The sequence below is a fragment of the Tursiops truncatus genome, chromosome 1 (genome assembly GCF_011762595.2).
Source record: "Tursiops truncatus isolate mTurTru1 chromosome 1, mTurTru1.mat.Y, whole genome shotgun sequence".
NCBI lineage: Eukaryota > Metazoa > Chordata > Mammalia > Artiodactyla > Delphinidae > Tursiops > Tursiops truncatus.
The window spans coordinates 67,882,503-68,010,871 of NC_047034.1; the positions used below are offsets into that span (position 1 = coordinate 67,882,503).

Consider the following 128,369-nt stretch of genomic DNA (forward strand, 5'->3'; position numbering starts at 1 on the left):
TAAATATTTAAAAACACACAGACACACACCCACACAAACCAAAAGGTAGGACGATTTGTCAATATCGTAACAAAAGTACATATACATTTAAAATTTGACCTGGCCATCATGTTACCAAACCAAACTCAGGTCCACTCACCTGCCATGCAGCAAAGTCAATCTACTGATATCAGGTTGTGGTGGAGCAAAGTACAGCATTTATTGCAGGGCACCAAGCAAGGAGAATGGGCAGCCTGTGGTCAAAAGACCCGAACTCCCGATGTCTTTCAGGAAAGGGTTTTTAAAGGCAACATTCGGGGTGAGGATTGCAGCTCATGGAATTTCTTCTGACTGGTTGGTGGTGAGGTAACAGGGTGATGTTTCAGGAATCTTTTTTTTTTTTCCCACTCTATGTGGCTTGCAGGATCCTAGTTCCCCGACCAGGGAATCGAACCTGTGTCCCCTGCAGTGGAAGCGCAGAGTCCTAACTCCTGGCCTGCCAGGGAATTCCTGATGTTTCAGGAATCTTAATCACCAACCTTCTGGTTCCAACCAGTCTGGGGTCTATGTGCTTGTCGTCAGCATGTAGTCACCATCCTATACCTGGGGGCGCGGGGGGAGGGGGAGTGTCCTAGTTTCTACAGAACAACTCAAAGATATGCATCAGATTGTTATCTACTCCCTTGAGGAGGAAATAGAACACTGTTCTGTGGCTGAAATATTGTTAAGCAATCATTACTTTTCTTGCTTGACTGCTTTTCCTTTTTTCTGCATCCCCTCACTTCCCTAATAAGTAACTGTTTGAGTCTGCTCTTTGGAACTCAGAGAAAGCCTAAGGGACAAAATCCTTTTTCTACAAACAAGAAACAGGGGACAAGGAGGACTTTTTGTACCTGGGAATTCCCTGCAGGGTCCTGCTCATTTTTCAATCTCCTCCTTTTCTTTGATACTTCTCAATCCTGAGGGGAACAGGGATGGGACAAGAAAGTGAATAAAGTTTTGGATTGAGAGGTTAATCATAAACTGAGCAGGAGAATTCAGTTTTAGGGGAACTTGGTTTCAATCCTATTCAAATTCAATCTAGGAATTTACCCTGAAGATATACCTCTAACAGTATGAAAATAAATATAGGGACTTCCTGGGTGGCGCAGTGGTTAAGAATCTGCCTGCCAATGCAGGGGACACGGGTTCGAGCCCTGGTCCGGGAAGATCCCACATGCTTTGGAGCAACTAAGCCCGTGCACTACCACTACTGAGCCTGTGCTCTAGAGCCCGTGAACCACAACTACTGAAGCCCGCACGCCTAAAGCCCGTGCTCCGCAACAAGAGAAGCCACTGCAATGAGAAGCCCGAGCACCGCAATGAAGAGTAGCCCCCGCTCACTGTAACTAGAGGAAGCTCGTGCAGCAACAAAGAACCAACACAGGCAAAAATAAATTAATTAATTAAATTAAAACAAAAACCAAAGAGCATTTGTGGGATAGAGATTTATATAGTAGTCAGGAAGGGCCTTCTGGAATAAATCAACTAAGTTAGAAATAAGTTGGGCAATAAAACTTTGGGGTAGTCTTCAATCATTTGTGTTTTCATTATTTTTTTTTTGCGGTACTCAGGCCTCTCACTGTTGTGGCCTCTCCCGTTGCGGAGCACAGGCTCCAGACGCGCAGGCTCAGTAGTTGTGGCTCACGGACCCAATTGCTCCGCAGCATGTGGGATCCTCCCAGACCAGGGCTCAAAACCGTCGATGTCCCCTGCATCGGCAGGCAGACTCTCAACCACTGCGCCACCAGGGAAGCCCCTGTTGGAAGACTTTTAATCACAGTTTAAATTTCATTACTTGTGATTGGTCTGTTCATATTTTCTATTTCTTCCTGGTTCTGTCTGGGAAGGTTATACCCTTTCTAAGAATTTGTCCATTTCTTCCAGGTTGTCCATTTTATTGGCATATAGTTGCTTGTAGTAGTCTCTTAGGATGCTTTGTATTTCTGCGGTGTCTGTTGTAACTTCTCCTTTTTCATTTCTAATTTTATTAATTTGAGTCCTCTACCTCTTTATCTTGATGAGTCTGGCTAATGGTTTATCAATTTTGTTTATCTTCTCAAAGAACCAGCTTTTAGTTTATTGACCTTTGCTATTATTTTCTGTGTTTCTATTTCATTTATTTGTGCTCTGATCTTTATGATTTCTTTCCTTCTGCTAACTTTGGGTTTTGTTTGTTCTTCTTTCTCTAGTTCCTTTAGGTGTAAGGTTAGATTGTTTATTTGAGATGTTTCTTTTTTCTTGAGGTAGGCTTGTATATCTATAAACTTCCCTCTTAGAACTGCTTTTGCTGCATCCCATAGGTTTTGGATCATCGTGTTTTCATTGTCATTTTTCTCTAGGTATTTTTTGATTTCCTCTTTGATTTCTTCAGTGTTCTCTTGGTTATTTAGTAATGTATTGTTTAGTCTCCATGTGTTTGTGTTTTTCACGTTTTTTTTTTTCCCTGTAATTCATTTCTAATCTCATAGCATTGTGGTCAGAAAAGATACTTGATATGATTTCAATTGTCTTAAATTTACTGAGGTTTGATTTGTGACCCAAGATGTGATCTATCCTGGAGAATGTTCTGTGTGCACCTGAGAAGAAATTGTAACCTGCTCTTTTTGTATGGAATGGCCTATAAATATCAATTAAATCTATATGGTCTATTGTGTCATTTAAAGCTTCTGTTTCCTTATTTATTTTCATTTTAGATGGTCTGTCCATTGGTGTAATTGAGGTGTTAAAGTCCTCCACTATTACTGTGTTACTGTCGATTTCCTCTTTTATAGCTGTTAGCAATTGCCTTATGTATTGAGGTGCTCCTATGTTGGGTGTATATGTATTTATAATTGTTACATCTTCTTCTTGGATTGATCCCTTGATCATTATGTAGTGTCCTTCCTTGTCTCTTGTAACATTCTTTATTTTAAAGTCTATTTTATCTGCTATGAGTATTGATACTCCAGCTTTCTTTTGATTTCCATTTGTATGGAATATCTTTTTCCATCCCCTCACTTTCAGTCTGAATGTGTCCCTAGTTCTGAAGTGGGTCTCTTGTAGACAGCATAAATATGGGTCTTGTTTTTGTATCCATTCAGCAAGCCTGTGTCTTTTGGTTGGAGCATTTAATCCATTCATGTTTAAGGTAATTATCGTTATGTATGTTCCTATGACCATTTTCTTAATTGTTTTGGGCTTGTTTCTGTAGGTCCTTTTCTTCTCCTGTGTTTCCCACTTAGAGAAGTTCCTTTAGCATTTGTTGTAGAGCTGGTTGGGTGGTGCTGAATTCTCTTAGCTTTTGCTTGTCTGTAAAGCTTTTGATTTCTCCATCGAATCTGAATGAGATCCTTTCTGGGTAGAGTAATCTTGGTTGGAGGTTCTTCCCTTTCATCTCTTTAAGTTTATCATGCCATTCCCTTCTGGCTTGTAGAGTTTCTGCTGAGAAATCAGCTCTTAACCTTCTGGGAGTTCCCTTGTATATTATTTGTCATTTTTCCCTTGCTGCTTTTAATAATTTTTCTTTGTCTTTAATTTTTGCCCAGTTGATTACTATGTGTCTTGGTGTGTTTCTCCTTGGATTTATCCTGTATGGGACTCGCTGCACTTCCTGGACTTGGGTGGCTATTTCCTTTCCCATGTTAGGGAAGTTTTTGACTATAATCTCTTCAAATATTTTCTCGGGTCCTTTCTCTCTCTCTTCTCCTTCTGTGACCCCTATAATGTGAATGTTTTTGTGTTTAATGTTGTCCCAGAGGTCTCTTAGACTGTCTTCATTTCTTTTCATTCTTTTTTCTTTATTCTGTTCTGCAGCAGTGAATTCCACCATCTGTCTTCCAGGTCACTTATACGTTCTTCTGCCTCAGTTATTCTGCTATTGATTCCTTCTAGAGTAGTTTTCATTTCAGTTATTGTACTGTTCATCTCTGTTTGTTGTTCTTTAATTCTTCTAGGTCTTTGTTAAACATTTCTTGCATCTTCTTGATCTTTGCCTCCATTCTTTTTCCAAGGTCCTCGATCATCTTTACTATCATTATTCTGAATTCTTTTTCTGGAAGGTTGCCTACCTCCACTTCATTTAGTTATTTTTCTGGGGTTTTATTTTGTTCCTTCATCTGGTACATGACCCTCTGCCTTTTCATCTTGTCTCTCTTTCTGTTTTGTTCCACAGGCTGCAGGATTGTAGTTCTTTTTGCTTCTGCTGTCTGCCCTCTCACAGATTCATTTATTAAAGCATGGATTTAATAATTTTTTGAACACCTACTACCTGGTAGGCACTGAGGATAGAATAGTGAGTAAAAACAGATGTGGTCTCAGCTACCTGAGAGAGTTCTCTTCATGACTATATAGAGACGTCAAAGGGATCTCTCCAATGACACTGCCTGAAATATCACCCTTGAGAGAGAACAATGGTTTGAGAATCAGATTTATAGACAATGAGCCATTAAAGAAAAGGAGTTGTAAATAAAATAAATGGAGAGACAAAGTTTCATGATAGAATAAGCATTTAAAAATGACCATTGTTTCTAAATTATTTTCTAGGTTTTGTACAACTAAGATCAGAATTCCAAAGTTACCATTGTTCAACTTCATTAATAATCAAAGAAATGTAGATGAGAAGTTTGCTTTTAAAAAAAATTAAAAATTGATAAAAACATGATAAATCATAGCTTCTAATGGTGGACTCAGCTCATGACTCCAATCCCATTTTTTCTCCTTGTTTTTTTAATGTCAGTAGCAAAATATTCAAATTCTCAGCCTCCTTACTATCTAGAAATTGCCATGTAACAAATGCTAGTGAACAGAAGTCTAATTGCTCTTTGTGCATTATTTTTTCTTCTTTCTCCCTGGAATACAGATATGATGATTGGAGAGACAGTAACCATTCTGTGTTCATGAGGCTGAAAAATATATATATACAAAGGATGGTGAAGCAGGAACATCAAAGAAGTCAAGTACCCTCTTGAGACTGTTGTGTCTCATATCAGTCCTCCATTGTCTACCCCTGGAAATTTTGTTTTGTGATAAATAACCCCCTGAACTATTTAAGCTGCTATAAGTTTTTCTATTATTTGTAGCCAAATATAATCCTTGACTAGGGGTTCAAGAAACGGACTCTTTTTTTTTTTTTTTTTTGCATTACGCGGGCCTCTCACTGCTGTGGCCTCTCCCGTTGCAGAGCGCAGGCTCAGTGGCCATGGCTCACGGGCCCAGCCGCTCCGCGGCATGTGGGATCTTCCTGGACTGGGACACGAACCTGCGTCCCCTGCATTGGCAGGCGGACTCTCAACCACTGCGCCACCAGGGAAGCCCAGAAACGGACTCTTTTAGGACAGATTAGTGGTTGCCAGAGGGGAGGGGGCTTGGGGGAGCAAAGTAGGTGAAGAAGATTGAGTACAAATTTCCAGTTATAAAAAAAGCAAGGGCTTCCCTGGTGGCGCAGTGGTTGAGAGTCCACCTGCCGATGCAGGGGACATGGGTTTGTGCCCCGGTCCGGGAAGATCCCACATGCTGCAGAGCGGCTGTGCCCGTGAGCCATGACCACTGAGCCTGCGCGTCCGGAGCCTGTGCTCCGCAACGGGAGAGGCCACAACATTGAGAGGCCCGTGTACCGCAAAAAAAAGAAGCAAGTCATGGGGTTGTAATGTATCGCATGGGTTATATAGTCAATAATATTGTATTAACTTTGTAAGGTAACAGATGGTAATTAGACTTATTGTGGTGACCATTTTGCAATGTACATAAATGCTGAATCAATATGTTGTACCCCTAAAAGTAATATAATATTGTATGTCAATTACACCTCAATAAAAGAAAAAGAAAGAAATGGACCCTTTAAATCTCTACTGGTAGAAATAAAAATTGACACAAAGTTATCAGACAGACAATATAGATAACTTCAAAAATGTTTATAGATGTATTTAGTCTAAATCTTGGCTCCCTAAACTCACCTGGTCCTTGGAAAGTTATCCATATATCTGAGTCTCAGTTTCTTTAACTGAATACAGATCATACACATAATAATAAAATACAGATAATAATGGTAAAGTCCTCACATATTGTTTTTTAAAAATTAAATGGAATAACATTACACCCCTTATAAGAGTGCCCAGCTTATGCTAACTGCTTGATACATACTAGCTATTATTATATTTTATTCTTGAGAGTTTTGAAAAGTCTACTTCAATTCAATTTCACTCACTCATTAAAAAGACATTTTTGGGCCTTTCTGCTGCTGAAGAATCACTGTGCCATGCATTGTGGTAAACTCTGAAACAGATTTAAAGAAAACAAAGACATGTTCATTGAGTTGTAGAGTGCAGTGGGAAAGAGGGCAAAGTCAGGGGAACGGCAGGGAGAGACATCCATGTAAGCAAATAATTCAAACACTAAGAGTACACTTGTTTTTACATAGTTTAAGAGACTAATGCATTAAAAACATTATTAGTTTATGTTTTTGGACCACAATGTTAGATGTAATTTTGTGACAACAACAACTGAGGGGTGGAGAGCTATAAAGGAAGAGAGTTTTTATATGATATTGAAGTTAAGCTGGTATACATTCAAATATGATGTTATAGCTTCAGTATGTTACATGTAATCTCCATGTCAAGCACAAATAAAATAGCCATAGGATATACACAAAAGGAAATGAGAAAAGAATTTAAACGTTTCACTACAAAAAATTTTATAAACTAAACTCAAAAGAAGACAGTAATGCAGGAGAAGAGAAATGAAAATCTATAAGGCATATGGAAAACAAAGCAAAACGACAGAAGTAAGTCCCTCCTTATCAGTGATTACTTGAAATGTAAATGGATTAAATTCTCCAATCAAAAGATAGAGATTGGCAGAATGGATTAAAAAATCATGATCCAAGTTTATACTGTCTCCAGGAAACTCACTTTAGATCTGAAGATGCAAATGTGTTGAAAGTAAATAAAAGTGAAAGGAGGGAAAAAGATATTCCATGCAAATATTAACAAAAAGAGGGCAGGGTCGGTACGCTAATATCAGACAAAATAGACTTTAAATTTAAAAAAGTTTCAAGAGACAAAGGACATTATATATTAATAAAGTTTCAATACAGCAAGAAGACATAGCAATTATAAACATTTATGCAACTAATAATAGACCATTAAAATATATAAAGCAAAGATGGACATGATTGAAAGGAGAGATAGTTCTACAATAGCCTTGCAGCCCCAAAGGGAAAGGGGTGAGAGACTTAATCATCAGACCAGAACAGCCCCTGAGTTCTCCTTCCAAGGGGTGGAGGAACTTTTCCTTACTGTCTCCCTCCCTCGATGAGCTTCTTGGAATGAGGACTTCCCTGCTAAGTTGTGATCTTGTACTTGTTTTGTAAACTCCCTGGGGATTGCTGTTGAGTCCTTTAGGAGGAAAGTCCAGTGATGCCACTGCCCACATATTTTGCTCAGTGGAGACAAGGACTTCGGTTTTCTCAGGGCCAGCCTAGGCTCAGCACAGAATCATAGACTTAGAATTTATCATGAAGTTCATTTACTTCCATGGGAAACAATATAAAGTTACAAAATTAAAAAAAATTGCCAACTGAAGATTAAGGAGCAAAAATAGAACATCTGTTATCAGTATTAAGTTGATAATTGCATGTGGTTATATATGAGGATATTGCTATTAGGCAAATACACACTTATCTAGGGGAAAGGGTCTTCATGTATGTAACTTACCTCAACTTGTTCAGAAAAAAGTGTGTTTGTGTATGCATAAAGAGAGGGCATACATGATAAAGCAAATGGGGTAAAATACTAACAATAGGTGAATCTAGGTAAAAGCTATATATGAGTTTTTGTGTTATTTTTATTTTTGCAATGTTCTGTAAATTTTCGATTATTTCTAAACAAAAAGTAAATAAAAGATGACATGACGGTGTGAAACATGTCACAATCTGGGTTGGGACAAAGTCCAGTAGTAGGACAGGGGAAAAATCCATCAGCTTTGCCTGTGGGTGGGTGTGTCAGGGAAGGCTTCACGGAGAAGTTTCAGGAGAGACTTGAAGGATGCCGTCTTGACAGAGGTGTGTGAGGCACTGGAGCATCTGACTGAGGTGGGAGCAGGACAGGTTGCAGGGAAGAACTGTAAGGTCCCATCCATCCTGAAAGTCTGTTACAGAATGTAACACTATATGTGCTCTGACCCAGCAGGGTTCCCCCTCCTCAGACGATAGTGTCACCAGTGTGACCAAGGGCACTGCTCCCTGCCCCTCCAGCCAGTCACACATTCCTTCTCAGTGCCAGGGTTCAAGGCCCCGGGACCTTCAAGGGAAGGACTCCCGAGGGCGGGACCTGCAGCCTGAAGTGAGCAGGGCTTGGCAGGGCCCTCGTGGTTTGCTCTCCCTATAAAGGTTCAGCACTTCACCCACCTCAGGACTCTCTGCAGAGGCAGTAGCTCTGAATCTCCACTTGGCTGGGAACTCTCAGCTCCTGGCATCTGTGAGGAAGGAAGGAGGGAGCTCTCCGTGCTGTGAGGAAGGTTTTTCTGAGTCTGAGACAAGATCCGAGTGTGTGGGGAGCCATGATGCCAGCTCAGGTCTGGTCTTGGTCTCAGAGATGGGAAGTTTCAGAGAAAGGGGCCCATGGCCTCTTAAGGATTTGTAGCATTGGATAGAGGTGGGGGCTATTCCAGTAGGTTCCAGAATGTTCATAAGCCCATCACTTTCCATTTGAGGTTTCCTTACTCAGAAAGTTCAAAGAGCAAGGATGGAAGGAAAAGATGGACAAGCCAATGACCTTGTGCCTCTCCTTTCCCCTTAGGGGCCGGGGGCCAGATTCTATCTCCTGCTGTTCCTCTCTTTGGCCAGCAGAGGGCCGAGTGCAGGTCAGTCACTCAGGAGCCGCAGTTTCTTCAGCTCACCTGAGGTGTGCAGTGGAGCAGAAGGAGTAGAGCTGGGCTGGATGCTGAGGTCCTGGGCCAGAGGGGAGTTATGTAGATGCAGAGAAGCCACACTTTGCAGCCGACTTGAGATGCGGCCTGGGTGCTGACTGCTGGCCTCTCTGGTCCGAAGCTAAGGCATGTCTTGGGGCCGCACTCTGTGCCTCTGTGTGGCTTAGGAGGCTCAGGGAGCCGTGATAAAGACTGTGCTCCCTTCTAGCTACTCCTACTGTTATGGCCTTGGCCCAGGGATTCCCAGAGGGAGCTGGGTGGTCAGAGCTGTGTCCAGGGAATATCCTTCTTTAGTCCCCATCCTCACAATCCCAGGTGTAATGATAGTTTTCACTTTTAATTAATTGAGCAGAAGAATGCAAGTGTTAAGCCTGTACTAGACTGTGGGTCAGCTAGTCATAGCAGAGAGGATCCTGACCTCTGGGGCCTCATAGCGCAGTGCTGAACTGGTGAAGTGGGCAGGGGCTGGGATCTGATGACCAGGAAGGCTGCTGTCAGCTGTACCAGACTATTAATGAGAATTATCTTCACATCCTCTAGCAGCGACCCGTTCTCCTGAGACATTTTGGGAGAGCAAAACCTGCGCTTCTTTCCTCTTTCCTGCCTAGAAGCATCAAGGAAAGTTGAAAGAAAAGAGAAAAGAGAAAGAGAAAGTTGTGGTGAAGCAAGTGGTGAGTTATAAACCAACCCAGCGTCCTCTCATCTGAGTCACTTTTAAGCTAAATGGACCCCAGTCATGGACAGCAAGAGGAGTGTGTCCATCACTCTTGTCTGCTCTGACTCCAGCTACAGCCAAGGAGATTTCCAGTGAGAATTTTGAGGCTTTTCGGTCCCACCCAGGCACAGCAGACATGATCTTCTGAACACAGGGAGAATGTAGTGCTCCTGGTGACTCTTAAGGTGGTGGCCAGAGCAGTGATGAGTCTAAGATTTTCCCCTTGTTGTAAGCTGAAGAGTTAGCCTGCCAGAGTTTCATAGATGCTGGCAGAAAATATGAAACTCCTGACAGTGAGACAAAGAAATGTATTATTCACATTCATAGCAGTAGCCAGAGTACCAGCATTTTCTTGTGCTGCTTCCCTGAGTCCCATCCCCACAGGGTGATGTGAAGAGGGCCAGGAAAACAGTTGCAGATTTAGTCTGTTTGCCAAGCAGCTCGTAAATTGGGCTCGTCAAGCAACTACAAACCTTTTCAGAGAGTATAGTTTATTCTCTTTGGGGCTGAGTATGAGGAGGAACTCTGCGCTTAGAGAATCTGAATCTTATATAAAGGGCTGAGACCATGCCTGCCCTTTACTCTTAGTTCCAGAGGCTACATCCTGATGCAGACTTGAGATGTGGTTGGGTGCTGATTTCTGGCCTCTCCAGGCCAAGAGGAAGCACAATCCATTGAGAGTTAATATCTCTGTCTTCTAAGGATGTTAGTGCTACAAAGTCTTTGAATATGTAGCATGGAACAAAGGCTGTCAGTGTCCCTGTTCATAGATGACCCATAGAGAATTTCTTGCCACTTTGCAAGTTGTTCTCACCTGTGAACATTAACCTAGTTTTTACTCTTTTAAGAGCCATACAGGGTATTGGTTAAAAAGCCTGGGTTTATATCCTGTAAATTGGAGAGGATAGTAATTTTAACTTCATAGTGTTCTAATGATGATTAAATGACACATGTCAAGTTCCTAGAAAAGAGTTTGGCACATTGTACGTGTTCAACAAATGCTAACAATTGTTCATTGTTGTTATTTACACTTTCCCCAAGAGTGCAGGGAAGGATTGATGACTGGGCTTTGGAAGCAGATACTCACGCTGACCAACTGGTGAGTAGTAAGATGCGGTTTTCTCAGCATCACCAAAGTCATAGACCAGAGGAATAGCTGGGCCATTGTCAGTCTGACAGCTCCCTGATCCGTACTTCACTGGGTATTTCTGCAGGGACCCAAGATACAGGTTGTGTGAGGACAGTAGAGAAGCTGCCACATTGGGAATTGGGGGATTTAGAGCCTTCAGGTGTCAATATGCAGAAATCAGTCTAAATAATAGTGACTCCTTCCCACTCCCCCCACCCCATAGCTAGGTTCCTAACTAGCTTCAAGCCCCTTGTCCTTCTCCCTCTCTACCCCCTCTCTCCTCCTCCATAGGCCTCATCCTGTGCTCAGCTCAGCTTCCTGAGAGAGGTAGCACATGAGTTCACCTGACCCACAGGTGGAAGAAACAGCCAAGCACAAGCACCTGCTAGTGACACGGAACCCAGAGCAGACTTACTCTTCACCCCAGACACTTGGCTCTCTGTTCACCAAAAGAAGTGTGAACAGCCTGCAGCCCCATACACCTGGTAGAGTCCAAACGGATTGTGTCCCAGATTCGGGAAGAAGCTAGTGTTGGTGCGGTACCTCAGCAGGGAGCTGTTCCTCCAGTGCTGCAGGGGGCGCTTGTTGGGCACATGCCACATGCCCAGGTCCTGGGCCTGGATGTCATAGTAACCAGGGTTCTGCAGAGCAACACACACACTGATCCTGAACAGCCCAGGAGGTCCCACTAACCAAAGACCCACACATGCAGTTCTCAGTTGAGCTGAAAGCTCTGGGATCCAGGGGGGCAGGTGGCAGCAACGCTCAGACACCTGCCATCGCCAGCAGATGATAAGGCCCCACCGCCCAAAAAGACCTGGTGGGAGAAAGTCGTGATTCAAGACATGGACTTTTTTCCTTCTTCTTCTCCAGCCCTACCTCCTCATCCCCATCTCCCACCCTCCCTTCCACACACTCTGCTCCAGCCACACTCAGCTCTCCACCCTTTCCCAGCTGGGTGGTCAGTGCCACCAACCTTGTATCACTGGTGGACGCCTCTACAGACCCAAACGTGTTGGCCCAGTTGCCATCCCCCTCTGGGCAGTCTGCCGTGCTGCCCTGCTGACTCGACCAGCGATCACCTACCGTGCATTTCCCAGGAATGTGGTTCTCGTGCACACTGGCCACTAGGGTCCAGCCGCCATCCCCAGAGGTCATGTCACAGAAGGTCTGGTAGATGACGCCATTCTCAGTGTAGAGGAAATACAGGCCATCTGCGGACGGAACCAGCCTAGAGAGCCCGTGTCTGTGAGTACAGGGTCCATTTCAGGCTCCAAAACCAGAAACACCCTGGGAAGTCAGGGAAACACCAGGGAAGCCCGATGAGAACTTTTAATATCTACTCTCTTAGTAACTTTTCAATGTACAATACAGTATTGTTAACTATAGTCACCAGTCTGTACTTTATATCCACAGGACTAATTTTATAACTGAAAGTTTGTACCTTTTGACCACTGGACATAATTTCCTGTATTGAAGTGCAATTTATCTGTATCCTCATGTATGATTAGTACTTTTATGTTGTGTTTAAAAAGTATTTCCAGGGCTTCCCTGGTGGCGCAGTTGTTGAGAATCCGCCTGCTGATGCAGGGGACACGGGTTCGTGCCCAGGTCCGGGAAGATCCCACATGCCGCGGAGCAGCTGGGCCCGTGAGCCATGGCCGCTGAGCCTGTGCGTCCGGAGCCTGTGCTCCGCAATGGGAGAGGCCACAATAGTGAGAGGCCCGCCCCGTGTACCGCAAAAAAAAAAAAAAAAAAAAAAAAAAATATGGGCATAGGACTTGAGTAGACATTTTTCTAAAGAAGATATAGAACCAGCCAACAAGCACATGAAAAGATGTCCCACACCACTAATCACTAGGGAAATGCTAATCAAAACTATGAGATACCACTTTACACCCTTAGGATGGCCTTTATAAAAAAAAATAATAAACAGAAAATAACAAATGAGGAAGACCCAGGAATTTGCATTTCTATAAAGCTCCTAGGTGATTCTGATGCTGCTGGTCCAGGAACCACACTTTGAGAACTACTGTCCTAGAATTTCTTCTCCCTAGTTAGGGTCCTATATCAGATTGTTAGAGCTGCTGTAGCAAAACACCATAAACTGGGTGGCTTAAACAACAGATATTTATTGTTTCATAGTTCCGGAGGCTGAAAGTCTGAGATCAAGGTGTCAGAAGGGCTGGTTCCTCCTGAAGGGTGTGAGGGAGAATCTGTCCCATGCCTCTCCCCTAGCTTTCGGTTGTTTGCCGCCAATCTTTGACGTTCCCTGACTTGTAGATGTATCACCAGAATTCTGCCTTCAACTTCACGTGATGTGTCTGTCTCTGTGTCCAAATATTACTTTTTCATAAGGACACCAGTCATATTGGATCAGGGCTTACCCTAATGACATATCTTAATGTGATTTTCTCCAAAGACCCTATTTCAAATTAAGGTTCTATGCTGAGGTACTGGGGATTGGTACATCAACATCTTTTGGGGGGACACAATTCAATCCATAACAGGTCCCTTATATATTTTGGTCTCCATATGGCTGAACAATTCACTCAGCAGCACATTAAGCCTTATCATAGGCAATTCTATCCTTTCCCTTTCTGCAATCCTGTCCTGGCCTCAGCTGCTTTTTAATTGTAGGATGCCTTTGTCTTCCTTTATATGTTAGGCTTGCAACAGAGTTGGGCTTCTGGTTCCACTCTCTTGGCATTTTAGGGGAGGAATACTCCCTTCTTTGTACATTATTTCTGCTCCTTTAGCACTAAGAACAAACCACAAACCATCACAGTGGGACCATGAGACAAAACTGTATGTACAGAAACCAATAACTCTCCCCTTTATTTAAATAACAAGTTAGAAGACATAATGGAAGAAAAGATCTCGTTTATCAATACAATAACAATAAAAAATTTGGGGATAAATTTAACTAGTAATGTGTGAGATCTAGATGATGAAACTATAAACACCAAGATATTTTGAGGAGGAAAATGGTTCAGTCCTGGAATAAGTAGGGTGAAGGTGCCAACAAAGCAAACTGACAGATGTTACACGGAGCCAACCTGTCATGATCTCCACAGTTAAAGTAGCCAAGTCTTCTGAAACTGTTTCCTTTGATAACCCACTCAAGTGCATATAACAATGATAATGCCATGTGGGATTTTTAGGAATTCTTTATATGCTCTAGATACAGCCTTTTATTCATTATGTGTGTTACAAATTCTTTTCCCATTCTGGGCCTTGCCTTTTCACTTTATGGGTTTTTGATAAACAGAGGTTCTTAATTGTAATGAATTGCAATTTACTGTTCCTGTTCCTTTCGTGTCTTATTTAATAAATTTTTCCTTATTCCCAGGTCACGAAGATACTTGTGGGGTATATTCACAGGTATCTTTACCTGTGTGATATTCTAAAAGCACTGTTGTTTTATGTTTCACATAAAAATCTACAGTTGAGCTGTAATTGACTTTTTTCTTTATTGAGAGGTAGGAGTTGCTTAATTTTCTTTTCCATTTTGATTTCAAACTGTCCCAGCACCCCTGTGATTGATTTACTGTTATTTTCCCCACTTCTTTGCACTTTCCCGATGGGTGGTTTGGTGCCCACTTGCTTTCTCCACTTATTTTCTCTCCACATCTTCATGTCCTTAGAGTGTCCTATCCATGGAAATCCAGGCTGGAAGTAAGGGAATTTCACAAAACTGGGTTCTCCTTTGGGCTGGCAGGAAGACCATTTAAAATGGGTAAGAAAAAGAGACTCCCGCAAAGGCCCAGAAATCATCTCTCCAGTTTTGGAGTCTGCAGTGTGCTGAAGGTTCTCTGCAGCTCAGAGACATCCACTCTGATGCAAGGTAGACCCTGCTTGTAGATGTATCACCAGAATTCTGCCTTCAACTTCACGTGATGTGTCTGTCTCTGTGTCCAAATATTACTTTTTCATAAGGACATAGGACTAATATTTTCTATTTTGAGAACATCTTAGCACAGCTCTGTTACCTCCACTCCATTGAACCACTAACTTGAAGGAATTATTGTTCCTAAGAAAGTAACTCGTGGACACTGACCCATCTCCTGGCAATGAAGAAAACAACAGAAAAGAGATTCTGGTCATTGCCATTGAAAAAATATAACCAAGGTGCAGAAAGTGTCCTAGTGATCACTTTTATTTCCCTTTCTCTTTTCTAGGCGTGAAATCCCAAAGGGAAAGGGATGGGAGACTTAATGATCAACCAAGAACAGCCCGTGAATTTTCCTTCCAAGGGGTGGAGGAGCGTTCTCTTACTCTCTCCCTTCTTCCACCAGCTGCTTGGAATGCAGATTTTCCTGCTAAATTGGGATGCTGTGGTTGTCTTGCAGACCCTCTGGGGATTGCTGCTGTGTCCTTTAGGTGGAAAACCCGTGTTGCTTCTGCCCACATACTTTGCCCAATGGAGACGAGGATTTTGGTTTTCTCAGGCTAAGCAGAGAATCACAGACTTAGAACTTGTCATAAAGTTCATTTACTTCAATAGGAAAAATATAATGTTTACAAAATTTAAAAATTTGCTAATTAAAGATTAAAAAGCAAACATTTAACATTATTATTATTATTATTTACTATAAATATATAATATGTTAAATATTTAGAGCACATATTTGTAGAGCACATTTTACTAATATAAAAGTCAAAAACAGGGTTTCCCTGGTGGCGCAGTGGTTGAGAGTCCGCCTGCCGATGCAGGGGACACGGGTTCGTGCCCCAGTCCGGGAAGATCCCACATGCCGCGGAGTGGCTGGGCCCGAGAGCCATGGCCACTGAGCCTGCGCGTCTGGAGCCTGTGCTCCGCAACGGGAGAGGCCACAACAGTGAGAGGCCCGCGTACCGCAAAAACAAAAACAAAAGTCAAAAACATCAATAAAAAAGGAAAAATTTCAGGCTTTGACACTTCAGGAAGCTTTGAAGACAATAGTCTCCCAGATATTTAAAAACAAAACCAAACCAAACCTCGAGAGTAGCTTCTGTGAGAAAGATATAAAGTAATCTTTGGTCCAGAAATGGGTGGACTTCAGCACTTTACTTGAAGGATTTACTTGGAGCCCTACATGCATCTCCAACAGAACCCACACTAAGCCTGCAAAGCTCTTGTTTCTCAGGAACAATAAGTGAAGCAAATACAGTATGAGTTCTATGACAATTCAGGCAGCGCATAAAAAAACCCAAACGTGATGTCCCTTCCTGCAAGATATCAAGGTCTCCGCTTCATCTCAAACAGCTGATGCCAGGGGCAGAATCTGGTTTACCTAGATGCAAGAGGCCACTGATACAAGACAAAGTGTGTTTTCTAAATGACTTCACAGTAAGAAAAAAAAAAAATCCAGGATTTTCAAGGTGGGGAAAAGTTATAAGAGACTCCCTCCACATTGACTAAATATCTGAGGTAAGAGCAATCAGAACTAATCGCTATCCCTTCTCCCAACGTCAGGGAGCTGTAGAAAAGGCTGCCTTGTTGCTCAACAGAGAAGGAAAGAGAAAAAAAAAATACATATATATATATGAGAAGATGAGTCTCAACATAGATTTACACCCCATTCACTGGATCAAAACAAATTATAAAACCATCATACTTATTTCCACAATATGCTCAAAAGTATGTACAGGCAACCAGAAACTATAAGTCTACATAGAAAGTCTGAAGAAAAATAAATGAATTGCTAGAAAAGTAAGATATAGTTTTAAAAATTCAATTAACATCTATTATTAATATCATTTTACATGAAAGATATTTTAAGAACAACAAAATAGAAGGGACATAATCACAGAGTAAATATAGTTCTTTACCTTGAATACATCTAATTGCATGGAAGATCCACATTTTTGTTCTTATATTTTTTATGATGTGTGCCAACTCCTGGAAGCTGTCATGACCTGCCACCATCTTTAGAGGGCAACTTGTGAATCTCTGATTTAGTAAAAACTCCTCTCATGATCAAAACTTTTGACATCATTCATACCCCAGATCAATGAGTTCTCTGAGAAAATATATTTCCCTCCCTTTCTCAGTGACAGAATCAACCACTTCTTCCTATGTATTTTCATCATTCTGAGACAAGCTTTTATTATGTAACTGATAACATTGCATTCAAATAGTTATTTGCCTCTTTTAGCAATTATTAAGAGAGATGGTGATTTCCCATGTTTGCTAAGCTAATATTTTCTATTTTGAGAACATCAAGGAAATGAATTACTCCAAGGGTTGGATGAATTAAAGCAAGAAATGAGTTCTCAGATGTCTAGCGTTACAAAGTTTTAAAAAAACAACAACAAAAAATTGCAGGAATAGACTATAACCAGGCCTAGAACCGGTGTCTGCCACCAGGATGTTGTGACTACAAAACAAGCTTTCAGTACTCCTGTACACTGTGATATCCTGTAAGATTGAAATGTTAGTGTACTTACTGGGGTAAAACCAGGATGGGTTTTTAAGCAAGGAATGGATATGGTGACATTTTTTAAGAGGAATGTAGTTTTATTCAATTTGAAATTTTAATGCAAAGTGTTCCTCAAGATATATATTAAGATACACATTCAGATTTCATATTTTTGAAAAACACTAAAATATTTTATTATACCCCAAATACTGGGATTTTGGAACTTAAGAGTTCTGTATTTCAGAATGTCAGCATATGCCAAACCTGTACTGTAATCACAAACTCCCCACCAGGCCCAGGTTTTCAGGCTGCTTGAGGTCTTACCCAGCAGTTACACACTTTTCTGGTAGGTCACTGAATACACATTTGTCCTCATATTCTCAATAGTCCTTTGTTAGAAACAGTATTCAGCAGAGAATAAACCCATATGTTGATGATCAAAGAATGAACATCTGGAAGATTACTAAATCCAAACGTAATTAAAAATGTATTGTTGGGCTCCCCTGGTGGCGCAGTGGTTGAGAGTCCACCTGCCAATGCAGGGGACATGGGTTCGTGCCCCGGTCCGGGAAGATCCCACATGCCGCGGAGCAGCTGGGCCCGTGAGCCATGGCTGCTGAGCCTGTGCGTCCGGAGCCTGTGCTCCGCAACGGGAGAGGCCACAACAGTGAGAGGCCCGCATACCGCAAAAAAAAAAAAAAAAAAAAAAAAAAAAAAAAAAAAAATGTATTGTTTTACTCCCCCAAATTTTACTAAGCAAATTTTAGAAGTTTTATATATCATGTACAAACAATATTGCTCAGCTCCCTCAGCTGCTAGGTTGGGTCTGTGTCACTAGTTACTATATTGCACATGAGATACCACATAGCAAATACATGCTCTTGACTGAGGTGGATGGAGACAAAAATTTTGGGAGTAGTATTTTTGTGTGTGTGTGTGTGTATATATATATATATATATAGTGCCTGCATATGTGTCTGTGTGTCTGTGTGTGTCCTGATTGAAGATGATTTATCAAGGAAATTTTTCCATACTCTTTGCCTGTTGAAGACCCAGAATCAGTTATTCCTTTTGCTCCTGCTTGCAAAACAGACCACCTTTTCTCCCTGAGGTCCTGTCCTTTGTAATATAGAACCAAGGCAGCTGACATGCAGTGCTCACATTGTTTCCCAGAGGTCTTCCCTTAAAGCTCCAGTGCAGTAGGTACATCACATACCTCCTGAGATACCACAGGCAACACATGTAACATTTTCCCTACAACAGAACACAGAACTCCATCCTTTAACCTCCAAGATTAGTTTCTTCATCAGCTATAAGCATGCCACCAAGCCAGGGCTACATATTTGAGTTATTTCCTGAGGCTGGGAAAAGGGCAATGTTGACTTGTGCCCTGCCTGGTAAAGGCTTCAGCCTGAAAATAACCTTTTCTGCTTACATTCCTTGGCTAGAACAAGTCCCATGGCCCTTTTTAACTTCACAGATAAGAGGTGCAGTCTTCCATGTGCCTCTAAAAAGAAGTGAATTGAATCAGAGTGAACAACACTAATGATTACCTGAAAGTTTTCCTGATGAAGTGACATTAGTGGTCATTTACTTATGGCTGTAAGAAACAGCAGAGATGCATGGGAGACAGTTCGGTCCTCTTTCTGTATCTCCTTCCCTCTCTCTCCTTCCTTTCCTCCACCCCTCCCTCCCCCTTTCCTTTTTTTTCATAATGACTTAGACACTTATAAACCACTACCCAACCCCAAAACTGGAATGTTATTAATAACCTATACTTACCCATGTGCTCCTCTACATTACCATTGTCTGAATTTGTGTTTATCATTCTGTTGTGTAGACTTACTTGGGCCAAGATTGTGGCCTGAGCTCTACTTCCTTTCATAGGCACAACAAAATTAAAACAGAGTAACTATTGATGAGAAAGATTGGAATCTAACAGAAAAGATCTTCTACAACTAAAGATATAGAGAAGGAATCTCAAGGAGTTAGGTAGGAGGGGTGGAGTCTTGATATATCAAGACCCATACCCTTGGGTGGATGACCCATAAATAGGAACATAATTACAATTGCAGAAGCTCTTCCTGAGGAGTGAGTGCTCTGAGCCCCACATCAGGCTTTCCAGACTGGGGGCCCTGCACTGGGACGATGAGCTCCCAGAACGTTTGACTTTGAAGGTCGGCAGGGCTTACTTTTGGGAGAGCCAGAGGGCCATGGGAAACAGAAACTCCACTCTTAAAGGGGGCACACAGGATCTCACACACTCCAGGACCCAGGGCAGAAACAGTAATCTGAAAGGAGCTTATAGCTCATAGCCACCTGCCTATCTTGGGAAGCCTCATGGAGAGGTAGGAGGTAACTGGAGCTCACCCTGGTGACATAGACATTGGTAGCAGCCATTTTTGGGAACTTGTCCTACTACCTGGGCACTAGTGCTGGCAAGCACCATTTTGTAATCCTCTGTCTAGCTTATTAGCACTGGAACCTGCCCCACCCACCAATACTGTGATGCCTCAGGCCACACAACTAATTGGTGGGGACACAGTCTCACCCACAAGTAGGCAGGCTGCCGTAAGGCTCCCTGAACTGACACCTTCCTTATGACATGGCCTGTCCACCAGAGGGTCCAGGACCCTGCCCCCCACACCAGGGCATAGGCAGTAACCCTAGGACCCCCAGAGCCCTGCAGCCAGAAATTCCAGGATCTGGCTCTGCCTGCCAGTGGGCTGTAGGCCAAATGACCAGTAAGACAGAAATACAGCCCCACCCATTAAAAAAAAAAAAAAAAAGGAACAACAGAAACATATGTTACAATGAAGGAGCAAGGTAAAAACCTACAAGACCAAATAAGTGAAGATGAAATAGGCAGCCTACCTGAAAAAGAATTCAGAGTAATGATAGTAAAGATGATCCAAAATCTCAGAAACAGAACGGAGAAAATACAAGAAACGTTTAACAAGGATCTAGAAGAACTAAAGAGCAAACAAACAGTGATGAACAGCACAATAACTGAAATTAAAAATACTCTAGAAGGAATCAATAGCAGAATAACTGAGGCAGAAGAAAGGATAAGTGACCTGGAAGATAAAATGATGGAAATAACTGCTGTGGAGTGGAATAAAGAAAAAAGAATGAAAGAATTGAGGTCTCAAAGACCTCTGGGACAACATTAAGTGCACCAACATTCGTATTATAGGGGTCCAGGAGAAGAACAGAAATTGAAATTGTCTGAGAAAATATTGGAAGAGATTAGAGTTGAAAACTTCCCTAACATGGGAAAGGAAATAGTCAATCAAGTCCAGGAAACACAGAGAGTCCCATACAGTATAAACCCAAAGAGAAACACACAGAGACACATATTAATCAAACTTTCAAATATTAAATACAAAGGAAAAAATATTAAAAGCAGCAAGGGAAAGCAACAAATAACACACAAGGGAATCCCCATAAGTTAACAACTGATCTTTCAGCAGAAACTCTGTGAGCCAGAAAGGAGGGGCAGGACATATTTAAAGTGATGAAAGGGAAAAACCTACAACCAAGATTACTCTACCCAGAAAATATCTCATTCAGATTGGATGGAGAAGTCAAAAGATTTGCAGACAAGTGAAAGCTACGAGAATTCAGCACCAACAAACCACGTTTACAACAAATGCTGAAGGAACTTCCCTAAGTGGGAAACACAAGAGAAGAAAAAGACCCACAAAAACAAACCCAAAACAATTGAGAAAATGGTAATAGGAACATACATATCAATTATCACCTTGAATGTAAAACGATTAAATGCTCCAACCGAAAGACACAGACTGGCTGAATGGATACAAAAACAAGACTCTTATATATACTGTCTACAAGAGACCCACTTCTGACTTAGGGACACATACAGACAGAAAGTGAGAGGAGAGAAAAAGATATTCCATGCAAATGGAAATCACAAGAAACCTGGAGCAGCAATACTCATATCAGATAAAATAAACTTTAAAATAAAGACTGTTACAAGAGATAAGGAAGGACACTACATAATGATCAAGAGATCAATCCAAGAAGAAAGCATAACAATTATAAATATTTATGCACCCAACATAGGAGCACCTCAATACATAAGGCAAGTGCTAACAGCCATAAAAGGAGAAATCAACAGTAACACAATAATAGTGGGGGACTTTAACACCCCAATTACACAAATAGATCATCCAGAGAGAAAATAAATAAGGCAACACAGGCTTTAAATGACACAATAGACCAGATAGGCTTAATTGGTATTTTTAGGACATTCCACCCAAAAGCAGAAGAATACACTTTCTTCTCAAGTGCTCACAGAATGTTCTCTAGAATAGATCACATCTTGGGTCACAAATCAAGCCTTGGAAAATTTAAGAAAACTGAAATCATATCAAGCATCTTTTCTGACCAAAAAGCTATGAAATTAGAAACCAATTAGAGGAAAAAAACAGTAAAAAACACAAATACATGGAGGATAAACAGTGCACTGCTAAATGACTAAGAGATCACTGAAGAAATCAAAGAAGAAATAAAAAAATACCTAGAAACAAATGACAATGAAAACACGATGATCCAAAACCTATGGGACACAGCAAAAGCAGTTCTAAGAGGGAAGTTCATAGCAATTCAAGCTCACCTCAAGAAACAAGAAAAAATCTCCAAAAAACAATCTAACTTTACACCTGAAGCAACTAGAAAATGAAGAACAAAGAAAACCCAAAGTTAGTAGAAGGAAAGAAATCATAAAGATCAGAGCAGAGATAAATGAAATAGAAACAAAGAAAACAATACCAAAGATCAATAAAACTAAAAGTTTGTTCTTTGAGAAGATAAACAAAATCAATAAACCTTTAGCCAGACTCATCAAGAAAAAAAGGGAGAGGACTAAACTCAATAAAATTAGAAATGAAAAAGGAGAGATTACAATTCACCCTGCAGAAATACAAAAGATCATAAGAGACTACTATAAGCAACTTTATGCCAATAAATTGGACAACCTGGAAGAAATGGACAAATTCTTGGAAAAGTACAACTTTCCAAGATTGAACCAGGAAGAATTAGAAAATATAAACAGACCAAGAACAAGTAATGAAGTTGAAACTGTAATTAAAAACCTTTCAACAAACAAATGTCCAGTTCCAGATGGTTTCACAGGTGAATTCTATCAAACATTTAGAGAAGAGTTAACATCTATCCTTCTCAAACTCTTCCAAAGAACTGTGGAGGGAGGAACACTCCCAAACTCATTCTACGAGGCTACCATCACCCTGATAGAAAAACCAGACAAAGATATCACAAAAAAAGAAAATTATAGACCAATATCCCTGATGAACATAGACGCAAAAATCCTCAACAAAATACTAGCAAACAGAATCCAACAACGCATTAAAAGGATCATATGCTATGATCAAGTGGGATTTATCCCAGGGATGCAAGGATTTTTCAGTATACACAAATCAATCAATGTGATACACCATATTAACAAATTGAAGAATAAAAACCCTATGAGCATCTCAATAGATACAGAAAAAGCTTTTGACAAAATTCAACAACCATTTATGATAAAACTCGCCAGAAAGTGGGCATAGAGGGAACCGACCTCAACATAATAACAGCTATATATGACAAACCCACAGCAAACATCATTCTCAATGGTGAAAAACTGAAAACATTTCCTCTAAGATCACAACAAGACAAGGAGGTCCACTCTCACCACTATTATTCAGCATAGTATTGGAAGTCCTAGCCACAGCAATCAGAGTATAAAAAGAAAAAAAGGAATACAAATTGGAAAAGAAGAAGTAAAACTGTCACCGTTTGCCGATGACATAATACTATACATAGAAAATCCTAAAGATGCTAGGATTCTAGAAACAAATGAAACCAGAAAACTACTAGAACTAGTCAGTGAATTTGGTAAGGTTGCAGGATACAAAATTAATGCACAGAAATCTCTTGCATTCCTATACACTAACAACGAAAGATCAGAAAGAGAAATTAAGGAAACAATCCCATTTACCATTCTCAACAAAAAGAATAAAATATCTAGGAATAGGGCTTCCCTGGTGGTGCAGTGGTTGAGAGTCCACCTGCCGATGCAGGGGACACGGGTTCATGCCCCAGTCCGGGAAGATCCCACATGCTGCAGAGCGGCTGGACCTGTGAGCCATGGTTGCTGAGCCTGCGCGTCTGGAGCCTGTGCTCCGCAACGGGAGAGGCCACAACAGTGAGAGGCCCGAGTACCGCAAAACAAAACAAAACAAACAAACAAACAAACAAACAAAAAAATATCTAGGAATAAACCTACCTAAGGAGGCAAAAGACCTGTACTCAGAAAACTATAAAACACTGATGAAGGAAATCAAAGATAATATAAACAGATGGAGATATATACCATGCTCCTGGATTGGAAGAATCAATATTGTGAAAATGACTATACTACCCAAAGCAATCTACAGATTCAATTCACTCCGTATCAAATTACCAATGGCATTTTTCACAGAACTAGAACAAGAAATTTTACAATTTGTATGGAAACAAAAAAGACACCGAATAGCCAAAGCAATCTTAAGAAAGAAAAATGGAGTTGGAGGAATAAGGCTCCCTGACTTCAGACTATACTACAAAGCTACAGTAATCAAGACAATATGGTACTGGCACAAAAACAGAAATATAGATCAATGGAACAGGATAGAAAGCCCAGAGATAAACCCACACACTTATGGTCAACTAATCTATCACAAAGGAGGCAAGGATATACAATGGAGAAAAGACAGTCTCTTCAATAAGTGGTGCTGGGAAAACTGGATGGCTACATGTAAAAGAATGAAATTAGAACATTCCCTAACACCATACACAAAAATAAACTCAAAATGGATTAAAGACCTAAAGGTAAGAAGGGACACTATAAAACTCTTAGAGGAAAACATAGGAAGAACACTCTATGACATAAATCACAGCAAGATCTTTTATTTATTTATTTATTTATTTACTTTTTTGGCTGTGTTTGGTCTTCGTTTCTGTGCGAGGGCTTTCTCTAGTTGTGGCAAGCGGGGGCCACTCTTCTTCATGGTGCGCGGGCCTCTCACTATCACAGCCTCTCCTGTTGCAGAGCACAGGCTCCAGATGCATAGGTTCAGTAGTTGTGGCTCACGGGCCTAGTTGCTCCGCAGCTCGAACCCCGCATTAGCAGGCAGATTCTGAACCACTGCGCCACCAGGGAAGCTCCCAGCAAGATCTTTTTTGACCCGCCTCCTAGAGTAATGGAAATAAAACCAAAAATAAACAAATGGGACCTAATGAAACTTAAAAGCTTTTGCACAGCAAAGGAAACCATAAGATGAAAAGGCAACCCTCAGAATGGGAGAAAATATTTGCAAATGAAGCAACTGTCAAAGGATTAATCTCCAAAATATACAAGCAGCTCATGCAGCTGAATATCACACACACACACACACACAAACCCAGCCCAATCCAAAAATGGGCAGAGGACCTAAATAGACATTTCTTCAAAGAAGACAAACAGATGACCAACAAATACATGAAAAGATCCTCAACATCACTAATCATTAGAGAAATGCAAATGAAAACCACAATGAGGTATCACCTCACACCAGTCAGAATGGCCATCATCAAAAAGTCTACAAACAAGAAATGCTGGAGAGGGTGTGGAGAAGAGGGAACCCTCCTGCACTGTTGGTGAGTATGTAAATTGATACAGCCACTATGGAGAACAGTATGGAGGTTCCTTAAAAAAACTAAAAATAGGGCTTCCCTGGTGGCGCAGTGGTTGAGAGTCCGCCTGCCGATGCAGGGAACACGGGTTCGTGCCCCGGTCCGGGAAGATCTCACATGCCGTGGAGCGACTGGGCCCGTGAGCCATGGCCGCTGAGCCTGCGCGTCCGGAGCCCGTGCTCCGCAGCGGGAGAGGCCACAACAGTGAGAGGCCCGCGTACCGCAAAAAAAAAAAAAACAACTAAAAATAGAACTAGCATATGACCCAGCAATCCCACTACTGGGTATATACCCTGAGAAAACCATAATTCAAAAAGATACATGTACCATAAGGTTCATTGCAGCACTAGTTACAATAGCCAGGACATGGAAGCAACCTAAATGTCCATCAACAGATGAATGGATAAAGAAGATGTGGCACATGTATACAATGGAATATTACTCAGCCATAAAAAGAGACGAAACTGAGTTATTTGTAATCAGGTGGATGGATCTAGAATCTGTCATACAGAGTGAAGCAAGTCAGAAAGAGAAAAACAAATAGCATATGCTAACGCATATAAGTGGAATTAAAAAAGTGGTATTGATGAACCTAGTGGCAGGGCAGGAATAAAGACGCAGACGTAGAGAATGGATTTGACGGCACAGAGGGGGAAGGGGTGGTTGGGATGAAGTGAGAGAGTAGCACTGACGTATATACACTACCAAATATAAAATGGATGGCTAGTGGAAAGATTCTGCATAGCACAAGGAGATCAACTCGATGCTTTGTGACGACCTAGAGGAGTGGGATAGGGAGGGTGGGAGGGAGGCTCAAGAGGGAGGGCATATGGGGATATATATATATATATACATATAGCTGATCACTTTGTTGTACAGCAGAAGCTAACACAACATTGTAAAGCAATTACACTCCAATAAAGAGGTTAAAAAAAAAGAACAACAACAACAAAAATAACAAAGAGCCTAGAAAAGAGAATAAAAAGGAATAGCCAATGGGCTGCAAATGTGCCTGAGAAATCTTTTGGGGATGATGAAAACGTTCTAAAACCAGTTTGTGGTAATGAAACTGCAAAACTCCATAAATTTACTAAAAGTAATTAAATTGTGCACATAAAATGGGGGAATGTAAATTATACCTCAATAAAGCTGGGATGGTATTTTTTTTTTAAACAAAACAAAACAAAAGAACAAAACGAACAGGGCAGGAGGAACCAATGCATTTCGAAAAGATAAAGGGGCTGGTTGTGAAACATAAAATGTTATTTTTCAGACTTGAGGAAGTGAATAGGAATAAAATTTCTGGGGTCCAAGACCCAAAAGTTATCCTTTGATATAGGCTGAGAAGAATTACTAGAATTAAAACACAAGGCAACAAAAGTCTCTGCCGAGGACTTATAAATCTGAAATGATGCTTTAAAAACCTCTGTTGGAATGAGGCTGATGTACTTTTTGACATTTAATGGTGTGTCTAACACTTGTGCTTGTGCTGGATTGCCCTGGCTGGGATGGAGGACAGAAAAGCAGTATCAGATAAGAGAGTGGAGCACGGGGAAGTCAAGGCATGTGATCCCCAAGTCTCCTTCCTCACAAGAAGAAAGCACACAGATGTGCTAAGGAACACCAGCAGAGGCAGTTAGAACAGAGTCTGCCAGAAAGACTAAGAGAACTTCACATGAAAGTTATATAGGGAGGTTGGATGGGGGGAGAAAAAGGGGAACTCTTGGGGGATGGAAAATCCGATCTAGGCTCTTCATTTTTTGTGGTCTAATATGTGGACATGTGTAACCTGTGTAGTAGATGTAACCGCACATGGAATCAGAAAACCTGTCAGCACTGGTATGGATTATACATGACAGACAAACAACAATGTGGAGAAAAGAAAATCCTCCAGAACAGAGTTTGCCATGTCAAGAAAATTTCATTTATGGTTTATTGCGAATGTTCATATCATTAAAAAAACAAGATAATTTGGTTTTAAGTTCCTAACTGCAGTATGAAACTTTGATCACATGTGCTTGTTTTCAGAGATGCCAGTGTACCACAACTCAAAAAATTAAAGGGAACATTGGCTTGCACAAATTACCTTATCATTCAGACCTCAATTTTGATCTTCTAAATTTATAATTCACAAAGTAGGTGCAACTCACAAACTAGGTGGCAGGGCACCTAGAGTCATTATGTTTTCTTTTCCATTTTGCAAAACACTCAAATGTAACAATTTAGGTATAAAACTGGATGCTAAATCAGATTCTGATTTATACTATACACCTGACCCTTGAAAAATGAACAATGGGGGGGTTAGGGGTGCTGATCCCGCCCCTACCAAAGTCTAAAATTTGAGTATAACTTTATAGTTGGCCCTCCATACAGGCGGTTCTGCGTCCGTGGATTCAACCAGCCACAGGTCGTGTAGTACTGCAGAACATATTGAGTGACCAAAAAAAAAAAAAGGTTTACTCTCCCTCAAGTAAGAGAAAATTCTCCCGCCTGATGACCTTCAAACTGAGACATTGGCTCTGCAGATTTGGGATTTGCCAGCCTCCATAATTTCATGAGCCAGTTCTCTATAATAAATCTCTTTATCTCCATCTCCATTTCCATCTCTATCTCTCTATCTATGTCTATATATCTCCTATTGGTTCTGTTTCTCTGGAAAGCCTCACTAATACATTGATCTTATGTTATGTAGTTGAAAACCTGGGAACTTGGAGAACTGGTATTTTAAATCATCGCACATGTAATATAGTTATTGTAAAAAGTTCTGGACAGGAAGTATATGTGGAATAAAAAGTAAAAGTCACTCACTCACCTCTACTCAAAATTCTATTTCTTTATCTAAAGGTTGCCATCATGAATATATATATATATATATATATTTTTTTTTTTTTGACTGTGCTGGGTCTTTGTTGCTGCGCGCGGGCTTTCTTTAGTTGTAGAGAACGGGGGTTACTCTTTGTTGCTGTGCGCGGGCTTCTCATTGCGGTGCCTTCTCTTGTTGTGGAGTACGGGCTCTCTAGGTGTGTGGGCTTCAGTAGTTGTGGCACCCGGGCTCAGTAGTTGTGGCTCATGGGCTTAGTTGCTCTGCGGCATGTGGGATCTTCCCGGACCAGGGCTCGAACCCGTGTCCCCTGCATTGGCAGGCGGATTCCCAACCACTGTGCCACCAGGGAAGTCCCCAACATGAATATTTTTCCCCAGGCATGTTTCTTTGCATTTACAACCATTCAGAGAACATAAATACACACACATTAGTTTGTCTACCTAAAGAGAACTATATTATGCAGATGGTTTTGTGAATGTCTTAAGCTTCTTTTCATGTGAGTATGTAGACATTTATTTTACTCTTAAAAGTCTTCTTAATATACTGTAGTATAGAATGAATACACCATATTTTTTAAACTGTTCCCCACTGATTAACTTTAGGTTATTTAGGATTTTTTACTTAACAATGCTATAAGGAAGAATCTTGCTTATCTTTGGGCATTTGTGAAAGTATTAGTGAGAGTATTTCTGTGGGTAAATTCAAAGAGGGGAATTGCTAGGTGAAAGGGCATATGTATTTAACATGTTAATGATTACTATTAAATTGCCTTCTAGTAAATTATCAAAGTTGAAGGTGGTCTTAGGGACCCCAAATTTAAAATTAGTCTCAGAAGTGGGTGGATTGTTTCAGACATTACATGAAATTTCTAAAAATATTATATGTTCTGGTATAATGTTATAAGTCATAATTCTAGTTATTACTTTAAAATGTATATCTCAGAAATAACTAAATTTCCTTGTCAATTGCATTATTATGAACTTTCATCAAATCCTTAACCATGGTCATTTTTAAGTCTTTTGTCATTTACAGACAGTTCTGGGTGTACTCTGAGGCTTTTGCAAAAATGTTCCTATAAAAGGGTTTCATCTTCACGGAATCCATGGAAAAGACTGACAAGTACAGGTTTCTGGTAACTGACTATACTCCTGAACTGAATGAATAAGCATTTTCAGAACTCTAATGGAAAACTGATGAATTCATAAAAGTGCTGACAAAAGATGAAAAAACAAATTAATTACATGGGACTGAGTGAACTGATGAGGATGATTATAATTTTTGTGACTTTCTGTTTGAATAAAAAAAGAAAATCCCACAAGGACTCAGAGACAAAAAATATACAAATCAATTTTCACTGCAAAGTAAAGGAGCTGTTACAGTGGAGGATTCCTGGACTGAATGCCAATATTATGACATAGTATGAGTGTGTTTCGTAAATGCAATCATTGTTGCTTTTGTTGTGGTCATCCAAAAAAAAAAAAGAAGTGAGTGGATTTGGGGACTCATCAGTGTTGTAACTGGGATATACTAGAATGAACTTGACTCCTTGAAACATGGTGAAAGTGTGATTTGAGAAAAAGAAGGATGAGTGGGTGGGGGTTGATGAAACATTAATTCTTGGATGGTCACTGACCGTTAAATGTCCAAGACTTACAAAGACCTGGGGAATATGCATGGGAAATGGGAATACAGGAGTTTCTGAATTTATGTGGACTTTGTAGCATCTTGGGTCTTCATACTAAAGTGGCTGGATTACACAGAATGGCTCTTTGTACAAGGATCCTGCAGGGCAAGATATAAATTCCATGAAGGCAGGGACCATGGTGACTTAGTTTACTAGTGTATCTCAGAGGGAAGGGAAATGCTTTCTCTAGGGAACTCATTCATTCCTTCAGCACTCAACAGTCTATAACCAACTATTAAGAGCCAGGCACTGGGCCAGGCTCTGGAAACACTAAACTAAGGAGAGAAAAGACTTCATGTAGAAGAGCTCAAGGTCAGGCAGGGCAGTGTGTAGAACAAGTAGCAGTTATCATGGGGTAGAGTATGGTAAGGGCCACAAGACACAAAGTGGTACATCTGCTTCCAGTTCAGTTTCCAGGGGATGGTAGGTCAACCACGTGACTGGTGGGAAGAGGATGGAGCTGGTGCTGGGGTCAGGAGTGGTGAACCAGATTCCTAATTAATGTTGTCCATTAGTTGCTTTGAACAGATGGCCCTTGTCCTCCATCTTTAATGGGAGGAAATTTACTCTTCCTTATTTTATCATGCCTTGAGCACCAGTTCCTAAGGTCAAGGGCATGGCCAGATCAACTCTGAGGAAATTTCCCAGGACTGAGGACTGCCCCTTGGGAGGAGAAAAATGAGAGAAGAGCTGATAACCATTAGATTAGCTGGAAAAATCTGTGTCGGTCTCCGTTTAAGAAAAGAAACAAAACCTTACCGTTGTCCAGAGTTTTTTACACTCATCCTCTCAGGTACAGTTTTTAATTTGATTCTGAAACTACCTTGTAAGGGATGGGAGCCAAGTATTGTTGAGCCCACAGGCTCAGAAAATAATTTGGTCAGGATCACACAGGCTATGTGTTGCTGAAATGGAACTCAGGTCTACATCTTTGACTCCAAATCCAGTGCTCCAACCGGAATATCACTGCTGCCTTTTTTGGCAGGCAAGGCTTTCAGTCTGCCTCCCCTTAGCCCAGCTTCAGACAGGGTGACTGGAAATGGATCAAAAGATTGAAAAGGAGAAGAAAGACTGACCTGAAGTGAACTGAAAGTATTTTCTGCTAAGGGGAAAGCAGAAGAAAGAGAAAGGCATAGAACTCTGGGGTGTGGTCTCAAAGCAATTGCATTCTGAGAAAGATGGGATGCCTCCACCTCTCCCTGGCGGGGTGAAGAGGATCAGATGCTACCTGGCCTTTCTGGAGGGTGGAATCAAAGTGCGTGCTTGGGGGAAGCAAACATGTGTCTACATCCTGTCTGGGTGAGAGAAGCTGAGAGAAGGAATAAAGAACTATTACGGGAAAGTAGAAAAAGAAGAAGGGAGGGAATTTAGAAGTACAGATAGGAAACTAGGGCAAAAGCACATTCTTAAGAAAAAAAAATTAATTTGCATATGCTTAAACTTTGGTATCAACTTGCAGAGATTCCCCAGGCCTGTTAGATTTTTCTAGTGCCCCTTACTTGTCTTCTTCAACATTTCACCCACTTATCTAGGGTTCCACTTCTCAGTCCACATCCTTCCCAAACCCTCTCCCCTCCACCTTCGCAATGTCTGTTGGGATGGGACAGGCTCTGATGATGGCTGTTTGGCCCCCATGTAGGTTCCTCCATATTGCCAGTAGGATGCATAGAATTGGAAAATTTCTTGGGCATCTGTCCTTTAAACAAAGCAGCTGGGCTGGGGCAGAGCTTGGGACAAGATATTGAAGCTGGTTTTGTGAGTCACTGTGAACTCTGAACACCCGCCCACTTGAGGCAGACTTTGCAAGTTTAGCTTGCGGGAACTATCAGACCAGGTCCAGGGACTGGGGCTTCCTCAACGGCCTTGTTAGTGTTCAGCTAATGAGAACAGCCTCAAGTTGAGGAAACTGTGGCTGGAGCGAGGCCGTTCTGCTCTCCGTCAGCCTCCTGCTGATGGGTGGCTGCTGAGCCTGTGCAGGGCAGAGCATCTGGTGGGAGAGGACCCGGCCTGATCCCTCTGTCTTGTGGGGATGTTGGGGCAAGCAATTACCCTCACACTCTTTCTGCTCATCAAGGGGCATCGGGGCCAAGGTAAGGAGGCTTAGCCTGGCAGGGGTGGGGCTGGCATGGACTAGGGGCCGTGGCCTTCAGGGAGATCAGTGTCCAGAGCCTCTGGGTTGTGCTGCTTACATTGGTGACCTGGAACTGTGACTCTGAACAGTTCCCCGCAGCTCTGGACAGGCTGGGTCAGAGAGCAAAGGCTGGCAGTGGGTTGGGAGGTCCTTGAGAAGCACCTCTGGCCAAGCAATCCAGGCCACCTCAGGCAAGGTAAGTCTTTTCCACTGGCTTCAGTTTTCCTTTCTGTCTAGTGGGGAGAAAGTATCCTCCCTGCTGGCTGTAAGAAGGACAAAGGAAATATCCTCTAATTTGGTGCGATTACCAGCAGAGAGGAGAAGTGGCCATGAGCTTGGGTTTCTCCAAGGAAGTAGGGGTACTGGAGCTCAGAGACTGACAGATTATTCTCTGAGGCAGGAGAGCTGAGCCCTGGCAAGGGAGAGGGGAGAGGGGAAGGATGAGGCCAAGGCCAGAACAGAGGCCTTACCAGCATGGCCTGGTCCCTCATCCCTCAGCTCTCCCAGCAGCCCAGAGGCCATGGGAGCCTGAGAATTATTAGGGAAATGTTGTCTGGGGGCAGGGTGAGGGGAAGGGAAGAGAAGGAGACAGTATAAGGAAGCTCCATAGCAAACTGATAACTGTCAGCTGGGCCCTGGGCCAACTAATGTTTGTGTGTGTGGGAAGCAGGTTCCCCTTCTTTTTCCAACCCTAAGTCTAGGATGCTCTGAGACTCGGAGCCTGCATTTTAGATCAGTGACTCTTTGAGGGACATCATGAGTGGGGGGTGCGGTGAGAGGAGGGCACACTTTTGTGCAAAGGGAAGAAACAGAGGCACAAGGAAGTATTTGTGCAAGGCCTGTTAGAAGCCATCCCTGGGTACTCAGTTCAATCACTGAGCCCCTGAGCACTTTGGTATCCTTCAAGAAGACACATTCCAGGCTCCGGCTTTTGTAATGAGTACAGGCGGAGTAGGGCAGGGTGTAATAAGGAACAGGGAGCAGAGAGAGCAGTCTGGAGACTGGGGCTCATGCATGTGGGCTGGAGGGACCCAAAGACGCAGGATCCTAGGTAAGAGAGCTAGGTTGGAACCTGGGCTAAGTAGCCTTGAAAGCTGAGGTAGGACCCACATGCTTTGATGCCTGGCTCTGGGGGTGGGAGGGACAGAACGTTGAGGCTGACTCAGATCATGAGCCCAAGTGGCAGGAAGACGATGCTCCCTCCATCCCCATTCCCAGGGCTGTGGTGCTCTCTTTGGGTGTGGCTATGACAAGACCCATTGGTGGGAGGTAGTGGGGAGCCTGGAGAGTGATTCTTTGAGCAGAGGGAGGGATGGACTTTGGTCTTAGGGAACTTCTCTCTCTTCTTGCTATGCCCTGTGTCTGTGGGTCTGACCTCATGTAAGCCGACTGAAACTGCTTTGTTTATCTAGTTCAATTTTTAAACTTCTTAATTGAAAATGATTTTTAAGTTTCAGGGGATAGCCCAAAGAATTTTTGTATTTCCTTCACCTAGATTCACCAGTTGTTAACATTTTATCACATTTGCCTTATTTCTCTTTCTCTCCAAATATAGGTATGTGTGTATAGCTGTATAATAATAATTACTTTTGTGGAATATTCAAGAGTAAGTTGCAGACATCATGCCCCTTTACTCTTAACTATTTCAGCACACATCTTCTAAGGACAAGGATGTTCCCATATCATATCACATATCAGCACAGTTATCAAATTTAGTAAATTTAACATAGATACAATCAAACATACAGTCCATATTTAAATATTACCAGCTGTCCCCCAAATGTGCTATACGACATCTTTTTTCCCCAACCAGAATCCAATCAGGATCACGTATTGCATTCAGTTGTTATATCTTTTTCGTCATCTTCAATCTACAATTATTCCTTTCTCTGTCTTTTATGAATTTGACATTTGTCGAATACAAGTCAGTTGTTTTCTAGAGGGTTCCACAATCTGAGTTTGTCTAATGTTTTGTCATAAGACTTAGGTCATGCACTTTTGGCAGGAATACCATGAAAGTGATGGCATGTCTTTTTCAGTGCATCCCATCAGGTGGTACAATGACAGTGAAACATTTTTTCTAAGACTTGGTTTACTGAAGAATGTAATATGCATCACATATGTGTAAGAGGCTCATAGCACTCTTGAGCATTGCAGAAGTCTTCCAAAGGCTTCTCACTTCACGTAGAGTAAAAGCCATACATTTTACAATGGCCCACGTGATCTGGCCTCCCTGACCACTGCCCCTTCTTCTCTGGTCTTCTCACTGCATTTCAGCCATGCTGGCCTGCTGGTCCTCACGCATGTTCCACTTGGGGGCTTTGCACTGTTTTCTCCACTTAGAATGCTGCGTTTCCCTCATTTGCCATGAGGCTTCCTTCCTCATTCTGCTCAAATACCACTTCTGCAGTGATATCTTTCCCACTAAAAATGTCAACCCCTTCATCTTGTAACTTCTTCTCTCCCTCTTCGTTTATTTTTCTCTGTAATGCTCGTCTCCATTTTACATACTATATGTTTACTTATTTGTCTTATTTTCTATCTCCTAGGCTCTTCTTTACCTCATTAGAATGTAAGATCCTTGAGGCCAGGGCTTTTGTGTGTTTTGTTCACTGCTGTATCTTCAGCATCTAGAACAGTATCTGGCACAAGTAGACCCTCACTATGTATTTATTGAATGAATGAGTACTTTAAATAATCCATGGAATAAAGTGAGTTTATCTGCCTACCAGAAAGCTTCATTGGGAAAACTGTTTTAGATTTTAAAGGATGTAAATACTAACTACCTCTGTGGCCTTGAGGAAGTTAACTAACTTCTTGTTTCTCAATTTTCATTCATAACATGAAGTTAACAGCGGTGCCTGCTTCCTGGGGGATGTGTGAGGATTAGATGAGATATAGTGTATAAAGTGTTTAGAGAAATGCTGAGTTATAACAAGTCCTCCAAAATGAATGCTCATGTTAGTCGACTCTTTGGAGGCAGGGCATATATTTCACTTAGTTTTGTAGTCAGAGTAAAGAGGAGAGACTATTCAGTAATCTTTTGTTGACTTTAATTAATTGAATAGAAAGTGAGTTAGAGAATCTTCAGATAAGATGATAAAGTTTTCATGTGTGACCCTTTTCTGAGGGTTTCTCATTATCATAACCAGGATCTTAGGGAGACTTCAACATTTTTAACTTAAAGAAACATGTATTCAAGACATTTAATCACATGATTACATCGTAATGTAAAGCAGTCTGTTTTCACAATAGCATCTCCCTCTCTATTCCCATTCCTTCCCTGGATATGTTTTGAGTAGCTCTGTACCGGGTGCTGGACAAGATATTTAGGATTCAGTAGTGATTAAGTACACGGCCCCTTTGTTTATGGAACTTACACCATTTTTATCCATCAGTACATAATTACAGCTGTGATTAGTGCCCAACGAAGTGCCCAACACAGTAAGTGCTCAAAACATGTTAGTTGAGTGAATAAATGAGTTGTTTTCAGGCATCTTAGAGGAAGATTGGGATAATTTTGGGGTCAGATGGTTTGGGGACCAGGGACCTTCAAATCACTGCCCATGAGAGTGGACTTGGGCCCTAAAGTTCATTTTGGGCCCTAAATTCAGATTTTGGCTTTACATTCTGAAGACACTACAAAGGACACACCAGAGGCTATAAATGCCCAGGGGCCACAAGGTCTGGGGTGAGACGTGCTGGACCAAAATAAAGGGGCAGGGGCAGCATCTCACAGATTAGCTCTGAAGGCCGCAGGCTGTTCCCACAGATTGTGTTGAAACTTTCACTTCTCAGGAAGGAGTCTCTGATCGCAACTGCTCTGGCTGGGATCCAGACAAGTTCTAAAAAGGCTGGATTTATTTTTGTCCATTTTTTCCTTATTGTACTCCCCCTCAGACAAAGTGTGAATAGTGAAGTATCTGTCCACAGGAGAGAGATCAGGACTCAGAGAACTCAGGGCTGCAGCACCACTGCAGGGAACCATTTCTATAGAAATCCCTCCAGAGATAGCTGGGCCATTGTCTTCATGATACGTGTGCAGAAAAGTGTGCAAAATGGGGCTTCCCTGGTGGCGCAGTGGTTGAGAATCTGCCTGCTAATGCAGGGGACGCGGGTTCGAGCCCTGGTCTGGGAGGATCCCACATGCCACGGAGCAACTAGGCCCGTGAGCCACAACTACTGAGCCTGCGCGTCTGGAGCCTGTGCTCCGCAACAAGAGAGGCTGTGACAGTGAGAGGCCCGCGCACCGCGATGGAGAGTGCCCCCCGCCCCCCGCCGCCTTGCCGCAACTAGAGAAAGCCCTCGCACAGAAACAAAGACGCAACACAACAAAAATAAATAAATTAATTAATAAACTCCTACCCCCAATATCTACAAAAAAAAAAAAAAAAACATTGGTTGAAAAAAATAAATGCTTTGGTACAGGCATGGCTAATTATTAAAAAAAAAAAGAAAAGTGTGCAAAATTATAAACGTACAACTCAATGAGTTATTGTTAAGTGAAAACACCTGTGTGTTTACCACACGTTCCCTCCTTTCCTTACCTCCACCCTCTTCCACAAATACAACCACTCTTCTGACTTCTAACATCATTGGTTAGCTTTGCCTATATATAAATGGAATCATAAAGTATATACTCTTGTATTGGCTTCTTTTGCTCAACATCTGATGAGATTTATCTGTGCTATCACTTGCAGCTGGTCGTTTTCATGGCTGTATTTCATTGTATGACTGTATAATAGTTTATTAATCTATTCTACCACTGATGAACCTTTGGGTTGTTTCAAGGTTTTTTTTTCCCTATTATAATCACGCTGCTAAGAGTCTTTAGGCCGAGCTGCTCAGCATGCGGGATCTTGGTTCCTAACCAGGGATGGAGCTCGCGCCCCCTGCAGTGGAAGCTCAGAATTTAAACCACTGGACCACCAGGGAAGTCCTCTATGAGGCTTTTAGTGCATGCATGTCTGTTGGGGGTAGAAGCACTGGGTATGTAGATATACCTCTAGTAGTTGCTGCTAAACTGTTTTCCAAAGTGGTTGAACCAAGCAGTGCGTGAGAGTTCCAAGTTTCAGGGCCACCAGCTTGTTCTGAGGACCTGCAAATGGGAAATGAAAGTGCAGGGGTGTGGAGCCTGAAAGGTGAAAGTCAAAGCCAAGAGAACCATGTCTGTTCTGGCTTCCCTGGTGTACTGCACGAAATTCCTACATGAGAGTCATTTCTGGGAGCTGAATTTAATTAATTAATCAACTGAACACTTCATTAAACCCTTACTATGTTCCAAGAACCATGCAAGATTTTGTGGAGGAAACAAAGATGAAACACACATTGGTTCCATCCTTAAGAATCTTTCAGATAGTTAGAGGAAAAGAGACCTGTACAATATCAACTCTAAGGGAAGACAGCAAATGCTAAATGCTAAGTGTCTCCGACAGGCAAGATATATTTAGAGCACAAAGGGTGCAAAGAAGATGGAGAGTCCTTCTAGGTAGGGACACTGGGGAAGTGGCCTTGAAGGACAAATAAGAGTTCAGGAGATAGGGGTAAGGTAGAAGGACAAGCTAAGCAGAGGGAACAGCCTAAACAGAAGTAGGGAAAACAGGTTTGAACGAGGAGACGTGAGAAGCAGATGCACTTGTCATCTTGGAGAAAGACAGTATTACAAATGCATTGGATGATTCAGTTAACTGATACAAAGAGTGGGACATAGCCTAGGTAAGTTGACAGAGGTAAGGGGTTGCATCGTCTGAGAAATGGAGTCAGTATAGCCAGGAGGAAGCCCCCAGGGTGGGGCTAGGTGAAGAAGAAGAGAGGTGATGAATTGGGTTGTGGACCTGAGGGGATTTTATCTACTTTATAATTTTGCCTTGACTAGGGCCGGCCCTGCCCCAGCACTTTTGGGATCTCACTGAGCTTTATCCACCCAGACCCCATCAGGAACCCCTTCTGTTGCCTTCACTCCAAGCCTGGTGGCATAACCCTGAGCTGAGAAAACCTCAACATCCTTTGTTGGCTAGGGGAAGTTACACTTTTCTGAAGGTTTTCTTTTCTCTCCCCTGTCCCCTCTCCGAGGCTCTCAGGCCTCAACCTTCTTCCCATCTCACCCTTCCTCCGACCAGCAGGTCAAGGTCAGAGGAAGCTGAGCTGACGGTGGACACTTTGGGACTCTGGAGGCTGCAGCTTCTGCACCCAGCTCTGGGGCTGAGCGGGACTCACTGCTGGGTCAGATCGTCTCCTTGACCGTCCTCTGTGCTGGCTTCCCTCTTCTTCCTGAGGAGGTGGTGGAGTTAATCACTTGACCTCTGCCCTCCCTCTGCAGAGTTGTTTCACCCCATTCTTTCCTAACCACCGGAAGAGAGGCCCCAAAGCTGCTGAGTGGTAACAACAGAGGTAGCAGCAGCCCTGGGGCCTGCTCTGACCACCGGAATCTGCTGTGGCCTCTCCGCTCTGAGCAATCCGCCACGTGTCGGGGCCTCCTCCACCTCTCACTAAGCATGTGAGAATTTGTGTTGAAGTTATCTTTTCATACTGCCATTTCTTGTCTCTCCATTTGGCATATGTGCCCCTCTGGGACAGGGACAGAGGTCTTTCTGCCTCAGTCACAATACCCACTACATAGTACCTTGCCCACTCATCTTTCTGCTGTATCCTCCCACTCCAGCCTCACCCCACCGCCATCCCTGTCTAGCCCTGCCTCACCCTGAATATCTTCCTTTTCCCCACACTGGGCTGTTGAGGGCTGCAGAAGAAAATTCAACAACAAAGAGCAACTGCAGATTGAGAGCCTTCAATTTCAGCTGGGTCCCCACTGTCCTGGGAATCCTTGTTTCTGATCCACAGCTTTCCCCTTTCTCCAAAGGGCTGATTCCAAACCTTCACCATCTCTTCAGGATCCCGTTCCATCATCATAGCTTTTATCAGCCTACACTCTCCTTCTCCAAGTAAATGGAGGCCCCAATTAGGGATTCTGCCGACCTCACCAACAATCCCTCAACATCAACTGACCTCATCTGTGCCCGTAAATGACCACATTCACCTCTGCTCTGCGTTAGGGAGCTCTCCTCCTTTCCTTGGTCTGTCCTTCCCCGTGTGCTCTGGACATCACGGCTTCATCTGGTAGGTCATCCAGGACCTGCCCAGTTCACGATATCTCTGATCTTTCTTCAACTGCTCCTTTTCTGTTGGCTTTCCACTCCTAGTTCATTATCCTCCCATTTAAAAATCTATGTTGGAATACCATCCAGTTTTTCCCTACTATGTCTTTCTTTCCCGTGTGTCTCTTTTACTACTCATAAGAACACTTCGCTTCTGATACCTCTGGTCTCCAAATGTGTGTGTAGTTCTTTCCCCACACCAAGCAACTCTCTGTGGCCCCAGCTGGGTGTCTTACAATTTGACTCAATTCTGACACCATCTGTCCCGAGACAGTGTTAGATTTCACAGATTAAGGGCTCGTTCCCACAAGATTACCTCCCTCTGCCATTTCAGACACCAGTCTCAAGCCCAGGTTGTAGATCAGAGGTTCCAGTGATCCCCTCTTCTGATTCAATTAATTTGTTGGAGTAGCTCACAGAAGAGTGGGAAACACTTACTTACATTTACCAGTTTATTAATGGATATGATAAGGGATACAGATGAACAGCCAGATGAAGAGATAAATAGGGCAAGGTCTGGAAGAGAGCTTCTGTTCCCTTGGAGTTGGGGTTCACCAAACTGGTAGCTCCCCTAAACTCGTGCTATTGGGATTTTATAGGGGCTTTCTCATGTAGGTGTGATCAGTTATTAACTATTAACTCCATTTCCAGCCTCTATCCCTCCTCCGAAGGGTGGGGAATGGGGCTGAAAATTCCAAGCTTTTAATCATGGCTTGGCCTTTTTTGTGATGAGCCCCTCCCACCCAGGAGTCCATCCAGAGTCATCTTAATAGAATAAAAGTTGCTCCTGGTGCTCTTGTTACTTAGGAATTTACAAAGGTTTTAGGAGCCCCATGTCAGGGATGGGGTCAAAGACTAGATACTAAAGCAAGAGATGCTTTTATCACTGAGAAATTATAAGGATTTCAGGAACTCTGTGCCAGGAACTGGGGGGAGAGAATAATGTATATATTTCCATTATCTCACAAAAACCAAACCAGCAAACCAAAATAACAGCTGGTGTTCTTCCTGCGGTAGCTTCTTTCCTAGCTCCTTTTTAGTTGGAGACAAACCCTTCTTAAGTGCATAAACTAATACAATTTACATGAAAATATAATAGAATAGTATAATTAAAAAATGACTACAATGACAGTATAGCATCAGGAGTGTAGATCACACATTTGATTCCTTAATAATTTAATAGTTTAGTTCATAACTTAATCATTCCTTGTATACTCTATATTCAGTTTTTAATTAATTAATTAATTAATTAATTAAATGGCTGTGTTGGGTCTTCATTGCTGCTCGCCGTCTTTCTCTAGTTGCGGTGAGTGGTGGCTACTCTTCATTGCGGTGCGCGGGCTTCTCATTGTGGTGGCTTCTCTTGTCGCGGAGCATGGGCTCTAGGCGCGTGGGCTTCAGTAGTTGAGGCACGCAGGCTCAGTAGTTGTGGCGCACGGGCTTAGTTGCTCTGCGGCATGTGGGATCTTCCGGGCCAGGGCTCGAACCTGTGTCCTCTGCATTGGCAGGCGGATTCTTAACCACTGCGCCACCAGGGAAGCCCTATATTCAGTTTTGTCATGATGAAGGAGAACCAGAATGAAGGCTCTGTGTTTTGATCTGATGGTGGTTATTCAGGGGTTTACTTTATAATTATTCATTGTACTATGCATTTATATTTTAGGCACCCTTTAATATTTGTGCTACCTCTCAATTTTACAAAAGTTAAAAATAAAATAAAACCATCACAACCCCCTAAAAATTAAACTCATTTTCTATCACTCCACTCTCCAGACCTGCTGGAGAGAGCTTTATGACCATCCTTAGCAGACCCATAAGCCAGAAGTATGGGTGTCTGTAACAATGCTGCTGTTCTGTCTGTGATGCCCTCTTCCATACTCCTTTCTCAATCCTCCTGGCAGGCCTGGGTGCCCCAGGCAGCACCTAGCTCACCTCCTCTGGGAAGTCACTCCTAATGCCCCAGGGAAGAGTAGAGCATGCTTTCCTTAGCTTGTGTCACACCTTGGGCGTACCCCCATGGCACATTTCACATCAAGTCTTAGTTGGCTGTTTTAGGTTTATCTTCCTCTAGACTGTAAGCACAGTAAAACAGAGATTGTGACTTTTCCTTTACGTCTTTGCCCAGTGCCCTTAATAGTCCCCTTCTCAAAATAGGAGTGATATTACAAATATCTACTTACAGATATGATATGAGCAACAGCAATCATGACAGATGCCAACTCTGAGCAACCTGGAAAGCTTTGTTTGGTGTATTGGCTGAACTTCTTCCCTGCCTTTGGGCCAGTAAGATGCACCCGTGCATGCACCAGTAACCTGGGCTGTTCCCTGCTCCCATATTACACTTATATGCTTCTGTTTTGGTCCTGTTCTTTTCTTATGATTTGGCTTTCATTCCTTATTTAAAATCCAGCCCAGCGCTATAGATTTTGGTTTTGTGACAAGCATTTCTGTCACCCATCCTGGAGCCCTTAAACTTGGCATTTCGTGTCGCTCTTGGAGTTGGCTCCTGTGGGATACTCCAGATCCATCTGTAGTCTCAGCCCTTTTGCTGCCTGAGGTGGGGTGGAGTTTTAGATGCCCATTACTTAGCCTAGTGCCTGGTCAATGAAATATGTATCCATTGGTGTGGCTCCCTCTCTACTGAGCCTTACCCTTGACCCTTCATATGACTGACACTGCTATTGCCAGTTACCCAGTCTTGGGAGTTCCATATCTTCCTTTAGCACTTGCTTGTTACGTTTGGGGGGCATTTCTATCTTTCTGTGTACCATTCTATTTGCAACTCTCCCCAACTCTACTTGCCTGGGTTAATCTCTTGAATGTAATTTGGTTGTTTTATCATCTCCCATTTCTATAGTCTGTGAAGGTGATGTCCTGTTTCTAGGAAATTAAGACTTACCATATGCATGTATTTCTTTGCAAATGCTGCCAACCACTAAGACCATCTTGCTTAGTTCTTCTATCTCTAATATTCTGCCTAAGGGCTGCACCTTCTGCTTGATTCCCTGTCCCCAGAGGAGCTGTGAAGTTGCAGTTCCCCCTACCCAGAATGTTTTTTCTGTAGCTCTTCGCCTGGCTGGATCCTTCATATCGATCATTTCTTAGCTCAGATGTCACCTCCTCAGAGAGGTCTTCTCTGGCCATGAATCTACCAGTCACTCTGTTAAATCACCTTTTAAAACTACCTTCATGGCACTTATGCTTCTCTGAAAGGATCTTGTCTCATTTTTCACTTATTTATGGTGCGTACCCCAGCTGGAGTGTAAGCTTCATGGGAGCAGGGACCTTGTATCTCTTGCTCACCCCTCTAGTCCAATGCCCTTGAGCAGTGGTTCTCAAGTGGGGACAATTTTGCCCCCCAGGGGACATTTGGAAATGTCTAAAAACTTTTTTGTTTGTCATGAATGGGGCAGGGGTGCAGGCATCTAGCGGGTAGAGGCCAGGGATGATGTTACACATCTTTACAATGCACAGGACGGCTCCCGCTTCCTCTGCAACAGGGAATTAACAGGCTCCAAATGTCAAGTGTTGAGATTAAGATATCCTCCCTAGAGCAATACCTGACACACAGAGAGTATTCAATAAATAATTGTTGAATATAGGAGTGAATAGTCTTCCCATTGCCTCAAAGGGGCTCACTGATTCTTATAGATGTACCTGGAACCTGGGTTTAGAACATCTTTGTCAATCTGTAAATTTGCCCAACCTATTTTCTAGTCTATTTTACCTGTGAGAATTTCTGACCCACTGATTTCTGGTTGTCATTTGAGTAAGTATCAGGAAGAATTTTCTAATATTTCGCCAAAAGATGAGTGCAGAAATCTCCTGTTTTTCCACTCTTGCTGTGGTAATGTTTCCACAGTGGCAACATCTTACTTTGCTCTTATCAAAGTACATTTTACTTAGTTTAATGATCAGAACAGCTCTCTGAGAGGTGGTAATTACTCCTTTTTTACATTTTGTATTTTTATCAAGATATAACTTACAGTAATGTACAAAAAGTTTAAGTGAATAGCTTGATGAACTTTTATATATGTATGTACATGTAACCACCACCCATCTCGAGATGTAAAACATTTCTAGCACCCCAATAGTGTTCTTTGTGTCCCCTCCTACTTGATAATTTCCTCAGAGTTAACCAATATTCTAACCTTTTACCATAGATTTGTTTTTTTTGGATTTTGAATTTTGTATAAGTAGAATCATTCACTGTATACATTTTGGTGTCTGGCTCCTTTATTAATAACCAAGTCGATAAGATCCATCCACATTTTTGCTTGTAGAAGTAGTCTATTCTTCTTTTTTTTAAAAAAATTAATTTATTTTTGGCTGCGTTGGATCTTCGTTGCTGCGTGCGGGCTTTCTCTAGTTGGGCGAGCGGGGGCTGCTCTTCATTGCCGTGCATGGGCTTCTCATTGTGGTGGCTTCTCTTGTTGCGGAGCACCGACTCTAGGTGTGTGGGCTTCAGTAGTTGTGGCATGTGGGCTCTAGAGCGCAGACTCGATAGTTGTGGCACAGGGGCTTAGTTACTCTGCGTCATGTGGGATCTTCCCAGACCACGGATCAAACCCATGTCCCCTGCATTGGCAGGCGGATTCTTAACCACTGCGCCATCAGGGAAGTCCCAGTTTATTCTTTTTCATTGCTAGGTAACAGTCCATTATATGAATATAACATGATTTATTTATTCATCTAATGATGACTGATATTTGGGTTGTTTCCCATTTTGAATTATTATGAATAAAGCCAATATGAACGTTCTTGTATATATTTTCTTGAGTATGTACAAATTCTCCTGAGTTATAGGGCATATGTAACTTTAGTTTTAAAAGATATTGTCAGTTTTCCAAAGTGGCTGTACCAACTTACACTCCCATTAGCAATGAATCAGAGTCTCAGTTGTGCCTCATCCCTGCCAATACTTGGAATTTTCAGTCTTTTAAATGTTAGCCATTTTGGTGGGGATATAGTTGAGTCTCATTGTTTTCTGATATCCAGCAATGTTGGGGAACTTTTTGCTGCTTGTTGGTTAACTGGGTATCATTTATTTGCCAAGTGCCTGTCCTAGTCTTCTGTCTTTTTTTTTTTTTTTTTTTGGGTTGTCAGTTTATTTCTTACTGATTTTTAGGAATTCTTTATAGACAGGCATACCTCGTTTTATTGAGCCTCACTTTATTGCACTTTGCAGATACTGAGTTTTGACAAATTGAAGGGTTGTGGCAACCCTGTGTCACACAAGTCTATTAGCTCCATTTTTCCAACAGCATTTGCTCACTTTGTGTCTCTTTGTCACATTTTGGTAATTCTCTCAATATTTCAAACTTTTTCATTATTATTATATTTGTTATGATGATCTGTGATCAGTGATCTTTGATGTCACTATTGCAATTGTTTTGGGGTGCCACAAACTGCACCCATATAAGATGGTGAACTTAATCAATTGTTAAAATGACAACAAAGGATTCAGAATATTACATAAACTTAGTTGATGAAGCAGCAGCAGGGCTTGAAAGGATTGACTCCAATTTTGAAAGAAGTTCTACTGTGGTCAAAATGCTGTCAAACATCATTGCCTGTTACAGAGAAATCATTTGTTAAAGGAAGAGTCAATCCATGTGGCAGAGGAGGCTCAAGTAAAGGGCGGAGCCTGACTTTCCTTCTCCAACCCACTACTCCCCATCTGGGCAGAGACTACTTCAATGTGCATGGTGTGAGGGTGTGCTCTAACTTCATTGATTTACATGTAGTTGTCCAACTTTCCCAGCACCACTTGCTGAAGAGACTGTCTTTTTCCCATTTTATATTCTTGCTTCCTTTGTTGATGATTAATTGACTGTAGTTGTGTGGGTTTATTTCTCGGCTCTGTTCTGTTCAATTGATCCGTATGTCTGTTTTTGTGCCAATATCACACTATTTTGACTATTGTAGCTTTGTAGTATTATCTGAAGTGTGGGAGGGTTATGCTTCCTGCTTTGTTCTTTTTCCTTTGTATTGCTTTGGCAATTCTGGGTCTTTTATGATTCCATACAAAATTTAGGATTATTTGTTCTAGTCCTGTGAAAAATATCATAGGTATTTTGATACAGATTGCATTAAATCTGTAGGTTGTTTTGAGTAGTATTGCCATTTTAACAATATTAATTCCTCCAATCCAAGAGTATGGGATATCTTTCCATTTCTTTGAATCATCTTTAATTTCCTTTATTAATGTATTATAGTTCTCAGCATATAAGTCTTTCACCTCTTTGGTCAGGTTTAATCCTAAGTATTTTATTTTTCTTTTGGTGTGATTTTAAAAGGTATGGTTTTGTTACATTCCCTTTCTGATATTTCATTATTAATGTAAAGAAATGTAACTGATTTCTGCATATTAATCCTGTATCCTGCTACCTTGCTGAATTCATCTATCAGTTCTAGTTGTTTTTGTATGGAATCTTTAGGGCTTTCTCTATATAGTATTATGTCATCTGCATATAATGACAATTTTACCTTGTCCCTTCCAATTTGGATAACTTTTATTTCTTTTTCTTGCCTGATTGCTGTGTCTAGGATTTCCAATGCTATGTTGAATAGAAGTGGTGAGAGTGGGCATCCTTGCCCTGTTCCAGATTTTAACAGGAAGGATTTCAGCTTTTCACCATTGAGTATTATATTTGTTGTGGGTTTGTCATAAATGGCTTTAATTATGTTGAGATATGTTCCCTCTATACCCACTTTCGTAAGAGCTTTTTTAAAAATCATGAATGGATGTTGAATTTTGTCAAATGCTTTTCCTGTGTCTGTTGAGATAATCATGTGGTTTGTCTTTCTTTTATGAATGTGGTGTTGTATCACATTGATTGATCTATGTATGTTGAACCATCCTTGTGACCCTGGAATGAAATCAGCTTGACCATGGTGTATGATCCCTTTTATGTAATGTTGGACTCAGTTTGTTAATATTTTGTTAAGGATTTTTGCATCTATGTTCATTAAAGATATTCGCCTGTAATTTTCTTTTTTTGTGGTGTCTTTGTCTGGTTTCAGTGTCAGGATGATGATGGCTTCATAGAAGCCATGAATTTGGGAGTATTCCCTCCTCTTAAATTTGTTTTGAATAGTTTGAGAAGGATAGGTATAAGTTCTTGGTATGTTTGGTAGAATTCCTCAGTGAAGCTGTTCAGTCCTGGATTTTTGTTTGCAGAGAGTTTTGTTTTGTTTCATTTTTAAATTACAGATTCTATTTCACTTCTAGTGATCAGTCTATTTAAATGATCTGTTTCTTCTTGACTCAGTTTTGGCAGGCTGTATGTTTCTACAAACTTGTTCATTTCTTCCAGGTTGTCCAGTTTGTTTGCATATAACTATTAGTATTCTCATAATCTTTTTGTATTTTTGTGGTATCTATGGTTAAAATTTCCCTCTTTCTTTTCTTATTTTGTTTATTTGGGTCCTCTCTCTTTTCTTCTTGGTGACCTTGGCTAGAGGTTTGTTGATTTTGTTTACCTTTCCAAAAAATTAGCTCTTGGACTTATTGATCTTTTCTATTGTTTTTTTTTTAATCTCGATTTTATTTATTTCCTCTCTGATTTTCATTATTTTCTTCCTTATATTGACTTTGGGTTTTGTTTGTTCTTCTATAATTCTTTTAGGTGGTAGTTTAGGTTGTTTGTTTAAGATTTTTCTTGTTTTTTGATACAGGCCTGTATTGCTATGAACTTCTCTCTTAGAACTGCTTCTGTTGCATCTCATAGATTTTGTAAGGTTGTGCTTTCATTTTTGTTTGTCTACAGGTATTTTCTGATTTCTTCTTTGATTTCACTTTTGATCCAATGGTTTTTTAAGAGCATGTTGTTTAGTCTCCATATGTTTGTTCTTTTCCCGTTTTTCTTTCTGTGGTTGATTTCTAGTTTCATATTGTTGTGGTCAGAAAAGGTCTCAGTTGAGTTCATTTTTCAGTTATTTTACATTTTATTCCTACAATTTTCATTTGGTTCTCAAAAAATTCATTTTTTCAGGTAACTATTGCTGCATAATGAAGCACCTCCAAACTTAGTAGTTTAAAACAACAACCACTTATTTAGTCAATGATTCTGCTAGTTGGCAATTTGGGCGGGGCTTAGCTGGGTCATTATTTTCATTTCAGCTTGCACCATTTTTGCATATAGGGTCAGCTGCCAGATTGACTGGGGACGGCTGATCTAAGAAGGCCTCAGCTTGCTGCATGTGATCTCTCATCCTCCAGGAGGCTATCTGAGTCTTGTTTATATGTCAGCTAGACAACATGCCAAGAGAATATGTAGAGGCACATTCCAAGAGGCATGTGCAAGGCCTCTTCAGATCTAGGCTTAGAACTGGCACAACATCATTTTTACTGCATTCTGTTCAGAAAGCCAGCCCAGTTACAAGAGATGGGAAAGTGAACTCTATCTCTTGATGATGGAAGGAGCTGCAAAGTCACATTTCAGGGAGCATAGCCATTTTGCTTTCTATCACACTAGTTCTCTGCTGTAATTCTCAAACATATTTTATTTCCTTGAACATGTTAAACAAAATTACTTTAAAGTTTATGGCTGATAACACTATTATCTAGATGTCCCTTGGATTTATTTCTATTTTTTCTTTTGGTTTTTGGACATGTTTCCTCTTCTTATGCCTGTTTATTTTTTTATTTCATTTTGGACACTGTTGTATGAAAAATTTTAGAAATAGTTTAATGCGCTGGTTTTTGTTATTTTCCTCCAGGAATAATTTGTATTTGCCTCTAGTCAGATTAGAAATACTAGAGATATTAGATAATGTTAATCCAATTCAGGGTTGAAATTATTCAAAACTGGGCTTCAATCTCTGTGAGAGCTGGCCTATTTCTTTTCTTTTCTTTTTTATTAACTTTTTGGCTGCGTTGGGTCTTTGTTGTAGTACATGGGCTTTCTCTAATTAAGGAGAGCTGGGGGCTACTCTTCATTGGGGTGCATGGGCTTCTCATTGTGGTGGCTTCTCTCGTTGTAGAGCATGGGCTCTAGGTGTGCAGGCTTCAGTAGTTGTGGCACACAGGCTCACTAGTTGTGGCTTGCGGGCTCTAGAGTGCAGGCTCAGTAGTTATGGCACATAGGCTTAGTTGCTCCATGACATGTGGGATCTTCATGGACCAGGGATCGAACCGGTGTCCCCTGCATCGGCAGGCAGATTCTTTTTTATTTTTTAATTAATTAATTAATTAATTTTTGGCTGTGTTGGGTCTTTGTTGCTGTGCGTGGGCTTTCTCTAGTTGCGGTGAGCAGGGGCTACTCTTTGTTGCGGTGTGCGGGCTTCTCATTGCGATGGCTTCTCTTGTTGTGGAGCATGGGCTCTAGGGTGAGCAGGCTTTAGTAGTTGTGGCACATAGACTCAGTAGTTGTGGCACGTGGGCTCTAGAGCGCAGGCTCAGTAGCTGTGGTGCACAGGCTTAGTTGCTCTGCAGCATGTGGGATCTTCCAGGACGAGGCTTGAACCTGTGTCCCCTGCATTGGCAGGCAGATTCTTAACCACTGTGCCACCAGGGAAGTCCTTGGCCTATTTCTTGTTCACCCTTACTCTTAGTGTGTAGACCTTTATGGTACAAACCCCAAATCTGCTGGATTTTAGGTATACCCACTTCCTCTCAAGAGGTTCCTGAACTCCATGTTCTCTTAGTTCCTTGAGCTTATTGTAAGCTCTGCTTAGCTTCTCAGCATTTCAGATGCTTTTTATGGACTCAGAAGATGCCTCCAAGGAGCAGCAGTCAAAAATTCTGGTTTCACCTCTCTGAGTTTCCTTCTTCCAGATCTTGGCCCTATAACTTTATGCTGCTTTATTAGCTCTCTGATGCCATTAACAACATACTTTTCTACTTTGCCCATTTTTTCTAGTTATTCTCAGTGGGAGCATTGGTTAGCATGTCTTAATCTGGTCTTCCATGATCCGAATTAGAATTCTTTAGATGATTATGTATCTCAACCTTAAATGTATGCTGTGGCATGAAAGCATGTTCTATTTCCAGATCACAAATTCTCTGGAGTCAGGAACCATATCTTACACATGAAGAGGCCCTGCCTTTTCAGGGCCCTCATTACAGTGGGGACTCAGTCAGGACTCAATAATTGGTGATGACAGTTCATGTCCTTTTTGTAGGTTTAGTAATTATTTTTCTGTTCACCTTTGTTCTCAACATCTTTAGGCAGTGCTAGGACCTCAAGAGACAAAGTCACAGAGATGTATATCACAGTCTCTGCTTTTGGCTTGGTAATAAGCAGAGCCAGTCCAAATCATGGGACTATGAGTAGGAACCTCATGTGTTTTACTCTTAGGAGTGTCAAATCAGAGGAACATATTATATTAACCAGATAGTAATTACGAGTCCTTTAGTTATTTACTTAGTCTCCTGAGAAAATGCTGACATGAAGGTATGGTTAGGAGTGAGTGTATTTATAATGCACATGGACATCTAAAGATCTCTCTCCATCGCTCTCTTCTCAATGTCCTCCATTTTAACAGATCTGTTTGTATAACTATCTCCTTCTTCTATTCTCTCCTCCAAATTCTCCCTGACCCTTTTCAACCTGCCCAGACAGACCTTTACATTTCTAGCATCCACGGGGCCATGCCACATAGCTTCCTTGCCAAAAATGGCTACAGGGATTTCCACTTGTTTTCATTGATTGCACTGGAGTACTCTAGGGTAGGCAATGACAAGCAGCTCTATGTCACATTCTCACGGTCATTAGCCCCCATAATGGTCCTTAGAGAGGGATGTGCTAGGATATGCCTTGGTAATGTAGTTTTATTTTTCTCTATTTGTTTTCTATGGAGCAATCCTGTGGATACTTCCTAGTAACTAAAAAATTGGCAAACACTCATGAATAAAGACCACAATCTTATGTGCAAAGTGCTACAAGAAAGGATTATGAATCTAGTTCTATGAGGACGGAGGATGGAGGAGGGAGCCATTAGTTCAGCTTGGAGGGTTAGTCTTATTAGGTCTGGCCATTAAGACTTTCCAGCAGTCACTGATGGCCACTGTTGGTTGCCTCAGCACTGCGGGGAAGGAGTGACATCATATATGATATTTATAACATCGTGGTTAAGAATTCGTCCTCTAAAGCCAAATTGACTGGATTTTAAGCTCATCTTTCTCACGTGTAACTTGGGCCAATTACTTTTAGTTCTTTCTAACTCAGTTTCCTAACCTGTAAAATGGGGATAAGACTCTTTTAGGGTCATTGTAAAGTGAAATAGTAAAAATATGTAAAGTGTTTAAAATCTATCTGTCCCATAATAAGAACTCAGGAGATTTTAGCTATTATTACTGGTGTGTGGGCCCTTCAGGCACAGAGCATGGAGGGAGGGGAGGCAGATAAGGGAGATACACTTTCAGGTTCTCTTAGACTTTGGGCTCCTCATATGCATTTCCATCCTCTTGGTTTAAGGGAGGTCACATCCAACAACCCACAATGCTCAGGCTTGAAATTTTCTTTCCACCTCCAGCCTGGGTTCTCTTTCCTATAATCCCTAGGTTCTGCTGATCATGTGGTTGGAATCTCGGGAGAGTCTGTCTGGTTACGGTCCCCCAGCATACAGATAAGGACATACTCTGTTATATGGAAGATGAAGCCATACTCAAATTCAAGCTGTTATTTCATATACTCTTGGAAGAATGTTTCCAGCCAGAGCGATGTAGGGAAGAGTTTGATTTGGACTTCAAATCATTTCAACAATAGACTGAGCTTTATAAGAGAAAACTTAACTCTTCTCATCATGGCAGCTCAGCAGCAGGACAGTGGCCTCTACCTCCTGGAGGTCACTGAAGACACTGGGAAGGTTTGGAGACATCAGTTCCAGGTTTCTGTATTTGGTGAGTCCTCAGGACAGCTCATACTGCACCTCTGACTCCTGCAGGGCTTGTATTTCCAGCACCTTTCTGATCAACATCTCTGCTTCCAGATCGTGTTGAGAAGCCCCAGCTGGTGGAGAGGTGGAAGGTCCTGGACAGGGGGATGTGCCAAGTGACTCTGTCCTGCTCAGTCTCCAGAGGCAGTGATGTGAGCTATGCTTGGTATAAAGGGACTGAGCTGATTCAGACACCCAGGAACCTCACCAAACTGGAGGAGCAGATTGATGTCAGTGGTTTGCACACATACACCTGCAATGTCAGCAACCCTGTCAGCTGGGCAAACCACACCCTCCAACTCACACAGGGCTGTCTGAATGCCTACTCGAGTAAGTGGAGCTCTTTGCGCTGTAACAGGGGCTGAAGGTGTGGGACCCCACAGCCAGGCTCATGTGCAAAGGAGGCTTGGCTCTGAGATCCCTTGGCTGCCTCCCCCAGGGCTTTGCAGTCCTTCCCCAGGGAGGTCCTGGCCTCTAGGCACACAGTTTCCATAAAGTCAGGGCTGTCTTTGTCTGGGAAGAATTTTATCCCAATAAAGAATCTCCTTCTGGGAGATGTGCATTTCTCCTTCATGTAGGGAATGCTTACTTGTTTGGTGAGTCGCAGCCCTGCCATGATTCTGATCATCACTTCCTTTCTCTGAGAGACTGATGGAGATCTACTTTCTCCTCCTGAGTGATAACTCCCCCAAACCATATAGCTCCCCAAGAGGTAACTATGCTGTATACAGTACTCTGAGTCATAGGGTCATCAGGATGATCTTGGGGGTAGCTAGAAGAGTTCTTGGGTTGTTTTTGCTTATGCACATCCTAAGAGTTACCCCGAGTTAAGTGTACACAACTATTGATTAGGTAAACAAAGAATGACTGTGCCATCAGCATGGGCATGATGGGAAAAAACAACCCACAGTTCCCATACTTAAGGAACTTATAATCAAATGGGGCAACACACTAAGCATTCATGGGCAAAAAAGAAACAAGCAAGCTGAAGTAATGTGGAGTGACAAGGACACTGGAGTTTGGTTCATGCCAGCCATGGCTTCATCATTCACTAGCTCTGTGAACAGAGGCTGATGCATTACCTCTCTGAGCCTCAATTTTTCTTTTGGGTAAAATGGGGATGATAATAATAAGTACCTCACAGGATTGTTGTTAAGGTTAAATGAGATAATGTTTGTAAAGAGCCTAGTCAGCTGGCATCTGGAACTTTAATTCATTTCCCTTCTCCCCATGTTGGCTGGGTTATATAAGAGGCTACACGTGTGACACAAATGTTAACGTTTGAATGAAGAGCAGTGAAAGCAAGAATAGCAGAAGGTGAAATGGAAGACTTGCCTGGCACATAGTAGGTGTGCAACAAATGTTTGTTGAGTTCAAAACAAAAGAGTGAATGGATTAACATTTGCTGTGCCAGATGTTTTACATATATTAGACTGCGTAATTAACCCCCATGTGTAGATAACATTATCTCCTTTCTGTAAGTGACAAAACAGAGGCTCAGAGAGTTTAATTAAGGAAGTTGCCCCAGGGCACAGAGGTTATAGATTTAGAATCGAGCCTGGCCTCTGAGATACTAATACCCAGACTCTTAGCATCACTCAGGGGAGGTCACCCAATTGAGAAGAGAGATGACTTTGATGGTGAATTCACAGGGTGCGAGGAGACCAGCCATTTGAGAGAGGAGTGTGGGTTTTGAGGCAGTCCCTGCAGCAGACAGGTGGGAAGGGAGAACAGAGAGGGCTTAGCACTCAGGCCTGGTGCCTTCCATATCCCTCAGATTTCATCTTTCTGTCCACTTTGGTGAGCATCATGATTCTCCTAACGGCATTGTTCCTGGGTGCCCTCACCTGCTACTATGTGCGGAGGTGGAAGAGGAAGCAGTCACGTAAGTGGGGGGTTCCTAGGAGGTGTGTTGCCTGATTTGTCATCCCCAGTGGCATGTGCCTGGGAGCACAGTACCTGCTTTTCCTTGGGGGCATTGAGGTATGTGTGTGTGTGCTTGGGGGAGGGGAAGCAGTGGCTGCTGGGCCCTCTCTCCCAGGCCACGCCTTCTGGGGTGGCTGCTGGATGTTTACAGTCTGATCCCCAATGTGCAGATTTACCTGCACTCTGTCTGGCCTGACGGAATAGGTATGTCAGGGCAGGTTGCTGCCACTGTGCATTTCCGGTATCCTAGGAAGAGCACTAATCTGCCTCCTTTCTAGAACTTTTCTCAAGGTCTTGGTCATCTGGGATGGAGGGAGGATTTCCAGAAGCAGAAGCCTGGACAGGACGCCCTCTGGAGGTCTCTGCAGCTCTTTTCTTTGCTTCTTTGCTTTCCTCTCACAGAGACCAGACCAGAGGAATTTCTGACGATCTACGAAGATGTCAACAACGTGCAAACCAGGAGAAATCAAGTACGGCACCCTAGGGGCTGCGGTTTCTCTCAACTAGTCTGGGAGATGCTCTTGGGAGAATGACCATCCAGAGCAGGGGGTCCAAGAGGACCAGACAATTGTCCTCAGTCCTCCCCATCTGTCTTTTCTCCGACAGCCTCCTAGCTCTGGCCGTGGAGGAAAAGAGGAAAACGAGGGGGCCTGGGTGCAGAAAAAATGAAGGAGGCAGAAGGGGCATCTAGGTGCAGCATCGCACCTGTTGGGAAGGGATGGCCCCCTGGTGTCCTCATTTCTGTCCTGTCTTACCAGCCAGGCTCAGCCCCATGAAGAGTCCAACCTTCTTGTATTTTGCGTCTGACCACAAATTCTCGTGTCCCTGCAAGTCCGAGTTTACTTTTGCGGGTCCCTTGATCGTTGCCCAGGCTGAGAAGGAGGCCAGCCTGAGCAGCCAAAGCACAGCGGTTTCACAGATGCCTCAGTGGTCTGTGCTCACAATGCTTTGGGAGGAAGAGGCCCGGGTCTGGCTGAGGTGCTAGAGAGAGTAACCAGGTTAGCACAAAGGTTAGTTCCTCTGCGAACCTCTCTGGCCAGTCAGTCTCTGCAGGTAGTGGCCAGCTCTGCCTGTCATCCAGGGGTGTCGAAGAGGAGGAAACTGCAGGGGGGCTGCAGGGACCCTCCTGCTGTTCTGCCCCTGAGCAGGGCAGGATGTGTGACAGGCCTCGGGGAAAGGCAGTGCCCAGCTGAGATGCCAGGTGGGAAGGGTGATGGGCGTGGGGAGGAAGGGCCCTCTTCCCACCCCTATTCCTGGTGCTTCACCTGCGGGGGCGAGGCAGGAATTCACAGCAGTGGGACTCTTGCTTGTCACAGGTGTGAGGCCCTGTGAGACCTCATAGAACAGAGAAGCAGCTTCCCAAAGGTCTGGGCTCAGTGGGAATTAGGAATCAGTGTGGCTTCCCTGGCCTGTTTCCTTGCCCCACCCATGGAATATTTTGGGACATGAAAAACAAAAGGAGACTGTGTTTCTCCCATCATTACTGGATGCTGGTACAAATTCCTGAGAGCAAGTGCATCTTTCTACAGCCACGGATGCCCAATTGCTCAGTAAAAATAACCTTTCTTCCCCAACAAAATGAAGGTGACTTCAGATTAAGTAAAATGGAGGAGAAGACAAAGGAAAATAACTACTCAGAGTTAAAGAGACCTCTTGGGGATTCAGGTCTGTTACTCTGCATCTGGCTCAGGGCTTCCTCCCTCCGTGGCCGCATCTCTCTATGGCCTGTCCCTACTGTCCCCAAGGTTCTGCTTGAAGGCCTAAATCTCAAGCTTCACGTGCTCTCGCTTTGGGCCCCAGCTCTGACCTTTCTGGAGACACTTCACTCAGGTCTGGGCAGAAGAGAAAAGCACAAACTCCTGTTTCTTGCCAGATGCCAGCGACTCCAGCCTCCACGGACGGTTCATGTTTCTCTGCTCCTCTTAGCGTCTTCCTGCTTCTGGGGAGTTCAGCTTCTTCCTTGTCTAATGGACTCTAATGGTCTCCATGGGCTCTCCCCTAGAGCCCCGCCTGGCAGTCTGTGTTCGGGGTCGAGCAGCATGAAATGCCTCCAACTCCAGTCTCCCGTGGGACAGGACTGAAGAGGGAACCCGAAAGGTCATGTGCTCCCTGCCTTTGGCCTCGCTCCAGGGCTCCACCCAGCACCACCAGCACTGCTCAGAGGCTGGCTTGAGGCCAAAGGCAAGCTGGCCACCAAAGCTGGATCTAGAGAGGGGGCTTTAGAACATTTAGAGTGCCTGAATTTGTGTCCTTATAGGTACGACTCAGATTAGAGCCCTACCCAAAGCTCTGCCCATTATCAGTAGTTATGTTGCAAATTTAGTCAGAAAGTCAGCAAAGGCAAGTTTCTAAGTTACTCAAGTAAAGCAAGTGACAGGAGACCCTTTGGGCAGGGTCACTCGATGCAATTCTTTCACACTTGGGAGGTTCCTCACTTCTGACACTAACTGCTGCACGGTGAGTCGCTCCTACTGTCTCTCCCTATCCTGAGATGCTCAAAGAACACCTCCCTCCCAGGTTCCCGGGAGCGCCTCTTCTTATGCTGTTTCTCCCCCACTCGATCCAAATTCAGACGGACACAGCTGTCTGCTCACGTTACCATATGTCCTTTTACTATCTCTTGTGCAGGAGCAGAATTCCCCTGGAGAAGGGATAAGCATCTACTCCATGATCCAGTCCCAGGTACCACTCTGGTTTCTCGAATCCATTCTGTACCTGTCCATGGGGTTTCCTAATGCCCCCTAGGCACTCACAACCTTGAATGGCAGAGTAAGACCTTGGTGCTCCTGGAGTCCGGAAGACAGCTTGGCCTCAGCTGCATTAAGTTGTTTGTAAAGATGAGTGTGATTCTGGAATGTCTCGACAGCGGAATAGAGCTGGAAAGTCTGATGCAGACATTCTTTTCTCTTCCATGCCTGGTAGCAAGTGTGGTCCAGATAAAGTCAGTGGGAGGAGGAAACTTGTCAGGGGACTCAACTTCTGTTTTCCCTCCCTGTTGCTTCCAATACTTGGGGGCCTTGCACTTGTTATTCCTGCCCTTGATTATACCTGTTTTCAGGAGAGAATGCATCTGTGTTGTTCTCTTTTATCTAATTATGACTTAACAATAGCATTTATTAAGCACTTAACATGTCTATTTTCTTATTGAATGTCACAAAACAACCTCATGAAGTAGGTCTAATAAAAACCCCATTTCGGGGACTTCCCTGGTGGCGTAGTGGTTACGAGTCCGCCTGCCAATGCAGGGGACACGGATTCGAGCCCTGGTCCAGGAAGATCCCACATGCCGCGGAGCAACTAAGCCCGTGCGCCACAACTACTGAGCCTGCGCTCTAGAGCCCATGAGCCACAACTACTGAGCCTGCATGCCACAACTACTGAAGCCAGTGTGCCTAGAACCCATGCTCCACAACAAGAGAAGCCACTGCAATGAGAAGCCTGCGCACCGCAACAAAGAGTAGCCCCCGCTCGCCACAACTAGAGAAAGGCCGTGCGCAGCAACAAAGACCCAACAAAGCCAAAAATAAATAAATTAAAAAAAACCCCATTTCGTGGGTGAGGAAACAAACTCAGAGGTTAACTAACGTGCTCAAGGCCACATAGCTGTGTTGCGGCAAAGTTGAGCCAAAGTGTTTCCGAGTCTTCACTCCACCTCTACCTACTTCATCTCTAACATTCTGGGATTGTGGAAATTCACCCGTAAACTGGAGAAGGGGCCTGTACTGTAATATTGACTGCTAAAATGACTGTACTGATAACCCAGATGCGGAGGCATCTCTCGCAAAGGAAACACTGCCCCCTGGTGGTCAGTAATGATAATTTCTGATACAAATGACATTATTTTACCTATTTATTTTTTAAAGAATTAAGACTTGAAGCAGCAACCTCTTCAGCTTGGTGGCTAGGCTGCAGGGCAAAGAAAACTCTTGGGGAATGGTGATAAGCTTCAGAGGGAGATCAAGAAAAGAGGGAAGAGGAGAAGGGAAGGCAATGGAGGGGAGAGGAAGAGAGGAGAGAAATGGAAGAGAGGGAGGAAAGGAGGAAGGAAGGTGCCCGACCCCTCAGAGCCACTCTGGAATTCCCAAGTTGGGTGTTGCCTACTTCCACTCCCCTTAAGATAACGTGATTCACTGATAATGGGCCAAAGTCAAAGAGAGATGTAAGGGCCATTGATATCTGGCAGTTTTCTGGCTTTAGTCACATTGAATTCCAACAAGAGGAATTTAAATAAATGCAAGGAAGAAATCCTCTTAGACTGAGATGATGGTGAGAATGAGATTTCTCCTCTGGAGCATCTTAAAAAGAGGATGGTTACCTGCCTTGGAGGACACCTGGCTCAGGTCCAGAGGGGGAAGGCATGATGTCAAAGGGAGGCACTGAGGTGTTGAGGAAAGAACCTTGGAGAGTCGGGCTATTTACCCTTTTGGAGTCTCATCTGTAGAATGGGGCAAATTATGATTATTCCTATTTTGTAGGAGTGTTATAAGGGTTAGGGGAGAATGCATATACAGAATAAGCACTCAAAAAGTAGCAGCTGTCTTTTTTTTTTGTTTGTTTGTCTTGCCATACGCGGGCCTCTCACTCTTGTGGCCTCTCCCGTTGCGGAGCACAAGTTCCGGACACACAGGCTCAGCGGCCATGGCTCACGGGCACAGCTGCTCCGCGGCATGTGGGATCTTCCCGGACCGGGGACCGAACCCGTGTCCCCTGCATTGGCAGGCAGACTCTCAACCACTGCGCCACCAGGGAAGCCCACAGCTAGCTGTAATAACAGAGCAGGACTACCTTTCAGGTTGTCTGACCTCCCAACTAGTCCAGGATTCTTTTCACTAACACTTAAACCTGCTGTCTGGGCAAGGTTGAAGGGGAGGAATGGAAGAGATAGATGCTTGCCTCCCCAGGGTTGTGTTGGATCTCTGCTTCTGAAATGGTTTTATTTCTTTTTTTCTGTAGTCTTCTGCTTCCACATCACAAGATAACGCACATACATCGTATTCATTAGTACAGTCTTCCTGGAAGGTAAGTCTCCTCCGCAGGGTGCTCTTTATGCAGATACGTATTTTGCCTGTGCATATGCAGGCATGTGTTTGCAGAGGGTGTGTGTGTGTGTACTTTTGAGTGAGTTGTCTTCCACTGTGTGTATCTGAGTAGCTTGTGTTAAATGACTGTGTTTAAATGTTAATGGGTCAACTAGAAATGCCTTTCTGGTTCTGTCTGGAGAAAAAGAACAGCTCTGAGATTAGGAGAAGAGTGGATTCTATAGGAGTTTCTGTGGGAGGCAGAGGACCGTCAAAGACAGAAAGGAGGTGCTTTGTGCAGAAGGACCACAGAGTCCTCATTAGACCAACTGAGGCTATGGTGGGAGATAATGGAGTCATTTCCAAGGCAGGGGCATATAACCTGGAACTGGAGGAGTAGACTGGACCTAGAGAGAAACAGTGTTGACTTTCAGAGAATCAGACAAAGGTTCTGGCCAGTCACCTGCTGGTGGTGGTCTCCAGAACGAGGCAACCCATCACGGTCTCCTTGAATCCTTCTCCAAGCTGAGCTCACAGCTGTTACATGTGCCTGGGACCACAAAGTGGGACATCCTAGTGCCCATGGTCATATTTCCACCTTGGGGGGTGGGGGGTGGGTGGGAAGAATGTTAATTCCAAGGCTGGAGTCACAGTATGAAGCCAAAACCTTACCATGGTAGTATGGGAAGTTTGGGATCTGCCAAACTGTGGAAGTGTTGAGTTCATGTGTGTCAGGATCCTGTGTTTGTGTCAAATGGGGGAGAGGTTTGGGAAGATTTTTAGACTTTTCACTCACCCTCCTTCTAATAAGTCATTAAATCAACTTGGATTCTACCATGAGAGGTATTTATATTTAAAGTATACACTAGAGTTTATGGACATATAGATGGTCACGGGCACCATGATCTCATGCTTTTGTATTAGGTTGTGAAGGCTCTGTAGACTACTGAAAGTGCTTCTGAGTTCCTGCACTGTCTCCAGTGTTTCACCATGTTCAGGGTATGTGCTAGGATTGGTACTTATGTATGTGCCAGAATTGTTTACACGAAGGTGTGTATGTATGCTGTGTGTTGAAACGATACACAGTTTGAGGCAGTATTTGTATTAGGTTTGTCTGAAGGGGGTGTGTGTGTGTGCTGGGAATGTGTGTATGTGTGGATTTTAGGGGTCTGTGGGTGTGGGATACTAAACTCTTTCGGTTCAGAAATGTCATATCATAGGCAAGTATGTACTGTGCCTTCTTTGGAAACCATAAACACCATTGTTTACTCCCGGGGTAGGAAATTCTATTCACTTCTGGCTGGGGATACTTCAGGGACTTTCTGGGCCCTGAGTCTCCTTTGGGACCTCTCACATCAGTTAGGAGTGGTACATTTCTTAACTTGAAGTTAAGCACTCTTTACCCTCTGAATTTCCAGTCTGGATCCAAGAAGACGAACCGCAACACTTCCGTCAATAAAACTATCTATGAAGAGGTAAGGAGCTCCTCTGAATGGGTTTAGTGCTCATAGCATAGCCTTGAACTCATACACGTGTGAAAAGTCATCCACAGAGTCTCAGGGTTGTAGGGACTTTAGGGATCTTCTAATCCAAATCTTCATTTTAGAGATGAAGAAACTGAAGCTCAAAGAGAGTGATGGTCTAACCCAAGATCATATCATATTTTGGAGTTTGACCCCTGTTGGGGAGATAGAGTTTTAAATTAGGGCTATCCCCAGGCTAGTTTCCCAGCTGTGTGCCACACACCGGACATCTCTCCTTTCTACGGGTATGTGTGTGTTGGGGAATGGGGAGCAGAGAAGGGAGGATAAATGAATTTAAATGATTTTCCCATTAGTAAGTAATTGAGAATCATTCCAGGATATAGGTGATCTTCAGCTGCTGCTGGGATGGACACTGCACGAAAGAGACCAACGAGCCCGGTGGCCGAAATGATTCCCATCAGGCCATTTAGGGAATGGAAAGTAGGGACTCAATGTTTATTGGAGGTTTATTGCATATATATATATATATATATATATATATATATATATATATATATGCCTGCCAGTGTCTTCATGTGAACTATCTTATTTAATCCTCACAGAATACTATGAGGTAGTATAATTATACTTCCTATTTATACCCAGAGAATTTAAAGCATGGAGAGCACCCCACCCATCAGCCTCATTTAACACCTGAGCTTCCACCTGTGGCCTGATAAAGATGTTGCCCCTGGTCACAAGGGAGAAGGTAGAGGGGGGCCTGCTGGAATTTCTGGCACTTGAGCTGCGGCCCTACAGTAAAGCCAGCTGGACAGGCCAGGGCTGTAAAGGACACCATGTGGGCCAAGGCAATCTAGGTGGGTCACGAAGAGGGGTGGTGTGCTTAAAAAGCACTAGAAATGGAGCCAGAAGAACTGGATACAAGCCCCTCCTTTACTTCTTACTAGTAGTTGACCCTGAATTTTTTGCCGTACCCATGTGAGCTTCCTTTTCTTACGAATTATGAATCGGGATAATAATTCATGGCCCACAGGGTTGTTATAAGGATCTCTTGGTGGGAGGGTCTGAAGTTCTCCTTTTCTTCTGCAGGTGGGAAAGAGAGCACCCAAAGCTGAGAACCCGGCTCGACTGAGCCGCAGGGAGCTGGAGAACTTCTGTGTATATTCCTAGTTGCCGCAGCTGTTCTCATCTTCCTTACAGTCCAGCTTCTGTTGCAATGGATGACACCACATGACTCTCTGCAGAGCAGTTCCTAGTCTGGAGAGGATATGAGAGTTTGTGCATGGTCTATATTTTGTTTTGAAAAAATGATTGCTAACAGCCATTATAGGAGCAATGCTGTTAAATACTATCTCAACCCACAGACTGGACAAGAATGAGTAGAGATATTGGGTAGTTTCCAAAAACAGACTCAGCAATCCAAGTACTGGTAATCTTTCAAGTGCGATGTAAATGTATGGTGGTGTTATTATTAGCATTAAGATTGCCTTCCGCTGGTTTTCTAATCTATGACTTGTCTTCCTTCCTCCCTAATCAGGGATGACCACGTTTTTAGACCCTTCCCTTGCCCAGGCCCATCTTCCAAAGAGGAAGGAAAGATAACGGGGATACAGAGGAAAAGAAACAGCCCCCTCTGTGAGGGTGGAATAACTAGCTGTGAGCCAGCTGGCAGGTTCTCCAAGGGGGCCATGCCTGGGCTTTGGTCACAAAAGGGTGTAGGCAGGAGCGAGGGTAGATGGTGCAAAGCAAGCCCATCTCTGAGTGGAAAAATCACACAGAGCCCATGCCATCCTGATAACCTGGCAGTGGGACCAGCTCTGTCTACAGAACGAGGTTTGACTTACAAAAACACATTATTAGACATCTATTCCGGTCTCTTCACAGTTACAAACTATATTGTATTTAAGTTCTGAGTCCTGATGTTCCCCACGGCACATGCTGGAGGGAGGGCTCAGACAGCTGAGCAACTGGGAACCAGGCACCTTGCTGGGCCCCCCTGAGTCTTCAGGCCAGACCCTTCCACAAGGCTGTGGAGAGCAGGCTGAGACTCTGGCCAAGCCCAGGAAAGAGTAAACTGGAAGAGGGCCTACTCAGGGACCCCCAACAGGTGACACTGCATGGAGCCTGTTCTTCAATTGCCCCACTCTGTATATAAGGTATGAATTTAATATAGAACTGTGTTGTTATTTAGAGGCAGTCTAAATTTCTTTCCTGAATGAAATGTCTGGGTCTCCTCCCTATTCTGTACTTTTCTTCTCTATAGCAGCCAAAGGGCACACGTGGGCCATCAATAAACACGTCTGTTCAACTCCCGCTGGAGGGGAGTCTGGCTTCCTGGTAAGCTGTCAGTGTCTCCCCGCCTGTGTTCACACTGGAATCACAGATTCTAGGGTCCCCAGATCCCAGGGCCACTTAGTCTTGGGGGATAAGCTACTTGTTCATGCCCCACCTGATCCCTCTCCTCTGCAGGTGTGTGGTCGGCCAGGCTAGCTTCTTCCTGGAGGCAAGTGTGGACAGACCACATCCTAGAGAAAGTGTCAAGGGTAAAACTTGGAAAATATATGCAAAAGGAAGGGCGGGGGGAGGAGCCGAGGCACCTATTCGGAGCTGAGCTGCTCTGTCAAGGAGTTTGGTGAGAAGAGGGAGTGGGAAATGATAGGGGTCACAGCAGGTCAGATGAATACCAGAGATGTGGACTGTTGCCTGCTGAGTTGCATAGCTCTTGAACCGGCCAGATTTGTTTAAGGAGCAGAATAGATCCTATGGGCCCAAGACCTTTTGGGATGCTCTATTCTGGAGTGTAATCACGTATATCATTATCATCTTACATGTCTTTGTTGAGCTTCTGTGATAAAGCCTTACAAAGATGATTATCCATGCAATGACCAGCCAATGAGCAAAGCAGTAATTAAGCTCCTGCTGTGTAGGAAGCACTGCCTGGCTCCCTGGGAGTACTCACTTCAGGCCGCAGAAGTCATACTGACCCCATGGACCATGTGCAGGGGCGCGTGACAGCAGAAGCACAGTATTCAAAAACATAAACGGGCTGCAAAGCACATGTAACGCAAGTGGACACGAGGGTATCATGAACGTAAATCAAGGGCCGTGTAACTTACAGGCAGGGGGACAGGGCTGAGGCCACAGTTTGGGGGAGAAGAGAGATATTATGCCTGTTATGCATCCAGACCTGACAATAAGGAGGGAAATTCTCTTGGGTAAATACGGGAGGCTTATTCAGAAGAGGCATTCTAAGCACTTAAAAAATATATCAAAAGAGCAGTACACACAAATGGTTTAAAAAATATCTGGCAGTACAAAATGTATGCATTAAAAAAATCCCCAAGCCAGTCTAGTTCCCTCCACAGAGGCAGCCACTGATAAGATCTTTGTATTTCCTTTCAGAACTTTTCTTTACCTATATAAACATACAGTTATTTTTTTTATCCAACCGGTAGCATATGATACACACTGTCCAAGACTTTGTTCTTTCCATTAACAATGTAGCTTAGAGCTCATTCTATATTAGCACATGTTAGTCTTTCCTTTCCTTTCTTTACAGAAGTGGCAGGTTTTGCCATCGCGTGGGTATACTTTCACGTGCTGAACCAGATTCCTACTAGATGGACACTTAGGTTATCTGTAGCCTTTTATTTAAAAAAATACTACTGTGGTCATGATTTCACCTAGATCTTTGTGTCTGTAAGTGAGAATATCTGTTGGATTTATCTTAGCAGCTCTTTAGAGGAACATGTGAAGGTCCAGGTCCCCTTCAACAACATGACAAGCCTTGGCAGAGTTCTGAGGTGTGCATCTGAGCTGAGAGGCAGAAACAGTATGAGCATGCAAGGAGACAAATGGAGCCCAGAAGTTGTCTGATCTGCTAATGGGTTTGGGAAGTCATGGGGGTGAGAGGAAGGGGGAGCCACAAATCCAGACATCGCTGGAACCCTGAAGGAAATTCTGAAGTGCTTCTGCCTGCGGGAGCCCCAGGCCCTGTTAGGTCCAGCACTCCAACCTCATGCAGGGAGGCAGCTGCATTTCAGGGAACATTTTCATAGGTAGATATTTCAGGAGACTCAAGAGCATTCTGTTGCGGTGCTGGTACCACCTGTGAGCCAAAAGACACACAATAATATGGTTAATAAAGCAATTATCCAAGCTGATGACAAGCATTTACGGAGAATCTCCTAATGGTGAGGGCCATGCGCTAGGCTCTTTGGAAGGGAGATATGAGACAGTTTAGTGCAGCAAATTGAGGGTGTTCCAAAATGACAATAAAAGGCCTTGCTCCCAGGAAGCTACAGTCTAATGATCCCAGTCTCTACCCTAGCGAGAGAAACAATGCAGACATTTATATAAAGATAATTCAGGTGATAGAGGCTAAGTTCCAAAGTAATAGTCCAAACCATTAGACCTTCATATTCCAAGGGTTCTGAGGCTCCCTTGTCTGACAGTGTTCAGGAAAAGCTCTAAAGAGAAGATGAGACTTGAGCTGATGCAGAAAGGAGGTTAAGTATCATCAATAGCTTGGAAATAGCACAAACCTTCTTTGAGATATCATGCAGAGACAAGTGTCAGAAAATAACTAAAGTAGGTTTGAGAATTTCCTGATCAAGTGGGAAATAATGACCTTAGGAGACCCAGAACCAGAATTCCTGGTCCTGAAAATTCTGAGGGCAAGGAATAAATTCTTTCTAGAGTTTGGCTGAGGAAATGCACTGATTTCCACTTATATTGTGGGTGAAGGTGGTTTTAGGGGTCTTGAGTTCCTGGAGTGGTGTGGGAGTCATGCAGGACTGACCAGACAAGGTGGGGGGGGGTGTCACATGACCATTCTGAAACTCAGAGCAGGGACTGCTGTCCATGACTTTAAGATTGACCAGTATTGACCCAAACGCAAAGGGCCAGGCCCAAGCAGCTTCAGTGAACGTAGTGAACAGTACAGATTTGGCCTTGAGGACAAAGATAAAGTTCCTAGCTGGCTAGGCATTAGGCCATGCTCTAGAAATCAGGACAATGAGGCAGAGATGGTTGAACCAAACTGTGTATTTGCACAAGCGTTTACTGAGCAAATTCTATCCATCTTTTAAGACCTCATCCAAATTATTTTTTTCATGAAGCCTTTCCTGGCTACCTCCATGCATAGCTGTCTACCATTTCCAATGTCCGAAAAACCCTTGGGAACTGCACACAGTGCAGTTTTCTCTCATCATATTTTCTCTCATCTTTCAGGTGACTAAACCAATCCAACTCTCCTACATCAAAGATAGATAACAAGTCTTCAAAGTCAAAAGTGGCGCCTTAAACATATTTGAATCCCCGTAGCCCTCAGCCCAGTTCTGGGCAAACAAAAGGTATTCAATACATATCTACTGATTGATTCATCAATCACAGAGAAGTAGCATAATTGAAAAACTTGGAGAGTTAAAAAAAAAATCTTGTTCGCACAAGTCTTCTGGGGGAGACTTGAAAGCAAGTATGAATGGACCCAGTATTTCCAGGAAAGTGAAAGTGGAGTGGACAGCCAGATTCAGATCAAGGTTAATTGTTGAAGACGTTTCAGGGTTATTTAAAAACTCCTTGTGGTTTTTAATATTGAAATTCCAACCACTATCTGTGTGAACTGAGGCAAATTTAATTTCCTGAATCTCAGCTTCTCTGGCTACAGCACACTTGTAGAGTTGTTTTAAGGATCAGATGAGAATATGTTTGCTAATGTTTTGTAAACTGTAAAACTTTATATAAACTTATTATTAATGGGAAATTCTAAGCTTAAGGGATGTTTTAACACTCTAATGAAACCAATGTGCTGTAGTTAATAGCACATATTCCAAAAAATCTTGGCATTAGACTGTTGGCTAATTTCCAATTGTTTTGGGAAGTTGCCATTTTGATGAATTAGAGATAGATTTAGAAACATACATGGACCATACAGTGTTTGGGTTTACAGACTGTTATTCTGGTAGTGTTAAGATTAATCAATATAAGATATCATTAAATTAATTAGAAATGTTCAGCTTTTGGCCACACAGATGTAAATCAGGAATATTTGTTTCAGCATCTCTGTGCACCATGGAGTGTGTCAGGGGGGGACACAGTGATGGAACTTGAGCTCCTCTGCTTTCAGTTAAAATGGTCTGGGCAATATTTCCTCACTTTATGGGCCTTAGGATACAGAGAAAATTGTTCTCACCTTCTGAGGTTTCTGTATAGAGCAGTAGATTGTGGCTGACTTCTCTTTCTTCTGAGGAACTGTGGTCTGTCCCTGTAACAGACCAGCACCAGGATATCCATAATCACAGACGAGAGAGAGCTTTCCAGAGATTCGCCCTCAACTCGCACCCCACCAGGTTCTGATTACACATAGAGGGTGGGAACTGCCTTAGTGCAGTGGAAACAGTGCCTCTGGTTTCCCAGCACCTCCCTTATTTATGGCTCAAGAATGGGAGCGAAGTTCCTTTATATCAAGGGACCCCAAGGTTGGTAAACATGGATAGAATCACAATTCTCTGCCCTTGCACCGCTGGTCCTGTCCCCCAGTTTGGAGAGATTAGTCTTTCAGGTTACTTGATGGTCCTAGAATGGGGAGGGGGAGGGAAGATGTACTGATCAAAAGAGCTCACCTGAAAGTCAAGGAACACCTGTGTATACACAGTTTCCCCTTCAATCGCAAGCGCTGGTGTCGTGTCATCTGGAGTGACGAGATAATACTCTGTTTGCCCCTCAGAGTCCGAGTCATGTCCAGCGTCCTCCTGAGTGACCAAATCACACACCTGGTCTCTTCCATTGACGGGCTGGTGCATCTCTGTCCTCTCCTCATCCTCCTCAGTTGTCCCATTGCTGTCAGAGCTGCTGTCGGAGACGTGCCTGGCGGTCTTAGGGAAAGTGTCCACCTTCTCATACCCTTGGGAGAGCATGGAGCATACTGTGTGGTCAGCAGTGGGCTCTGGAACACATTCTGCAGGGTTGGTAAAGTATGTACCAGCCCCCTTCTCTCTCTTGCTTTGTGCAAGGATCCAAGCTGCTCTGACTCCTAACCCCAGATGAGGCCTAGAGAACTGGAGGAGAAGGTGTTTTCCTGTTTTCCCTCACAGGACTCCATTCCATTACCCCTTCCTTCTTCCTTTCAAGCATTCACTTATTCATTCATTTGATAAGCATTCATCGAGTGTGATATGTGATGGACTTAGGAGCTCTCAGTGAGCAGGACTGGCCCCGTTGAATAAACAATCCTAACTGCCATGACAGGTACTCTGGGGAAACACAAAGGTGAGTTAGACCCGGTCTTGAAGGAGTACACTGTCTACCTGGGGGTCAGATCTATGCATAAATCAACTAATGTAAGGCCAACTGTGTCATAGGAAAAGTATGAGGAAAGTGCAGAAGTGAGAGGAGATGGTCTCTGGTTAGGAAGCAGAGAAGAACTTGTGAAGTGGCAGAATTAAGGTAGGCCTTGACATTGGGGCAGGACTTTGTTGAATGACAGTGTGTTCTTGGTGGAAAGAACAGCATGATTAAAGGCAGGCATGAAACCTGAGGCACCCTCTCTTTTGGGAAAGGATGATACTTAAAATATTTAACAACCACAATGGTTTGGGCATAGGACAATCAGAATGGGTACCTGCTACGAACACCTGGGTGGATGTCTACTGCCTTCGGGACGTATCAAGCAACCCATTCGATCTAAGTGTAGAATAATAATGGCTCACATTTATTAAGTGCCCACTATGTGTCAGTCACTGTTCTAAATGTTTTTCATGAATAAATTCATTTAACCTGCATAAAACCCCATGAAGCCTAGACGATAACTATTCTTATTTATGTTTCACAGATGAGGAAACTGGAGCACATAAATGTTAAATATTTGCCCAAGTAAGTGGGAGGGCCAGGATCTGAATGCAGGTAATCTGGTCCCTGGTGTTCTTAACTGCTACTCAATACTGCCCCCTATGCCCTTTGTGTAGGAAAAAAGTAGACAAAAGGTGTCCTGGCCCAATCCTGAGCAATAATCATAGTCATCACCTATTGAGTGCATACTGTGGGTGCTGCCCCACGCAGTCCTCACAGCAACTGAGAGGTTGGTGCCTTCATTTTGCAAAGTAAGGAAACTAAGGCTTAGAGACTGAATTGCCCAAGATCACTAAAAAGGAGGAGAGCTAGGATAGAAACACAGGATTATCTGACCTCAGGACTCATACACATGACCACTAGATTATCTTGCCTTTTGAGTAACAGACAAAGCCATGAGGAGCCATTGATGGTTTTAGAGCAGTCAGAATTAAGCTTTTCAAAGGGGGAGCAGAAGGGATAGAAAGGAAGAGTTCTGGAGCGGGAATGGCCAGTTAGGAAACTATTAACAATATTTCAGGGAAGAAGTTACAAGGAATGGGAATGTCTGTTAATAAGGACTTGTTAAATAAATTAAGGTACATCTGTAGAATGGAATCAATGGGAGTCAGTCTTAATCTACGTATGCTAATATTGCTAGGATCTACTGTTAAGTTAAAAAAGCAGGTTCAGAAAAATGTTATAGATGGCTCCCATATGTGTAATCAAAGGAAGAATATATGGCTTGTAAACGCGTTAAAGTGCTCTGAAAGGATTTAGACATACACATATCTTAACAATGGAGGTCTCTTCAGGGGTTTCTGTATAGAGGTCTGGAGACTGGGATTTAGAAGGAGATTATTTTTAATTTATACCATGTGAATATGTGACTTTTCAATTAAAAAAAGAACCTGTTTCATAAAACAAAAAATTGATGACAGCATGAACTCAGGCAGTGGCACAGTCTCCAAAGAGGAAACTCTGGAGAGATAGTGGAGAAATAAAAGAAGCAGACCTTGGGCACTGAGGAGAGGTGCTGGGGGAGGGAGGAGGGACAGGGATGACAGTGGTATCCCCAAAACTTTTTTATTCCTCCTCCTGTGCCCAGGGTGCCAAGGAAGGAGGGTTCAGGCTAGGGGAGACCAGGGTCTGTTCTGCCAGCTCTAAGGAGGAAGCTGGTGGGAAACTCCAAAGTCTAACCTCATTTCCATTTCATGCCCCCTTTTTCTTGGTTACACTTTCCCATCAGAAAAGGCTGCAATGTTGGATTTCTGAGCCCCTGGCTCCCCCACACATTCCCTCCTCCTATTCCATCTCCTTGGGGCATCCCCTCCATGAGAGGTGACATAGGGGTTTTTAAAGCAGGGTTTGACTGAGTGGCCAGAGTTTGGAGATTCCTTAGAACTCCAGAGCTTCAGAGTTCAAGGTGGTAATTTAGGACACTGAGATTTGGGACTGGGAGAATAAGGAACAGGCATCTCAGCTCTCCACCCCAACACTCATCAGAACAGCTCCACTTTTACGTGCATTGTGATTTGGGGGTGTTGCATAATATTTTGTTTGAAGAAAGCATTCCTTAGCTTTTTCGAAAATTGGAAAACCACTGCCTCAGTAATACTTATGGGTAATAGGTATCTAAACAGTCTTATGAGTTTTAATTTCAACTAACTTTTAATTTTGCTTCAGTCACAGATATACTGTTTCATCTGGTCTTTGTTTCTCCATTCTTGGAGTGGAGACAGTAAATTCATCCTCATCACGGGACACATTCCAGTGATGGCAGTCAATACCTGAGGAATCCTAGAGACCCCGGAGGAAGGACTAGTTCTCCTAGCTCTGGTTACCATCTTTCAGGAGTTCAGTCTGGTTGTGGCTTTTGTTCTCCAAACCACCTTCCTTTAGCATGCCGCTTCTCAGACTTTAACAGGCATACGATTCACCTACAGATCTTGTTAAAATGCAGATTCGTGTTCAGTATTCTGGGGTGGTGCCCGAGAGTTGCGTTTCTAACAAGCCCTTGGGTGTACCCACGTTGCTGGTCACACATTGAGTAGCCACACTCTGGAGCTTCCATCTGGCCTGGGAACCCCATAGCCTGTGTCACTGGTGATATATTACCTGGTGTGTCAGCTGGAGCCTCAACTTGACTGGATCTGAAGGCTGGGGCTGAACCTGAGAAATCAAGTTAGAGAAGGATTATCATTAGGGCTGTGAGGGGAGAGAGTCTGATTCTGTGAGAGTCAAAGGAGAGAGAAAGAGATTTCTGAGGACCTAGGGAAAAGGCTTTAGGGAGGAGAGTGAACCCTGATGTGAGCACAAGCCCATGGGAAATGTTGGCCAGAGTCTAGGGTCATCTTCAGCTGAGGAGAATTCTCTGGAGTTTCCTGCCATCTCTCTGGAAGGGAGAGCTCTAACCCCTCTGTGGTAGCCACTCATCAGGTTGGTTTGCTGGCTCACAGTAATTCTTCCAGGGACCCTATATATTCTAACCAATCTGTTCTTTCTGGGAACTACTCCATTCCCACTTCAATACTGACATTCTAGAAGGAGCTACCAATCACAAACACTCATTCCATTGCCCACAGTGATTAGTCCAAGCAATAGTCACATGACCTAAAGCTGAGCCAATCAGAGAGATTTCTGAGGTTCTTCAAATTTGAGTTGGAGGGGAAACATCTTTTTCCCCTTCCTGGTGTCAGAACTACTAGTATGTGTGAGTCTGGAGCTACCAGTTGCTGTGTTTTGGTACATTCCACCCCCACCCCTTCCCTTCAGCTGGCTGTATTAAGAGAGTTAAGCTGGCTTATAGGGAAAAATAGGGATGAGAGATGGAGAGCTCTGGTGGCTTTTGAGTCTCTGGTGACATTTGTCTCTAGGCCAGCTCTTCTCTTCCTTGCCCATAGGCTGATTATGTGAGTCTCCAAATAATAAACCAGTCCCCTTGCACCTCTCCCCACCCTTTCTTGTCTAAGCTAGTTTGAGTTGGGTTTCAATTATTTGCAACTAAAGAGTCCCAGCTGACACTCCTCCCCTATCATTCTGAGAAGAAATGAGGTCTTGGGAGAGAAGGGGTAGGAGGGAATTATGAGAGGACAAAGAAGTCTCCAGAGGTCCTAGGGAAATGGCCTCGTACTGGCAGATATCATTGATCTCAGAAACTCACATCGTCCTTTTTTCTTCCAAAAGCACCAGCCAGAGATCCCAAAGCACAGAAGGGTGAAAAGAACCATCAGGGAGATCCCAGACCAAAGTGCTGTCCTTCTCTCAGGTCCTGTGAAGAGGAACTGAGTGATATCAATATAAATAACAAGGGAGTTGGGGCAAGCAAAGGACAAAACATAAAGGCCATCCTACCTGCCTCTTAAAATCCCATACTATTGCAGGAAATATTCCTTTTCATTCATTCATTCTACAGCTATTTATTGAGCAGTCATATTCCAGGCAAGAAATTATAGCAGTAAGGCAGACACTGTCCCTGGGTAGAGAGGTTTATTGCTTGCCCAGTGTCACAGAGTTTTAAGTACCTGAGCTGGGATTTGAAGGCAGGCTGTCAGATCCTAAAACACCCTTATCCATCACACTACACTGCCCCTCTCTATAAATGGCATAAGGACAGTTCTAGAAAGTGAATCCAGATTACTATTGATCGGGGCTCTAAAACCACTTGCCAGACACAGCCTGACCCAGCATTTTCACATCCTGGGTAGACCTTCCTTTTTTTCTACTTCTCTCTAGGGAAGAGCAGAGCACAGAACTCAGAGCCTCAATCCCGCTTCTGCTGTGTGACCTTGGTTAGTATGACTGAGGAATTAAATTGTCTATTTAATTTTAATTAATTAAAATTTAAATTAAAAATCAGCTACTCTATTCCTTATTGAAAAACTGATAAGTATATTTGGAACAACTCAGATATAAATATATTTTTTCAACTGCAAATTTTATGAAATCTGAATACAGATCAACTACTGCCCATGAGAATTTAGCATCTGAATTAAGATGCGCTGTAAGTGTAAAGTACATACTGGATTTCAATGACTTAGTACAAACTGAAATGCAAATTATGTCGTGAATAATTCTTTGTATTGACTACATGTTGAATTGATGATAGTTTGGATTTATTGAGTTAAATAAAATATATGATTAAAATTAATTTTACCTGTTTCTTTTTGCTTTTTCTAATATGACTATTAAAAATTTAAATTACCTATTATAATTTCATTATATTTCTATTGGAATGTGCTGCTCTAAAGACTCACTCACACTCCCTCACTGCACTTTATAAAGAACCACTCAGAATGAAAACTTTTGGGTCCACGGACTTAAGGCTCTGAGGTCTGGCTGAACAGGAGAGCAACCTGGACAGAGGTCCCTAGAAAGAAACTGCTGGGAGCTGTTGCTGACAGGATTGCTGGCTCTGCATGTGAAGCTGGGGTGTTTTTCTCCACTTCTCCAGGAGACACTGAGGTGAGCTCCCCCTTGGGACACAACAGCTCCTTTCTGTAGGGGGCTCCATCTGTATGTCACATTGTGTCCACTGTCCTCCACTGAGCATGTCAGGCTGATCCTGCAGACGCCGTCCTCTGTGAGCCCGAGGCTCCTGGTGACTTTTGGCTTCCTCAGCCTCCCTATGTGAGGAGAAAGGCAAACCAGATGTGGAGTCAGGCCTGCACCCTGGGCAGTTACCATTCAAAATATATTCATGAAGTTGTGGGTTGACACTGCCTTAGGGCTGGGAAGGTGCCTCCAGGAGTGCACCTGGACTTTTCTTGGATAGATCTAAAATCTCAGACTCATCACTTTACTCATCTTTGGTCCTTGGAAATAGAGGGGTTAATGAAAAGTGAAAAAAGATACCCCATCATTCTATACAGTATACTGTGAAGAACAAGCAAACCAATCAACACAAATAAGCACAACACTTCCAAGTGCACTGAGGCCCTTCAAGGCTTACATTTTGAGGTCCCATCATCTAATTTGTTTCCTTACGTGAGATAAGGAATATGGAGAGGTGAGCACAGCACTGTCACAGAGTAAGCACTTAATAAATGTTAACAATTTTAAAAGCAGCGTAAGACTGGCACTCTTTGTTCCCAATTTCTTATTCTTTTTGCTGGATCGTCTTCCTGGTTCTTTGATACCTGAGTCACAGTAGGCAATAGAAGTGAACTAGCTGACTTACATATTTTAACAGGACCATGGACAGTGACTCTTTTCTCATGTACTGAGACACCAACATGCCCAGGCAGGGGATAGGTTGACCATGTCTGAATGGTAGAGGTGAAGGAGCTGGCAAATTTAAATTATACAAACCGTCCAGCTAAGCTTCTGTGAAGCACAGGGCTGAGGAGGAAGACTCTGAGTTCTTTCCCTCACACTCAAGGAAGCCAAGTAGCCTTCCAAGCTCTTGGAGGTCACAGGACAATAAAGACTTTCTCCTCAGTCTTCTATGATTTTACCCAGCCAGCTCTGCCTTTATGCAAAATGATAATGTTCTATAAAAATACAGGTTGGAGAGTTCCTTGTCCCACCCAATAATCAATGCAGGAGGACAGGGCAAGTACCAGAAGTTGGTTGATTGAGGCTTAACTGGAAGCCTAGAAGAAGGGGGCCTGGGCTAGGGGAATTTGCTCAGCTGCTGATTGTATTGTCCTCCTGTGAACGTACTGGTGTGAACTCAGTAGCTGTCCTGTGGGTCTGAGGCATTTTGTAGGAGGAGGGAGGTGGGCTAGGCAGCAAAGAGGAGAAAGCTTTCAGGGAATGAATCGAATGATGGGCGCTCTACTCAGAAACTTACGGTAGATGCTCAGGTTGATATGTTTTGTGCTGGCAACTCTGGCGTTTGAGCACACATAGGCGTGGTAGGGGCCGGCGTCCTCCATCTTCAACTGGCCAATCTTTAGGGAGTAGTCCTGGCTGGAGACCCACACCGTGCTCTGATTTGGGTCCTTGAACTTAATGAGTTGATTGGCTGTTGCTTCTTCTCCCCGCTCTTTGCTGATAATAGAGGTGTTAAACATCCAGACAACGTTGTCTATGTGCTGACTGTCCGGGAGCGCCAGGGACAGGGTGATGGATTCCCCCAGGATCCCCGCCACTGTCTCCCCCATTGGTCTTCCTCTGGAAGCTCCTAGATCTGTAGCCAGAGGTGAGACAGTTTCAGCCACTGGTCTCGATCCCTTGACCCTCAGCCTGCCTGAAGGGGACTATAGCCTGATACACCCTCCTGCCCAGGCCTCCTTCCCCCTTTCTCTGATGAGGCATCCCTGCTGCTTTCCCATGACCACTTGTCATGCACAGGTATGCACCTGGCTCTGCCTATTGCATACCCAGTCCTATCCTGCCCTCTCTGCCCTTCTAAGGACACCCTAGGAGACACCCCTACCCAAGCAAAGAGCAATCTGGATTTCTGCATCCATACTCTCTTTCCCTCTCTTGTGTTATAGACCCTTGGAGTTTCAGAGTGCCCTGGGAGTTCCCAAGTCCCCTACCAGTCTCTCTCAGGCTCCTGAGAGTAGAGAAAAAGGGATTTTCGGGCCTGTTCTCTTACCTCCCTACCTCATCTGTGTCCTGCCAGAATCCTGGGATTTAGACACTGTAGCTGCTTAGACTGTTTCTGGAATCCCCTGGAGGGCCTCAGTGGAGCCAGTTACCTGTACAGAACTGCCAGGCATGGACAGGGCGGGAGCTGCTCTGGCTGACGGGGTTCTTGGCTCTGCAGATGTATGGCAGGTTTGGGTCACAGGGCAACCAAGAGATGGTGAGACTAGGCCCCCCCCAGGATTCAGAAGCATGGGGATCCCTCGAAGTCCAGTAGTACTGAACATCTTCCCCTGCCCCCTTCACGGAGCATACAAGGGTGATGTTACAGGAGGCGTTCTCAGACATGTTCACAGACTTCATGGTGACTCGGGGTTCCTGCAGCTGTTCTGCAGGAACAAGGGCAATAGGAAGACTATTCAGACTGCTTCCCCAGCAGGAAAGGGCTAAGGGAAAAATATGGTGTTGGTAGAAGAGCTGGGGGCCAAAGGAAGAGGCCAGCATTATCTGTTCCAGTGGCAAGTCTTTTTTTTTCCTCTTTGTATCCCATGCAAGCTAGGTTGATTGCCTTTCCTCAGTGCTTCTGTAGTATCCTCTACAGCTGTTATCACCGAGACTCAACACGACAATAGTCTGATTATTCTCTCTCTCCCCCACCAGTTAGTGAATTCCTCGAGGACAGAGCCAGTGTCTGTGTCTGAACATCTAACATCTGCCTGGTCCATGAAAGACACTCATGAATGTTTGGTAAATAAATGGATGAATGAGCCAGCCTCAAACACGGGAGATTTGGAAGCTCTGCCTCTATAATTTGAGTTGCCCTTGTCTTTTGGTCTAGATTTGGGACCCACTGTGCTTCCAGACTTTCTTCCTGGTCCTCTCCTTTCCTTTTGTTCCATCTCCTCTGTTCACAGCCTGTGTGTGTGTGTGTGTGTGTAAGTTCATTTTCTTTTTTGAATAGGCAATACATACATAAAATTGAAATTGCAAAGATACAAAAAGGTACATATGCACACACAAAGAAACAAGCTTTCTTGCCCCAGCCACCTAGTTCCTCTCCCCAGGAATTATTGTTCCTGGAGGCAATTACTGTTATGAGATTCTTGTTGATCTTTCCAGAGATATTCTAGTTGTAGACACATATATATAATAGCACGCTGTACATATTGTCCTTAAGCTTTTAAAAATTTTAATGATATATCTGGGAAATTGTTGTATGTTAGTACATATTAAGTTGATTCATTCTATTTCTGTTAACTGCATAGAATTCCATTTCTTTAATATATCCAGAGCACCCTAAAAAATCAATCAGAAAGGTCAAACAATCCAATAGAAACACGGTGTTATAGGCTAAATTCTGTCCCCACAAAGTTCGTATGCTGAAATTCTAACCCCAAGTACCTCAGAGTGTGATTGTATTTGGATATAAGACTGTATTTGGAAACGGAGGTAATTATTTTAAAATAGGGTCATTAGGATGGTCCCTAATCCAACATGTCTGGTGTCCTTATAAGACGAGGAGATTAGGACAGAGACAACACAGAGAGACAACCATATGAGGACATAGGGAAAGAAGGTGGCCGTATGCAAGCCAGGGAAAGAGGCCTCAGAAGAAGGCCTCATGACCAGCCCCAGATTTGTGAGAAAATAAATCTCTGTGGTTTAAGTTACTCAGTCTGTGCTATTTTGTTATCGCAACCCTAGCAAACCAACACAGATTTTGGCACCAGAACTGGGGTGCTGCTATAATGAATACCCAAAAATATTGAAGTGGCTTTGGAACTGGTTAACTGATAGAGGCTGGAAGAGTTTTAAGGTGCATGTTAGAAAAAGCCTAGATTGTCTTCAAGAGACAGTTCATAGAAATATGGATGTTAAATGTGATTCTGGTAAGAGCTCAGAAAGAAAAGAAGAGATCTGTAAAGAAAATTTCTATTATCTCAGAGATAGACATATTATTGTCAATATAACATTGATAGAAATATAAACATTAAACGTGTGGCTGGTAAGGTAATAGTTGAAAATGAAGAGCCTGTTATTGGAGGAAAGGTGATACTTATAAAGTGGCAAAGAACTTAGACAAATTATGTTCTAGTGTATTGTAGAAAGCAGAACATTTAAGTGATGAACTGGGTATTTAGTTAAGGAGATCTCCAAGCAAAGCGTTGAGGGCACTGCCTGTTTTCTCCTTTTGCTTGTAGTAAAATGTGAGAGAAGAAAGATAAATCGAGGAAGGAATTGTTAAGCAAGAAGAAAGCAGAATTTAAAGATTTGGAAAATTCTCAGCCTATCTATAGAGCAAAAAATGAGAATTTGTGTCTGGGGAAAACACTGAGAGTATGGATAGACAATGGTGTAATTCAAGGATCCAGTCAACCATTTCAGTAGAAATTCTGCCACCTTGGACTGAAGGGACACAGATGGGACAAAATGAAGGAAGGCTGTCAGATTTCGGGGATTTTACAGGATAAGCCAATAGAGATGTCCAGCTGAGACCATGCTTTATCCTTCAAGAAAAGGGAAGAATGACCCCAAGGGCAGTTCAGGGGTCGACAGGTCTGCCACTGGCACCACAGGCCTAAAGGTCATAGGCCCAGGGGCCGTTGGTGGCGTGGTTTCCTCCTTGGTTCCAGGGGGCAGGGCTGCTGGCCAGGGCCCAGGGCCAAGGAGGTGTGGTTGCCACCCCAGTGGACCAGGAGGATAAATCATAGAGCCAAAGGGGATTATTCTCAGATCTAAGAAGATGTGGAGACTTCCCTAGTGGCGCAATTGTTAAGAATCCACCTGCCAATGCAGGGGATACGGGTTTGAGCCCTGGTCCGGGAAGATCCCACATGCCGTGGAGCAACTAAGCCCGTGCACCACAACTACTCAGCCCACGCGCCTAGAGCCCATGCTCCACAACAAGAGAAGCCACCGCAATGAGAAGCCCGCGCGCCACAATGAAGAGTGGCCCCTGCTCGCTGCAACTAGAGAAAGCTGACATGCAGCAACAAAAAACCCAATGCAGCCAAAAATAAATATATAAATAAATAAAATTTATTAAAAAAAAAAAGAAAATACATCATCAAAAAAAAAAGATGTGGTACATATATATACAATGGAATATTACTCTGCCATAAAAAAGAATGAAATAATGCCATTTATAGCAACATGGATGGACCTAGAGATTGTCATACTGAGTGAAGTAAGTCAGACAGAGAAAGACAAATATCATATGACATCACTCATATGTGGAATCTAAAAAAAGGGTACAAATGAACTTATCTACAAAATAGAAATAGAGTCACAGATGTAGAAAATAAACTTATGGTTACCAGGTGGTAAGGGGGGGATAAATTGGATTGACATATACACACTACTATATATAAAATAGATAATTACCCCAATAAAAATTTAAAAAAAATCAAATAGAATTTGCCCTAATAGGTTTTAGACTTGTTTGGGACCTGTGACCCATTTCTTCTTTCAGATTTCTCCCTTTTGGAATGCAAATGTCTATGTTGTGCCTGTCCCATCATGAAAGCAGGTAACTTGTCTGGTTTCAAAGGTTCACAACTGGAGAGGAATTTTGCCTAGGATGACTTATACCTCAAGTCTCACTTATACATGATGTAGATGATATCTAGATAAGACTTTGGACTTGATGTCGGAATGGGTTAAGACTTTGGGAGCTGTCGAGATGAGGTGAATGTATTTTGTGAGAAAGACATGAGTTCTGGGGGACCAGAGGGCAGAGTGTTATGGGCTGAATCAAAATTCATATGTTGAATTCATAATCCCTATTACCTCAGAATGTGACTGTATCTGGAGATAGAGATTTTAAAGAGATAATTAAGTTAAAATGGGGTTATAATGTGGACCTTAATCCAGTATGACTGGTGTCCCTGTAAAAAGAGGAAACTAAGACACAGACAACACAGATAGAGGGACGACCATGTGAGGACACATCAAGAAGGTGGCCATCTGCAAGCCAAGGCATGAGTCTCAGAAGAAATCAAACTTGCTGACACCCTGACCTTGGACTTCTACCCTCTAGAATTGTGAGAAAATAAATTTTTGTTGTTTAAACCACCCAATCTGATCTTTTGTTATGGCAGCTCTAGCAAGCTAATACAGATGGATGGATAAAGGATATTAACACAGAGAGAGAATCCACATGGCAGAAAACAGAATTCAAATAGCTCTTAAACACATTTTGGCTGTTCTTCGCTCTTGACATCTGTATTTATGGAATTGGGGGAAAAGGACCAATGTGATAGTTCTCTTTGTCCTAGAGAGATTAATTCCTGGAGAGGGAAAAACCCTGCTTTTAAAAATAAAAGGTCAAAACCCACAGACACTCTCTGGAACTCACCATAGATAGACAGGGTGAATTTCTCACTTGTGGTGACTTTAGAATTCTTTTGGTTTATCTGGGCTTTGTAGGATCCTGCATCTTTCAGAGTCAGCTTGTTGATAGACAAGGAGTTGTCCTGGGTGACGTTTATTCGCCCCTGGTAGCTTTTGTCTATTAAGATAATCTTTCCGCTTGCATCTGCTAAAGCCAAAGCTTGTTGGGGACCACTCCAGGTGATGTGCTCAATTTCTGCGTCTACTGAAATGTTCAGGGACAGAATCACCGAACCCCCTAGAATCCCTTTCACCACTGTTGGTGTTGAGTCCTTTTCAGAGGCTCCTAGCCCTGCAGAGAAAAAAGAGGGACTTGGAGGAGGAGCTGGAGTCCTCAAGCCAGCGTTCATTTGTTTGTTCATTTATTCATGCATGTGTGCATTCATTCTTTCAATAAACACATATTGGTAATAAATGCCAGATGTTGAGAAATGAAATGATATTTTGGCTGTCCTCCCTCTAGGTCCATTGCTTAGCAAATGGACCTCATTCATCCATTCATTCACTTCCCAAACATTCTCTCCCAGGAATGTAGCTACAATAATCAGTAAAACAGACTTTATAGGTTTCTATTCCTACAGGGAAATTAGCATTGTGGCTTTCAACGAATTTCTAAATTTCTCTGAGAATCAGTCTACACATCTGTAAGACAGAAATGTTCATACCTGTACCATCTTCCTCCAGGAATGTGGTAGAGATGAAATAAAATCAGGTTGCTGTAAATCATAAAGAACTAATGAAGTAAAAATATGGAGCATCTTTAAAAAAACAAGATGGATTGATGGATGGCTAAAAGGGTGGATAGATGAATAGGTGTGTGATAAAGGAAGTAAAGTAAAACACCAGTGATAGAACTGAGCTGGGAGGTATCTGCGTGTTCACTGCAAAATTCTTTCGAGTTTTCTGTACGTTTGAGAATTTTCATAATAAACTATTGGGAATTAAAGGAGCATCTCTCGCCTCTATTATCACCTTACCTTTCCCTCTTTGCCCATGGATCTCAGCCTGACTTTGGCTTGGCCAGGGAAATCTGGTCTGTGCTTGGGAACAAGGTTTGGGGTTGGGAATAGGTAGGTAGCATTGATTCAACACCTGATTTCCTCATCTCAGGAAAGACCCGGATCTCTGATAACCATTGTTACTAAGGGCTCCAGAGGCCTGACATTTGGCCACGGCAGCTTATTTCCTTGTAGAGGTCCTGTGAGTATCCTCTGGGTGACCCCAACCTGGATTCCCAGATTCCAGGACTTCTGAGGCTCTAGAGAGTGCTCTGTAAACCCTAGACCAACTCAGATGGGTTCAGGACCCAGACTCCACCAGGAATTCTGGGTGGAAAAATATGTAGAAAATGTTAGAGAGAGAGGAGTGTCCAAAGTACAGCCTGGATGGATGGGAAAAGGTTGAAGTGTGTTCTGAAAGCCTAAAGGTTACGGGTTCCGTAGACACAGAGAAGAGATTGGTGCAGGCCAAGGGGGTCTCTGCCCAGACCCCCATCAGCAGAGCGCTTGGACCTTGTGGCGTGGTAGCTAGGGAGGACACAGGACTAGGAACCCTGGACACGAAAGGGTCAGTTCAGGTGGACTCTGGGGGCAGATTCAGAAGACAGAAGCTTAGCTGAAGTGATGTTGGTTTGAGGTTGCCTAAAAGAGAGCTCTTCTCATCCAGAAGACACTGCTTATGATTGCTATGTGTGTATTAGGCACTTTGTAGAAATCACTTCACTTAATCCTCAAAATTATCTGATAAGTAGTCCTGTTTTTCTGATAAGGAACTGAAATTTAGAGAGTTTAAGCCACTTGCCTGAGATCACAGGTTTGGTCAGTTGCAGAGCCCAGATTCTATGTATGTGATGCCCCAGGGTATAGAGGCCAAGAGCACTGACCACCCCATCCTGGAAGCCCAGAGGTGCTGGGTCTTGGCTGGGCTCATATGAACATGTTTTGACATCATCGCTCCTCACATCAACGATAAACAAAGCCTCTCATACTGTCAGTGGGAGGAGCAGGATGTGGTCCTGATCATATTGTAGCAGAGTGTTACACAGCTCCCTGCAGACTGACAGGAGCCCCAGGTATCAGCCATCTTATTTTTTTTATTTTTTATTTTTGCGGTACGTGGGCCTCTCACTGTTGTGGCCTCTCCCGTTGCGGAGCACAGGCTCCGGATGCGCAGGCTCAGCGGCCATGGCTCACGGGCCCAGTCGCTCCACCGCACGTGGGATCTTCCCGGACCGGGGCTCGAACCCGTGTCCCCTGCATTGGCAGGCGGACTCTCAACCACTGCGCCACCAGGGAAGCCCAGCCATCTTATTTTTTAACTACATCATTTGACAAATAATTAAAGGGGGCTTCAAAGATTGTGATAACTGAATTTGACTTGCCCATCCTTGAATAGTGTCTGAGAATAATGTACTTAACAGTGATTATCATAATAACAAACATAGCTTCCACCAACTATGTGCCAAGCACTGTACACATACCATCTCTATTGATAAAACAGTCTTGCATAATACATCTTATTATTTGTATTATACACTTAAGAAATAGAGGCTCACACACCTAAGAAATGATGGAGAAAGGACTTAATTTCAAATATTCCTGGTACTGAAGCTGGGGGCGAGGGGCCAAAACTTTTCACCCTACTGCCTCCTAGGTTCCTGAAACAACTCCTTGGAAACACAAAAGCCTCAAGGAAACTCCCTTCTAGACCCAAACAGTGAGGTTTGAGGTAAACCTAATTGGTGGAACCAGACAGAGGGAGATGTCTCTTTGCCCTGAACTGTTTGAAATTTCCTGCATTGACCACCTGAGGCTTGGAGGTCGTTGGATGTGGCTAATTCTAGGTTTATCCAACATAACCAAGAAGCACCTCAAGAGTTGCGTGTGGATATAAACAGCCTGCTGCCACCTGTGTTTTTATGGTGAGAAAAGATGAAATAGAAAGTGAAGGGGCTTCCCTGGTGGCGCAGTGGTTGAGAGTCCGCCTGCCGATGCAGGGGACACGGGTTCGTGCCCCGGTCCGGGAAGATCCCACATGCCGTGGAGCAGCTGGGCCCGTGAGCCATGGCCGCTGAGCCTGCGCGTCTGGAGCCTGTGCTCCGCGACGGGAGAGGCCACAGCAGTGAGAGGCCGGCGTACCGCAAAAAAAAAAAAAAAAAGAAAGTGAAGAGAGGGGGCTTCCCTGGTGGTGCAGTGGTTAAGAATCCACCTGCCAATGCAGGGGACACGGGTTCAATCTCTGGTCTGGGAAGATCCCACATGCCACAGAACCACTAAGCCCTTGCGCCACAACTACTGAAACCCATGCGCCCTAGAGCCCATGCTCTGCAGCAAGAGAAGCCACAGCAATGAGAAGCCCGCACACAGCAACGAAGACCCAACACAGCCAAAAAAAGTGAAGGGAGGTCAAACTAAAATTCAGCCTTGAGGTCTAGGCTCCCTCTACCCCCATACATGCATCTAAGAGTTTTCTAGAGTTTTCCTCACTGCCCATCCCCACCTCTATCCTCACTGCTGTCAGGTCCTTAGTGCTACCTGCATTATCCTCCCTGAATCCCTGGTGAGGAAGAAGGATTCCAGACAGATAGTAACTGTCACAGTCCCAGGTGGTTGAGATACACCCTGGGGTACTGGGTTAGCTCTGCCCACTGGAGAGGGGTGAGCAAAGATGAAATAGAAAGTGCTCTTGAGAAATGTTTCTCAGAAACTAGCAGGACCTGGGCCTTGAGGGGGAGGTAGGATGGTGGGGAGAAAGGATATTCACATAGAAGCCACCTAGCCGAGGGCAACCAGACCATCTCCAGATCCCTAATGAAGCCTCCATACATGTGATAAACAAGGCAGGATGTAGAAAGAAGCTAGAGCAGTTCTATCCCTCCCTAGGAAATTGACAGGTGGCTTACCCTCAGGACAAGTTCCCTGTATCTCTCTGTGTGTTTTACCCACAGTGTATAGGGAACAAACTCATCACCCAGTATTTCTTAGCAGGAAGATGTGAGGGTGAGAGGAATAGAGTCTGAGCCCAGAGTTATTTGTGACCGGGGCTAGAATGTCACCTATTCATGGTGTGTAACTATGCATACTCAACACACACACATACAGAGCTCAGAGTAAGGTTGAACTTGCAGAATAATTACCAAAAGGAGAAGAGTTTCCTGCTTTTATCAGTTAGAATCCCCAGCAGAAACGTGACCAGCCTCAGAGGAACACCAGTAGCAAGCGGCGGTGGCCATAGTGTGGACTTACCCATGAGCAGGAAGAGGAGAGGGATCCATAGAAAGGGAGAGAATATGTGTGGCTGACTCTCTGGTGGCTTATTGGAGAGAGTTTGTAGAGCCCAGCCATCTGTTTGTCTCCCTGGGCTCGCCATGATGATCTGTTTTCAGATAACACGCTGAAGGAGGAAACACCACAGCTTCCGCAATTGCATGTGAGTGTGTGTGTGTGTGTGTGTGTGTGTGTGTGTGTGTGTGTGTGTGTCCCAGGGAGGGTTGTTTATAGCCAGCACCACGGACTCCTCCCACATGCTCAGGCTGGGGTACAGGTCCCGAGTCTATTAATAACCTTCATGGGATTTGCAAACCAATAGCGGGTATCACTTCCTTCAGCCTCAGCAGACTTAGGTTCTAAACTTGGCTCTGAAGATGCCGCTTAAAGATCTCTACCTCCTGGTATTCATGCCCTAGTGTAATCACCTCTTCTTGAGTGTGGGATAGATTTTGTGACTTGCTTCTAGTGAGCAGAATGTGGCAGAAGGGATGGGATGTGGCTTCCATCTTGGGCTCTCTTTCTCCACCCCCATCCCTCCTTGAGCTCATGCGAGGAGCCAGGTATTATGCTGTGAACTGCAGGCCTCCAAGATAAGGAAGGCCTCCAGCCAGCGTCCAGCATGGAACTATCGGCTCTGGCCAATGGTTGATGAGAACCTGAGGCCTGCCAAGAGCCACAGGAATGAAACTGGAAGTGGATCCTCCCCTAGGAGGGCCTTGAGGTGACTGCAGCCCTGGCTGACACCTTGACTGTAGCTTAACGAGGGACCCTGAGCCAGAGGCACCCAGCTAGGCTGTGCCTGGATTCTTGATCCACAGAACCTGTGAGATAATAAATGTTTATTGTTTTAAGCTGCTAAGTTTTGCAGTTTGTTACACAGCAATGGATAACTAATACAATGGTCTAATAAATTCCCTATTTTGCTTAAGCCAGTTTGTGTTGGCTTCCTGTCAATGCAAATGAAAGACTTTGAATTAATCCTGAAAAAACACCAGGGAAATTGTGCTGAGGATGGATGTTGCAGGTAACGGTTGTAGAACTGGCTGAGTTGAGAATTAAGTTGCGGGGGGTAGCATAATTCCCTTTATTTGCCTTGGGAAGCTGACTTCTTTTAATTGATAGTGTAATAGCTGGTTAAGCTGTAGCTTGTTGTATCTTGAGATTTATATGTTTACTTAGACTATAACATTAGAGGACTTAGAAAACTTCAGGATGGTGGAGTGTGTGGTTTGAGCTAACATTCAGTGAGTGCTTCTCGGGTCCTAGGCCCTCTTCTAAAACTTGACACAAGTTAACTCATTAGTCCTCACAACAGCTTTATGAGATAGGTATTTTTTTTATCATCTCCACTCTATAGATGAGAAAACTGAGGTATAAGGAGAGTAAGTAGCTTGCTCTGAGTTTTGTAGTTACTGAGAATTTGAACCCAAGAAGTCTGGGAGGAAGGAGGGAGAGAGGGGGACAATTAAGATAACAGGCCTCTGCCCATGGAGAGCTTCTTCAGAGGCTGGTCATGAGCTGATGCTGTACAATCCTGAGAGGGAAGCCCTCCTTAAATTTGTGCTTTAGACACCTCTCTCACCTCACTCGAGTACTGGCCCTGTGGTTAGAATGTGGTTTCCTAGAGAGAACTGCAGGACATGGGGCCAGGAACGGTTGCCGCAGCTCAGCTAGAGAGTCTTACAACCTAGGAGCTATGGACTAAATGTTTGTGTCTCCCCAACATTCACATGTTGAAGTCTAATCCCAAATGCGATGGTTTTAGGTAGTGGAATATTTGGGAGATGATGAAGTCTTGAGGGTGGAGCCCTCAAGAATGGGATTAGTGTCCTTATACAAGAGACCCCAGAGAGCTCCCTCACCCCTTGTGCCATGTGAAGACACCTTGAGAAGATGGCTGTCTATGAACCAGGAAGCAGGCTCTCACCAGACGCGAAACCTGCTGGTGCCTTGATCCTCGACTTCCCAGCCTCCAGAACTGAATTTCTTGTTTATAAGGAACACAGCCTATGGTATTTTTGTTATAGTGGCCCAAATGGACTAAGACATAAGACTACAGGCAGTGATGGTCCAGCAAGTGTTTTTAAGCAGAGGCATGGCCTGACTCAAGGACTCAAAGAAAGATTACTCCAGCAGCAGAGTGGAAGGTGGATGGAAGGAATGAGACTGAGATATGAGAAGACAGGTCACTAGGGAGCCCAGGTAAGAGCATGAGAGCAGGGACAGCCTGGATGGGAAGAGAGAACAAAGGTGGGAGAGGGTTCAAAGATATTGTTTTTTTTTTTTTTTTTTTTTTTTTTTTTTTTTTTTTTTACTCAATGCAACATTTTATTGTATTTCTTAGCTATGGTTCCTTCCTTTCCCTTATCTCAGCTAAGGGATAGTTTAAGAAAGACTTAGCTTATAGAATTTTTTATGAAATTAGATTTTCATTTATACATTGTAATTTAATTTTTCATAAAACTCAAAACTATGGGTTACAATGTATGACTTTTGACAATGAAAAAACATACACAATCTACTTTGTATAGTAAAGAATAATCTACTTATTTTACCATTAAAAGTTGTCTTACTTGAGTAAAAACACTGTCAACAAATACATCAAAACTTTCAACGTTAAGAAAATTGAGTATTACCTAGAATAGAGTTTTTTCAACTACTAATCTTACAAATTCAAAATTACTGCTCAAACCTGTATTCTAAAAACTGCATTTTGGAAATCCTTTTATTATGATGGTGGCAACATAAAATGATGAAAACAATACACAAGTTACCAAAATTAGTATATAAAAATACACATGGCTACATATATCTGAAAATAGCCCCTTTTCTTGACTTCAAATGCAGATTTCTGCTTTCCTTAAATTTTATCAAAAATCTCAGGAGACCATCTAGGTAACTGGAACATACAGAAAGACTCTGTAAACAGACTAGTTGGAACTAGGGCTTATCACAGTCTACAATAATAAGGCAATTTATTCAAAACATCCATTAACTGGAAGTAAAGTAATCACAGTGGGGAAGGCATCTCTCTTCTTCTTTCTTTCTTCCCACTGTTTTAACAGCAGATATTGTGATCTTCTACCCCTAAGTTCCATCACATTAAAAGAACAAAGTGTTAACATTTTACTTAATATAATTCAGTTTCATCAGTTTTTTATACAAATATAATAAATACTTTAAAACAATGAAAATAAATCAGTGTGCCTTAAACTACATTCATGCTGAATGAAGTTTTATTCTTCTTAACAGGTGATGACCAAAATTCAAACTGTAGAACAATCCTCAGAAACTTTGAGTTCACTTTAGATATCATCAATGTCTTCATCATCATCTCCAATGTCATCAAACTGGATTTCGTCATCATCTCCAGCACCAAAGGTATCTGTTTCATTAATTTTTGCATGTTCTGGAAGCTCGCCATAAGCCTTCAGACTTCTAGCTTCATCTGCATTGTACTTTAAAATTACATCAGCTTTGTTATCCTGATAGTCTCGAAGACCAACCAATATAATGTCTGAGGTATTTATCCAAACCTTTTTCCTCAATTTTCCTCTTATATGACATAACCTCTTCACACCATCAAAACACATTGCTTCCAATCTTCCATTTCCCAACATTTTGATTACCTGAGCATATTCTTGTCCATCTTCTTTAAACACTAATTCTCTTTTTTCAGATTCATTCTCATTCTTACCCCTGCGCCTGTTTTTACCTCCTTTACCTTTATTCTTGGGCATGGCGGTAACTAAGACCTCAGCGTTTCCAACTGGGTTCCGGTGTTGGTGGCGCTGCCAGGTAATCCTCCGAGGTGCCGAAAGAAATTAGTAGTTGCAGACTCCGAACAGACAACTCAAGCGAGCTCCGCAGGCAGCCACGCTTACTGGCAAGCAAACGGCTGCGCAGGTGGCTTCACGACTTCCCCATCCCCCAAGCTCGACCGCTCCCCTCCGTCCCCGCGACTGCCAAAGATATTGTTAATAATAAAAATAATCACTAACATCTGTTGAGTAATTGCTGTGGGTAAGGCTTTGTGCTTGGAGTTTTACATACGTTTTCTCTTTTAATCCTCAAATCAACACTATTTGGTTGGTACTGCTATTATCCCCATTTTAGAGATGAGGAAACTGAGGCTTAGTGAGGGAAATGTCATTGGAAGGACCATCTTTGAAGTTGTGAACATAGGTAGACGCAATCTTGTGATAGAATCCAAATGAAGTATCATTTAAGGATAGTAATTAAGTACAATAAAAATCTAAAATAATGCGAGTTTTGATATAATGCAGTTGGCAAATGGGGTCTTGTACTCACCCAGCCCCTGTCTTCACACAGCGAGCGCTAATATTCTCATTGGGCCATGGATGCAAAGACACCTAGTGTTGGGAAGCAGAGTGGAGGCAGGTTGGTCCCAGCATCTCCAGTTTCTCAGTGTCCTTGTACCAGGCCAGCAAAGGGTGCAAATGACTGGAAAGTCTGGAACCCCTGCTACTGTCCTGGAAATCCAGCCAGTCATAGGCTCCTATTTAATGGGCATTGCCTTCAGGTAGTATCAGACTCCAGCCTGGGCTGCAATTTGGATCCTGCAGCCATAGTCCCAAATTTAGTTGCATAGATTCACCATGAGCCCCAAACCAGCCCTTCAATAACTTTGCAATTAAGATGACCCTGCATGTTACATAACTGTATTTCTTTGACTTTACTTTTAATGTTATGTGGGGTTCTAATATGTACTATTCCTAAAGATTGGAAGAATATGAAAAGAGTATAGAAGTTTGGCAAGTTCAAAGCTCTTTACACCTAAATGGAAAGAGAGTTAAATATCTTAAGAGCAAAAAGAAATGCAAAGGAAAAATCAAGTTCTGTAGTTGCAGGAAGGGGAAAAATTAGGTAATATCACAGTGTGCAAATTGAATCTAGGGGACAAGGGCATGAGACCAGCCTTTTAGAGGGCATCAACAAAGTAAATAAAGGGACCATCAGCTAAAGTCTCAGTGATATCTGATCATTAACCAACTGTCCTTGGTTGAGAAAGTGGCCCAGGGAATAGCTGGGATTGAGATGATTGTTTCCTTTGTAGCTATGAATCTTTCAATCCTGGAAAGATAAGGAATTCAGAATAGACATGTTCAAGATATCAGTTAATACTTTTTGTTTAAGCATATGTATTGTTTAAGAAATTCAGCTTATTAAAGTTATAGTTAACTTTGTGGTTCTGATTTGAACTGTGTTAATTGAGTAATTGATTTACACTTTGATTTTAGTTGGAAATCTTAAGTATATATGAAGTATTGAATATTTTAAAACCACTTAAGAATCACCATATTTAAAACTTTAATTATTAGATTTATAAGCTCTTTAAGTATTTGGGGAGGCTTATTTGTTGATTAAAATACTTTAGAAGGAAATTAAATATATGACATTCAATAGTGAGGTTTGAAGTCCTTAAGGGAATCAATTTATACATTTGTAAAATGAGTCAAATATTATCAGTAGCCACTAAAAAGGGTTACTAAAAGTTTCCTGACTTGTAAATGGAACAATATGTTCGTAAGCTGAACTGGCCTTAAGGCTGACAGGTTTTTAATTTGTCTGTTCGGGTTTTTTTTAGTAAATTGAATATGAATTCTTTTTTTTTTCAAAGTATTTGTTTATTTGGCTGGGCCAGGTCTTAGTTGTGGCACACAGCATCTTCGTTGCCACGTGTGGGATCTTTAGTTGCAGCATGGGGGATCTAGTTCCCTGATCAGGAATCGAACCCAGGCCCCCTGCATTGGGAGAGCGAACTCTTAACCGCTGGACCACCAGCGAAGTCCCTGAATATGAATTCTTAAAAGCAGTATAACCTATGAATGATTTTTTTAAGCACTAAAACCACCTTCAGGGAAATAAATGATAGTGGGGGAGTCTTATTTACTGGAAGGTAGTTTGCTAAGGTCACAGGGCTAGAAAGCAGCAGAGGCAGGATTCAGATCAAAAAGCTTCACACACACCCCACTGCACCCAATCCCTCCTGACGCTAAATCATTCACATAACTTTATTTTTCTATTGATGTGACTTTCCCACTGGCCTGTGGGCAACATGCTTGCAGAAAATTCTTTTCATCTTTGAATCCCCAGTCTCAACACAGTGCCTTTGCAGCTCCCAGCAGGAGCTCATCCTGTGTGTGTTGAATAATTGAGCGAGGAGAACCCGGTGAGAAGAGCATCCCGCAGCACCCTCAAGAGAGGGTTTCAAGTAAGGAGTGTTCCAATGTCAAATTCCACCAAGCGGTCATATAAGATAAGGACCAAAGAATCTACAGGATGTGACTGATGGGAGACCGTTGGTGATGTTCTTAAAAGCAACATAGATTCTCTTCAAGTCTTGTCGGGGCACCTAGCCTCCACACACGGAAGGCCAGGGAGATACTTATCAAAGTCCAAGGAATAAGGGAGCCTTACTTCTGACTAGATTGTGACTAGTGACAGGTGACACTAGTCACAATCACATTCTCATGGAGATGTCAGAGGAGCCTGCATAGTCTAGCAAAGCCATCAGGACTCCTTGGTGTGGAGGGGAACACCAGGACTTTTCACACAACTCCCTCAACCGTACCACTAACAGGGCAAGAGAGTAAAATGATATCTGGTCGTCCTTCGTGGCTGGAGGCAGAGGCGGTCCCAAAAGTCTTGTCCCCTGGATTCTTCCAGCCTTGTTTCTGTGCCTAAGAAGCTACAGTCAAGCCTGTGCCTTTCCCATTTTTGTCTCTGGGCCATTCTGGGCTCGTTCTTCTCTGCCTGTTGACTCCGTGTCTGCTCATGGACTTACCAAGCGTGTAGGAACTAAGCCCTTACTATATGCTGATACTGAGCTAGTCACTGGGAACTGAAAGGTGAAAAAAGTAGACCTTACCTTCAAAGGGCTGAGAGACTACTAGGAAGTGTATGCAAGTAAGCAGTTGTTTATGGTAGAGCAGGATGGGTGTTACCATAGAGGCTAGTAGGGGGAAACTGAGAGGCCCAGAAGAGGGCAACTGTTCTAGTGTGGCGTTTCAGGCGAAGCCTTTCTCAAGGTGGTGATGACTTTAGTCGGGGAACAAGAGGATATTAGAGGGAGGCAGGTGAGCCAGGTGGCAGGGACTAGGGCGGTCCAGTAAGCCAAATTGCAGGAGTCAATTTACAAGAGTGAGAAATCATAAGGTATGTGAGGTGGGAGTCCAGGCGTGAGGCTCAGGGACACCATGAGGCCGAGCTCATGTAGGGAAGCCAGCAGATCCTGAAGGATTTCATCTGTCAGGACTGTGACCCTGGACTTTACCTTGTAGGGGATGGGGGGGACCTTAGAAGGATTTAAAGCAAGGCTGAGACAGCGTCAGCTTTGGCTTTTAAATAGCTCACTCTGTTACCTCTCACACTTCTTTCTTTCATATCCCCTTATTTTCATAGCATGTGACTCAAAAACTACATGTGATTAAAGCAGTGAAGTCTAAAAATGGGAAATGTTTGTGGGCTGATATTTACATGCACACGGTCCGTCAGCTGCTGTGAGGCAGGCCAGTCTGCTGCATATTGTGGGCCTTTCTCTACGGTGGTCCTTGCTCCTCCTAGGTCTTCTCACTGGTAAGTCTGTCCTTGCCACTGCCTCCCAGGCACCTCTATCTGCCTGCATGTTGGGTTTCTCCAGCAATGGGTCATTTTCACTGAAGATGCTGCCTCACTGGGAGCCAGACTCTGTGTGTGTGTGTGTGTGTGTGTGTGTGTGTGTGTGTGAGGTGTGTGTGCGTATGAGGGGTGTGTGTGCTATCATCTCAGACCATGCAAACCCAGATTGTGTCCTGTCACTTTCACACTTCTTCTGCTAGTGAGTCACAAGGACCCTGGAAGTCCCCAGACAGACCGATGGTGGAGGCATGAGATAGGAGATCCGCCACAGCCAGTTTCAGGACCTCATCTGCATCTTGCCATTTCAAGCATGATCCTCTTATGCTCTCTCCCCCAAGCTCTGAGAGTCACCTTTATTGTGAATTGGGCTTTCCTGTCGCATAAATGACTCCAGTAGGGGATCTCAAACCTGGCACCTTGTGGCTGTTCCTGTCCCTCTGGGTTCTTACTGCTCACTCCCATGGCCCCAAGGACCTGGGTGGTGGCAGGAAACAGGCTGGAGAACTGGAGGCCAGAGGAACAGAGCTCTTAAGAAACCCATGGGGAGGGGCCAGGTTCTGCTCTTAGCTTCCAGAGTTTCCGTCTTTTGCTTTCATCCTCATTTAGGAGGAAACCAGCTGGCACTGGTTATCAGGGTCACATGCTTTCAGGGTGGCCACCACCCCAGCCTTTAGGGTGTCCCCTAAGCCTGCTGTAGAATCCTTTAAATGTGTTTAAAACTTGGCAGTTTATAAAGAACTTTTACTCAAATTTAAAATATTCTGATCCCCGGCTTCCCTGGTGGCGCAGCGGTTAAGAATCCACCTGCCAATGCAGGGGACACAGGTTCGAGCCCCGGTCCCGGAAGATCCCACATGCCGCGGAGCAACTAGGCCCATGTGCCACGACTACTGAAGCCCACGCACCTAGAGCCCGTGCTCCACAGCAAAAGGAGTCACCACAGTGAGAAGCCCGAGCACCGCAACGAAGAGCAGCCCCCGCTCACCGCAACTAGAGAAAGCCCGCGCACAGCAACGAAGACCCAACTCAGCCAAATATAAAAAATTAAATAAATAAATTTATTAAAGAAAGAAAGAAATTAAATAATCTGATCCCCACAACAATCTTGTGATATAGATAAGGCAGGTAGTATTAAGCACATTTTACAGACGGTGGACTGAGAGATTAGGTGACATCTTCCGGCACACAGCTGGTGATCTGTGAGAATGGAAGTCAGCACGGCCCAGCTGTGGGAATGCAGCAGCAGCAAGGAAACTCAGAGAGCCACAGTGTCCCCAACCAAAGTCACAGAATTGAAACTCAGACGCCGGATTCCTGGAAGCTTCCCCTTGCCTCCACTTTCATAACCCTCCATGAAGCAACAAGCACATCTGTGAGCTTCCCTTCCTCTGTGGCGTCCAGGCCAGGCCCTTGGAGGTCACTGTTCACAGGGGCATCCCTAGGGCACGTGGCAAAAGAATGGGTGAGACAGGTCCTGCCTTAAAAAATGTTCATATTTCTTCGGTTCAATTCCAGAAACATTTATTGAGGCCTCTTGTGTGCTGGTCCTGTGCTGTGTGTGTGTGGTGGGGAACGGGGTCAGTGGCACACAGGGAGGAATTAGGTGTGGTGCAATTCTGCTGCTGGCAGCGCAGTGTAGTCAACAGAGCATAAGCTTCGGGGTCAGGCGAACTTGGGTTTCATGTGACCTCTATTGCTTCCTAGCTGGTGACTCTGGGCAAGTAATTTTCTTAAGCTCTTTGAGTCTCATGGTCTTCATCTGTGAAGTGGGAATAAAAATACGGACCTTACTAGTTTGCTGGGAAAGTTAGATAAAATAATGTGCTTAACGTCCTCAGCAGTGTCTGGCACTGGCGTTTCATGTACTGATCTGATCCCTTTGTGTCTCTTTCCCTCATTGAATCCAGAAACAGGATTCAGAAAGGGAAGCTCTACACACATCCCACTGCACCTAACCACGTGGCTAAACCATCAGCCTTACTTTACTTTATTGCTCAGATACTAATTCCCTTCTACCTTCTCCTGTCCTTGGGGAGCTCATGAACTATGGGGAAACACAAACAACCCAGCTAGTTGTATGAGGCAGAATGAAGTAAAAGCTTTAAACAAAACAAGCCAACAAAAGCACAGGCTGAAGGAAACTAGGAGGAAAGCATGGCCAGACTGGAAGTATGGAGCTCAGCTAAGGCTCCAGAAAGGAAGTAGCACTTGAACTAGGCTTAACGAGTTACTGCGCTCAAGGGTGCAAGGGTGACCATAGCTGCTTGGTCAAGGTGGAATTCCTCCGGGCCAGACTTTAGGTCCTGGGCCAACTTGGGATGAGAAAGATCCATCTGGTGCCAGCACTGCCTTGGCACGCTTCCAGCCGATTTGTACCATCCTCCAAGTGGAGCCAGAAGAGCTCCATGGAAGAAATGAACGCCAGGCCGTCAAGTGGATTCTGTGGTGGGCACACAGGATGTTGTACGTCCCCACAGTGTGGAATCCCCACTCCCACAAGACAGCAACCACACCCCTACTCCTCGTCACCACAGCTACTATCACAGGACTTCTCAGTTCAACTTTCAGCAGAAAAACCTCACCACCAGGCCTAGGAATCAGTGATGCGGCCAGTGCATCTAGATTCCAGTTTGAATCAGGACCTGCATCCCTCCCCGGGCCAGGCAGCCTTTTCTCTTTAAACAGCTATGCAGCAGACCTGAGTCAGTTTCAGACTTTCTGCCTCCTGGGACTGTGTCGGTGTTGCAAAAATAGAGGTGGGTCGCACTACTTAGGAGTGTTTTTTTTTACATTTCCCTGCAAGAGCAATGACTAGTTTTGGTAAGGATGCAAACAAGATGCAGTCACCAACTTATTTCAGTGACGTTAAGTATCTTTAATAATACCATAGTGAGGCATTTCCTTGCATTATCTCATTTAACACTCACAAAATCCTGGAAGATGGTACTCCCTGTTTCACAGGTGAGAAAACCAGGACTCAGAGAGGTTAAGTAACCTGCCAAAGATCACACAGCTAGCACCTGGTAGAGCAATGGCTTGAACTTGGGCAGTCTGACTAGTGCCCTGGTGTTACACTCTTCTCTCAAGGGCAGTATAGGCTGGTATCCAAATGACTGTCCCACTGACCGTGCTTAACCTGGCTTGGCCAGCACAGCACCATACCCCCTGCTCTGGAAAGATATGTTCCCAGATTCCTGGCTGGGCCTCAGAGGAGCTGGCTTTTGTTTCAGAAGTGGCCAAATAAGCAATTATGGGGGATGCTGGAAAGCAGTTCCTGCTGTGGATGCAGCTGGGCTAAGTGAGTTCTGGTCCTATTCCCTGAATGGGCAAGGGAGTGACTCACAGAAACAGCAGAGATCACCGCCCCCACAGGCCCCTCCCAAGAATTTTGCTTACTCTCCATGACACTTAGTACCTGCAACCCTTAGGACAGCCTTCATTGATTATTTCCTTATATGTTAATTAATGTAAATGCTGAAGGAGACCACTTTGGTGTGGAGGAGTGACCAAGTTGTGTTCTAGTTCTATCCCTATAACTAGCTATGTAGTCTTGAGCAAGGCATCTAAATTCTGTGGATCTCTGTTTTCTCACCTATAAAATAGGAATAATAATCATGGCCCTGACTCTCTCTCAGGCCTGTTGTGAGCCTCCAATGTAATAGGCTGCCTCTGAAACCTCTGTTCTGTGTTTGCAGGACCAGGGGCTTCCAGAGAGGACTCAGCCCCCACGGTGGTAACTGGGACCCTAGGGGGGTCTGTCATTTTGCCCCTGCAGCTGCAGGATGGACAGCAGGTGGAGAGCATCTACTGGATGTGTCGTTTGGTGTCCGGGGTAATAGCCACGGTAACCTTGGTAGAAGCTGGAGGGCCAGACACCTTTTACCAGGCAGAAACGCAGTACTGGGGTCGTTTGAGTGTGGTGGGCCCAGGCTGCTCCCTGCAGATCAGCCACCTGAGCTGGGAGGGTGCAGGGTCCTACCGAGCCCACGTTAATCTGTGGAGTTCCCGCATCACCCACGCCTGGGAGTACAGCCTGCACGTCTATGGTGAGTGTCTGGGGAACGGCAACAGGTGGGTGTGTGTGGTGACTGTCTTTCAGTCATTTTTATAGCCTTTCCCACTTTGGTTACATTTCTAATTTTCTTTCTAATTAAAAGGCTAACACGTGCTCACTGGGGAAAAACATGGAAAATAGAGTTACCTGGGAGAATACCCTGAAAAATCTCGGGGCCCAGGACGTGTCCCAGACCAGTTGCAGCAGAACCGCTGGGTCTGGGCAGAGAATGGTATTTCAGGCCCTGAGAACTGGCTTCTGCCACAACCTACTTGTGTGGCCTTGAGCTTTCTCCTTGCTAAAATAGGAACACTACCTTCTGTGAGAATGAAATTCATGGGAAAGAACTTTGTAAAGCTCTGTACAGATGTACGAGAACACTATTATCATATTCATTTAAGGAAATTTAGACGACTGTTTTAGCAGGGGAAACTACAAAGGGGACAAGGAGTCGGGGGCGGGGGGTGTCAGGCATACGCAGCAGCAAGATCGGCCAGTGAAGACACAGTCAAGTACTTTTAGATTCAAACAGCTTATTACTTATATAGGTAGTGAGAGGGAGAGTGGCCAAAGGTCCTCATCCCACGCCCCAGAAATGATGACACTGAGAAAAAAGGAACCGGATGAACATAACGGGGGTTGCTGAGAAACAAATTCTAGACTGCAGAGAAAAGGTTTCGTAGTCAGCAGCTCTGTTCTGCGAGGGTGGAGCAGGAAGCCCTGAACCCCATGACAAACTGCTCATGACAGCCTCCCAGGAGGGACCGGTGGGAGTCCTGTGGGAGATGGCTTCAAGGTAATTCTTCACAGGCCACCCTCCTGTCGTGTTCTGGGAGGATCACAAGGCCTTTTGCAAGACTCGGATTAGCCGTGATTCTAGTCTTTGCTTGAGGAACAAGGAGGCCATGGAGGGCAAGTTCACCAGGCAAGGTCACCATGATGCCACGGCAGAGCTGTTCCTCTACAGTGGGTCGCAGGAAAGGTACCAATGAGGAGTGAGGATGAACACAGGAAGCTAAGTGATGGAGAGAAAGTGGATATCCTTCTCAGACATCTTCCTGGTCTATGTGACAGGAAATATTCCTATTAAGTGAAGGCATTTTTTTTTTTTTAAGTCGGGGATGATGGAATTGCCAAGGTCAGGTTCACATGGTTGGGGAGAAAGCATTTCTGCCATAAACTGGCCTGCAATGGCTGTGGCCCATTCCTCAGACAGGGCGAGGGAACACTGGGTGAGGGGCTGCTGGGACCTGGGGTAGGACTGTTCACCCCAGGGGTGGTGGGAGAGCCCTCGCACTATGCTGATGGTCATTCTGGCAAGATGAGCTCAGTGCGCGTTCTGGACAGGATATAAAGCTGTGCTAACCAATCAGAGAGGGCTCCTGGGGCAAGAGTGATGATAAGGGGCCAGGCTTTCATCCTTCACAGGGTATTTCCCAAGTCAGTGGCGGTTCGTGACAGCCTTGCTAACAGGCAGGAAAGGGGTTTTGATTTCTAGGCTAAGGAGACTGAGTCTCAGAGAGAAAAAAATGACATACCCGTGACAGAGAGCTAGAAAGATGCAGAGAGCTGGGAATAGAACTCAGGTACCCCAATGCCACACCCTGGATTTCTCATATGTCCCTGTATTTATCTTCCTGAGCTTGAGAGGACACTGAAGAGACAAGGGCCTGCAGGAGGGGTCGCAGGGGAAGGGTTTGGATCCCAGGGCCTGGTCTATGGAAGACACACTGGAGTGAGGCAGCAGAAAGTTACCCAGCAGTGGACATGTCCAGCTTGCCTTCTCCTGGGGGACATTCCGGGCTGTGTTGTCCTATTTTGCACAGTTGAGTTGCCCCTGGGGCTACTGTCAGGTGGACCCCAGGGCAGAGGCCCAATAGCAGAGCAGTCTTCTCCCAAGCCTTGTGACTTTGTTGCCTGTCCTGATTGTCTGTTGTCTGCAGCTGCTCTTGCTGCTGCCCTCAAACCGTCCTGATTCTGGCCTGGGGAGGCAGGTGGGCAAATAACGAGACTCTGGATACATTAAGGAGAGCATCTGGGTGCCTGGTCCCGGGATGAGAAGGGATGGAGTGGAGGTGGAAGGGAATGCAAGGACGTAGGAGAAACCTCAAAGGCATAGGGCCACCTCCTCTGGGAGCCTGGTTCAGCATCTGGAAGCTCAGTGTATACTGCAGAGCGCCCTACTGGAGGAAGATGTAATTACAACACGGTTCCTTGTTTGCCCGTACAGACAGCCTTCATCTACTCAGGGCAGGGTGGGAATTCAGCTTTGAGGTCAGATCCATTGGATTTAGGATCGATGAGACTCTGGGCAAGTAACTTAATAGAGTAGATATAACACCTTCCCTACCTACTTCATAAGATTGTTCTGGGAATCTGAGGAGATATTAAGTGACATGCCTTATAAAGCCCAAAGCTTGAGAATAGACGTGGCCAGCTTCTGCCTCTGTTGTTCCTTCTGTATATTCAGGGTGGCGCAGGGTCTTGGCAGCCATGCCTCCTGCTTCTGCCCTGTGAAGGGAAGGTCCAGAGCAGTTTTCCAGTCTTCCGTTGGTTCTTTGTTGCACACAAAGAGCAGCTGGCCTGGCCCCGTGTCACAATGAGCTCTAGGATGAGTGGGAATGGACACTGCCTCGTCATCCTAACATGCATGGCAGAAAGCAGAGGAGGCACTGTGACCTACAGCTGGACACCCCTGGGGCCCCGGACTGTTGTGTCCCACGGAGGGTCTGTCCTCAGTGTCTCCTTGAGACCTGGGAACAGTGCTCTGAACCTTACCTCTGTGGTCAAGAACCCAGTTGGTAACAACAGCTCCCTCCCTGTCTTGGTGCCGCCCGCACGCACAGGTACCTGAAACCCAAGCACACACCCTGCTTGGCAGCTCTAGAGTGGACGGAAGCTGGAGGAAGGAGTCTTGTCCCCTTCAGGCCCCGAGGAGAGGGGTGAACACCCTTGAGAGAGTGGGGGGGCCAGGGTTGGTCTGTGTGGTCAGGGGAGAGGAAGGAGACCCGCTGGACCTGATGGGGAGGCTGGAGTGGTCTGGGCAGGAGGGGCTGGATGGGACCTATGGCTGCCCCAAGTGGCCAGGGAGACTCTGACGCTGAAGCTGTGGTTTTCTCTCTCCATCTGCAGGACCAGGAATCCTGGGAGGGGAATCAGTAGGGGAGATAGTGATCAGCACCCTTGGGAAGTCGGCCCCTCTGCCTCTGGAAGTCCCGGTGGGGCAGGAGGTTGAAAAGGTTACCTGGAGCTCTCCAGGGCTTGTGGCTATTTTGCAACCAGGACAGGCAGGCAAACCAATCCTTGTTGCTGGGATGCAGGGACCCAAGAGCAGGAGAGTGAGTGTCCTCCGCCACAACTACCCTCTTCAGATCAGCTCCCTGAGGCTGCAGGACTCTGGCTCCTCTAAAGCCTGGATAACTCTGCAGAGTCCCCCGATCAACAACACCAAGGATTTCACCCTGCGCGGCTGTGGTGGGGGTGGGGGGTAGAGGGCCTACGTTTGAACTCTGACCTTTCTTCTCCTCTGCTTGGCCAAGCCAGAGCCTTCTCACAGCTTGAACTATCTCTTCTTGGAACAGAGAGTCTGCAAGAGCCCAATATCACGGCCAGCTCTCAGATCATGAAGGATGGGACCTGCTTCATCACCCTGGCTTGCTGGATGGACCAGGCTGGAGAGGATGTTAAGCAGAGCTGGGACCCCCAAGGCCAGGGGGCAGTTGCGTCTCACAGGCGGACCACTCTCAGCGTGTCCTGGAGATCTGGGGTCAGTGACAGGTATCGCTGTACTGCCAAGAACCCCATCAGCCAGAGCTCCAGCTCCATCCCTGTCAGGCCCCTCTGCTCAGGTAACCGCTTCCTTCTGAGAACCTTTCACTGCAGACTCGGTCCAGATTCACAGCATCCCTGCCTGCCTTCCTCAGGGTTCTAGGAGTGGTTAAAGAAAAATAGGGCAGGATTAGTTTGCAGGAGGGAGCATCTCTGGGGTGGCAGGAGATGAGGGTTCTGGCACTACCATCCCACTCTGCCCACCTTCTGTCGGCCCCAGACCCCCATGCCTGGACTTGCAGCAGACTCAGCTGGGTATTGGCTCATTCCCAGCACTCCCTGAGGGAAGGTGCTTCCCCCATCCTCACTCAGTCCTGCAGAGCCCACCGAGGAGGGGTCCCAGACCTCCTTGCTTGTGTCCTCAGAGAAGCCTCAGCCCCTACTCCTGCCTAGAGCTGCTCCGAGAGGGTAACAGGGCTGTGCTCCTCCGGTGGGCAAGGGTGGCCTCTCCTGGGTTCCACAGGCCATGACAGGAAACTGCCTCGGTCCAAACACACCTGTTCCTCTCCTCTTCTCCACTGACCTCTGAAACAGTTGTCTCTGCTCCCTGTCTCTGGTTCCTCACCAGCCATTCACTCCTCAACCCCTTGTGGCTGGTTTGCCCCAGTAGCATCCTGATAGGTAAGCTCAGGGGCTACTCCTCAATTCTGTTACCCTCGACCTGCTCTCCTCAGCCACATGGGCTGCTCTCTCCTGGACCTCTTCTCTCGGGTCACAGTCCTTCCCAGGACTTATGTTGCCCCATGCCCATGCCTCTCCCCACATCCCTTGTTTTCTTCCTGTTGCCAAAGGCAGAAAGCTGGTTATTTAGAGCCCTTGTCTTCCTCACGCTACCAGCCATTGCTCACACCTTCCTCACTTCACGTATTCCTCACCTGGTCTCCTAACTCCCCTCCCCTCCCAATCATCCTCCTGACTGTGCTGCTAGGGGGTTAATTCTAAATGAAAGCCATGCTTATGTTTCTTTTCGCTTAAAACCCTATGATGTCTGCCCACTATCTAAGGTATAAATATTTTTGCACCTCTTTCTTCATTAAGCAACATGCATTTACAGAGCATTTTTAAGGCACCCAGTGTTGTTCTAGTCATTGAAGGTACAGTGAAGAAGAGGTCTGGATATATTCCCATCCCTTGGGGAACTCACCGTTACAATCATCATGAGCTGCGGCTAACCCTAGTAAATGACTTTAGGAGAGCACTGAGCGTGCTGTATAATGGCCTTTGTGCATGTGTCTGTGTTCTCCACGGAACCATGACAAAGCCCATGCTTACCCTTCTCTGCATCTCCAATACACAGCATGTAATAATAGGTGTCTGAAGTGTGAATCTGACAAGATTTTAAGGGGCAGCCTAGGCTGGGTGTAATGGGACACAAGGAAACAGGATAATTGGCTTCAGACATTAACATTCTCCCTCCTTCTCTATGGGGCCTGGAGAACATTTCAGCTCCATCCCCAGATCCAGCTTCCTCAAGGGATCTCCAGCCCACTCACACCTCTGACTTTTCTTCCTGGAATACTCCTTTCCCTGTTTCCCTGTCTTCCCATTTCTTTTCTTCTCTTCCTTTTACCCAATTCCCAACCTGTGATCATTGTTTATTCAGGTTCCTTCCTACTCTGCTCCTTGAGGAAAGAGTTTCTTCTCTTTTTGACCCTGGGAGCTTTGCAGATTAAATAGATTTCACCTTGACCTGTGGAGAAGCCAAGAGGAAGAATGTGAGAAGAGGGTCACCCTGTGAGACACAGAGATAAGGAAGTCTACACAGAGAGAGAGGAGTGTGACCTGATACCAGCATCTCCTGGTGTGAGTGAGAGAGAGACATCGATTCTGATTAAGTGGAAAACTGATTTCTTTTGCAAACCGAGTTCAAAACAAGCAAGAAACTGCTACATATCTTCAGTTTAAAATAATCTGTTTATGTCTTAACTGTTTTAAAGTGTTCAGAAAGAAAAGAGGGCTTATTCACATAAGAAAAATTGAATGGTTTGAAGCATAGTTAATATATAATGATAATATGTAATTAACAAAACTATTAAATTTTGTGCATATACATTATTTTTTGTTAAAATTTAAGTAAATGGGCTCAGAGGACCCAGGTTCAACTTAAATTTCATCTCCTTGGAGCAGCCTTTGACCACCTTATTGAAGCAGGTCTTACTTATTCATAGTCATTGTACCCAGTTCAGTTTTGTCAAATTATCACAATTTGTAAATATATATTTATTTGTTAGTTGTCGTGGTCTGAACGAGGGTTGGAAAATAATTTCTAGACACAAGGCAGAATATAAAGAAGATAGAATTTATTGGAGGGCAGGGTCGCTGCCAGAACAGCGTGTTGACTTCCTAGTAGTCTGGGACACTCAAGCCAGAACGTGTGCTACTGCTCAGTTTTTATAGCCAGAAAACAAAAGAATGGTCCAAGGTGAAAATTTCATTTACCGATTGGTCAAGGCACATATACCTTCCTTCTATAGAGTGGGAGTGGGACAGGACATATGCCTTTCCTTAGTTGGGACAGGTCCTGTTTCCCAGGTGAGCATTGCCCAGGTGGGCTCAGGAATTTTGTAACCATTACAACATGGTGGGGAGGGCAATTAAGAGTCCAGTAGGGGGTGTAACGCTGACACCTTTTCAGGCAACGTCGTCCTTTATCCTTGAAGCATCATTGTCCTTGGAGCACCACATTAGTTTACTTGTTTATTGTCTCTCTCCCCCACAAGACATTCAGCCCATGAGGACAAGAACTGTATCTATTTTGTTTACAACCGTAAACCCAAAGGGTAATAGAGTTCTTGGCTTGTGGTAGATATTTCAATATTTTTTTTAATGCATGAATAACTAGTTGGATTAGAGTTGAGAACATTCTTTTTAAGATTTGAAGACTATCAGAAAGTTTCATAAAAATCTGGGACCTATACCATTGTGTGTGTGTGTTTTTCTTTCTGCTTTCGATAAAGGAAGAAGAAAATGGGATCTTTAGCTTAAAATTTCCTTGAGTGCTCAACAGCTAGCAAAAGAAAGAAGTTAAAATAAGAAGAAAGTCTCTCCTACGAGGTTCTGACAGGAAGCTGCTCTGAAGTGCTAAATAGGTTTATCTAGAGTTTGAACCATATATAAACAATGGAGCCAAAATCATAATTTAGGTGTGAGAGAGGACTTGAACATCTCCTTCTCTTTTTTCACTCTCAGCTGATTACCTTGGTTCCTATTTCACTTACAATGAGGATTGACAAACTCCACCCATTACACACAAATCTTCTAGCCAAGTAGTTAGTGATTTATTCTGAAATGTAAATGGGGTGCTGGAATCACAAGATATTTGAGGAAAACCTCAGTTGAGAAAGACAGCCTCCAAACAAACAGAATCAATTAGAAAAAAAAAAAAAAAAAGGAACCTGGAAGAGAGATAATGCAGGGAGCAAGAGAAAATGAAATAAAAGCCTCTAAACCTGTATTTAATATTCTTAGAAACACATGAGAAAACATTACATTTTTAAAAAGGAGTGGGGAGCTTCTCAAGATGGCAAAGGAGTAAGACGTGGCAATCACCTTCTCCCCACAGATATATCAAAAATACATCTATATGTGGAACGACTCCCACAGAACCTCCATTGAAAGCTGGCAGAAGGCCTCAGACTTCCAAAAAGGCAAGAAAATCTCCATGTAACCAGGTAGGGCAAAGGAAAAAAGAAAACAAAAAGAGACAAAGGAATAGGGATATGACCTGCACCTTTGGGAGGGAGCTGTGAAGGAGGAAGAGTCTCCACTCACTAGGAAGTGCCCTCACTGGTGGGGATTGGTGGGGAGCTTCAGAGCCTCAGAAGAGAGCACAGCAACAGGTATGTGGAGGGCAAAGCAGAGAGATTCCTGCACAGAGGGTCAGTGCTGACCAGCACTCCCCAGCCTGAGACGCTTGTCTGCTCGCCCGCTGGGGTGGGTGGTGGCTGAATGCTGAGGCTCGGGCTTCGGAGGTCTGAGGTTGGCTGTGTGAAGACAGCCTGAGGGAGCTTAATGCACCACAGCTGAGGGAGTCTGGGAAGAAACCTGGGCCTGCCAGAGAGGCAAGAGACCACTGTTTGGGGGTGCGCAAGGAGAGGAGCAGGGCTGCCATAGGAGCTTCTATCTCTGTGCACTCACAGGTGGCAGGGCACAACCTACACAAGCTCCAGAGGCAGGAGTGAGCTGCGGCTGCTATCTTGGACCCCAGAGGCAGGTCTGCTGCTGCCCCTACCACCAAAGGTCCTGTGAGCAAGAGCAGGTCACTGCCCACACCTTTCCAGGAGCCTGCGCAGCCCGCCACTGCCGAGGGCCCTGCGATCTGGGGCCAAATTCCCCAGGAGAGCTTACAGCACGCTTCAGGCTGTTGCAACTTCCGGCTGGTCTCTGCCGCCCCAGGCAGTCCTCACACATCCCAGTTGTGACTGCCGTATCCCTCCCTCTCCCTGGCCTGAGTGAGCAAGTGAGCCCTAATCAGCCTCTGCTTTCGACCCATCTTGCCTGGGCGGGGAACAGATGCCTGAGGGTGGCCCACAAGCAGAGGTGGGGCCAAAACCAAAGCAAAGCCCCAGGGGCAGTGCAACCAAAGAGGAAGGGAAATCTCTCTGTGCAGCCTCAGGAGCAGCCGATTAAATCCCTGCAATCTGCTTGGTAAACCTTGCATCTACAGAATATCTGAATAGACAAGTGTTCCCACAATTAAGGCTGTGGACTTTGTAGGTAACTCTGGACTTTGGAGGCAAGGACACACAGGAGTTGGGACAGTTCAGAGTCTGAGCTGGCCCCAAAGTGCCTACAGCTGGTCCAGAGAACTACCTAGAGATTTTGGAGGACTTCAGGTGGAGGCAGGGATTCACTGTGGCTCACTGAGGGGGCAAGGACACTGACAGCTGAAGCCTCAGGAAAATGTTATCATTTTTACAATTATTTTTGTTGTTTTTGGGTTTTTTCTGTCATTGCCCTTTTTCTTATTCCTTTATTTTTTTACATATTTTTCTTTTATTTTTTATGCTTTTATTTTTAATATATTCTAAATTTTTTTCTATTTTTACTTTATTTTTTTGTTATATTGTGTTTTTTCCTTGTTTTTTTCTTTGTTTGGCTTTGATTTTATCTTTTTTAAACTATATTTTCCATTTTTACTTTACTTTGTGTTTTTTCCTTTTATTTTCTTATTTCTTTTATTTTGTTTTTATTTTTTTGATCATTTTTGTGTGTTTGTTTTATGCTTTTTTGCCTTTTTTTTACTTTACTTTCTGCTTTTGATTTGTTTTTTGTCTTTGTTAGTTTCATTTTTATTGTTTGTTTTTGTTTTCAGGTTCATTTACTGTTTGGTTGCTCTCTGCTTTTCAGTTCTCTCTCTTTACCTTTATTTTCTGTTTTTGTGTGTCTGTGTGTTTCTTTGTGTGTTTTTGTCTGTTTGGTTTTGCTTTTACCATTTGACTTGGGGTTTTGTTTGTCTGTTCGTTTTCTTTCTTTCTTCCTTTTTTTTCTTCCAAGCCACGTGGCTTGTGGAATCTTAGTTCTCTGGCCAGGCTTTGGGCCTGAACCTCTGAGGTGGGAGAGCCAAGTCCAGGACGCTGGACCGCCAGAGAACCCCTGGTCCCAGGGAATATTAATCAGTGAGAGCTCTCCCAGAGGTCTCCATCTCAGCACTAAAACCCGGCTCCACCCAAGGGGCAGCAAGCTCCAGTGCTGGACGCCTCACACCAAACAACTAGCAAGACAGGAACACAATCCCATCCATTAGCAGTCAGGATGCCTAAAGCCATACTAAGCTCACAGACACCCCAAAACACACAACCTGATGCGGCCCTGTCCATCAGAGGGACAAGATCCAGCTCCACTCACCAGAACAGAGACACCAGTCCCCCCACCTGGAAGCCTACACAAGCCACCGGACCAGCCTCACCCACTGGAGGCAGACACCAGAAGAAAGAGGAACTACGACCCAGCAGCCTGCAGAAAGGAGACCCCAAACACAACAAGTTAAACAAAATGAGAAGACAGAGAAATATGTTGCAGACAAAGGAACAAGGTAAAACACCACAAGATCAAATAAGTGAAGAGCAAATAGATAATCTACCTGAAAAAGCATTCAGAATAATGATAGTAAAGATGATCCAAAATATCAGAAATAGAGTGGAGAAAATACAAAAAATGTTTAACAAGGACCTAGAAGAACTAAAGAACAAACAAACAGTGATGAACAACACAATAACTGAAATTAAAAATACTCTAGAAGGAATCAATAACAGAATAACTGAGGCAGAAGAATGGATAAGTGAGCTGGGAGGTAGAATGGTAGAAATAATTGCCATGGAGCAGAATAAAGATAAAAGAATGAAAAGAATTGGGGACAGTCTCAGAGACCTCTGGGAGAGCATTAAACACACCGATATTCGAATTATAGGGGTCCCAGAAGAAGAAGAGAGAGAGAGAGGGTCTGAGAAAATATTTGAAGAGATTATAGTTGAAAACTTCCCTAGCATGGAAAAGGAAATAATCAATCAAGTCCAGGAAGCGCAGAGAGTCACATACAGGATAAACTCAAGGAGAAACAGGCTGAGACACATATTAATCACACTAACAAAAATTAAATAAAAAGAAAAAATATTAAAAGCAGCAACAAATAACATACAAGGGAATCCCCATAAAGTTATCAACAGATTTTTCAGCAGAAACTCTGCAGGCCAGAGGGGAGTGGCAGGATATATTTAAATTGATGAAAGAGAAAAACCTACAACCAAGATTACTCTACCCAACAAGGCTCTCATTCAGATTTAACAGAGAAAACAAAAGCTTTACAGAAAGCAAAAACTAAGAGAATTCAGCACCACAAAACCAGCTCTACAACAAATGCTAAAGGAACTTCCCTAAGTTGGAAACACAAGAGAAGAAAAAGACCTACAAAAACAAACCCAAAACAATTTAGAAAATGGTAATAGGAACATACATATTGATAATTACCTTAAATGTAAATGGACTAAATGCTCCAACCAAAAGACACAGACTGGCTGAATGGACAAAAAAAAACAAGACCCATATATATGCTGTCTACAAGAGGTCCACTTCAGACCTAGGGACACATACAGACTGAAAGTGAGGGGATGGAAAATAATATTCCATGCAAAAAAAAAAAAAAAAAAAGCTGAAGAAGCAATACTTATATCAGACAAAATAGACTTTAAAATAAAGACTGTTATAAGAGACAAGGAAGGACACTACATAATGATCAAGGAATCAATCCAAGAAGAAGATAAAACAGTTATAAATATATATGCACCCAACATAGGAGCACCTCAAAACATAAGGCAAATGCTAACAGCCATAAAAGGGGAAATCAACAGTAACACAATAATAGTGGGGGACTTTAACGTCCCCACTAACACCAATGGACAGATCATCCAGACAGAAAATAAATAAGGAAACACAAGCTTTAATTGACACAATAGACCAGATAGATTTAATTGATATTTAGAGGATATTCCATCCAAAAGCAACAGAATACATTTTCTTCTCAAGTGCTCATGAAACATTCACCAGGATAGATCATATCTTGGGTCATAAATCAAGCCTTGGTTAATTTATGAAAATTGAAATTGTATCAAGTATCTTTTCTGACTACAACACTGTGAGACTAGATATCAATTACTGGAAAAAATGTGAAAAATACAAACACATGGACGCTAAATAATATGCTACTAAATAACCAAGAGATCACGGAAGAAATCAGAGGAAATCAAAAAATACCTAGAAACAAATGACAATGAAAACACAATGACCCAAAACATATGAGATGCAGCAAAATCAGTTCTAAGAGGGAAGTTTATAGCAGTACAATCCTACCTCAAGAAACAAGAAAAATCTCAAATAAACAACCTAACCTTACACCTAAAGCAATTAGATAAAGAAGAGCAAACAAACCCCAAAGTTAGCAGAATGAAATAAATCATAAAGATCAGAGCAGAAATAAATGAAAAAGAAATGAAGGAAATGCTAGCAAAGACAGTAAAACTAAAAGCTGATTCTTTGAGAAGATAAACAAAATTGATAAACTTTTAGCCAGATTCATCAAGAAAAAAAGGGAGAGGACTCAAATTGATAAAATTAGAAATGAAAAAGGAGAAGTTACCACTGACAGTGCACTGAAGTTACCACTGTCAGTTACCACTGACAGATACAAAGAATCATAAGAGACTACAACATATAGTTATATGCCAGTAAAATGGACAACCTGGAAGAAATGGACAAATTCTTAGAAAGGTACAACCTTCCAAGACTGAACCAGGAGGAAATAGAAAATATGAACAGACCAATCATGAGTAATGAAATTGAAACTGTGATTAAAAATCTTCCAACAAATAAAAGTCCAGGACAAGATGGCTTCACAGGTGAATTCTATCAAACATTTAGAGAAGAGATAACACCCTTCCTTCTCAAACTCTTCCAAAAAATTGCAGAGAGGGGAGCACTCCCAAACACATTCTATGAGTCCATCATCACCCTGCTACCAAAACCAGACAAAGGTGTCACAAAAAAAGAAAATTACAGGCCAATATCACTGATGAACATAGATGCAAATATCCTCAACAAAATACTAGCCTCTGAATCCAACAACACATTAAAAGGATCACACACGATGATCAAGTGGGATTTATTCCAGGAGTGCAAGGATTCTTCAGTATATGCAAATCAATCAATGTGATACACCATATTAACAAATTGAAGAATAAAAATCATATGACCATCTCAATAGATGCAGAAAAACCTTTCAACAAAATTCAGCAACAATTTATGATAAAACCTCTCCAGAAACTGGGCATAGAGGGAACCTACCTCAACATAATAAAGGCCATATATGACAAACCCACAGCAAACATCATTCTCAATGGTGAAAAACTGAAAGCATTTCTTCTAATATCAGGAACAAGACAAGGATGTCCACTCTGGCCACTAGTATTCAACATAGTTTTGGCAGTCCTAGCCATAGCAATCAGAGAAGAAAAAGAAATAAAATGAATCAAAATTGGAAAAGAAGTAAAACTGTCATACTTTGCAGATGACATGATACTATACATAGAAAATCCTAAAGATGCCACCAGAAAATTACTAATCAATGAATTTTATAAAGTTGCAGGATACAAAATTAATGAACAGAAATCTCTTGCATTCCTATACACTAACAATGAAAGATCAGAAAGAGAAATTAAGGAAACAATTCCATTCACCATTGCAACAAAAAGAGTAAAATACCTAGGAATAAACTTACCTAAGGAGGTAAAAGACCTGTACTCAGAAAACAATAAGATACTGATGAAATAAATTAGATGACACAAACAGATGCAGAGATATACCATGTTCTTGGATTGGAAGGATCAATATTGTAAAAATGACTATACTACCCAAAGCAATCTACAGATTCAATGCAATCCCTATCAAATTACCAATGGCATTTTTCACAGAACTAGAACAAAAAAATCTTTAAATTTTTATGGAAACACAAAAGAACCCGAATAGGCAAAACAATCTTCAGAAAGAAAAATGGAGCTGGAGGAATCAGGCTCCTTGACTTGAGACTGTACTACAAAGCTACAGTAATCAAGACAGTATGGTACTGGCACAAAAACAGAAATATAGATCAATGGAAGAGGATAGAAAGCCCAGAAGTAAACCCACACACCTATGGTCAACTAATCTATGACAAAGGAGGCAAGGATATACAATGGAGAAAAGACAGTCTCTTCAATAAGTGGTGCTGGGAAAACTGGACAGCTACAGATAAAAGAATGAAATTAGAACAATCCCTAACACCATACACAAAAATAACTCAAAATGCAATAAATACCTAAATGTAAAACTGGACACTATCAAACTCTTGGAGGAAAACATAGGCAGAACACTCTTTGACATAAATCACAGCAAGATCTTTTTTGACCCACCTCCTAGAATAATGAGAATAAAAACAAAAATAAATAAATGGAACTTAATGAAACTTAAAAGCTTTTGCACAGCAAAGGAAACTATAAACAAGAAGAAAAGACAACCATCAGAATGGGAGAAAATATCTGCAAACAAAGCAACTGACAAGGCATTAATCTCCAAAATATACAAACAGCTCATGCAGCTCAATACCAAAAAAACAAACAACCCAATCAAGAAATGGGCTGAAGACGTAAAAGGACATTTCTCCAAAGAAAACATACAGTTGGCCACAGGCACTGGAAAAGATCACTAATTATTAGAGAAATGCAAATCAAAACTACAATGAGGTATCATCACCTCATACCAGTCAGAATGGCCAGCATCAAAAAAATCTACAAACAACAAATGCTGGAGAGGGTGTGGAGAAAAGGATACCCTCTTGCACTGTTGGTAGGAATGTAAATTCATACAGCCACTATGGAGAACAGTATGGAGGTTCCTTAATAAACTAAAAATAGAATTACCATATGACTCAGCAATCCCAGTACTGGGCATATACCCTGAGAAAACCATAATTCAAAAAGACACATGAACCACAATGTTCACTGCAGCACTATTTACAATAGCCAGATCATGGAAGCAACCTAAATGCCCATCAACTGACCAATGGATAAAGAAGATATGGTATATATGTGCAATAGAATATTACTTAGCCATAAAAAGGAACAAAACTGGGTCATTTGTAGGGACGTGGATGGACCTAGAGACTGTCATACAGAGCGAAGTAAGTCAGAAAGCGAAAAACAAATTTTGTATATTCATGCATATATATGGATTCTAGAAAAATCATACAGATGAACTTGTTTGCAAGGCAGAAATAGAGACACAGATGTTGAGAACAAACGTATGGACACCAAGGCGGGAAAGGGGGTTGGGATGAATTGGGAGATTGGGACTGACATATTTACACTACTATGTATAAAATAGATAACTAATGAGAACCTGCTGTATGGCACAGGGATCTCTACTCAGTGCTCTGTGGTGACCTAAATGGGAAGAAAATCCAAAAAAAGGTGATATATGTATACATATAGCTGATTCACCATGCTGTACAGCAGAAACTAACACAACATTGTAAAACAACTATACCCCCACACACATAAAAGGAATAGAATGGAAAATGGAGGAGTAGGAAGACCCTGAGCTCATCTCCTCCCACAGGCACAGCAAAATTATAACTGTTTACAGAGAGACTATTGATGAGGTTGTTTCCATGTCTTGGCTACTGTAAATAGTGCTGCTATGAACATTGGGGTGCATGTATCTTTTCAAATTAGAATTTTATCTTTTCTGGATATATGCCCAGGAGTGGGATTACTGGATCATATGGGAACTCTAATTTTAGTGTTTTGAGGAACTTCCATATTGTTTTCCATAGTGGTTGCACCAATTTACATTCCCACCAATGGTGTAGGAGGGTTCCTTTTAGAGACTCCACTCTTAAAGTGAACACACAGGATCTTACATACTCTGGAACCCAGGGTGGATCAGACCTACCTGCTGACCTTGGAGAGCCTCCGGAGAAGCAGGAGGCCACTGGAACTCACCCTGGGGACGTAGACACAGGTGGCAGCCATTTTGGGGAACTTGTTCTACTACCTGGGCACTGGTGCTGGCAAGTGCCATTTTGGAATCCTCCCTCTAGCTTATTAGTGCAGGGACCTGGCCCAGCCCACCAGCCTGTTGGCAACAGTACTGGGATGCCCCAGGTCAAGAAGCTAGCTGGGCAGGGACACAGCCCCACCTACCAGCAGGCCTGGTCCTAAAGACCCCCTGAGCTCATAGCCACTTCCACCAGAGGGCCTAAGACCCAGCCAGCCCCTCACACCAGTGGGCTGGCATTCTTCCTGGGACCAGCCTCACCCACCAGTGGGCAGGCATCAGCTCTAGGACCCCTTGGGCCCCAGTCCTGCCCACCAGTGGCCTGAAACACCAACTCTGGGAATCCCTAGGGCCCTGCTGGCAGAGACCTGGGACCCAGCTCTCCCCACAGTGAGTCTGCACTAGGCCCAGGACCGGGTTTCACCCACCAGTAGGCTGATACCAGCTCCAAGAGACCTTGGACCACTTAGCCAGCTGCCCCAGCATCCAGCTCCACTCACCAGCAGGCCAACATTAGATCTTGGACCTCTGGTTCTATAACTACACACTCCAGAACCCAGTTCTACCTAAGTGGGCCAAGACTAGCCCCTGGGCCTCCTGGGGTCCTGCAGCGAGCAGCCTCATGATAAAACCTACCCACCAGTGGCTGGCAGCCTCTGCATAAGACAGGACCTGGCAATCAACTGGGGGCCAGTCACGCCTACCAGATCATCCACCATAGTCAGCCCACAACAATAGAAGGACCCACACAGCCCAGATAGGGAACATCCCTAAAGCATATAGCTCCAGTGATCAGAAGGGAGTGTGTTGCTGGGACACATATGATGTCTCCTACAGAAGGCCACTTCTCCAAGGTCAAGAAATATAGCCAATCTATTGGATACATAGAAATAAAAACAACAAATTAGGCAAAATGAGGGGACAGAGAAATGTGTTCAAAATGAAGGAACAAGATAAAAGCCCAGAAAAACTAAGTGAAGTGGAGATAGGCAATCTACCCAATAAAGAGTTCAAGGTAATGATCAAAAATATTATCATAGGGACTTCCCTGGTGGTGCAGTGGTTAAGAATCCACCTTCCAATGCAGGGGACATGAGTTCTATTCCTGGTTGGGGAAATAAGTTCCCACAGGCTACAGGGCAACTAAGCCTGTGCACCACAACTACTGAGCCTGCACTCTCTGGAGCCCACGCACCACAACTAGAGCATCCACACATTGCAACTACTGAGCCCGTGTGCTCTGGAGCCTGTGCACCGCAACTAGAGAGAAGCCTGCGTGTTGCAATGGAGAGCTGATGCACCACAGTGAAAGATCCCATGTGCCACAACTAAGACCCGATATAGCCAAATAAACATTAAAAAAAAAAAAGATATCATCATAGAACTCAGGAGAAGAATAGATGAACAGAGTGAGCAGTTAGAAGTTTTAACAAAGAGTTAGAAAATATGAAGAAGAACCAAACAGAGATGGAGAATACAATAACTGAAATGAAAAGTACACTAGATGGAATCAACAGTAGGTTAGATGATACAGAGGAACAGATCAGAGATCTGGAAGACAGAGTAAGGGAAATCAGTATAGAGGGACAGAAAAAAAAAGAATAAAGAATAAAAAGAAATGAGGGCAGTTTAAGAGATCTCTGGGACAATATCAAGCATACTAACATTCACATTATAGGGGTCTCAGAAGGAGAAGTGAGAAAGCAAGGGGCAGAGAACATTTTTGAAGTCATAATAGCTGAAAACCTCCCTAACATGAGAAACGAAACAGACACACAGGTCCAGGAAGTCCCAAACAGAATCAACCCAAAGAGGAATACACCAAGAAGCACTGTAATGAAAATGTCAAAAATTAAAGATAAAGAGAGAATATTAAAAGCAGCAAGGTCCCATTTGTTTATTTTTGTTTTTATTTCCATTTCTCTGGGAGGTGGGTCAAAAAGGATCTTGCTGTGATTTATGTCATAGAGTGTTCTGCCTACGTTTTCCTCTAAGAGTTTGATAGTTTCTGGCCTTACATTTAGGTCTTTAATCCATTTTGAGCTTATTTTTGTGTATGGTGTTAGGGAGTGATCCAATCTCATACTTTTACATGTACCTGTCCAGTTTTCCCAGCACCACTTATTGAAGAGGCTGTCCTTTCTCCACTGTACATTCCTGCCTCCTTTATCAAAGATAAGGTGACCATATGTGCATGAGTTTATCTCTGGGCTTTCTAACCTGTTCCATTGATCTATATTTCTCTTTTTGTGCCAGTACCATACTGTCTTGATTACTGTAGCTTTGTAGTATAGTCTGAAGTCAGGGAGCCTGATTCCTCCAGCTGTTTTTTGTTCTCAAGATCCTTTGGATATTCGGGGTCTTTTGTGTTTCCATACAAACTGTGAAATTTTTTGTTCTAGTTCTGTGAAAAATGTCAGTGGTAGTTTGATAGGGATTGTATTGAATCTGTAGATTGCTTTGGGTAGTAGAGTCATTTTCACAACGTTGATTCTTCCAATCTGAGAACATGGTATATCTCTCCATCTATTTGTAGCATCTTTTGCACAGCAAAGGAAACCATAAACAAGACCAAAATACAACCCTCAGAATGGGAGAAAATATTTGTAAATGAAGCAACTGACAAAGGATTAATCTCCAAAATTTACAAGCAGCTCATGCAGCTCAATAACAAAAAAACTAACAACCCAATCCAAAAATGGGCAGAAGACCTAAATAGACATTTCTCCAAAGAAGATATACAGATTGCCAACAAACACATGAAAGAATGCTCAACATCATTAATCATTAGAGAAATGCAAATCAAAACTACAATGAGATATCATCTCACACCAGTCAGAATGGCCATCATCAAAAACTCTAGAAACAATAAATGCTGGAGAGGGTGTGGAGAAAAGGGAACACTCTTGCACTGCTGGTGGGAATGTGAATTGGTACAGCCACTATGGAGAACAGTATGGAGGTTCCTTACAAAACTACAAATAGAGCTACCATATGACCCAGCAATCCCACTACTGGACATATACCCTGAGAAAACCATAATTCAAAAAGAGTCATGTACCAAAATGTTCATTGCAGCTCTATTTACAATAGCCAGGAGACGGAAACAACCTAAGTGTCCATCATTGGATGAATGGATAAAGAAGATGTGGCACATATATACAATGGAATATTACTCAGCCATAAAAGGAAACGAAATTGAGCTATTTGTTTGTTTTTATTTTTTTGCGGTACGCGGGCCTCTCACTGTTGCGGCCTCTCCCGTTGCGGAGCACAGGCTCCGGATGTGCAGGCTCAGCGGCCATGGCTCACGGGCCCAGCTGCTCCGCGGCATGTGGGATCCTCCCGGACCAGGGCAGGGACCCGCGTCCCCTGCATCAGCAGGCGGACTCTCAACCACTGCGCCACCAGGGAATCCTCGAAATTGAGCTATTTGTAATGAGGTGGATGGACCTAGATTCTGTCATACAGAGTGAAGTAAGTCAGAAAGAGAAAGACAAATACACTATGCTAACACATATATATGGAATTTAAGAAAAAAAAATATCATGAAGAACCTAGGGGTAAGACAGGAATAAAGACAGAGACCTACTAGAGAATAGACCTGAGGATATGGGGAGGGGGAAGGGTAAGCTGTGACAAAGCGAGAGAGTGGCATGGACATATACACACTGACAAATGTGGAGTGGGTGGCTAGGGGGAAGCAGCCGCGTAGCACAGGGAGATTGGCTCGGTGCTTTGTGACCACCTGGAGGGGTGGGGTAGGGAGGGTGGGAGGGAGGGAGACGCAAGAGGAAAGAGATATGGGAACATATGTATATGTATAACTGATTCACTTTGTTCTAAAGCAGAAACTAGCACACCATTGTAGGGCAGTTAGACTCCAATAAAGATGTAAAAAAAAAAAAAAAAGCAGCAAGGAAAAGCAACAATTACATTCATGGAAACTCCCATATATCACCTGGTTTTTCAGCAGAAACACTGTAGGCCAAAAGGGAGTGCCCCTTTCATCAAAGGGAAAAATCTACAACCAAGAATACTCTACCCAGCAAGACTTTCAATCAGTTTTTTTTGCCGTACACGGGCCTCTCACCATTGCAGCCTCTCCCGCTGTGGAGCACAGGCTCCAGACGTGCAGGCCCAGCGGCCATGGCGCACGGGCCCAGCCGCTCGGCGGCATGTGGGATCCTCCCGGACCGGGGCACGAACCCGTGTCCACTGCATCGGCAGGCGAGCTCTCAACCACAGCGCCACCAGGGAAGCCCCTTTCAATCAGTTTTAATGGAGAAATCAAAAGTGTTACAGACAAGCAAAAGCTAAAAGAGTTCACACCACACCAGCTTTATAAGAAATGTTAAAGGGACTTCACTAAGTGAAAAAGAAAGGCCACAACTAGAAACATGAAAGCTATGAAAGGATAAATCTCATTGGTAAAGGCAAATATACAGTAAAGGTAGCAGATCAGCCATGTATAAAGTGAGTAGGAAAGGTAAAAGACAAAAGTAGTAGAATCATCTCTATCTGCAATAAATAGTTAAGGGATACACAAAACAAAAAGATGTAAAATATGATGTCAAAAACAGTAAACATGAGGAGGGGATAAAAATTCAGGGTTGTTAAAATGTATTTGAACTTAAGAGATCAACAACTTAAAACAATCACAGATAGATAAATACTTATGTACAGTGTGGAGAATATAGTTAATAACTATGTATCTTTGAATGGTGACATATTGTAACTAGACCTATCCTGGTGATTATTTTGAAACGTAAAGAACTACCAAATCACTATGTTGTGTAATAGGAACTAACATAGTGTTGTAGGTCAATTATACCTCAAAAACAAACAAACAAACTTATAGAAAAAGAGAGCATATTTGTGGTTACCCGAGACAGTGAGGTGGGGGGAGGGAGAATTGGATGAATTGGTGGTCAAAAAGTAAAAACTTCCAGTTATAAGATAAATAAGTACTAGGGATGTAATATATAGCATGATAAATATAATTAACACTGCTGTATGTTGTATGTAAAAGTTGTTAAGACAGTAAATCCTAAGAGTTTTCATCCCTAGGAAAACAGTTTTTTTCTAATTCTTTAGAAATAGAAAAATTTATATTTTTCTATAAAATAAAATTCTATAAAATAGAATTTTATATCTATATGAGATGATGGATGTTCCCTAAATTATTGTGGTAATCATCTCATGATGTGTGTAAGTCAAATCATTATGGTGTATACCTTAAACTTATACAGTGCTTATGTCAATTATATCTCAAAACTGGAAGAAAAAAATAAAATAAAACCTAAAAAAAAAAAAAAGGAATAGAATGCCAAATAAGAAAAACTGAAAAAATCAGAAAATAAGGAAACGCTCTAGAAAATAAAAATATATGATAACAGAAATAAATAAAAAACAATGGAATTTTTGGAAAATTATGTTGAGGAACTCAGAAAGCAGAGCAAAAGACAAAGAGATAAAAATAAAAGAGAAAAGATAAGACAGTTAAAGAATCAGCCCAGCAACCCCAACATCTGAATAATACAAGTTCCAGAAAGAGAGAGTCAAGAAAACAGATAGAAGAAATTTAAGAAAGAAATAATACAATTTTTTCCCCTTAGAGCTAAAGAACATATGTTTTTCAATTGTGTTAAAAAAACCAAAATCCAACTGAGTAAATTTGAAGATCTAATTGTCTTTATTCAATGATTCATGAATAGATTGGCATACCATCTAGTAAACAGAAGGGTGCTCTGAGGAGCTGTACAAAATGGAGGGTTTTTATAGGAGTGTTGGGCAAAGAATTTGTCAGTAAAAGAAAAGAAAGAATGTTTTCAGGCTGGGTCACTTTCTTTTGAGAAGAAGTTGAGGGTCTATCATGCAGACTACCTCTTCTTCCTTTGACAGGGGGATGGAGAGAACACATGTGACAGAATACCTCACTGATACTGACCAGAAAATTCCAGACTGGCTAATTAAGATTATGTCCCTGGGGAAGGTCATAACTACAATTAGGTCAGATATTAAATCTAGGTTTGTGGTCATGGGCTTTAGCACAAGTGACACCATTTGGGGCCTGTGGTTTTCTCTTTCACAAAGGGCCCATCTGATTCCCAGAAATATAAATGAAAAAACACCCACTTCCAGCCACAAGATCGTGCATAGAAAAAGAAAAGGAATAGAAAAAATATTCTCAAAACTTTCAGAGAGAAGGGGTTTCCCTGGTGGTGCAGTGGTTAAGAATCCACCTGCCAATGCAGGGGGACACGGGTCTGGGAAGCCCTGGTCTGGGAAGATCCCACATGCTGCGGAGCAACTAAGCCCGTGTGCACAACTACTGAGCCTGTGCTCTAGAGCCTGTGAGCCATAGCTACTGAGCCCGTGTGCCACAACTACTGAGCCCGTGCACCTATATAGCCTGTGCTCCACAACAAGAGAAGCCACCATAATGAGAAGCCTGTGCACTGCAATGAAAAGTAGCTCCCAATCACTGCAACTAGAGAAAGGCTGTGCAGAGCAACGAAGACCCAATGCAGCCAAAAATAAATAAATAAATTTGTAACAAACAAACAAACAAAACAATAAAAAAACCCAACTGACTAGTAAATTGGCTGAATTTGCCAGCTGCACCAGGAGGGGGCAGGAGCGAGCTGACCCAGGGCTTTCTAAATGACTTGATGGAAAACCCTAAAGTCACTACTGTGCATTGTGACCTTACTTTCACTGTTTCCTCTCTGTTGTTTTTTTTTTAATGTTTAAATTTAATTTTATTTATTTTTTATACAGCAGGCTCTTATTAGTTATCTATTTTATACATATTAGTATATATATATGTCAATCCCAATCTCCCAATTCATTCTATGACCACTCCCCACCACCACCACCACTTTCCCACCTTGATGTCCATACGTTTGTTCTCTGCATCTGTGTCTTAATTTCTGTCCAGCAAACCGGTTCATCTGTACCATTTAGCTAAGTTCCACATATATGTGTTAATATACGATATTTGTTTTTCTCTTTCTGACTTACTTCACTCTGTATGACAGCCTCTAGATCTATCCATGTCTCTACGAATGATCCAATTTTGTTCCTTTATATGGTTGAGTAATATTCCATTGTATATATGTACCATATCTTCCTTATCCATTCATCTGTCAATGCACATTTAGGTTGCTTCCATGACCTGGCTATCATAAATAGTGCTGCAATGATGATTGGGGTGCATGTGTCTTTTTGAATTATGGTTTTCTCTGGGTATATGCCCAGTAGTGGGATTGCTGGGTCATATGGTAATTCTATTTTTAGTTTTTTAAGGAACCTCCATACAGTTCTCCATAGTGGCTGTATCAGTTTACATTCCCACCAACAGTGCAAGAGGGTTCCCTTTTCTCCACACCCTTTCCAGCATTTATTGTTTGTAGATTTTCTAATGATACCCATTCTAACTGGTGTGAGGTGATACCTCATTGTAGTTTTGATTTGCATTTCTCTAATGATTAGTGACGTTGAGCAACTTTTCATGTGCTTCTTGGCCATCTGTATATCTTCTTTGGAGAAATGTCTATTTAGGTCTTGTGCCCAATTTTGGATTGGGTTGTTTGTTTTTTTAATATTGAGCTGCATGGCTGTTTATATATTTTAGAGATTAATCCTTTGTCCATTGATTCATTTGTAAATATTTTCTCCCCTTCTGAGGGCTGCCTTTACATCTTGTTTGTAGTTTCCTTTGCTTTGCAAAAGCTTTTGTTTCATTAGATCCCATTTGTTTATTTTAGTTTTTATTTCCATTACTTTAGGAGGTGTATCAAAAAAGATCTTGCTGTGATTTATGTCGAAGAGTGTTCTTCCTATGTTTTCCTATAAGAGTTTTATAGTGTCCAGTCTTACATTTAGGTCTTTAATCCATTTTGAGTTTATTTTTGTGTATGGTGTTTGGGAGTGCTCTAATTTCATTCTTTTACATGTAGCTGTCCAGTTGTCCCAGCACCACTTATTGAAGAGACTGTCTTTTCTCCATTGTATATCCTTGCCTCCTTTGTCATAGATTAGTTGACCATAGGTACATGGGTTTATCTCTGGGATTTCTATCCTGTTCCATTGATCTATATTTCTGTTTTTGTGCCAGTACCATACTGCCTTGATTACTGTAGCTTTGTAGTACAGTCTCAAGTCAAGGAGCCTGATTCCTCCAGCTCCATTTTACTTTCTTAAGATTGTTTTGCCTATTCGGGTTCTTTTGTGTTTCCATAAAAATTTAAAGATTTTTTTGTTCTAGTTCTGTGAAAAATGCCATTGGTAATTTGATAGGGATTGCATTGAATCTGTAGATTGCTTTGGGTAGTATAGTCATTTTCACAATATTGATTCTTCCAATCCAAGAACATGGTATATCTCTGCACCTGTTTTTGTTATCTGATTTCTTTCATCAGTATATTATAGTTTTCTGAGTACAGGTCTTTTACCTCCTTAGGTAGGTTTATTCCTAGGTATTTTACTGTTTTTGTTGCAATGGTGAGTGGGATTGTTTCCTTAATTTCTCTTTCTGATCTTTCATTGTTAGTGTATAGGAATGCAAGAGATTTCTGTTCATTAATTTTGTATCCTGCTACTTTACCAAATTCATTGATTATCTCTAGTAATTTTCTGGTGGCATCTTAAGTGTTCTCTATATATAGTATCATGTCATCTGCAAACAGTGATAGTTTTACTTCTTCTTTTCCAATTTGTATTCCTTTTATTTCTTTTTCTTCTCTGATTGCCATGGCTAGGACTTCCAAAACTATGTTGAATAATAACAGTGAGAGTGGACATCCTTGTCTTGTTCCTAATCTTAGAGGAAACACTTGCAGTTTTTCACATTGAGAATGATGTTTGCTGTGAGTTTGTCATATATGGCCTTTATTATGTTGAGATAGGTTCCCTCTATGCCCACTTTCTGGAGAGTTTTTAACATAAATTTGTGTTGAATTTTGTCAAAAGCTTTTTTTTTTTTTTTTTTTTTTTGCGGTGCGCAGGCCTCTCACTGCTGTGGCCTCTCCCGTTGCAGAGCACAGGCTCCGGATGTGCAGGCTCAGCGGCCACGGCTCACGGGCCCAGCCGCTCCGCGGCATGTGGGATCTTCCTGGACTGGGGCACGAACCCACGTCCCCTGCATCAGCAGGTGGACTCTCAACCACTGCGCCACCAGGGAAGCCCTGTCAAAAGCTTTTTCTGCATCTATTGAGATGATCATATGGTTTTTGTTCTTGTTTGTTAATATGGTGTGTCACATTGATTGATTTGCATTTATTGAAGCATCCTTGCATCTCTGGGATAAATCCCATTTGATCATGGTGTATGACCCTTTTAATGTGTTGTTGGATTCCGTTTGTTAGTATTTTGTTGAGGATTTTTGCATCTATATTCGTCAGTGATAATGGTCTGTAATTTTCTTTTTTTGTAGTATCTTTGTCTGGTTTTGGTATCAGGGTGGTGGTGGCCTCATAGAAGGAGTTTGGGAGTGTTCCTTTCTCTGCATTTTTTTGTGAGAGTTTGAGAAGGGTGGGTGTTAGCTCTTCTCTAAATGTTTGATAGAATTCACCTGTGAAGCCTTCTGGTCCTGGACTTTTATTTGTTGGAAGGTTTTTAATCACAGTTTCAATTTCATTACTGGTGATTGGTCTGTTCATATTTTCTATTTCTTCCTGGTTCAGTCTCGGGAGGTTATACCTTTCTAAGAATTTGTCCATTTCTTCCAGGTTTCCATTTTATTGGCATAGAGTTGCTTGTAGTAGTCTCTTATGATGCTTTGTATTTCTGTGGTGTCCGTTGTAACTTCTCCTTTTTCATTTCTAAATTTATTGATTTGATTCCTCTCCCTCTTTTTCTGATGAGTATGACTAAAGGTTTAACAATTTTCTTTATCTTCTCAAAGAACCATCTTTTAGTTTTACAAATCTTTGCTATTGTTTTCTTTGTTTCTATTTCATTTATTTCTGTTCTGATCTTTATGATTTCTCTCCTTCTACTAACTTTGTGTTTTGTTTGTTCTTCTTTCTCTTGTTCCTTTAGGTGTAGAGTTAGATTGTTTATTTGAGATTTTTCTTGTTTCGTGAGGTAGGCTTGTATTGCTATAAACTTCCCTCTTAGAACTGCTTTTGCTGCATCCCATAGGTTTTGTATTGTCCTGTTTTCATTGTCATTTTTCTCTAGGTATTTTTTGATTTCCTCTTTGATTTCTTCAATAATCTCTTGGTTATTTAGTAGTGTATTGTTTAGCCTCCATGTGTTTTGTGTTTTTCACAGGTTTTTTCCCTGTAATTGATTTCTAATCTCATAACCTTGTGGTCGGAAAAGATGCTTGATATAATTTCAATTTTCTTAAATTTACTGAGGCTTGATCTATCACATCCAAGATGTGATCTATCCTGGAGAATGTTCTGTGTGCACTTGAGAAGAAATTGTAATCTGATGCTTTTGTATGGAATGTCCTATAAATATCAATTAAATCTATCTGGTCTATTGTGTCATTTAAAGCTTGTATTTCCTTATTAATTTTCTGTCTGGATGATCTGTCCATTGGTGTAATTGAGGTGTTGAAGCCCCCACTATTATTATTACTGTGTTACTGTCGATTTCCTTTTTTATAGCTGTTAGCAGTTACCTTATGTATTGAGGTGTTCCTATGTTGGGTGCATATATATTTATAATGTTATAGCTTCTTCTTGGATTGATCCCTTGATCATTATGTAGTGTCCTTCCTTGTCTCTTGTAACATTCTTTATTTTAAAGTCTATTTTATCTAATATTAGTACTGCTACTCCAGCTTTCTTTTGATAACCATTTTCATGGAATATCTTTTTCCATCCCTTCACTTTCAGTGTGTATGTGTCCCTAGGTCTGAATTGGGTTTCTTGTAGACAGCGTATATATGGGTCTTGTTTCTGTATCCATTCAGCCAGCCTGTATCTTTTGGTTGGAGCATTTAATCCATTCACGTTTAAGGTAATTATCGATTTGTATGTATTACCATTTTCTTAATTGTTATGGGTTTCTTGTTTAGGTCCTTTTCTTCTCTTGTGTTTCCCACTTAGAGAAGTTCCTTTAGCATTTGTTGTACTGCTGGTTTGGTGGTGCTGAATTCTCTTAGCTTTTGCTTGTCTGTAAAGCTTTTGATTTCTCCATTGAATCTGAATGAGATCCTTGCCAGGTAGAGTAATCTTGGCTGTAGGTTCTTCCCTTTCATCACTTTAAATATATTGTGCCACTCCCTTCTGGCTTGTAGAATTTCTGCTGAGAAATCAGCTGTTACCCTTATGGGAGTTCCCTTGTATGTTATTTGTCGTTTTTCCCTTGTTGCTTTCAATAATTTTTCTTTGTCTTTAATTTTTGTCAATTTGATTACTATGTGTCTAGGGGTGTTTCTCCATGGGATTTTCCTGCCTGGGACTCTCTGTGCTTCCTGGTCTTGGGTGGCTATTTCCTTTCCCATGTTAGGAAAGTTTTCGACTATAATCTCTTCAAATATTTTCTTGGGTCCTTTCTCTCTCTCTTCTCCTTCTGGGACCCCTATAATGTGAATGTTGTTGTGTTTAATGTTGTCGCAGAGGTCTCTTAGGCTGTCTTCATTTCTTTTCATTCTTTTTTCTTTATTCTTTTCCATGGCAGTGAATTCTACCTTTCTGTCTTCCAGGTCACTTATCTGTTCTTCTGCCTCAGTTATTTTGCTATTGATTCTTTCTAGTGTATTTTTCATTTCAGTTATTGTATTGTTCATCTCTGTTTGTTTGTTCTTTTTTATTTATTTATTTTTTTGCGGTACGCAGGCCTCTCACTGTTGTGGCCTCTCCTGTTGCGGAGCACAGGCTCTGGACATGCAGGCTTAGTGGCCATGGCTCATGGGCCCAGCCGCTCCGTGGTATGTGAGATCTTCCTGGACGGGGGCACGAACCTCTGTCCCCTGCATTGGCAGGCGGACTCTCAACCATTGCACCACCAGGGAAGCCCCGTTTGTTTGTTCTTTAATTCTTCTAGGTGTTTGTTAAATATTTCTTGCATCTTTTTGATCTTTGCCTCCAGTCTTTTTCCAATGTCCTGGATCATCTTCACTATCATTATTCTGAATTCTTTTTCTGGAAGTTTGCCTATCTCCACTTCGTTTAGTTGTTTTTCTGGGGTTTTATCTTGTTCCTTCATCTGGTACAAAGTCCTCTGCCTTTTCATTTTGTCTGTCTTTCTGTGAATGTGGTTTTCCTTCCACAGGCTGCAGAATTGTAGTTCTTCTTGATTCTGCTGTCTGTCCTCTGGTCAATGAGGCTATCTAAGAGGTTTGAGAAAGCTTCCTGATGGGAGGGACTGGTGGTGGGTAGAGCTGGCTGTTGCTCTGGTGGGCAGAGCTCAGTAAAACTTTAATCCACTTTTGTGCTGATGGGTGGGGCTAGGTTACCTCCCTGTTGGTTGTTTGGCCTGAGGTGACCCAACAATGGAGCCTACCTTGGCTCTTTGGTGGGGCTAATGGCGGACTCTGGGACGTCTCATGCCAAGGAGTACTTCCCAGAAGTTCTGTGGCCAGTGTCCTTGTCCCCATGGTGAGCCACAGCCACCCCCAACCTCTGCAAGACACCCTCCAACACTAGCAGGTAGGTCTGGTTCAGTCTCCTATGGAGTCACTGCTGCTCTCCCTGAGTCCCGATGCAGACAGTACTTTGTGTGTGCCCTCCAACAGTGGAGTCTCTGTTTCCTCCTGTCCTGTCAAAGTCCTGCAATCATGTCCCACTATCCTTTAAAGTCTGATTCTCTAGGAATTCTTCCTCCCGTTTCCAGACCCCCAGGGGAAGCCTGATGTGGGGCTCAGAACCTTCACTCCAGTGGGTGGAATTCTGTGGTATAAGTGATCTCCAGTTTGTGAGTCACCCACCCAGGCATTATGGGATTTGATTTTATTGTGATTGCGCCCCTCCTACCACCTCACTGTGGTTTCTCCTTTGTCTTTGGATGTGGTGTATCTTTTTTGGTGAGTGCCAGTGTCTTCCTGTTGATGATTGTTCAGCAGTTAGTTGTGATTACAGTGCTCTCACAAGAGGAAGTGAGTGCACGTCCTTCTACTCTGCCATCTTGAACCAATGTCCTTTTTTTTTTAAATGCATATAGTAACTTATTGTTTACAGATGAAGAATCTGAATTAGGCACAGAGCAGTTAGAAAAGTTGTTCAAAGCTTCAGGACCAAGGAAAAGAGTACCATGATGGAATTCCAGCTTCACATCATTTCATCCTGGAATATGTTGGGAGTAGCAGTGACTTCTTTATAATGATACAACCAGCTGACAACAGGTGCATGTGAACTGTTAACTTGGCACACCACTTTGGCATTCTCTTCTGTTTGAACTTTTGAGGACATACCACTTCTCTGAAAGTGAGTTTTTGGTAAATTTCCAAAACAACAGTAGCTTCCTGTATCTGTCCTTTGGTATCTGTTGCTCAACAGGATATATATCTGTGCATCTTCTATATTTGCAATGTAGATGGCTAATCATGACCTAATACCTTCCTTCTGCACCACTACCTTCTGTGTTGAAATTATCTTCTCTCCTTGAGGAATTATACGAATCTGTACTCTCAGGTTCACCAATTGCTGTATGTGTGAAAAATTTAGATTCATCCACACTGAGTTCTACTTTGATAAGTGGAATTGTCACTTGAAGAACAGCTTTTTTCTTTTCCTTTGTGCTTAGTCTAGTTTCACTTGCTCAGAGGGTGCTGCATGCAGAGGTCTTGCACCCAGAACTTCAGACCAGGGTTCCTCATTTTCTCTCTGTTTTTGTTTGTCATCTGTGAAATGAAGAGTTCGCATTGAGTGATCCTTAGAGTCTCTTCCAGCTCCATAATTCTGTGTGTAAAGTTTAAATAGGAGAAGTTTGGCTTTGATCTAGGCTCTGGGGACAGAACAGAGAAGTCTTCAGACAAGAATTCCCCACCCTTATGAAGCTGACGTTCTGGTGGGGACTTCCAGAGTCCTGTGGCTGCCACAGTGATATGGAAGGTGTGAGGAATGGAGGGTGTGGGATGAACAGGGCCTCAAAACACTGCTTGACCAGTAGGCACTTGACCAGAAAACAAGTAATGCAGAAAACAGCAAGGGGTTTGCTGGAGAGTGTTAGGTACATCACTTGATCTGTGAGCACTGGTCTGCCACCTCTTATGACATGCTTCAATATTTTAATTATTTGATTAACAGCTATTCCCAGGTCTTCAATTATTCTTTATACTTAAAGATAGAGGTTCAGTTCCAAATGGAATGTGCATGATCAGGCAGTGACCTACTTAATACTAGGTAACTTTTGTTGAATGATTATTATGTAATAAATGCTCTGCTAAACCATTTTCATGTATGATTACCTTTAACCTTTAATCTCACTACACACCTATGAGGTAGAAACTATTATCTATATTTTCTAGATGAGGAAACTGAGATTCAGAGAAGCTAAGCTCCTTGCTCATGGTTATAGGATCAAGAGGAGATATATAATACTCAGAGCTGTTCTCTCTCTCTCTCTCTCTCTCTTTCTCTCATCCCAGTTTTCAGGGTGGCAAAAGTAATTCAGATTAGTGATTAACCACCTTTGGGAACATGGACTTTTCCTTTCCTTTCTCATTTTTTAATTAAGAATCCTTTATTTTTGTTCCCTGGTGCTCTAAGCCAGTTTACCCCTTGGTTTTTGTTCTGCCTAGTATCAACCAAAAAATAATGCAGGAGCCTGCAAATAAGAAAAGAGTTTAAGGGACTTCCCTGGTGGTCCAGTCGTTAAGACTACATTTCCACTGTGGGGCATGCCACGCAGCACAGCCAAAAAAAGAAAAGAAAAAAAAAAGAGTTTATTTAGGGTCTTAAGAATTGCAATTCAGGAGACATAGATTTGGTTAACCCCAAGAGAGTGTAAGAGTGTTCCAGGGAAGAGAAAGAGTCAGGGACTTATAAAGACAAAAAGCCACAAGTTTGCCTGGTGAAAATTATGGTTGACTCTGAAGGTATTTTAGGGTAGGGGCCAGATAATGTTATCTTCTAAAGAGTGACATGGCTGGTGCCAGAAGGAGAAAAATTGATCTTTATGGTTGAGTAGATATTTCTGCCATTGGTGAGGTCTGGTTAACATATAACACATAATGCCGCTGCACAATACACACTAGGGGTGGGGGTGGGAGGAGGCCAAAGGGCAGAGAAAAAGTTTTATGTTTAATTTTTTCTTGTCTTGCCTTAAAATGTGAATTTTTATTTCATCACTTGTTTATTATAAAAGATACATTTCGGGAACAAAGTAATTGAAGAGATGGACAGAGCAAAGTTATGTGGGAAAGAGTGTGAAGCTTCCAGGTCCTCTCCAGGCTCACCACTCTCCCAGAACCTCCATGTGTTCACCAACCTGGAAGCTCTCTACCCCCTTGGCTGGGGATTTTTTTTGGAGGCTTCATTATGTAGGCATGATTGATTAAATCATTGAACACTGGTGACAGAACTCTATCTCCAGCCCCTCTCCCATCCCTGGAGATTGGAGGTGGGAGAGTAGAGGAGTCCGGGGAAGACGGGGCTGAAATTCCAACCCTCTAATCACATGTTTCGTTTCCCTGGCAACCAGCCAACAGCCTGAGGCTAGTCAGGAACCTCTTGCCACCAGTCATCTCACTACACAAAAAATCACTTCGCTTTGAAGATTTCAAGGGTTTTTGGTACTGTGTGCAAAGAAAGTATAAGACCAACATATATTTTTTATTATATCAGCATATCACAGCCTCTTTCATTAGAATGTTAAGTACCATGATGGCAGAGAACTTTGTTTTGAGCTCACTGCTATATTCTGTGTTCAGCACAGTGCCTGGCACTGAGTGGTGCTCATTAAGCCCTGCTGAATGAGTAAATAATGAAGGCATGCATGAACAAATGAATACCTGCCTAAAATGGCAGACTGCTTTTCTGTATTTCTATATTTGAGAACCTGGTATTTACAGCTCACAGGCCCCAAACCACACAGCACTGGGGGCTGCAAGTGTTGGACCTTGACATGAAGTGTGACTTCTCACCTAACCAGCTGGTGGTTTCCTTTGTCTGCTGGGTGAGCTACTGAGGTGAGGTCTCCTTCTGCATCTGGCCTTGGGAAAGATCTTGAATGTCCAGACTCCAGATCTATTCGTATCCCTGGGCCCAACTTCATCACTGGTGGGAAAAAAAAAGAGGAAGGGGGAGAGTAATTCTAATTGTTTTACCATCTAAACTGGCTCAGAGGAGAGAGGGGGTGGGGGGAACGGATGCATTTGAAAGCTGACAGTTACAATTCTCCCCCTCTTAATCTTCACCCCTTTTGAAGCTCCTCCAACCTCAAGCCGGCCTCTCTGTAACATTTTCCTCTGATCATCGTGGAGGGGCTTCCGCACCTCTCTCCACCCATCCTCAGTCAGAGGAGGCACTTTCCATCCTCCTCCACCTCACCCCCAGCATGTGGGTCTCAGACTTTCCCTTGCCCCTCATAGTGGGCAACACCTTTGTTTTTCTTCATGGAATGTTTTTAAAAATTTCTTCCACTCTTGGACTTTCCTGGTGGTGCAGTTGTTAAGAATCTGCCTGCCAATGCAGGGGACACAGGTCCGAGCCCTGGTCCTGGAAGATTCCACAAGCCGTGGAACAACTGAGCCTGTGTGCCACAACTATTGAGCCTGCTCTCTAGAGCCCGCGAGTCACAGCTACTGAGCCCGTGTGCCACAACTACTGAGCCCGTGTGCCACAACTACTGAAGCCCGCACACCCTAGAGCCCGTGCTCCGCAACAAGAGAAGCCACTGCAAAGAGAAGCCCGCACACCGCAATGAAGAGTAGCACCGGCTCGCCGCAACTAGAGAAAACCCATGCGCAGCAACAAAGACCCAACACAGCCAAAAATAAATAAATAAATAAATGAAACAAAATTCTTCCACTCCATTATGTAATATGTGCTTTCTCATTACAGAACATTTGACAAATGAAGACAAGTAGAAGAAAACCATGCCACCTATCACCCACCCCCAAAAAAACCAGTGTTAATACTTTGATGTTTTTCTCTTCTGATGAAATAAATTCATATTTTATGGCAAGACAGAAGAAAAATTTAAACATAAAATTTTTCTTTGCCATTTTGGCCTCCTTCCTCCCCGTTACTGTGTATTGTGCATCTGCAATAACCAGACCTCCTTAGGAGGTAACATTCCTTTTTAATCTCATAAAGGGTCATAACTCCTTAGGAGATAACCTTCCTTCTTAATCTTGTAAGGGGTCGTGACCCATGACTCACTACTTGCTTTGTACGCATAGAGCTGGATTGTGTAAACTGTCAATAATCCATCATTTGACTATAGCCATATGTCTGAAAACCATATATAACTGTGCTTTGGCCTCTAAGGGGCTGAACAGTCCTCAGAACTTTCTGAAAGACTGTCTCCCAGGTAATAATCCTCAGGTTGGCTCAAAGAAAATTTTCCATTTCTTCCTTAGATCAACTATTGATTAATTTTTTCACGACAATTTTTTGCATAGGCGTTTTTAAAAAGCAGTTTTAATTATACAGCATATTAAAATTTACATTCTACTTTTTTCACTTGTGATGTTGTAGGGGAGGAAAAACAATCTTCCGCCCTCTACCTTTCTAGGTTCTATGACTGAGACCTTCCCCTTAATCAAAGATTAACAAGAGAATATTCCACCCCAAAATGTGCCACTTTGGCAGGTGGATTATTTTGAGCTGAAGGCAATCAAGACGGAACCAACTCAGAAAAAGCTTTTTACCATCCCTTAAACTGACTAAAAGAATTTAGAAATGGGGTCTGTGCCAGACAGAGAGCTACGACCAGAGACAACTTTTTCATGAGTCACTTATCTGCATGGCAGGGCAAACATCTGTTAACCAAACATCTGCTCTTCTCATCTACCTGTGAGTTGTCTTCTACCCCTCTGAAGTCCCAGACCCCCATTTCTTTCATTAGCTCAGGATGATATATAGGTTTTAGTTGTCTGACTGCCTTTGAGTCTCATATTCTTATGGGTCCCTTGTACGTATAAAATTGAATTTGTTTTTCTCCTGTTACTCTGTCTTCCATCAATCTAATTATTATACCAGCCAACGAACCTAGATGGTGAAAAAGGGAAATTTTTTCTCCCCTACAATAGATACTTCTCTTTTAAGGGCTGAGTCTCCACTTTAATGCTTCTTTTACCTTATTCTGAGTTGACGTTTGGGAAGTTAACCATTTTTTATGTACTGTCTTCTTCCCTAAGCATCATGTACCATATGTGAATCTCCAACTACAGGCCAAGCACTTGTTTCATATAATCCTCACATTGCAAGCCCTATAAGGGTTTTAGAGATAAGAAACTAGAAGCTCATGAAACCCAAGTTTTGGTGAGGGTTACTCTGCTAGTAAGGGCTCTCAACCCCAGTCCTGACGGTCTCAAAAGCTATGTCCTTTCCTCCACCTACAGTTGGAGCTTTGAGCTCCAACCCCTCTCAAGCTTTGAGCCCCATCCTCCTCTGCAGTAGACAATGGCTGGTGGAGAGGGCGCTGCTTTTGTTCTAGCTTTGGCTGCATACTGAAGTGTGAAACTTCAGGCAAGTTTCCTAGTTTGTCTTGGTTTCAGTTTCAACATCTGTAAACTGGCCATACATACCCCAGACAAGCTGGTCCCACAGGAGTCATATGAGGACCCATGGGACAAAATTTACACAAAAGTAACTGGTCCCTAGCAAGGGATTGTAGGCTGGGGATGTGTGGGGAGAGAGGGGAGTCTTAGAAGACTCACTTGTTGTTGGGAGGTTTAGGCAGGTGCAAAATGCTAGTGGAATCTCAATGACACATTTTCTCCAGTGGAGTCAGGCAAACGCCCAGAGAGGTTGTCATCTCAGTTTAGGGAATGCTGTAAATTAGTATTTTTTTCCACTTAGAATAATGGGGGACTCACACGCTTGCCTAAAGACCCACCTGGCTTTGGGCTGAAGGAGAGAGAACAACGCAGCTCAGAGAACAAAGTATCAACATTTTGACTAAAGACAGAATCAGTATTACTAATTTTTCCTCTTCCTTCAGTCTCCAATCTGACTTGGCATGGCATTTCTTTATTTAAAATTTTGATATTTTGTCCATCACAGTGATGGGGCAGAGAGCAGACCACCCCAAGATGTGCCACTCTGGCATGCAGATTATTTTGAGTTGAAAATTACCAAGGTTAGTCATCAGTTAG

At 43.2% G+C, this 128,369-nt stretch overlaps 5 protein-coding genes across 9 annotated transcripts; 2 read left to right on the top strand and 3 right to left on the bottom strand.

The window, feature by feature from the left end:
• Positions 1-9,318: 9,318 nt before the first annotated feature.
• ITLN1 (intelectin 1) lies at positions 9,319-13,917 on the bottom strand. The gene is made up of 5 exons (XM_019934023.1): positions 13,826-13,917; positions 11,739-12,012; positions 11,249-11,407; positions 10,721-10,845; positions 9,319-9,526 (listed from the first exon to the last, which is right to left on the bottom strand). Exons 1-5 carry the CDS (start codon positions 13,915-13,917, stop codon positions 9,319-9,321), a joined length of 858 nt encoding a protein of 285 aa, XP_019789582.1.
• A 17,358-nt stretch (positions 13,918-31,275) lies between these two features.
• On the top strand, positions 31,276-61,323 carry CD244 (CD244 molecule). Its single transcript, XM_019932459.3, has 9 exons — positions 31,276-31,505; positions 50,210-50,548; positions 50,638-50,913; positions 52,361-52,468; positions 52,912-52,979; positions 55,138-55,191; positions 57,463-57,528; positions 58,946-59,002; positions 60,101-61,323. The coding sequence occupies exons 1-9, from the start codon at positions 31,445-31,447 to the stop codon at positions 60,179-60,181; spliced, it is 1,110 nt and encodes a 369-aa protein (XP_019788018.2). The 5' UTR covers positions 31,276-31,444; the 3' UTR covers positions 60,182-61,323.
• A 994-nt stretch (positions 61,324-62,317) lies between these two features.
• On the bottom strand, positions 62,318-82,178 carry LY9 (lymphocyte antigen 9). 5 transcript variants are annotated; one of them, XM_019932436.3, is made up of 10 exons: positions 82,012-82,170; positions 77,733-78,059; positions 73,489-73,764; positions 72,633-72,971; positions 71,194-71,463; positions 70,002-70,109; positions 68,957-69,010; positions 65,635-65,915; positions 65,205-65,276; positions 62,318-63,119 (listed from the first exon to the last, which is right to left on the bottom strand). In XM_019932436.3, the coding sequence occupies exons 1-10, from the start codon at positions 82,133-82,135 to the stop codon at positions 63,051-63,053; spliced, it is 1,920 nt and encodes a 639-aa protein (XP_019787995.1). In that variant the 5' UTR covers positions 82,136-82,170; the 3' UTR covers positions 62,318-63,050. The 5 variants fall into 5 exon arrangements, with proteins under 5 accessions (XP_019787995.1, XP_019787989.1, XP_073661614.1 ...); XM_019932430.3 differs by having other exon boundaries at positions 71,158-71,463; XM_073805513.1 differs by lacking the exon at positions 73,489-73,764 and having other exon boundaries at positions 71,158-71,463.
• Positions 82,179-84,557: 2,379 nt separating this feature from the next.
• Positions 84,558-85,956, bottom strand: LOC117312227 (eukaryotic translation initiation factor 1A, X-chromosomal-like). The gene has a single exon (XM_033856363.2). The coding sequence runs from the start codon at positions 85,773-85,775 to the stop codon at positions 85,341-85,343; it is 435 nt and encodes a 144-aa protein (XP_033712254.1). The 5' UTR covers positions 85,776-85,956; the 3' UTR covers positions 84,558-85,340.
• Positions 85,957-89,642: 3,686 nt separating this feature from the next.
• Positions 89,643-100,475, top strand: LOC117312229 (SLAM family member 9-like). Its single transcript, XM_033856370.2, has 4 exons — positions 89,643-92,432; positions 93,372-93,722; positions 97,312-97,578; positions 99,162-100,475. The coding sequence occupies exons 1-4, from the start codon at positions 92,135-92,137 to the stop codon at positions 99,233-99,235; spliced, it is 990 nt and encodes a 329-aa protein (XP_033712261.1). The 5' UTR covers positions 89,643-92,134; the 3' UTR covers positions 99,236-100,475.
• Positions 100,476-128,369: the final 27,894 nt, after the last annotated feature.

What these genes read in the sequence shown, in the direction of transcription:
- ITLN1 (XM_019934023.1), bottom strand. Translation starts at nt 13,917, where the DNA reads ATGGCATTATCATTGTTATATGCACTTGAGTGGGTTATCAAAGGAAAC. An exon ending in CCACCAGTGATACAAGGTTG is followed by an intron (nt 11,408 to 11,738) that starts GTGGCACTGACC and finishes GTTGCTCTGCAG; the next exon opens with AACCCTGGTTACTATGACAT. An exon ending in ATCCGTTTGGACTCTACCAG is followed by an intron (nt 10,846 to 11,248) that starts GTGTATGGGGCT and finishes GGGTCCCTGCAG; the next exon opens with AAATACCCAGTGAAGTACGG.
- LY9 (XM_019932430.3), bottom strand. Translation starts at nt 82,135, where the DNA reads ATGGCGAGCCCAGGGAGACAAACAGATGGCTGGGCTCTACAAACTCTC. An exon ending in TGCCTGGCAGTTCTGTACAG is followed by an intron (nt 72,972 to 73,488) that starts GTAACTGGCTCC and finishes CTCTGGCTACAG; the next exon opens with ATCTAGGAGCTTCCAGAGGA. An exon ending in TATCAACCTGAGCATCTACC is followed by an intron (nt 71,464 to 72,632) that starts GTAAGTTTCTGA and finishes CTCCTCACATAG; the next exon opens with GGAGGCTGAGGAAGCCAAAA.
- LOC117312229 (XM_033856370.2), top strand. Translation starts at nt 92,135, where the DNA reads ATGTTGTACGTCCCCACAGTGTGGAATCCCCACTCCCACAAGACAGCA. An exon ending in GTACAGCCTGCACGTCTATG is followed by an intron (nt 93,723 to 97,311) that starts GTGAGTGTCTGG and finishes TTCTTGGAACAG; the next exon opens with AGAGTCTGCAAGAGCCCAAT. An exon ending in TGTCAGGCCCCTCTGCTCAG is followed by an intron (nt 97,579 to 99,161) that starts GTAACCGCTTCC and finishes TTGTTTATTCAG; the next exon opens with GTTCCTTCCTACTCTGCTCC.
- CD244 (XM_019932459.3), top strand. Translation starts at nt 31,445, where the DNA reads ATGTTGGGGCAAGCAATTACCCTCACACTCTTTCTGCTCATCAAGGGG. An exon ending in GTTCCAGGTTTCTGTATTTG is followed by an intron (nt 50,549 to 50,637) that starts GTGAGTCCTCAG and finishes CTCTGCTTCCAG; the next exon opens with ATCGTGTTGAGAAGCCCCAG. An exon ending in CTGTCTGAATGCCTACTCGA is followed by an intron (nt 50,914 to 52,360) that starts GTAAGTGGAGCT and finishes CATATCCCTCAG; the next exon opens with ATTTCATCTTTCTGTCCACT.
- LOC117312227 (XM_033856363.2), bottom strand. Translation starts at nt 85,775, where the DNA reads ATGCCCAAGAATAAAGGTAAAGGAGGTAAAAACAGGCGCAGGGGTAAG.